The sequence below is a fragment of the Platichthys flesus genome, chromosome 13, assembly GCF_949316205.1.
Source record: "Platichthys flesus chromosome 13, fPlaFle2.1, whole genome shotgun sequence".
NCBI lineage: Eukaryota > Metazoa > Chordata > Actinopteri > Pleuronectiformes > Pleuronectidae > Platichthys > Platichthys flesus.
The window spans coordinates 18,858,369-19,002,547 of NC_084957.1; the positions used below are offsets into that span (position 1 = coordinate 18,858,369).

Here is a 144,179-nt window from a genome sequence, read left to right on the forward strand (position 1 = left end):
TTCCCTGGCATTAAACTTACTGTCCGGTTAAAAGGGGACGTTAATGATTTCATTACCTATTGACACAAATGTGATATGAGCACAGACTTCTGGAAGGAGGAGGAAGAGAGGAAGAGAGGAGGAAGAGAGGAGGAAGAGGAGGAGTCCTTTTGAATGGATAAAAGACGACACAGTGATCCTGCAGAGAGATGTTGACACTGCTATAACAGGAGCACTTATTTTATTTTAGCCATATTCTACTAGAATTTATACTAGTGCAGGTAGAGCTGTGTTTAAAGTGGTTGTGCTTAGTGACAGAAAGTATTTGTTCTCCTTGTTATAATAATGCTTAATGATTAGTAGTTTTTTGACTAGTACTAAATGCATTTGTAGTTTTAAGATAGAGATTATCTAACAGTCTAACAAATCTAATTGTCATAGCATCTTCAGTGGTTATAGTATAATAAACTACAGGTGGAAAGCAACAAAAAGACTAGATCAGAGTAACATGCAGAACTATGAAGAGTCTGTGTCGTTCCTGGGGACCTGGGGCCCGTTCCAGAGGAGGGTCTTCTTCTTCATCTGTCTCACCTGTGTTCCGAGTGGATACAACATCCTGTCCGTCATCTTCCTGCTGGCCAGCCCCCCTCACCACTGCAAAATCCCTTCCCACAGCAACCTGAGCCAGGACTGGATTCAGGCCAGCATCCCAGTACAGGTCAGAAGCAGTCCGAGCTGGAATTAGACTGAATGATTCTGAAAGTGATAAATAAACTGAATAAAGAAATTATTGTTATAATATAATAATTAAGATTTTGTATTAAATCCAATGTGTACGCCTCATTGTCCATATATGAATTAACCTATTACATGTATATACAAATCATATTCTTAATTTCTATCACATTTATTTGATTAATTTTTAAATGTACAGTAATATGATTTGGAATAAATCAGGAGAAATAAAGTCCTTTAAAACTGCACTGAATTACAGTACTTGAGTAAATGTGACAGTTCAGCATGGTAGAGGTGACTAGGGGGATAAAGAGGGCTGTCCACAAACCACAATGTTGGTGGTTCGATTCCTAGCACCTCCAGTCTGCATTCCGACACTGAACCCAAAGTTTTCCCTGATGGTGGTGGTGAATGGTGTGTGCTCGAAAAAGCTCTGAATATTGAAACTCTGTATGAATGGATGAATTTATACTGTGCAGTCGATAAATAGTTTGTTATTTAATAATAAGCTATTCATTATCCGCAGCAATCTAATGATTTACTGTATAACTTATGAATATGATCCTCATGCAAGTTAAAACTGGTCTGAGGTGATGTGGTCTGATCTGGTTCTCTCTACCTCCCCATACTGTTGTCACGGTGCAGGCTGAATAATAATGAAGCTGTTTCCTGGTTCTCAGGGGGTCGGGCAGACGGAGAGGAGCAGTTGCCGCCGGTTCGAGCTGGACCTGGTGCGGAACCTGTCTGCAGCGGGATCAAGTCCAGATGCACTCCTCAACTCCTCTCGGGAGGAGGAAGACTGTCAAGATCAATGGAACTACAGTACTGAGCACTACCAGTCTACTGTAGTCACAGAGGTACTGAGCAACCGCTCCTACTAAAATCACTGTGGACTTTACTCCTGCATCATCTGCAAGTTCTTATAATATACAAATTACAATATATACACGATACAAAGAGACAAAGTTCCCCCTTTTTTATTTTTTTATTATATTTATCGATGACACCTCCTCCTCCTGTTTTGTGTATGTTACTGTTTAGACACCAGCTTGTTGAGTAAGAATCCAGTCTGGTCTGAACCGCTTCTGTCTGTTGAATCACTGGGGGGTTGAGACTTTCCTCTGTAGACACCAATCATTGACTTACTCCAGATGGATCCAGAATGTTAAGATGAGGAACTGGAAATGACTGAACTCTCTGGGTCACCTAAATATGTTTTGTGCTGACTGTATTTAACGCTATCTAAAATTAATAATAAATTATACCTTCTTTCAGGGAAAAGAACAACACACGTATTATACCTCCACAAACCTCCACCAATGCCCAACAGCCCCGTTCTGAAATAATATTTAAATACCCTTGATCCGGATTTTCGTTTCATTTCTGCACCAAATTGCAAACATTTATCGAGTCAGTCCACCAAACGTCCCATTTTTCATCAAGATCCATTAATTACTCTCTGATAAATCCAATACAAAATGTTGACAAAAGATATCTTTTACAATGTAAAAGATAGGGAAATAAATTTCCTGGGTCCGCGCCCTGATCTGGATTCACGCATCTAGATTTTATGGGCTCTTCAAACACATACAAAAATATATCCTCCTTGGCTGAGGTATTAATTGGTTCACGTTGTCGTTTGTCTTCCAGTTTAACCTGGTGTGCAGGGACCAGTGGAAACAGCCTCTGTCCTCTCTTGTCTACTTCCTGGGAGGATTGTGTGGCTGCTTCTTATTTGGACAGGTGGCTGACAGGTACTTTTTTAATTTTCAGTTCAAACTGTCACATAACAAATCCTCTCCGCAGCTACAGAGTTTCCCTGGACATTCAAAAATCTTCCGTTAATTTGGATGAATGTCTGCTTACAATCTTCCTCCATCAGGGTCTCTCTTGTTGTTACTGACAGTGCTGTGTTGTATTTGTTTTTCAGGTTTGGCAGGAAGCCTGTTCTATTTGCTAGCTTGGCCATGATCAGCATCTTCAGCTGCGCATTGACTTTCGCTCCTTCCTGGCCCGTCTTCACGGTGCTCTTTTTTATGCTGGGCATCGGTCAGATTGCCGGCTTCATTGTGGGGTTTGTGTTGGGTAAGGATTATTTTCAGTATAACACTGACATTGTGTTCTGTGATGTTTATCCCCCTCTCCATTGGTTATGTGTCTATTGTTGTTCTGCTGTCGATCTCTATGGAGTCACATTAGTGGGCCACACCATCATTTATACCATCATTATCTTATACTCAATCTCACAACTGAAACACTAAAAGGTACACTGGACACTTTATTTGCGTGATTGTACTTCTTTTAACCATAGTGGTTCCTCCACAGGTTCAGAGATCCTGATTGGTTCAGCCAGAGTTCTCTTCACCAGCCTGGGGTATCCTTTCACATATGTGATTTCTATGATCCTCCTGACCGGCACCGCCTATCTGGTCAGATCCTGGAGGCATCTGTCACTGATCATGGCTGTGCCTGGTCTGGCCTGTATCCCCCTTTGGTGGTAAGATAACCTCAGCATTCTATCAATATATACATGCATAATATGTGCTGTACGACAATTTTACTCTTAGAGTGAAATTTGTATTGTTAGCTTTGAAGGAATGGATGAAATATTACAGGGAGCAATTGGTGATGAATTTGCCCTGTGGATGCCTCTTTCTTTCGATCCTGAGAAGGACACAAGTTCAGACCATTAACTGCATTTAAAGATTGATGACTCATTCTCACTTATGTATCTCAACTATTGAAATAAAGTTAGAATATCATGAATACAAATGCCACCATCTCGCTCATTTGGAGTCAGATCAGGGATGGAGCAACGGTAGCAGTGTCCCATACAACCCTTGAACAGACATTTCGACAGTTTGATAGGAACAACATAACCTGACAGAGACCATCACTTACATGGAAGAGGTGGGATTTATGACCAATACTGCAGCCAGACACCAGGTGGTGATCGAGACACCTCTGATTCTCTTCTTGGGCACTGTCATGTCATCCTTCTTTATATATTAAAATGCATATTCGGCAGTTACGTTCAACTGTAAATGTTCCGTCTTCTTTACATCTGTTCTAAAGACAGTGATAACAATAACAAATAATTGCCAACGTAATCATTTCCAATATCAAAAATATTATCTCATTAGATTATAAGCTACAGTGAGGTGCTATGTTACGTTTTTGTTTGACTGGCCACCAGGCTGATTCCAGAGTCTCCTCGCTGGTTGCTTTCTCGTGGGCGTTGGCAGGAAGCAGAACTCGTGCTGAAGTCGGCAGCTCTAGAGAACAAAGTGGAACCTCCAAATACCATCTTCGCCTCAGCAAAAGTAAGTACCTCAACCCTCAGTGTCTGATACGTTCTAAAGGACAGAGGCTGTTCAACTGTAGATTCTGTCTCTCCACAGGTTGAAAAAGCAACAGACCAGAAAGCAGAGTCCTACAGCATTCTGGACCTGCTGAGGACTTCAAATATTCGACATATCATGCTCATTTTGTGGATCATCTGGTGATTTGAAACACTTTTTTCAGGAGCTTTCCCCTTTTATTCCGTTCTCATAGCAAGGCCAAGTGGTTTGTCCATTGACAGATAGTTGACCATTTCCATAAATCTAATGTAAACACTACTGTCTAATGTAAAATATTTAATTGATTGTCCCATACGACAAATCTTCCAATCTTACACAAGTAAATTTGCTCAGATATTTCCTGATCCCTTTCCTGTTCTCCAGAGGATAAACCCTTAAGATTTTAATGATGCCACAAACTTTCCACAAATTTTAGCCTTGTCTTTTTGTTGATTGCAGGTTTTCGGAGAGTTTAAGCTACTTTGGAGTGTCATTCAACACGTCCAGCCTCCCAGGAAACCCCTACCTGAACTATTTCCTGTTGACCACAGTTGAGCTCCCAGCATACGTTACAGTCTGGTTGTCAACGCGCAATCTTCCTCGTCACCTGTCATTTATAAGCTTTACCCTGCTGGGCTTACTAGCGCTGCTCCTTGTTCAGGCCACTCAACACAGTGAGTAAGACAAATATGACGGAGCACCTCATTATATGTTCTCCCTTTTAATGAATATGAATATACATTCTGTTAAAAAAAAAAGATTGAAACTGTATTGTTTAGGAGTCTTTTCAGCACAGCTACCCCCCAGTCACTGTTAAAAACATCCATTGTACAATAACTTGCAAATTTGAAACACTTTAAAATATATTCACCTTGGCATTTGAAGTTCTGAAAGACCAAAACAGCTGCTCATTTCTAGCTAGTGCACGAAAATTGTTGCTTTTATCAGCTGTAAATTAACCAGAGATAAGCTAGCATCAATCACAGAATTGGCTAATGCTAGGTCACTGAGTTGCTTGTTATAGATATTTGTTGAATGCACGTCTTCCTGCAGTACATAGACCCACTTAAACTGGGCACACACTGTACGATTTAAGCCTGTTTCTGCCCTGATTTCTGAGTCATTGAAAGAGCCATATGATTTTCAGCGCTGATGTGCGTTGTTTTTCCTTGTAGTGCACAGGGGGGAGCGAGGAGCAGTTTATTGCTCCTGACCGATAGTTGGAAACGCTGCTAAATTTCTGACATGTCCGAACTTTTGGTCGGCCAACATCATCCTGTTGCACAGTTGGAGAAAATTACTCTCACTTGATTTGTAATGTCACAGAACATTTACTCCTCTCTGCAGGTCATCCAGCTGTCACCTTGTTCCTGGTGCTGCTGGGTAAATATGGCATCATGGCCGGTAACGGGTTGATGTACGTGTACTCTGGTGAGCTGTCGCCCACAGTCATCAGGAACACAGCAATGTCGTCCTGTGCCATGTTCTCCAGACTGGGATCCTGCATATCTCCGTACCTCCTGCAGCTGGGTGAGACCTTACACGTCATTCATCATTCTGTAGATAGTGTAAGAATAAGAATAGGTTGTCAAAGTTTATGATTATTTTTAACTAATTTTTTGTTTGACTTTTTCTGTCTGCACATCTTGCAGAAGCAACATGATAATTGACATCACAAATATCATATTTGTAACAGATTTTTTTCAAGGTGAGGTTTTCAAAGTGTCTGTTCACCCAAATTACCAAACATGTATTCTCAGTTGCCCTCAGCTTTATCTAAATCGTTTCAGTTTTACGTGCTGAGATATTTGTCTCTGACCCTCTGAAGACATAAAAACTGTCAAAATGAAAACTGTCGATTGGGGGGGTGTCAGAGAGATATCTCAAATCAAGACAAATTAAGCGAAAAGCTCTTGCACTGATCAATACCACTTAAGATGTATGGGAGAATTGACTTCGTACCTTGGTTGAATTCTGTATCAGACCAATTTTGTATGAAGTCACTCTGATCTGAATTAATCTGTTTTTTCTCCAGCTGTCTTTTATCAGTTCCTGCCGTGGATTGTTGTGGCCGGTCTGTCCTTGCTCAGTGTTATTCTCTGTGTCTTCCTCCCCGAGACCTTTAGGCAGCCTCTGCCTGACACCATCCAGCAGATGGCAGTCAAACAGAGGTAAGTCTGCACTTTCCTATTACAATTGTGTCTGCCTGTATACAAATTTGAGATATTGAAAGGCTCAACGTGTTGTTTTAATTACCAAATACCAAAGGCCCTGATATGTATCATGTATTTCTTTGTATTTTTAGGCAAACTACCTTGGGACAGTTAATTTGAAACAAATTTCAAAACAAGTATTTTGGTCGGCACTTTGTATAATTTCTAAGTTTTTATAAGAAAACTACAGTCAGCAGGAATCCACTATTGAAAAGGGAATGGATACAGGAAAACAAACAACAGACAAAAGAACAGAAACAGTTGTCGACAATGACAAACTTAGCAATTTTAGACAAAACCAAATGTATAAAATATATGTTTAAAATATGTACAACGGGAAAAAACTATAAACATACAATATAAATCATGTGAATAAAAACTAACAAACAAAAAAACTCTTCCCAATAGGATGAAAAACAACTGTATTGGTCTCTGAATGCATGTTTATAAATCTGTCTTCCAGGTTCAGGTGGCCATGGACGTCCACCCCTCCATCACCGGATGATTGGAAATCTGCTAAAGATCAGCTCACTGCACCTGAGATCATCTGCATGACTAAACTTTAGGACGCTTGACACACAAACACACACAAAAAACGACAGACTACACATAAACCGTCCAAAAATCCAGAACTTCATTTTTAGGAAACCGGTTTTGTCAATGTTGTAGTTTTCTGCGTCCGCTGATGGGTTAAGTGTGAACACTGGGAGAGCGTCTGCGGACACTGTTGTGATGCATTCACTGACACCTTCTGAAAAAGTTAGGGGTAGGTGTGGCCAATGGGGTAGAGTGGGCGTTCTCCAACGTGAAGGTTGCCGGTTCAATCCCCACTCTTCCCCATCTGCATGCCGAAGTGTCCTTGGCAAGATACTGAACCCCTAAATGGCCCCTCATAAATGTTGAGTGTACTAAAAATGTAAGTCGCTTAAAACGTCAGCTAAATGACATGTAATGTAATGTGTATGAATGAATAAATCATATATAAGTGATCTGTGTCCTTTTTTTGGTGAAAAATGTGCACTCAAATACACAATATCCAATAATGATGATGATGATTATAATTTATAATTTTGTAACCATCTTTGTTAATCATACTTAAAAGCATGTTTTCAAGTTTCTGGGTTCTCATGAACGTCTCGCCGGTCTGAATTGTGTGGGCGCGGCTTGTTTAACTGTGGCCCCGCCCCGGAAGCACGATTCAAGATTTATGAAGCTGTTCGGGATTTTACCAGGAAAGAAGAAAACAGGCCTTCAGAACAAAAATATGGTATAAATGGATAAACATCTTTAAAGCGATCGAATATGTAGCATTGTTTTGATAGATAAAAACACTGATAAAGTAAATTATTCGTCAATATATTTGGGGAAATAAGAATTAGAGAGTATTTTTGGGAAAAAGTAATTATTCTTCCTCACCTTTTTGAATCTTATCATGTGAGAGTTTGCTTTTGTAAACTTGTCTTTTTTAGTGCCATTATCTCTTCAGTAACTTAATTTGTCCAATAATTATTTTCTTGGAGAAAAAATTTACAATTTTTCTTCCTTTACAATCACCATTACATACTTTAAAATGACCTTAAAATATTTATTTCTACGAAAATTGAATTAATCCCACAAATGCCATTTTGCTGCATCACCAAAATAACCAAACTCCGGCATGTGGCCCTGATATTTTTACTATATTTTGATTACCTTTGTTATAAAATCGCCTTTCATCAGAATGTTTGTACAGTAGTTAACACATTTAAACGTTACTTTCATTATGAATATGTCAGTCAGTTATTTTTACTTAATTGTAGATTGATTATTCATTATAACATATATCCATAGCCCTTTGCATTAAATTTTTTTTACCAGGAAATGTTTGGCATTTTTCTGTTAAGAAAAGATCACAATAGGAACTGCTTTTCTAGACCATTTGATAAATTGAATAATACTTTAATAATTAAATTATGATAAATATCTGCTTGGCTTCTAGGTATCTGTAGAAATTATCATTGGGGTCCAAGAGAGAGTTTTTACCCAGAGACCCCAGGGCTTTTATTTTGAATCTTGCTTTACCGGATGTGATTTTATTTTGTTGCGCTTCACTGAGGCTGCGCAGCTCCACCGCCTGTTCTCTGTGTTTCTACTGTTGTTAAGAGCAAAGAGGAAACTGCATCTCCAGTATTTATTATTATGGAGAATATTTTCAGTATCTGCTGATCCATCAGCCTGAGGAGGAAGAGGAGGTGGAGAACGAGGAGCTGCAGGAGAACAGGAGAAGAGGAAGAGTGGGTTACGAAAACCGAGACAATATAAAATGCAGCTGATTTGAGTGGAAGGTAAGAAAAGCCTGATCAATACTGGATACTGATCGATCCCTGAAGTTGTCGATGCTGAGTGGATGGAGTCTGGGGTCAGGGGGGTTAGAGCCACAAAAGCCGCAGTCCGCTGCTTAATGTAGGTCATTGTGTCGGTGGGCCGAGCCGAACCAAGCCGAGACAAGCCGAGCCGAGCCAGGGCCGGGCCGTCCTGCGGCTGCAGCCAGGCCTCAGACAGGCTGAGGCTGAGGAAGAGGAGGAGGAAGAACATGAAGCCATGCTGCAGGACTGACTGCTGCTGCTGCAGTTACTAGACCAAGCACAAATACTCCGTCCTCCACCTCTGCTGCTAAAGATGATAATAATAGATAATGGAGAAAAAAAATGACAATAATCACATCTGTGTTAAAATATCAGCTTTTATTCTGAGACCAAGTCTAATAGTAGAGTTGAACATTAATCATGCTGGCTAATGTCCAAGCCTGTTGGACTATGTGGACTAGTGTGCAAACCTGCTTGTATCTGACTATGTGGAGTAGTGTCTGACTGACTATGTTGACTAGTAGCTGGGCCTTTACACTAGTGGCTGAATTGATGGACTATAGTGTCAGACCCTGTTGGACTAGTGTCTCACTATACGGACAGGTGGTTGACATTGTGGACTAGTAGCTGGCAATTTGGACAAGTGTCTGGTCCTGTAAAGCTTTGTCTGAAATTGTGCACCATTCTCAGCTGTGAGAATGTACATTTAAGTATTGTTTGGATGTGTGCTTACAGATGTCTGACGTTACCATGGAAGCCACCACCATGCTCCCAATCCTCAAGAAGAAACTGGCCTTTTTGTCAGGTACAAGAAACACAAACACAATAAGGAACAAAATTTGAGATAACATGCCTTCATGTGTCAAACCAAATTTGTCATCGATGACATTTCTTCCTTCTCTTATTGTCCGTTTTCATTCAGGGGGCAAAGACCGGCGTAGTGGTCTGATCCTGACCATACCTCTCAGTTCAGATCAGACCAGCATGGAGGAGCTCAGTGTCACGCTGGACTACCTTCTCAGCATCCCCAGGTACACACACACCTACACACACCCACACACACAGATACAGTAGCAGACCGTCTGGTGTGTGTCTGTGTTTTTAAAGCCTCTAGACATATTTGCTGATTTGTACTCTGCCCTTTACTCAATCATCAGAATCCATGTTCAGATGTTCTAGACAAGGCTTAAAGGATGATTCCACTTTATAACAACTTGAGTCTTATCGCATCATGACCCTGCTCTGTAAAAAGCTTCCTCACTCTCTCTCTCTCTCTCTTAGTCAGAAGTGTAAGGCCCGGGGTTTCACCGTCATCGTGGACGGACGCAAGTCTCAGTGGAACATTGTCAAGACTGTGGTGCTCATGCTACAGGTACAAACATGTCTTGACGCCCCTCCATACATGACGACCTTCCTTATTCTGTCGGCACAATGAACAGCTGATGAGGCTGACGCTGTCGTTGCTGTTTCAGAATGTGATCCCGGCCGAGGTGTCGCTGGTCTGCGTGGTGAAGCCAGATGAATTCTGGGACAAGAAGGTCACGCACTTCTGCTTCTGGAAGGAAAAAGATCGTCTGGGCTTCGAGGTGAGTGTCTTCAACATTTCCCTCACACTTGCTTGTCTCTGGAGCTCGGAGAGGTGACTGGAATTATGTTTTCGGGGTTGTCCGTCCTCGATACGTCAAGAATGCCTTGAGGGCATTTCTTCAAATTTGGTACAAACGCTCACTTTGACTCACAGGTGAGGTGGAAAGAGTTTGGAGGTCAAAGGTCCCGTTCCGGAGGAGCATCTCTGGACATTGGTGTTATGTTTGGTTCCCGTTTCTGCTGCAGGAACCTGACCCGAGATTTGAGTGTTCACCATGAGGTCAAGTTTTAAGAACCACAAGGATCAAACTTTGTTGCCATGTTTACTCTGAAGATGTGTGTTCATCTACTGCCAGCAGCCTGGCTGTACAGTTTGAGTGTCAGTTGTTCGTTGTTCCAATGCTTACATACAGTTTACATGCCAGTGTGGATTGGCTGCTCAGAAGGGCAGCTCGAAGTGTCTCCCATCATAGAAACAGTGTTTGTGTTTCTAATAAGAGCAACCCCCCCCCCCCCCCCCCCCCCCCACACACACACACACACTCACACAGTCATTGATTGTGTTGTTACTTGATATCAAACAGAAACTAATATAATAGCCCTGAGCATCATTATCCGTCCTGAGTGCTGCTGGAAACCTGAGCCAGGATCGATGGTGAGTGTGTGAGTGTGAGTGTGAGTGTGAGTGTGAGTGTGAGTGTGAGTGTGAGTGTGAGTGTGTGTGAGTGTGAGTGTGAGTGTGAGTGTGTGTTGAGTGTGTGTGTGTGTGTGTGTGTGTGTGTGTGTGTGTGTGTGTGTGTGTGTGTGTGTGTGTGTGTGTGTGTGTGTGTGTGTGTGTGTGTGTGTGTGTGTGTGTGTGTGTGTGTGTGTGTGTGTGTGTGTGTGTGTGTGTGTGTGTGTGTGTGTGTGTGTGTGTGTGTGTGTGTGCTAGCCTCCTCCTCTTCTATTATAACAGATGGTTTTACTGACAGAGATCAGTCTGCACAGTGACCCAGATTCTTACGCCAATGTTGGCTGAACGGCTACTACCGTTGCCGTGGTAACCCGGGCAAGTTGCTGGGTGTGTAGGTAACTTGATTGTAGCTGCATATGGATCCTCACAGCATGTGTTGAGATTATTTAACTTTTTTAAATCACACTGGTTTTTTTCCTTGTGTTCTTTGTGACACTACGACTTTTGAGATTCGCCTAAAAAACACCAACAGTTTAACTGCATGAAATGAGTAAATGTCTCATTATAAAACACAGAGTTCGCCCTTGCTTAAGCTGTGAGTTCATGAACATGTAGTTTGTTGGATTGTTTGGATGCTGAATATGTTTTGTGATAAGAAATATTGGGTGTTTGGATTAAAAGAATATGCTGCGGTTGAGATTATTTGCACCTCTGCCCAGGAGGTCATGTTTTCAATCTGTCTGACTGTTTGTCAGCAGGATAACTCTGGAACTAGTGAACTGATTTCCATGTGGAGGGGTGCGGCAGGACCCATGGAAGAGTCCTTTCCATTTTAGAGTGGATCTAGATGAAAGGGCGGATCCAGGAATATTTTTCCACTCTCTTTTACACGCCGAGATTGGGCGTCAGAGGCATCCACTCTCTGAGTGCCCTTCTAATTTAATTCTGTTATAGCTCACCGTGTCTTCACTTACTTTATACACACACACACACACACACACACACACACACACACACACACACACACACACACACACACACAGCTGCTGGAGGGAGATTCCAGTGACAGTGTTGAAATGTGACTCATCTTAACTATGGATTGTGTATGTGGGGTGTGTGTTGTACAGCTGCTCTAACGTCTGACCTAGCATTCAAACACACACACACACACCGGTGCACATGAGAATCTGCTCCCGTGACAACTGGGACACAGACTTACCACCAGCTGTCTGACTGTCCAGGTATTTGTTAAACAATCTCATAGAAATGTTGTTCAGAGTTCTGTACTATTTCGTTTAAAGAGATCTGTAAAGGCTAAAGTAAAGTAAGGGTTAACCTTGTTTGTATCTTTCTCTACAGAAGAAAAAGATGAGCTCAAAGGCTTCTCGCGAACACAAGTTTGTCTTGTGATCTAAGAACTGTCTGGATCATGGACTGAGGCAACACTTAAAATAATATCTGTTATCAGTGCTAATGTTTGAAACCGCAAAGAGATGGTTTTACAAATGGCCTTGAGTTGGTTAAAAGTTGAATATAAAGTTGACAATGTATATAAAGACGCTAAAATGAGTCAATCCCTCCAAATCTCTGTAAAATACAGAAACAACCAACAGCTCCAGTGTCTGACCTGCATCAGTCACACACGTGTTGCTCTCAATGTGGTTAACATGGCTCCTCATGGTCAGGAGCCAGTGGTTAGGAAAACATTTCTCTCCAGAACGCTGATGTTTGAAGTATTTACGATCTGGTGTGTCACAGAACTGGAGACACTTGCCACACCCAAAGCTGCCTTTAGACAACTGTGGCTTCCAGGCCTCCCCATCGAGCCAACATGAGCGACATCACTTCTGAAAGAGGGAAACGTTTGGACTTTTGATGTTTCTTCAATACTGTACAATGGTGCATCATCATATGTGAATTAATTTGAGTTTAAATATACAAATCAACAATCAAAACAGAGAACAGAGGAAGGGTGTGTTGATAATCTAACAATAATTCTAATCTGAACGTCCTCATGAACATGTGATATTCATCAGGCTGGGATTAGCCAGTAACACAAAGTTTGTGCAGTGAAGAGACATAAGAGTGAATCCGCTGTGGGACAGAGTTCATGTTGAGAATCAGAGTATGAAAATGTTCTTGCTTCATTATTAATGTGTGATTTATATGTGCATCCTTTTTTTTTGTTTTGTGTGTCAGGTGATCCTGGTTTCGGCCAATAAACTGACTCGTTACATCGAACCCTGTCAGCTGACGGACGACTTTGGAGGAAGTCTGGACTACGACCACAACGACTGGCTCAACAAGAGACTGGTGATTCTCATTCTATTTAAATAAATCCAAGTATTTGATGTGTGACTAAAAGTGCTTGCTGTCATCGTAACCTGCCACGAAGTCCGAGCAAGTTTGGTTTCATCTTGTTTTCAGGTTTTTGAGAAATTCACCAAAGAGTCGACGTCGCTGCTGGACGAGCTGTCGATCATCAATGGCGGTGACAAGAGCAGTTCGGGGGACAAGGAAAAGTACGCACTCGTACACAAACATACACAAAAACGTACACAAACACACAAAGCTACAGTTTAAAGTTGTTTGTCATGTCCGTTCTCTGCAGATTAGCTGACTCGGCCCTCTTACCGTCCTTTGACCCTGAGACTGTTCTTCAGACTGGTAACTATCATCTTCTCTAGTCTGTTGCGTGTTATATACGTCATCAACCTGCCCGCTCACTTGCATTGAATCCTCTGGATTATCTCCTGCTGTGTTGTCACATGGTCTCACTCAAACACTCGTGGGCTGGCAGTAGAAACCCCAGAGAATGTCCTGACCAACTCACACACAGCCCCTTCAGATGATTTCAGGAGATTATCCAGAGTTCAGTGCATGTCTGAAAGCAGCTTTAGTTTGCTGCCACCAAGGCCGAGAGCTAGATAGACACTAACGGTGGATGACTGATGGATGGTTCGTTGGATGATGGATGGATGGATGGTTGGGTGGATGGCTGTGTTCACTGTACTGAGCGGCCTGTGTCTGTGTGTTTGCTGGGCAGAGGTGAAAGGAGTCTTTGTTTGTGGTACCACCCTCCTCCCTCTGCCAGCTCCTTTCATTATATAACAGTATGTACACAAACACTGATGTGTTATTGTTTCAGATGCTTTTATAACGGGCTCTTAAATCTCAAACCAGCCCTCTCTCCCCTTTGTGTCTGTGTGCAGGTCATGAGCTGCTGTCGGAGCTGCAGCAGCGTCGGTTTAACGGCTCCGAGGGAGGAGGAGGAGGAGGAGGTAAGGGAGGTGAGGAAGCAGCTGTGGGTCAAGGGGTGTCGTCTGAAGTGTTTTCTTTATAGTTGTCTTGTTGAATGTAGTCATTCAGCTGTTCCAGGGCAAGGTCACAGTGACTTTTTGTAGCATCACTGTCTTCAGAAGTAGCAGGACCATCACACACTACCAGACTGTAACCCCACTTCTTCCTGACCTCTGACCTGCAGGTCCGGCCTGGCGTCCCATGGAGGAGGAGCTGCTGGCTCAGCCTCAGGTGATGAAGCTGCTGGACTCACTCAGGGAGCAGTACACCCGATACCAGGAGCTCTGCAGGCAGCGAAACAAACGCAGCCAGCTGGATGAGATTCACACCAAGGTCATGCAGGTAATTAACACAAACACACACACACAAAACATTGTCCCGCTACTTAATCCTCCGTGTTTCAGTGTCTTCAATGTTTCATCATCCAGCCTTCTGAAAAGGTGTCAGTGAGCAGCTTCACTGTCCGGGCTCCTCAGTAGACATAGACTCCACTGTGGTTACTGGGCTTCATGTGCAGCCGCAGGGGCTGATGGGTAGGATGACTGTCTTGGAGATGAGATGAGCCGGGGGTTGTCATGGTAACCTCAACATATCGGTCGCTAGCCTGGAGGATTTGAGGTGGGGGGTGGTGGCCTAGTTCTGTATCGAACTGTGTCTCCTTGTTTGTGTGTTAGCTCTTCAAGGCATCACTGACCTGATAAATACAATTAAATCCCGATCCTGGTACATCTGGATAGACAGTTCCAGATGATGCTCTGTATTATACTGTTTGGTGAACATTTTACTTTCAACTCATGATAAAATAAAAATCAAGATGTTTTTTGTTTGTATCAGACAAACACACAGGCAAACTGTTTTTTGTAAATTTTATAAGATAGAATACGGAAAAACTTTATTCTTGTGCCAGTTTGCTCCACTATTAAATGACAATACTATATAAAATAGAATTGAGTACAGTGAGTTAAACATAATAAATATTGTTGAAAAATAAAGTATTACTGTATTTGAAAAAAATATATAAAGTGTATACAGAGTAAAGCAGAACCAGTGACTAAATGTTTGGTCATTATACACCTAGTTTTATAAAATAAAATAATAAAATAAAATGCCTAAATTGTATGGGTTTGATAAGGGAAACTCATTTTTATAGAATATAAGGTTTATGAAGAGTCAACATTAATGATGGTGGTATCATGTGAACTCCAGCACGGAGACATGTAGAGCCTGAGGGCCTCCTGTTGGTCACTCTGCAGCACTGCAGCTCAGACACTCAGACCAACATCTGGGAAGGATGGAAATCTTCACTGAGTCTGAAATTAGTTTTTCTGAGGAACCTCTGCACATTAGACATTGTGTGATATCGGAAAACAGAAAAGCAGAAGAGTAACACAGTTGTCAAAAATTAAAATGCATGAGGCCTGAATTCCATTTAGCTGCTTCAGTTTCAGGGTCCTGATTCTGTTAAGGCTGTCACACTGTCACGACTTGTCGGTCATAGCTTACTGATGTTCCTGATGCATGAAACATCATCTGAAGCTTTATGAAGTTATGCTTCTCATCGAAATGCACAGAGGAATCAAAGCTAACCTGTCATCTTACGTTTTTGTGCAAACAGGCTTTATCCCCGACTTTTTATTCGACAAAAAAACAATATTTACTATGTTGTGTATGGAGGAAATGAATGACACTTGGACGATCACCTGAAATACTCCCTCCCTTTTCTCTGATTGTAACGAGTTAATTGTTTAAATGGATACTGCTTGTGTCTCTCTCAGGTGGTGACCTGGCTGCAGGGTCCAGGTTCCGAGCTGTTAAAGAATCATCAGGCGATCGGAGACTCGATTCGAGCGGCTCAGGCCCTGCAGCAGAAGCACGAGGAGATCGAGAGCCAGCACAGTGTAATGCAACACACTGAACACACACGCATCATGTGATGAGGGCAAACTGATAAATTAGATTTGTGGTTAAATACAGATCTGGGTTTGTCTTTTAGCGGGGAGTTAACTGAAGAAACCTGATGCAGTGTATTTGACTCTGATTCTCTATCGCTGCGTGTGTGTGTTTACAGGAGTGGTTTGCGGTGTACGTGGAGTTGAACCAGCAGATCGCTGCCTTGCTCAATGCCGGGGAGGAGGAGGAAGTGGTGGAGCTGAAGTCGCTACAGCAGCAGCTCAGCGATGTCTGCTACCGACAGGCGGCTCAGCTGGAGAATCGCCAGAACGTCCTGCAGGCAGCGCAGGGCTTCCACAGCGCCACACAGGAGGTAACACACACTTTTACCATTTTTTCCTTAGAGGAACAAATCTACGTAAAAAACATTTTAAGATCTGTTTGCTACTACCATCTCAGTGGAGTGGAGCTGTAAAATTTGTTAAATCTTGCGTGTTAAAGAGTAATGCTGAGCTGTAGATAAGTTGGAAAAACTCAAGAGTCATTCAAAACCAGTGTTTATCTCTATTTTCAGCCAGGAAACTTTTGAAACATGTAGAATTCTAAACAGAGTTTGGTGGATATGTTACAGCTGCAGTTCTTCTGGTTCAGGAAGCCAGGGATCATGGGTAATATCCACAGTTCAGTTGTGTTTCAGTTCAGTGATTGGGACTACGAAGTCAGAGCTCCAATCAACACATCGATAGAATTCGAGGCCAGCATCCCTCAGGTCAAAGTTACAAAGTGCTGCTTTAAGCCTAGCTTGACTCAAGACTATAAGCAGAAACTGTTTGCCAAACTCAATCAAATGATAATGAATATAAAACAAAAGTAGTTGAAACATTAGCAGCTGTTCAGGAGGTGAACAGAACTAAAAACAAAAATGTCAGGATGAGGCCGAATGTGTGAAAGTAGAGAGAGAAACAAGTGACTTTGATGTCTCTCGAGTGACTACAGCTTTACGTCTACTCTGCAGTTGTCTCAGCAGCTGGACGGTTTACTGGGAATGCTCTGTGCTGATGTGGCGCCGGCCGACGGAGCTTCTATTCAACAAAACCTCAAACTGCTGGAGGAGAAGCTGCAAGCTGTCGGTTCGTGCTTTGAAAGAAGGCCCCTTTGAATTTTCCTCCAAATAACTAATTTCTTTTGTATTTAGTAAGTACATCTACAAATTCTTTACCTCCAGAGGCAGGTCTCACCTCTCTGCGTCAGAAGGGGGCGTTGTTGACGGAGCAGATGAGCAGCCAGCCACCGTGGTCTCTGGAGGAAACGGAGAGTCCAGCAGGAGAGCAGCAAGACAACGTCCAGCACATTCAGGCTGTGATGGAGGAGATGCAGCTCCGCAAACAGAGGTTCCCTCCTCCTTCTCTTTGTTTCTCAGCTATAGAATCAAACCAAAAGCTTAAAAATGCACATATGTCTTTGTTTTATTTACTTTAGTTTGAGTCACCACTTTCACTTTCACAAAAAGTTTGAAAATCTGACTCTGTAACAGAATGTAAAATGTGTGACTGACCTCGTCCAGTACATTTTATCTCCCATCTTCTATTTCCTGTTATGCTGCTGTTCTTTCCCTGGTTGTAAAAAGTAGCAACTTGTTAGTTTCAGTCCCATTTTTGCTATTTAATTATTTATTGACCCCATGACCTTTCATTTCGTGGCAACATGCAGTCAAACTTTATGTTTTAGCTCCGATACAATAACTCAATTATCATCATGGTGTCTTTTTACCAACTTCTGTTTTGCTGTTGTAATGAACCCAGTTAAGTTATATATTTGAAGCCGATTTGAAGTCATATAATGTGTGTGTGTGTGTTTTGCAGGTGTGAGGACATGGTGGATGTGAGGAGGCTGAAAATGCTACAGATGGTCCAACTGTTCAAATGTGAAGAGGACGCTCTACAGGTCAGACACACACACAGACACAAAGGCACACACTCACACAGGCATACACACACACACACACACACACACACACACACACACACACACACAGGCACCTCCTGTACTGATGGGACCTGTGTGTGGGTTTTCTCAGTCAGTAGAGTGGCTTGGCGAGCTTTTGGACGCCCTGTTGAAGACTCATGTCCGACTGGGTGACGACTCTCAAGAGACGATGACCATGTTGGACAAACACAGGAAGTTCGTGGACGTCGCTCAGGTGAGACACTTCCACTCTACACTCTGTCAAAAGATGCTCTGTTCACTGATCGGAGCAGCTTCGGTTAATGGTTTACTCCCAATATTAACACCAGGAACTGATATCTATGAGTGTCTGCAATTCATGCAGTTGATTGAATATAAGGCAACTGTTGGGCTGTTGGCAGAGGTATGAGTACAAAGCCTACTGACCACAAAGACAAGATACAGACAATAACTCTGTTTCTCTGCTTGTCTTCAGAGCACTTATGATTATGGCCGCCAGCTGCTGCAGGCCACCGTCGTCCTCTGTCAATCGCTGCGCTGCACAACGCGCTCATCCGGAGATACTCTGCCCAGGCTCAACCGAATATGGAAACAGTTCAGCGTCAGCGGTGAAGAGAGGCAACAGAGACTGGAGCTGGCTCTGAACTTCCACACCGCCGCCGAGAAGGTGAGACACAGACTTCAATTGTCAGGTGTGGACAGCAGCAGACCTGTGAGTCAGGATGACATTTAAAAAAAAAAGGCGTCCTGTTGGAATTGAGTTGTTTAAAACAGCTGACGGAATCGTGACACCCTTGCACAATGTTGCAGTCGAAGTGAAAATCGAAATCTGCATTCAGCACGTGTGTTTGCACTGTTTCAGGTTTTACAGCAAGAATACGTCGAGGCCGAGTTGCTGGATGAAGTTGACTCCTCTGGGAAAACTCTGTTGGACAGATTGACCACACCCGTTATCTTCCCTGATGGGTACACACACACTCAACACACAACACACACAGAGGTCATATATTGTACACACTCCTTACTCAAGTTATCATCGTTTCAGGAGCGAGCAGTACTTCGGGAGTCCCAGTGACACGGCAACGGCAGCGGAGGGCGTCAGAGAGCGCCTCCTGCTGGTGGAAGAGCAGCGGCTGCAGCTGCAGGACGCGGAGCTCCATGATGATGATGATGATGTTGACGATGAGGTGCTGAACGGACAGGAGGCACGGCTCGATGTTATCGGAGAGGAACTGAGTGAGAAAGAAGATCAAGAGGAGGAGGATGAAGTTGAAGAGGGGTTGGAGGAAGAGGAGGCTGGGCCGCAGGATGAAGAGTTAGACAGGGCCACGCAGGACTGCTAATGGACGACATTAAAGCTAGCAGCCTCAATGAAGGGCTCCTAATTCCTTTCCAGCGAGACCTAAGATTTGCTGTCCGCGGGCCAAGAAAGCCCTGGATCACTGCAGCTGCTAGTCTCATTCTTACTGCTGCTGTTTATCTACATCCGACTACATTACCCGTCAGCCTCTCCGCTCTGAAAGCTTTCCCCCTGGCTGTAGTGAAGGATCAGCCCCCTCTAAACGGCACCTTTTGGATCCAATGTAAAATACTGGAAATATTTACTGGAATAGTTGATACTCATGTCCCCTGATGCTCTCTCACGACTGTAAAAAAAACTTTTTTGGATAAGAAGTCTTCTCCTTCCCAGCATGCCTCTCATTCCCCTATGTGGGTGGAGCTTCCATGGTACTAACATGGTTGCTGTCTGTGCCTCCTACGACTTTCTCTCATTTCTTGCCTCTTTGCCTCTTTTATATTCGCGTCCTCTCACAAAAGACGACGCTGGCGGCTGGTGCAGGAACTCAAAGAGTGGAGCTACAGTTTATCAGGTGTGCAGCGACTGGATCCTGCTCCTGCAGCAACAGTCCCGAACACTTCACCCACCTTCCAGACAGTGTCAGGCCTGTTAGAGCTGTTCAACACTCAGTTCGACATGAAACTCTCCCGGCTGAATCCACAGTACATACAAGCTGAAAGAAATAATCTGCTTTATTGACAAAAACTCAAAGTTATAAGACTGTTTCCATGGCGACTTGAGGAGAAGAGTCAACTGCAAAGCCCAAAGAGTTTCATACAACAATACGTTAACCAGATCAGATTCAAATACAACACTCATAATTGATATAAATCCTCTTGCAAGTTGTCGAAAAGTTTCCTCAAGAAAGTAATTGCTCTATTCACAAATGACTGCCAGACTGTCAAAGCCATAGACTGTAAATAAAAAAGGACGACGCACCTCCCCTTCTCCCCACCGTACAAAAATGAAGCCAAAATACCTTGGTTACAGGAGCTGCCATCTTGCGCTGTTGACTTTGAGCCAGTGATTATGGCGTGGAGCTGTGGTATGAGTCAGTCATGATGCTTCAGGCTGTTTTTACGGCATTCAATAATTAACTACAGCCAAACTTACCAGGAAACCTAACTCTTGAACTCCAAGAAGTGCCTAATATGTTAGAATATTAACCTTTTTTTTTATGTGAAATATAATTTTGTTTGGTCCATGTCCCTTCTGCTAACATGGAAGAGGCATGGTTTGTAAACGTTACTGCAGCCAGCTACCAGGGAGGGATCCAGGTAATTTGGCTTCACTTTTGGGGAGCTGTCATGTCGTCCGTCTTTATATACAAACAGTTTTCAAAGTTCACAGTAAAACAGGTGACGTAATAAAGCAGGAAAATAAAATTAGAATCATTTTTTTTTACAAACTCAGTCCAGCAGGCGGCCTTGAGAAAAGCAAACTAATTTGTGTGCACAATTTATTAAATGAAGTATAACATACACTAAAAGTCCTGCATTGTGTGCCGAGACACTCTTGCTAGTTTTCTTGTACTTGTAAGATATGTGGATACACATCAAGGATGCTGAACTAAAGATATTTTTTCTTTGACATTTTTTACAAAAGTTTTTAAAGTCAAAGCTTAGACGAGAAATTGTCTGTTTTAAAGTTTAGGTGACTGAAGTCCCCGCACTACAGCAGGGGAGGAGGCAACATATGATATAAGTCAAGAGGATGGTTCACTAAATTGTGTGCACAAATACCTCCTGGGCTCTGTATTGTAGAATGTCCAGATTCGACCAAGCGAATAAACTAATGGCAACGGACCAAGGAGAGATTCAGGAAAAATCAATTTTAAAGGAGACATGTATATTCTTTGTGTTAAATTTGTTGAAAATGTCTTCAAAGCTAAAAAGTCTGTGTTAAAGGGACTTCCTCTCCTCCACAGAAAACCCTGAAGCTCCTTTAAGACCTTGTCAGTCGTGCGGCCAATACCTTGCATCCAGTCCAAACATTTGCTTAATTCACACCTAGCAGCTTGATTTAACCTAAGTCATGAGCATACGTTGTCTCCTTTCATTTCTGTTAGACTTCATGCTGTTTCTTGTTGAAATGTTCTCTAGGACTTGTCAACACCGTTGTGTCCATGATGCTCAGATCTTTCAAAGACCAAGAGGCTCAGAACACGCTGCTCTTCATAAAGCCCTCTGCCTTCATGATGGAGATCGAACCTGCGCCGCTCACTGCTCAAAACTCACCATAGGGACTGAGATGACCTGACTCCGCTGGAGTCGAGTCAACAGACACACAGGTTTCACTGTGACTGGTTTGCAGCCACGATGACATCAGAGAAAGACGGATTCATTTCTTTTTATTTATTTGATGGATTCTTGAAGATTAACAACCTTGTGATTATGTGCTCTTTTATTTGACCGGTAATTGCTGCTGTAAGTGTAACTGCTAAATGCTTCTGTCCTCTCAGTCCAGTAACATGCAGTGACTTCATGACCTCATCCTCAAAATAAAGACGCTTTTTGAAGGTGCTGTCTGAGTTGTTTTTTTACTTATTGGTCGCAAAATATTTTCACATTTAACATCGAGACAAATCAACAAAGTCTAACCCACAGATGCGTATAAATAAAAACACATGTTCAAAGAAATCCCTGCCTCCCCGCAAAAAAAAGCATTTTCACAAAGTCTTAAGCAACAAATATCCAAATTTATTATTCTAATTAAACTGATCATCTTTGTATAACACATTACATACTTATATTTAGTGCATACTGTATCAAATGCACTCTGTAACATGAGCAGTTATTTATCATGGATGTACACCAGTTACCACTAGAGGGCAACGATACAACATTTGACAGACACATTTACAAATTGTCAAGGTCGTGGAAGAGAAGTTATGTGACCATCTGAAGACGGACAATGTCATTATAGTTGTTTTTTGTTTTCATCTTGTGGAGCCTGAGTGGAGGTCCAGGTGATGTGTTGATGGAGGAGTACAACAGAATTAAGTGATGGAAGCATTTAAGCAGCGCAGGTCATCGCCGCATCTCCTTGTCCAGAAGGTCTTTGGCCTCATTGATCTTTGAGGCGAGATACGGTGACCCACCTTCACACACAAACACACAACATTTAGTGTGATCTGCCAACCGAGACAAGGCTGCTTACTGAGTATTAATGCATTTAATCTAATTTAAAAAAATGTGTCCCAAATCTATATCATGCAAGAATTGTAGTGAATTGGGGAGAGTTGATGTTTTAGATTAAGGGCTAAATGGGCCAAACATGGGTGAATTATTAAAGAGACAACTTGATGATTGTGTATAAAGATATAAGGCTCTGAAGGTCTATCTGTAAAGTTACACATTTTCATCAGATATTTCAGTTTCAGTATAGATAGGGCAAATCGTGACCATCTATGTGCACGTTATTGTGTTGTAAGTACCAGATGTTTAGATTCAGACATTTTTCAATAAAATGAAAACATACAACTCAATATATAAAACTTGAATTTTCCTTTTTACATTTCTTTAAAAGGATCGATAAATCAGTCTGAAACATAAAATACAACACACTGAGGCAACAGGAAACCTGGCCTTGGTTAAAGGTGATGTAAACAATTAGGTGTATAAATTGTTTACCTTTATCAGGATGGTTAAGGACCATGATGTTCCGATGGGCCTCACGTACCTTGGCCTTGGTGCTGACCGGACTGGACACAAAATAAAGCATCAGTGTGAGAAGACTTACACTTATTAAGATAAAACTTAAAGAAAATAAATGTTACCTTATGCCGAGAATGAGGCTGGCCTCTCGTTTGGACATCTTCTGATCGAAACCTCCTTTGTAATACGATGAGAAAGCCTAAGGTGACAGAACAGCATTGAGAACATTGATTATATGAGTCTTTCAAAGACATAGTAGGTTGAATCTTTTAATTTTATTGATACTACCTTATCATACGGTTAATGGCTAAACTTTAAAATGTCAAGCCTCACTTAAATTTTGAAATAAAGGCTTGACATCGAGGAATCACTGCCAATGTTATTTAACTATGTATAGATAGGATGATACAGTATAGGAATGATTCTACTAAATCAAAACTATCGGGCAGGTTTAACAGGAGGTTTAACAGGAGGTTGATGAATCACTCACCGAGGTGGGCATCTTCTTGACAGTGTCAGAGAAGACTTGGCCCAGAGGCTTCCACAGCTGGAATGCATAGCGCCCTGTGGATCAAACACAAAGCACATGAAACAGTGCATTCCAAACCTACAGAAGCATATTATATTCACTTGATAAAAAAATCTGCTCTGTTTTTCTGAATGAAGCATAAAGAATATATTTCATCACGAAAACAGGAAACAAATTTTCTCATGAAAGCAGAAAATTCAGGGAGCAGAAATTGTTCCTCAAGTCAAGGCAGTACTAGCAAATTAATAATAATAATAATTATATAAACCTGCAAATCCTGCAGCAGCCACACCAAGACCAACTGCTATCAGAGTTCCTCCCTGTCACAGAAACACATAATAACACAGCTGGTTAAAGGACTGTGCAGAAGCGTTAGTTTGTCCGCCGGACAGTGCAGCACAAAGGTTCCCCCCGGAACCACTGACAGTGACGGGCCGGTACGTCAGCGGTCGCAGAGGTTAGCGGTCGGTATGAAACAGGACAGACTCTACAAAGGTCCTGAGAGTAACGACAGACACTCACCAGTCGTCTGTCTATCTCTGCGTCGCCCCTGTTCTTCGTCTGCGGTGCGTGTTCAGCGTAACGCATCGCGCCTCCTCCATCCACGCTCATCCCGTCGCTATGCGCCATGTTGTTTCCTCTGCTGCAACACCGGAACAGGTGTGGTTAAACCTTTCAAAATAAAGAGAGACTGAATGAAGTCAGTGTTTGCGGATGGACAGGAGACATGGAGACGCTCCACAGGGAGCCCGAGTAGTTTCATCAAATTCTGAAAACCCAAAAAGATATTGGGTTACTAAGTTAGTAAGTTACCATTTTGAGACACAGAATAAGTAGGTCATCATATTGAGTTATAACTTATAACGATATTATTTAGATATATGGAGTAAGTAAGGTATCCGTTAGTTAGTATTATAATAAGTGCCACTTTAAACTCCGCACAACTCCTATTTACTATCCAACATGGGCCCAAAAAGGCTTTATACAACTCCACCATCTTTCCATAACAATCAATTCATAGAATTCAAAAACCTAACACAGAACCACGTACTTGGCAGACACCAATTTTTGGAATACCTACAGTATAAAATAATGTATATATACAACTTATAACCCTGCTTGAACCTTCAAAAATAATGAATAACAGAATCCAATTTATGAATCTAAATAAACAAATATAACAAATCTATAGACTATTATTAACCTCAGATACCTCCATATCATCAGAACATACAAAACAAATACAAGAACAACTTACTTATTTCTCTATAGCCAAGAAAACCATTCTCAAAAAATCTGGAAATCAAAAAACTCAATAATTATCACCCGCGAGACCAACCTCAGAATACATATCTATGGAAAAAATCACCTCCTACAATATCAACAATATGACTTTATGTAAAGATGGTCCCTATTTTTGGCCTTGATGGGGGTTAGCTAGTGCTGCTCACACACCCAAACACATATCACATGTAAAAGCGCAAAAATCAACCTGGATACACACACCGATGACACATCCCATCACTCACACACATCTCTCTATAGTGGTGAGGACACTAGAAGACATAATGCATCCTCATACCCCCACAACAAAATTTATAACCCTAACCTAACCAGCATTGTAACTCCTTTCCTAAAGCAAAGTCTTAACATCCAAACAGCGCTCTTGAATTTATGAGGACCCCCCAAAATGGGTTAGGGTAAGGCTTATCCTCTAGTTGGGTTCATCGCTGTGGTGCTGGTGGAGCAGGTGGGGGAGAGCCATCCGCCTGGTCAGGTCCCTGGCGTCAGTCCTGAAGAGATGCATATTAATTATTAAGATGTTTTTTATGTTATATATTAAACTATATTATAGGGTATATGCATGTCTTTACTATTATACGTTATTGTTTTTATCATTATTATAATTTATTGTTGATGTTGCACCCACACACCCTATTTCATCCCTACTTAAGAAACCCTTATTTTGCAAGCTTATCATACACATCACTTTACCTGCATTATGTTATGTCTGTGTATACATAGTTCTGTGTTTCTTGTCTAGTTTGTGCATCACTTTCTGTTATCACCATTATTATTAATAAAAATAAAAAAATACGTAAACTTACCCGTCTCTTGTAGAAGAGGACGTAAGCATTTTTTTTATAACTGCTACAAACCGATTCCCCTGATACGTTTGTGACATAACTGTCATCATATGTGAGCCAGGAGTCAGTGGTATCATCTTCAACAGCTCCTCGCTGGACTCCTGCACTAACATAATGTCCTGAAAAGAGACAAATCCTTGTTACAAAAGGTGCTTTGATGTGTTGAGGTTATGAAAGGTAACTGATGTATTGGGATAAGGCTGTAACAATTTTGAGACCAGGACCATACAGCAAAACAAACATTCACATTCTCCTATTGAGAGAGGAGAATTGTTACACCTCTAATAATAAAGAGTTTTAATTTTGTATGAATTTTGTATACATTTTTCTGATATTCTATCAGAAAAATTGTTGGAAAACCCACATTGGTGAGGTAAAAATTTGAAATAATTTCGTAAAAATCAACTGGTCAGCTCCAGGAAAATTACAGATGTAAAAAAACGCAGCAACTTCATTAAAATATCGTAATTTACAACAATAAAGGACAAAATATATGTTTCTACCACTGATTGACCGCATGTATCTATAATATACCCGAGTACCTGATAGAGGACTACAGAATGGGACAGTGTGACACTCACTGTGTGATAACTAACCTGATGTTGCACTGCATCCAATGTGGCTGATGAGACTCACCACACTGTACAAGCCAGTACCCTGAGAAGGAACAAATTTAACAACTGGAAGTTACAGTCACTCACATAAAACAACAGAACTCACTTACCAAATGTTGACTTTGTACTTGAAGTGAGGTGAGGTCTTTCTTACCTGATGGGATGAGACTAACAGCTCCCTATTAATATTGACAGTGTTGTGTAGTTTCTTCAGGGACCAGGACGAAGTATAACAAAAACGCATCACGTGCAGGATCAAAACTCTGCAGCCAAGAAAGAGAAGAAAGTTCATTTAATAATTTGTATTACTGAATTACTCTTAATTTGATTATCAAAATCTGTGATATCTAAATTAACTTTTAATAGATAGATTTTACATTAAACCTCATTCTTCACAAAAAAGTAAAATCGGTTGTACACTATCTTACAATGAAACTAAAAGTAATCATTACTTGATTTTTATTGTGATGGACAACAAAATAAGCGAGAGTCTGAAAATTGATTTTTTCATTGTCAGGAAATGTTCTGTGAAAAATATCAAGCAACCTTGTTGTTTGATTAAGGAAAGTCTCTGTTGTGGTCTGACTGTGGTGGATGTGATGCCAGTTACCTGGGCAAGGTTTTGAAGCTGTACTGTTGGGTAGAATTTGGGCCACCACAGACACACTTGTACTCAGTATCTGTCTCCTGAAAAAGAATACATGATATGTTGTCAGTGATATACTATGATATACTGTGAGAGAGAGAGAGAGATAGACAGAGAGATGTGAAGTGACTCACTAGCAGGTAATTGTCCAGCATGTCCTGAACTGATTCTTTAGGCACCAGGTTTAGAGACAGGTTGTTGAAATTTTCCTCTGTCCTAGAACTGATTCCACATCTGCAATATAAAGGAACAACGTTTATAAAATTACAGACGCAAAGGGCATGACCAGATGCATATCCAGTCACACATGAACAAGAATAAAATACATGTGTTTTTCTCCGAGTGGATTTACCTCATGCAGGTCCTGGTGTTCTGCATCCTGAAGGACATGTGTACATTTACAGGGCATTTGTAGAGTTTCAACCCTTCAATGTTTTCCAGAAAGGACATCAGAAATTCATGAGCATCCTGCAAACGGAGAAATGCAGAGGGTTCAATGCACAGATTATAAAATCAGGACGAAGAAAACACCAGACAAACCATCAAATTAGCCAACACACCTTCTGCTCCATGTCTGAAAATTCTGGAAACCTCCAAGCCAGTTCCCTTTTGAAGGTATAGAGGGCGTTGAGTTTATTTTGTACATCAGGGGAGTGATGACACCTCACAATGCTCATGAATGCCCTGTAGAGGGTGAAAAAAAACAGGAGACCTCTGCTGTCACCTCTGACATTTAAGACCTCTGTGTTTGTGTGAGCATCAGTGTGATTGTGTGTTGTTGCAGTACATGAGAACTGCAGCCTCTGGGACCATCTTCCACTCAGCTTCCTGATGGCTGATGTCTCTGATGAACTCTGTCAGTGTGAGCAGACTCTGGAGGCTGGAGTTCATATAACAGATCTGAGCGGGGTTTGGAAACCTGTCAAGGACGAAGATGTTTGGCAAAATAACTTGAATTTTTCGAAAATCCCATAAACAGTGAAAACAGCTACAGCTAAGTATTTCTACAATTGAAGCAGCTGTTTTACTTCCTTGTATGTGTGTTTATGCAGATTAACTCACCCAAGATCAGTGTTTCTCTCAGAGGAAGGAGACCCACTCAAGAAGTAAAGGCTGGTTAGAAGGCGACACAGACAGGAATGCCAGTCAACACGACATACATGAGTGTAGCATTTATTCTCAAGTGACCCCTTTTGAGGAACTTTTGAATATATAATATCCTCACACATTACTGTATTTGCCACTATATATTAATGTATATTGTATATTACACATCATATCTGTACAGGAGAATAGTGCCTTAATTCAACAGATCCTCCCTTCTCTCTCTAAGCAGTACCCAAGGTTAGGTTAAAGATAAAGGGCCAACCAACAATGCAATGTAGCATCTATGTTGAGGGTCTTTCATATCTAATCTCAGATGTGCCAGACAGAGACACACCAACTTCAACTCTTTTGCGCATTTCACCAGTGGCAAGACTCAAGGACACAATGTGATTTAGTTATGCCTAATTTAGGCTTAACTATCCAATAGGATGCGAAAACTTGCACGTAAAATAGAGAGTGACAGCAATTCCAGCCATTCATGGATCTGCTGTTAGAATGGGTGACGCAAGTTGAGGAAGATATATGGGGCAGCTGTGGAGGATATTGTCAGACTTGGGGATGACAATTGCTCATGTTAGTCTGATAGCATTTGTATATTGTTGCTCCTTCTGGTCTCCTCGATGCATCAAGTCTACATTAAAACCTTCTGCATAAGACATCAGCTGCTGCCTGAGTTCTCCTTTCACCAGCTTCCACAAAACTTCCATAACAACACCCATGGCTGAATTAACACAACCAATACAGTGAAGAAGAACAGCAAGAAAAAAAAATCTGATCAGGCTTTCAATGCAAGTATTTGAATTTTACTATGGCCACAGTTCAATTGGAAATATTGAGTTTTTGGATATGGAACTGCCCCTCTTAGCGTTTTTGGTTTTAAATATGAACTTGAAAACTGTGAAATGTATTGGCCTTGTCCTGACACATGCTGACAGTGAAGTGTAATGAGTCTCTTACTCGTTTTTAGGTTTCTGAGAGGTTATCGGCTCTGGCTTATTTTGGTCATTCTGTTGGAGGAAATAGAAAGTCTCATGGTTCAGTATTACAGTTACACACTTGTTTTATGATGTACATGTACAGACCACTGAATGTGTGGTTTATGTGAAGCTGTAGAACTCTGTGTTAGACTTACCTTCATAATGCTGCAAAGTCTGTACTCCTTTTCCACCATATCTCTCTCATTTGTATGTCCAGCTAAGAATTTAGCAGTTGCTGGAATATTCATGGTGTCATTTCTCCTGACAGACTTTGGGATCCGGTCTCTCCGTCTCTTCTTACATCGCTTTTTATTTTTTCCGGCTGCTGTTGCTACAGCTGCTGGAATATCTGTGGAGTCACCTCTGGTGACAGACACAAACACACCTGCTTATTTATTCTATTCTACTGTGAACAAAGTTATGGCTGTAGATAAAATCTCTTTTTAAAAGAATTGTAAAAATTGTAAAAATTGATACATTTTATAACACACTGAGCGCACAGCCTGACTATGTCGAATTGGAAACCGAAAACCCCACCAACCCATACAACCCTGCTGAAGAATGTGATGAAGCACTTACTCCATCACAGCACAAGAATAAAATGTACCTCAAATTAAAATGTAAATTGACTTAAAAACTAGAAAAATATATATTTTAAAACAATTGAATAAAGTTTTGTTGTATTGATCTTAAATAATCTCACTCAGTTCAAGTATACATGTGTTGACTTTGTTACTCTTACCTTTAACAATCTATTTTACTGACTTAAACCCATAAATGTTATGTAAGACACAGCGTGCACAGAAATATCTGACATTCTTTTTTTTATGGGTATTGATGGCAGGGAGAGTCTTTCACTTACCTCTCCTTTGAGATGGAGCTTGGTTCTCTGTTATCTATTTCCGTAACAGTTTTTGTTTCCTGTAGAGTAAAAACAAATTCCATGAATTTTCATTGTCCAACATTATAAAAGAATACATATGTTATTAACTTCTCAAATCTATTTAATGTGAAACCTTACCACCGGTTTCTTAAAGAGATTTTTATTTGAAGCTATCTTCCTGATTGGGTCTTCAGTGGTAGTCTTCGTGCTTGAGGGACTGTCTTTTTGGATCCTGTCTTCCCGTCTTTTCTTGTATCGCTTTCTATTTTTTCCAGCTGCACTTGTTGCAGTTGCTGGAATATGTATGGAGTCACCTCTGCTGACAGACACAAACACAACTACGGATTAGTCTAATTCTACTGTGAACAAAGTTGTGGCTGTTGATAAAATCTCTTTTTAAAAGGACAAATCAACAATTTTATACAATTTGTGACACACTGAGCGCAAAGCCTGACTATGTCGAATTGGAAACAGAAAACCCCACCAGCCCTTACAACCCTGCTGAAAAATGTGTTTAAGAACTTATTCCATCGTGCTAACCATTTCTAAAACATTTCACTGACGTAAACCCGTAAATGTCAATGTAAGACACAGCGAGCACAGAAATATCTGACATTCTTTTTTTCAGGGTAGTGATGGCAGGGAGAGGCTTTCACTTACCTCTCCTTTGAGATGGAGCTTGGTTCCCTGTTAACTGTTTCAGAAACAGTTTTTGTTTCCTATAGAGTAAAAACAAAAGTCATGCATTTTGTTTGTCCACGATTATAAAAGAATACATATCTTATTAACTTCTAAAATCTATTCAACGTGAAACCTTACCACCGGTTTCTTAAAGGGATTTTCATCTGAAGGTATCCTCCTGATTGGCTCTTCAGCGGCAGTCTTGACAACTGAGGGACTGTCTTTTAGGATGTGGTCCTCCTGTGTCTTCTCATATAGATTTGTCTTTTCTTCAGTTGCTGTTGTTGCAGTTGCTTGAATATGTGTTGAGTCATCACTGCTGACAGAAACAAACAAACCTGCTTATTTTTTTTATTCTACTTTGAACAAACTGTGGCTGTTGATAAACTCAATTTTTAAAAGGACAAATCAACAATTTTAAACAATTTGTGACACACTGAGCGCAAAGCCTGACTATGTCGAATTGGAAACAGTAAACCCCACCAGGCCATACAACCCTGCTGAAAAATGTGATGAAGAACCTACTACCTTGTGCTAACCATTTATAAAACATTTTACTGACGTAAACCCGTAGTGTGTTGATGTAAAACACAGCGTGCACAGAAATATCTGACATTCTTTTTTTATGGGTAGTGATGGCAGGGAGAGGCTTTCACTTACCTCTCCTTTGAGATGGAGCTTTGTTCTCTGTTGTCTGTTTCCGAAACAGTTTTAGTTTCCTGTAGAGTAAAAACAAATTCCATACATTTTCATTGTCCAACACTGTAAAAGAATACATATCTTATTAACTTCTCGAATCTATTCAATGTGAAACCTTACCACCGGTTTCACAAAGAGTTGTTCTTGTGAAGCTATCTTCCGGATTGGCTGTTCAATCGTAGTCTTCGTGCTTGAGGGACTGTCTTTTTGGATCCTGTCTTCCCGTCTCTTCTTGTATCGCTTTCTATTTTTTCCAGCTGCACTTGTTGCAGTTGCTTGAATATGTATGGAGTCACCTCTGCTGACAGACACAAACACAACTACTGTTATGTCTTATTCTACTGTGAATAAAGTTGTGGCTGTTGATAAAATCTCTTTTTAAAAGGATAAATCAACGATTTTATACAATTTGTGACACACTGGGCGCAAAGCCTGACTATGTCGAATTGGAAACAGAAAACCCCACCAGCCCTTACAACCCTGCTGAAAAATGTGATGAAGAACTTACTCCATCGTGCTAACCATTTCTAAAACATTTCACTGACGTAAACCCGTAAATGTTAATGTAAGACACAGGGTGCACAGAAATATCTGACATTCTTTTTTTAAGGGTGTTGATGGCAGGGAGAGGCTTTCACTTACCTCTCCTTTGAGATGGAGCTGTTTCCTCTTATATCTGTTTCTGAAACACTTTTTGTTTCCTGTAGAGTAAAAAGAAAAGTCATACATTTTGTTTGTCTAAGATTATAAAAGAATACATATCTTATTAACTTCTAAAATCTATTCAACATGAAACCTTACCACCGTTTTTTTAAAGGGCTGTTGATCTGAAGGGATCCTCCTGATTGGCTCTTCAGCGGTAGTCTTGACAACTGAGGGACTGTCTTTTAGGATGTGGTCCTCCTGTGTCTTCTCAAAAAGTTTTTCGTTTTCTTCAGTTGCTGTTGTTGCAGTTGCTGGAATGTGTGTCGAGTCATCACTGCTGACAGAAACAAACACACCTGCTCATTTTTTTTTTATTCTACTGTGAACAAAGTTGTGGCTGTAGATAAAATCTCTTTTAAAAGGATAAATCAACAATTTGACACAATTTGTGACACACTGAGCGCAAAGCCCGACTATGTCGAATTGGAAACAGTAAACCCCACCAGCCCATACAACCCTGCTGAAAAATGTGATGAAGAACATACTCCATTGTGCTAACCATTTACAAAACCTTTTACTGACGTAAACCCGTAAATGTTAATGTAAGACACAGCGTGCACAGAAATATCTGACATTCTTTTTTTCAGGGTAGTGATGGCAGGGAGAGGCTTTCACTTACCTCTCCTTTGAGATGGAGCTTGGTTCCCTGTTAACTGTTTCCGAAACAGTTTTAGTTTCCTGTAGAGTAAAAAGAAAAGTCATACATTTTGTTTGTCCACGATTATAAAAGAATACATATCTTATTAACTTCTAAAATCTATTCAACATGAAACCTTACCACCGGTTTCTTAAAGGGCTGTTCATCTGAAGGGATCCTCCTGATTGGCTCTTCAGCGGCAGTCTTGGCAACTGAGGGACTGTCTTTCAGGATGTGGTCCTCCTGTGTCTTCTCATATAGATTTGTTTTTTCTTCAGTTGCTGTTGTTCCAGTTGCTTGAATATGTGTCAAGTCATCACTGCTGACAGAAACAAACACACCTGCTTATTTTTTATATTCTACTGTGAACAAAGTTGTGGCTGTTGATGAAATCTCTTTTTAAAAGGACAAATCAACAATTTGATACAATTTGTGACACACTGGGCGCAAAGCCTGACTATGTAAAATTGGAAACAGTAAACCCCACCAGGCCATACAACCCTGCTGAAAAATGTGATGAAGAACTTACTCCATCGTGCTAACCATTTCTAAAACATTTCACTGACCTAAACCTGTAAATGTTAATGTAAGACACAGTGTGCACAGAAATATCTGACATTCTTTTTTTCAGGGTAGTGATGGAAAGGAGAGGCCTTCACTTACCTCTCCTTTGAGATGGAGCTTGGTTCCCTGTTAACTGTTTCCGAAACAGTTTTTGTTTCCTGTAGATTAAAAAGAAAAGTCATGCATTTTGTTTGTCCACGATTATAAAAGAATACATATCTTATTAACTTCTAAAATCTATTCAACGTGAAACCTTACCACCGGTTTCTTAAAGGGATTTTCATCTGAAGGTATCCTCCTGATTGGCTCTTCATTGGCAGTCTTGACAACTGAGGGACTGTCTTTTAGGATGTGGTCCTCCTGTGTCTTCTCATATAGATTTGTTTTTTCTTCAGTTGCTGTTGTTGCTTGAATATGTGTCGAGTCATCACTGCTGACAGAAACAAACAAACCTGCTCATTTTTTTTATTCTACTGTGAACAAAGTTGTGGCTGTTGTTAAAATCTCTTTTTAAAAGGACAAATCAACAATTTTATACAATTTGTGACACACTGAGCGCAAAGCCTGACTATGTCGAACTGGAAATAGTAAACCCCACCAGGCCATACAACCCTGCTGAAAAATGTGATGAAGAACCTACTCCCTTGTGCTAACCATTTATAAAACATTTAACTGACGTAAAACCCGTAAATGTTAATGTAAGACACAGCGTGCACAGAAATATCTGACATTCTTTTTTTATGGGTAGTGATGGCAGGGAGAGGCTTTCACTTACCTCTCCTTTGAGATGGAGCTGTTTCCTCTTTTATCTGTTTTCGAAACAGATTTTGTATCCTGTTGAGTACAAAAAAAGTCATATGTTTTGATTGTCCACGATTATAAAAGAATACATATCTTATAAACTTCAAAAATCTATTCAACGTGAAACCTTACCACCGGTTTCCCAAAGAGTTGTTCTCGTACAGGTATCTTCCTGACAGTGGGATTCTTGCCGGCTGAGGGACTGTCTTTTTTTATGCTGTCTTTCCGTCTCTTCTTTTCTGCTTTTTCTTCTCTTTCAGCAGATTCAGATCTAGACAGACACAAACACACCTACTGATTAGTCTTATTCTACTTTGAACAAAGGTCAAATCTACTCAAACCAGACCCAATGTTCAGTGTTTGGAGTGAAAGCAGTCCCAATTGGGTCTCAAAGCTTGAGCTTCCGCTTAATCTCCAACCTTTTAACAAAGTTTTAGCTGCTGAACCATCAGCAATACAACCATAGCACAGATATAAAGAGCCCTACATCAATATGTTTTCATTGACGACCTGCTCTCTCCCCATTCTGACCCTGTTAGACATCTCATCACGTTTATTATTTTTTCACATTTGTACCTTCATTGTTGTTAAACACAGAAATCAATTTCACTGGAGTCACTGAAAATGTTTCTCTCTCCTCATCAAATCTCAATATTATCTTAAACTCCAACTCTTCATCAGCTCTCACCTGTAGTCCTCCCTCCTCACCTCTACTATCTCTCACTCTCCCTTCCATACCTTCATATTATTATAATCTTCCTCAAAATAGACCGAAATCTGGTGGTCTGTATCTTTGTTCTGTTTCTGAATATGTTTTATAGCCCTTATTCTCACGTAGTATTGACCAGCTAGATATGCTGCTTTGTGAATGCTTTGAGGAGGCTTTCTTCTGATAATTCCTGTCCTCTCAAATGTATAAATGAAACGATCAAAGTATGTGAGATATCGTGCACTATGCTCACCTATAACAGATGCATTGGCCGAAAAAATTTCCCAAGGCTCGAAGTATTTTTTTCATAGTTAAAAGTTGATAGAGTGTGCTGAAGTTCTTCTTCTTCTTCTATGGAGTTTGATGGTGTGCTGAAGTGGAAATGTATTATTTTTCCTCTTGTTGCAACTTATGTTAAGATGCATTCGCACCACCTACTACCATATTTCATTATAGGTCAAAAGTTAAAATCCAAAGGCAACATGAATGCATGTTGCCTTTGATTTTTAGCTGCCTTTAAACATTATAGTGAGTGCACTATAATGTACCCACTCATTATAGTGAGTGCACTATAATGTACCCACTCATTATAGTGAATGCACTATAATGTACCCACTCATTATAGTGAGTGCAACATTTAAATAAGGTTTAAATGCAGCACTCACTATATGCATTTAAACCTTATTTAAACCTTACCTTTAATTAAGGTTTAAATGCAGCTAGTAGATCCAATAGGTGGCGGTAATGCACTCTGATGTTAGTTGCCACCTGCCAATAAACCAAAGACAGAAGAAGAAGGAGCCCGCCCAATATCACCCTGAACTTGAGAGAATACATAGTTAATCATAATTGAAAACAATATTGGACTAATGACACTGCCCTGAGGAGTACCATTTTCCACCATATAACTCCCTGATTAAGCTGTCCCAACTCTTACTTGAATAAACCTATCAAATAAAGTCTCCAAGTGTCCGTAAGCCGTAAACACTTAGAATTCCATTGTAGTAAGAGAACCATTACTATTCCATCAATGAGCCCCTGTCTTGTTTGGACACTGACATCATCCTCACTTCCTCATCTTGTCATTGTGCTAATATCAAAATGATGGGCAGCTGCCTTTAAAATTATAGCATTTACCAGCCATTATATGAAAGTGTATCTTCAAGTCAACATTCACTTTCCCTGCTCTGTTTCTCTCATTAACTCCTATCTGATTACTCTCCACCTGTGAGACAGTCTTATTTTAAAAATGTTCAAAGCCAAGATCAAATATAAGACACATTCTAAACTAGAAATACTGCATTATGGATGTCTGCCTTAGAGCAGACTGTTGATTGCGATCTACTGGTCAACCTCGACAGTGTTCACCGTCTATCTTATTAACTGCATGTGCCGCAGATCAGCTGTGTGTCGGTTGTGTGTTGTTCACAAGCCAAGTGTGTCCGCTACTGGCGGAAGGGCTACAGGTTTTTCTAATGCATTTCCTTCAATCCAAGTCAGATTATGTGCTAAACTATATGTCAGGACTCTACGGTATGAAGACGCACATCTTCGAGTCTGTCGGTAACAATCAAACCCCCTTGGATTAAAATAATTTATTCAGTAAGTGAAAAGCTGGAGTGGGTTTACTTTGAAACGGTTTCGTGAAGTGTTGTAAATGGGGATATGAAACCACAACCATATCTCCTTGACTCCCACTGCCCAGTCACTGGAACCAAATGTACAAGATGGTGGTGATTGAATCCGGGATATTTAGGGCCCGAGCAGTGACAGTGGGAGGCCCTATCGAAATTGTAATGATTATTATTATTATTATTCAGGCAAATTAATTGGCTTTTTGAGGGCTTTAACATGCTAAAATTCTTACAAAATTTGCAGAAAGTTAGAAGGTGGTGAAAATGTACGTATTCTGAAAGAGTTTTCAATGGGCAACGCAAAATTGCTCAATGGTGCCCCGAGACCCCCAGAACTTTTTCACATTGACCAATCTTCACAAAATCGATACACAGGTGTATCAAGACCAGACTAGTGGAAGGAAGCGTAGATGTGTTGGTCTATTTACAGTTTATGCTTTGACTACAGCCAATGAGAGTAAGTGCATATCCACTAGTGATGTAGTCAAATAGAACAAGTAGTGTTTAATTTAACATATTAACTTTAATATATGTGTTTCTGACAGAACTAACCCTAACCCCAACCCATACAGCACTATTCATTTTTATAAAGAAACACATCTGACATTTTTTTGTGTTGTAATAGTTTTTTAGCCTTGATGGGAGCATGGGTTTAAGCATGGTATATAAACAGCTGTTCATACGATTGTCTTGAATAAAACAAATAAATGTTAACAGACATCCATGGTCCCCGCAGGATGAATCCAGCTGACTCCGATGATCCCTTTGGTTCGCCTCTCGTGCCACCAATGGATTCCATTTTGTTGTTTGGAATTATATTTCTGTTGATGAGTAAAATTTCTTTAGGTCCAATTCTGTGGCAGGTTCAGATAAGTTTAATACCCTGTGCAGTAGAGTTAATGTTTTACACCATTGCACCAAGGCACTTCTGAAAAACAATGGGTTGTTATCTCTCAATTAATATAAAATAGTCTTGTCTCAACACAGGTATTGATGTCATGTAGAAAAAGACATGGCAAGTAGAAACAATTTAAAATGAAGATAAATAGTAACTCAATCTGGGTGCATACAGAAAACCGTACGATAAATAAATAAAAGTATTTTACTGTTTTTAAATAACGCTTTAATTCTTCCTGTGGCGTCGCTTGATTTGAGTTTGTTTTGTTGTTATTTCCAAGGTCAGTTGTGTAACTGAGATTCATTGAGCTCTTTAAAAGTCGGGTGCTGAGGATTTCTTAACTCATCCTGGCCTATCTTTCATCATCAAATACTGTTTCATATTTATGCCCCTAGATGGGGCTAGTGATCAGTGCAATACGTAGAGCCTAAAATGTGTTTGTTTCTGCTTGTTTGTATATTAAATGTTTTATTTATATGTATTTATATACATGTATTGATCCGTATTTATATTTGTTTGTGATTCATATGCATCAGAATCTGCGTTTAATTTTGAACTTGCATCTGTCTGTGTGTGTGTGTGTGTATGTCTGTGTCTTTGTGTGTACAGATGTACAGGTGTACTTTTTGGCTCTTGTGGAGCCTCAACTTGATTAGTGGTCCACCAGTAGTCCCGGAGCAGGAGCACAGAGGTGCTGATGGAGTCTTGAGCCTGGAGCTGGTTTCTATTGTCCCCAGTAATTGGATTTGGTATGGGAGGAGAGATGACTGCCAGTGAGAGGTTGGGCTTATTAGGTGTGAATAAGGCATGGGGTGCCACGACCTACTGCTCACACACGTTTCCACACTGATGCAAATAAATCTGAAATTGCTGTATTTATGTCAAACATTGTTCTGCCCACATGTGATTTCAGACCATTATTTTCAAAGCTCATCTCCTCATTTAAACTTTTGAATGAATGAAGCAAAACATCTAAATCTCTTCTTCACCATCCATAACAAGATAGCATATTAAAGAAAATCTAATTGGCTCTGTACGCTGACCGCATTTTGTTATTCTGTTCAAATTAAAGTCAATTATAGTTTGAAAGTGAGTTTTAATATCTTTAAGATTGATGTGAGGAGGCACTTAACTGAAATTCAAATATGTGATCATACAACCTGCCAATTTTATTGTATTTTCAATCAATTGCTTCTGCATCGTTACAAATAAAATCGATGGAAATGTAGTGGGATAGTTTATTTACTGCATTTGTTCCTTTTAGAGTGACTTTATTCTTCATAGTTACACCTTTTTCATTACATGGAGCGGTCACAGTCATTGGCACCCAAAGACAGTCTGTAACACTTGGTGGCGTTATGAGCCATGTTTTAGACAGATTTGTAGATTTGGAATAAATAAATAATAAAAGATTAAACTCTTATTCAACCTCCCTGGTCATATAAAGGTTTGTAATACAACAAGTTGCATTTCAGAGCAGATTATTTGCATACTTACAAATTAGCCTGGGTGTATGAGTGTTTGTGTCATGTCCAAGTTAATGTCAGCGAGCGAAGAACATTAACTGAACACACACACACACACACACACACAAACACAGACACACTCACACACACGCCTACACACACACACACACACACACACAGCGTTTCCATGGGGACCAAGCATCCACTCTGTTCTTCAATAGGGGGAGAATGAGTCGAGGTAGACTGCTATTGTGTTGTGTGTGTTTGGGGGGTCGGGTGGCAGTTCGAGAGGGGTTAGGGGAGCAGTATTAAAAAACGCACTAGACAGATGAAGGTGCTTTGCGTCCTTAAATCTCATCATAATGTAATCATCACTTAGATGGCACTACCAAAATAAGACAGGAAATAGGCAAGGCTGACAGGACAGAGGGAGACAGCGCACGACAGCGCATGATTCAATGGAGCTGTGAGATTCCTTCCAGATGGAAAATAATGGAAAAGGATTTCTAAAGCTCAGATGCCGCAGATACGGTGACGTAGCCATAATCATCAATACCTGGAGGGCCACAAACGCTAAAATATGATACACTATTCCCTCAACCAGCAAAAAAAAAGCGTGTTTCTGTGCTTTGTGAAAATAATTTCTTCTGGAAAAAAAGACAGGAGAAAAAGGAGAGAAACATCAGAAGATCAGTGGAATCTTCTGGTTTATATTTGAGACATGTAGGACTATTATCCCACAACAATGCTGCAGAGAGGGACACAGTGGAGCCCATTAGGGCGACCTGGCCCTCCTGACCTTCACAGTGGAAAACTTTTCAAACACGTTCAGACAAAGAGCAATCAAAGGATCATGAGGAGGAGGAGGGGGGTCCGACTGCGGTTTTCACAAATGGACATTTGCAAGTTGTTAATGATATTTCTTGAATTGAAGTTACTGATAAATAATTAGGGCTGTTCATTTTACTTATTTAAGTTTCTCTCTTTCTGACAAAACATCCAGAAAATTACATGTTTTTCAATATCACCATGAAACAGGGTTGATTATATATCAGGCCCAGTTTCTCGACATCTACTTGTTGCGGGGCCTCTAATTCACACATACCGTTGATCTATAATCAATCATCACTATTTTATTGCCTATTTTGAATGCCTTTTACAACTTGTTGCTGTAACAAGCTAATTTCCCCGGCATGATATCAATAAAGTTTATTGTAACGTATCTTAATTGGTTAATTATATTAATGTTTATCAGGTTTTCACACTAAATATATAAATGCCTATTCAATACAACTTGTTTGTATCGACCTCTTTAAAATAACATTGTTAAAGATTAGATCACTGATTTTGGAGCAGACACTGACTTTTCTCATACTGGCTAAGTTTTTGTTAGCTTGTGAAACAGACAGAATGAAATAATAAATGATAATAAATAAATAACAGAATGAACATGACCTGTACTGATCCAATGAGTAATTAAAACAGGTAAAAAAGATGAAATTATCACAGTCCGCTTACGTTGCAATTATTTTTTGCAATTTTTAATTTTGTTTACAATTACCTCTGATTGATTTTTAACCTATTTTACCCAAGCCTTTGGATTCAATTCCACAAAACATAAAGAGACACCCAGACTGAATCTGTTGATAAATATTCCTTTCATACTATAAAGAATTAAGCAGAAAACTGGGTTCAGACAGCAGCCAAACAATAACCATGCAGATATCCAGTGCAGCTTTGACCTGTACATACTCTATACTCTTGTTTGGCCCCTGAAAGCCATATTTGTGATCACACATTTAAATAATCAGATCTAATCAATAAACCTGCATATCTGTGATGCGTTTTAATGTTATTGTGTTTTTATGTCCTATGTTCATTGTATGCACCAATTACCAGAGCAAATTCCTTGTAGGTGTAAACCTACTTGGCAATAAAATATTTCTGATTCTGATTCTGATTCTGATTCTGATAACGGAGATTGGACAATAATGATTTACAGATCTGTTTTTGTTTTTATCATTGGAATCATATGTGGATTTAAACTGTTGTAAGCACAGGTTGAGGAGAATGTATGTGTCCTTCTCTTCTCCCCTCTGTGGAACCGACACTTAGGATGTTGGGGCAGCTTCAAGCAGCCCATTAGTGAGAAACTATTCTCCACCTCTGCTTTGTCTTCTACTCTCTGGTCCACTCTCCTATTGGTCAGATTCTTCTGAGTCACAACCTTTCTGTGCCAGACCAAATAAATGCACCACCTCCTACTATTAACCGCACTGTTGATCATCTCCTTGAGGGATATTTTATATCCAATAATAATACAAATAATGGAGAAACCCTTAAATCAACTTGATGCAGAAGATATTAGTGAGGGACAGATAAGGATGTCGGGAAATGCTCAATAGATTTGGTGAATCTTGCTTGATCCCTTTGCAGCGTTTACATATAGAGATGCATCAAGTAATGTACATTTACTGTACTAGATAGTTTGGAAAGTATTCCGGTGCTTTTAAATAACTGCTTCCAATGTCTTATTAATGCAAACATGGCAATATGAATTAGATGTAATTATTTAAGTGTATTGATAAGTGTTTACTATTCATACAGGTGTACTTTTTTATAAATGATCACTATTGATTTATCATATTTATACATCAATATGATTGCATTAGATTGTTAATATTATGTCATTATCTGAAATTAACATTTACTCGACACTTAATTGACCGCTTTCTACTTAAAAAGTAATTGTCGATGATTATTTTATATTTTACCAAGAAAATTAAAAATTAATTGCAGTTATTGAAACAGTAGGCTATATAAGGTAATTCAAATCCCCTATTTTAATATAATGTAATATATATTATAAATTCTGCATAATGAGGACATTATCGTTTGATACTACTGGAAGTATGTAAATTTGCCTCTCTTAGATTGTGAAAGCAGGACTTTTATTTGAGTAATTATACACGGTGCAAATCTTTAATCGCTTCCCACCACCGCTGTATATACATCGTTGGGCGGAACCTTTATCACGAAGCCTCAGTTTCCTCACGGAGGACTCTACCGCTGACGGACCATGAAATGACATAATGGTAAACACAGTGAGGTGAGTCTCGATTTAATTTTTACAGCTTGTACTCGCACCAGATTCACAATTGAACAAAACCAACAGAACACAAAGGATTTTCGGGTTTGACGTGGGAGAGCGAACAGCTTCATCTCGAGTTAGAAACACTTCGTCCACGGATGGAGGGAAGCTAGTGTTAGCAGCTAGCTGAGTAACCCCGACTCACTTCAGAGGAGATGGGAATAGAAACAGGCCCCTATTCTCTCAGCTGTCAAGAACCTCCACTGTGGCACACATGTTTATACACGTTGTGTTTGTGTGTGGGGGAGTAAGTGTGTATCAGAGAGTTAGCATACAGTGCAGGTCAATCTGGCTAACACACACACAAACACAAACACACACACACACCCACATACTGACCGTGGCTTCACCTCTGTGTTGAGATGATTGTGTGTTTATAGATACTGGAATAAACTCACCGTCGCTGAGGCTTGTTTTAATTTATTTTATCTGCTGCTGCTAACATTATCAAACTGAAGGCGTATCATCGTTTAATGATTATTAAAGATGATGATCAGGACCAGTGATGCTCTTTAAATCTCCATATAAGCTCTCCACTTTTATTTGTTTGAAAAACGTATCATCACTTGTTGTGTGAACATTTTGTCATTCTCAGCCGTTGAAAGAAAATAAAATCTAAAGTGATTTGGTGCTTTAAAATTGACTTGTATAAAGACAAAACGGATGTTTACATAGTGAAAGATATTTTGATAGCATTTTCTCCCCTTCCTGATACTGATGCCCAGGGCCGGCCCCTGGCAATATTGGAGCCCTAGGCAAGATTTCAGAATAGCGCCCCCCCAACATACACACGCTAAACCGCAAGCGCCAAAACTCTAGGAGAACAATGGGGAAATCCAAAGTATTTGATCATTTATACAATATATAAATAGCATTTATAATCAATCAATTAAATTGTATTTGTATAGCCCATATTCACAAATCACAGTTTGTCTCATAGGGCTTTAACAATGTGTGACATCCTCTGTCCTAAACCCTCAACAAGAGTAAGGAAAAGCTACTAAAAACCATTTTAACAGGGTAAAAAGTACGTAGAAACCTCAGAGAGAGACATATGTGAGGGATCCCTCTCCCAGGACGGACAGAGGTGCAATAGATGTCATCACTGATGGAAATCACTGCAATATGTGCTTACTCAGCTGATGTTGGCTGTATTGGCGTTACAGAATGTGTGAGTCCACATGAGTCAATCACTGACCTTGATGACGATCCTCAGTTTGGTCAGCTTTTCTGGCAGCAGATGATGTCAGAGTAAATGTCAGCATTGCAATATGTCAACTAAAGATTAGTACATTCAGCACGATGGGTTAGGGTTCTTAAACAGACTTCTTAAACAGAAATACATTTTTTGACTGCCTGAGCAGCTTTGCTGCAATGTTACTAGTATATAATATCACAGAATTCCTTGGTGCTATGCAGAAGGGGATTGTTTGTAAGGATTATTCATATGAGTGACCAAATCTCCAATTAAAACCCCAAAAGATGATTACAGTCACATCTGCAATAATATCCCAGTTGATTTGCATCCCCAACAAATGATCATGAATAAATCATAAATGTTCAATATATAGGCCAGCTGATCAGGAATTGAATGGCAGTGATGTAATGGTCTTTAAATAATTGATATGTTGAGAAAAGTACAAGGCGCTGCAGTTCGGAGGAGAAGAAAATCAATGAGAAAAGGAAGACTAATGAGAAAGAAAGATGTACAGACGGAGAAGAGAGAGAGACAGAGACAGGGGAGAGAATCAGAAGAGATAGGCGGTCCAGCAGAATGGAACACCACCCAGGCCTGTTTCCTCCCTGTCTGCTCAGGCCTGTGATAAGCAGGCTGAAGAGGAAGTCAAGTATCATTTCATCAGGACATGTGAGGGAGGATCATCATCTCTATTTGCTGAGGATTAGTCTCTGAAGCTCCAGTGTCAGTGTGAGGAAGATGCTATCAGTGTGATGGGTAGTTTGATGCTTTACCTTGTGAAACTTAAAGGTTTTAAATCTGGAAAAATACTTTAACTTCTGTATTAGTTTATCACAGTATATTTTTCTCACAGCTGTGTTTCCTTTCTTGGGCATGCTTCCTCTTTACTATCTTCCCTTTTCTTTGTTACAGTCAAGCCACCAACCATCTCCTTTCGATGACCCCACAGCTACTTGACAGGCAAAGAGAGCACAAAAGGCTGATGGGCGATTTTTGAATGATCTTTCACAATTAGTATCCGACTCCTAAATATTTCAGACAGAGCAGAGGGATTTCTACTGTTTTGTTGCCCCAAGTTTGTTGATCTGGCCAAATATCTGTTTGCCGCCCATATTGGCTTGATTAAGAGAGTCTCAAGCTGCTGCCAGTCTTGTTTAGCTTGGGCATGATGCCACTGTAGCTTTCCCCAAGCGGTAGAGATTCACTATTGGAAAAGGAAAAGTGTAACCCTGGACAAAGGCCCTATCTTGAGGCGGGGAGCAGGACTTGGCTTCAGACAGAAGTTTGTGAAGCCTGTAGGCTGCTTGGATCTTCTTCACCAATTCTTAGCTAATCAAAGTACCTAATAGCCTAGTTTGCTTTGTTGGACATGTGGATCCTGCTAATGGGGTTTCTACCCCCGTCTTGGAAAAATATCTAGTTTTGAGATATACAGCTCAGGGGTAGACCCAGCCATGGAGGGTCTTGAGCAACTTGACATGGTGGGTGATATCAGCCCGGCCTTAGAGGCTACTGAGGATTTTATCCAGTGCATGGATGCACAAGGCCAAGGTCCAAGCCAGGTTCAAACAGGGAACATCCAGCCTCCTAGGCAGCCCAAGCAGCTGCAGGAGGTGTCCACTGTGGTGCTTGGGAAGCTCAGCTCCAGCGGCGTGTGGGGCCTACTGGCCGGAGAGCAGCCAGAGGTGGGCCCCTTAGGCCTGGCGTGGGCTGACAACTTCAGTGTGTTGGGGCTTGGGATGGGCTTGAGGCACGGCAAGAGAAGCCGGGCACGCTCCACCAACGACCTGGCAGCCCACTCCAAGGAGTGTACTAACCACATTGCCAACTCCTCGTCCAAATCAGCCTTCAAGAAGGGACACAATCGCTCCAGATCTGACGTCAACTACCGGCCGTCTGCCTACACGGACAATGGCCTTCCCACCGTGGACTGTAGCACATTGAAGAACATGATCCTCAACCGCCAGCAAGAAGGTGAGTTCACATGGTATGAATCTCTGTGTGATCAGTTGATAAAAGCAGTTGTTATGAATTAGTGAGTCCAAATTGAGCAGAAAAGATGAGCTGATTAAACAATTAGCTGAAATAACAATGAAAGTGTTTGCCATTAAAAATATAACAAAACAAACACAAATCTGTGATTTAATTTAACAACTGTTACAAATAATGCTAAAAGAAAAGGAAAAAAGAAACGAGTAATAAGTGAGAACAATTTTACGTGTAAGCCATGCGGTTAAAGTACGTTTTGAGGAATTTCTAAAAGCTGCCACCAAAACTAATGTTCTTATTTTGTTGAACTGATCCTGTATCTGACTTGGATTTTCCTAATTGGGGATTTATGGCAATAAGAGCTGTTGCTGCTTTGACTATTTAAATATGATGCCATGTCCTCAGGTAATGAACTCCGTATTCCTAACACAAGCCCAAAAGGCTGGACCTCACCTGTAAGAACAGTGCACACCTCCCCTGTCCTCTGTGCTCGGATAGAGTGTCCATTCACTGGAAAGCTGTCTCAGCCTCTCAGAGGCTTTTGGAGGACAGAAGTCCAGGACTATTTGTGCAGATTGGGGCGTATGCTCTACTTATGTTGAAGCATCCTCAGAGAAAGCAATAATGATAGAAGATGATGATAACTTGAAATGACACAGCTGTGCTATGATAGCCAGTGCAGCGAGTGCACACACACACACAGACACACGCACCGTTTGTTTGTGTGTTTTGGCCAATCTGAAAGCCTAAGGAGATCCTGAGGGATCCTGAGGGATAATAGCCTGTAATCCTGTCAGCAAATGGACTCAAATGAGGCGAAAGAAGAGGCAACCCAATTACCAGGCTCCTGACACTGGCAGGATTATTTAGTATTAGCATATGTGTGAAAAGGCATCACGTTATTTAGTTTGGCTGGATGTGTATTGAAAGGAGAGAAGTAGGAAAAAGGACGATAATAAGCAGTAGGCAGCGTGATTTGGCTCAGCCTCGTCTCTTCATTCACACTGTAAAAAGTGGCCTGTTTGCCTTTCCATTAGTGACAGCTGGGGATGTTTAGATTGGTAAATTCTAATGATGATACATGCCTATGTAGAGCAAATAATCTTTATTTTTAGCTTTTATTAAAGCTACTTTATGTCTTGCAACAGAGTGTATAAATCTGTTTATATTATCTGAGGAGATTTTCTGTTTCCCTTTTTCTTGCAAGTAATCCGTAGTAATTTATTGTTTATACAATGAGAAGCTATGCACCTGTTAATTACAAATGTAAGAGAAATGCAAGATGAGCTTGCACAAATAAAAACTGGATTAACACATTTGCACACACTTTGTCCCATAAATGCATACGATTTCTATCACCAAATCAATAATGTACACCTTGGGATATTGTTGAACATAACAAAAAATGTCACAAATTGAAACAAAGAACCCACAATGGTAACTGAAGTGGGGTCCAGATCAAAGCCAACATTTTATGGTTTCAGCCCTTGTCCCATCCTTCCACCAAGTATGTGGAAATCTTTTTTGGTGTTTTTGGAAAACAGACAAAAACATAACCTCCTTGTCATAGGTGTTATTTATCAACAAGATTATCAACAAAACTCAGATGTAAATATTTGCTCATTCCAGTTTATTAAATGTCAATCTGAATTAATTGTATGACATAGTATGCCACTGATTGGTTTTCCTTCATTCTTTGTACTTTTAAAAAAGACTCAAATGTCTTATATAATTTAGATGAACCCTGAAGGAGATGAATGCATTTTCACTTGCAGTCTATATTTACATTGGTATCTGTGAAGCCCCTTCAGTCTAATTTAAAAATGGTGTTTAAAATGATGTTTTGGCTTCCTAATCAGTGGGTGAGGCTGCTTGGTTAAGGCTGAAGTGGACGTTTGTGTCTTGATTGACTTGAGGGCTGCTGTTCTGGAGAGTTAGTTTGCAGCACGCAGAGAAAAGTGTTAATTCTGGTTGAAGGCTTACATGTGTATATTAGACTAATACTGGGGTATGATGTCAAAACCTACCAGGTAGAGATGAAGGCTAATTGAACTGAGCAGTTCTCTTCGCCACTATGCCTAATTCTCATCGCAACCATCCCAAGCGTGAAGACTGCCAATCAGCCAGACCTGACTCTGGCTTAACTAATTTGCATATTTGTTTGTTCCCTTTACAAAAGGGATTGTTAACATGCAAAGTCCGAGACAGAGAGTGACACAAAGTCTGCTGCTGATTTTACAAGATTGATGAGGCACTTGACTCGCCATCCTTTAGTTAATAGGAGCTGTGTCGGATTCAGCTTTTCCCTTTTCCCTCCTTGAGTGATTCAGCATGTTAAAGAAACAAAATGCAATATCTTTTAATTAAAGTTCCTCTGGTCAAGTTTTACAATTAAACATAATTGTCGAGGCTTGTAATAGAAGTTGTTGTTACTATTAAGTACATTTATTTTCCTAGAAATAATGGATTCAGAGATTGGTTGGTAAAAAAAATAGTATAGATATTTAAAAAATAGGTAAATTTGGTTTGCTTTTATAGACATCTACAGTATGTAAGATATTTGCAAACAGACCCCTCCATGAAACCACATCCAATCTTCAAACAATTCTTCTACTGTTAAAATTTTGAAACAGAGTTCAAAATGTGTATACACAAATAAAACTAAAGAAGTAAAATGTTCAATACAAACAACCATGTAAGGCACAGCATGCATCATTCACATGAAAATTTCAGAAGCTGCATTACATTTCAGCAGGCCATGTAAACAAAACATTTATTGACGTATCTATAAATGACAGACACCATGTCCACAAATAAAGCTACAAACATTAGCAAAATGATTGATTAGTACTCTTCCATCAAAATGGTATCAAAGTAGGCCAGTTTTTTTAATTAAAGCAATTGTGTGTGACCTGTTATTTTTGTCTGCAGAAGATGAACTTTACCTGGTTGGTCAGTTGGAAGGTGATAATTGTCTCAGTTCACTCACACACATTACTCCTCATTTCCCCCCTCTCCTCTGTGCAGCTGATAAAAGCAGCATTAGCAGTAGCAGTGTTGTGAAGCAGGGTGAGATGGAGCAGCGTGAGGGGCCCCGGGGCCGCTGGACACCCTGTCATGTCGAACTGACACCCTGCGAGCTCCGGTTGTACATTCTGGACAGCAGCGCCAACCGCCAGCTGGGCACTGCCTACTCTCTGTCACACTGCCAGAGCGTCATCTCACCAGCGCCCTGCAGTCAGCCTGGCCAAATCAGCCAGCCTGCCGATAAGCGCACTCTGCAAGCTTTGTTCTTCAACAGCACTCGTCTCCAGCTGAAGGCAGCTAGCCAATGGGAGGCCATGGAGTGGAGAAGGCTGATGTGGGAGAAGGTGCAGGCAGCCAGACCTGCGAGGCAGGAGAACCGGCAGTGCAAGACGGCAGTGGAAAATCAACAGGTCGTCAAGTTTTCCACACCCATGTCACCGTCCTCATCCCCCTCTCCGTCAGGGCTTGACACCAGACCTGATGGTGAGAGCGACACCCCCACCTCAGCAGAGGCCTCGCTCTCTCTTCAATCTAATTCTGGCATCGTGAGCAGACCCACCACCCTTCCTCTGTTTACCCAACCCTGCCAGGACGTCCTCAAAGCTGGTCTTCTCCACCAGCTGATGGACCAGAACAACTGGCGGACCTTCACCTTCGTCCTGACCAGATCTGCTTTCCAAGCCTTCCCCACTGAGGGCAGAGGGTCTGTGTCCCAACCCGTCCTCCAGCACTCCCTGGCATCTTGCTTGGCTGTGCAGCATGATCAGGAACCAGAGAACGGGCAGCCGTGGACAGATAGAAGGGAACATTTCCAGGTAGTTTTCCCCAAAGACGTGCTCCGACTTTGGGCTGATGATCAACTCAAGGCCCAGGAATGGGTGGAGATGCTGCGCGAGGCAGTGGCGGCACAGAGGCCTGCACGAGAAGAAGGTGTAGAATCGTGGGAAGGAGCTCCAGGCCTCCAGGGTGTGTTGTTAAGATCAAAACCGTCTCGTGAGAGGAGGCAGCGGGAGGCCCAGAGAGCCAAGAGGCAGTCAGTCACCACCAGTTTCCTCAGTATCCTCACCTGTCTGGCTGTGGAGAAGGGACTCACTGCTCAGAGCTTCAGATGTGCAGGTGAGTGGCCCACACACACAATAACACATTGAATATTTACATAAAGCATAATGGATATATGAAGGATGGTGTCTCTTTGAATGCATCTACCTTTTCCAGTTTTTACTCTCTTTTGAAATCCAGGACAATCACAGCCTCTCTCCTCCTGTAGTATTATTATTCCTCACCTCACCACACCCGGCCTTAGACAGTCCCATAAATGGCAGGCAGTGCTTTTACTCTCCCTGGGTGTGAAACGTGGGCTCCTCTTTCTCTCGCTCTAAGGAGGGCTTTGAATTATCACTGCCCACCATCTTTTTTTATTTGTAACAACTGTCTTATTAATGCAAGGCTATTTGAAAGGCCAGCTGAAACAGGAACAAGGACAGAGGCCGCCTGGGGGCAACTGATGATAATTGGTAGGCCTAAAGCACTAGGGGAGAAAAAAAGATGTATGAATGAATGAATGAATGAAGGCGAATGAAAGCATCCTGGGGATGCGGCGGTGGTCAGGCCTGATCGTAGCTGTTTGATTTAAGGGTTTCTGGGTAGAGCTGGATGTGAGGGACAGCTGGATACGTCCATTTTCTATACAGAGCACACCTCTGCTCACGCAGTCCCTTTTATTTCCCGCCTTTTCCTCTCTTTCTTTTTGTTTCCTTTCACCAGTTCATTCAGAGCACCTTCGTCTCCTGTAGAGTTACTTAGCAGGTCTTGAAAAAGCATTTTACACTATTTAAATCCAACACCCTTAAACAGTATTCTAAGTCCACAGGATTGAGACAGAGGGCTTGTGTCTTTATAGGTTTATAGTTTTTATTTTCATGTTTTGTTTCTATTTGGAAATTGGTCTTTGAAGTATTACTCCCACCAGTTTTACGATGAGAATGTTCATTTTAACTGTAGACACTGACGCTCCCTCTGCCCTCCTCTCGCTCTCACCTCCCTTCGGTATTATACCGCTAATTTTATTGAGGTGTAGCCAGTATTTTGTCATACATTCCAATTAATAGGGCATTGCACATTCTAATCCTGCTTGTTTGAAATTAACAGTTTGCTTTGTGTGTGGTGATGCTGGTTAAAGCGTTCTTTCTGAAACTGTAAAAGTGGCCTGCAGTAATTGATTTGAGGCAAATAAAGACTTGCTGCAGGACCTTGAAACTGAAGAGCTTTTCCCTATTTATTCAAAGATTGTTGAAGCTCAATTTAGCATGCGGAACCCTGAATTGGAGAATCAGTTTTCTTACCCGTGAAGGCCCTGTTGTTGCGTTAATGAGTCCAAAATGTTCCTGCTACAGAGCGCTAATGAGCACTGGCCCTATCAAATAAAGAATCAATTAAAATTAAATTGAACAGCTTTGCCAACTTTTGCAGGGGTCGGAGAAGGAAAAAAATCGTATTTACACAAACGGAACATGGTCTGACCTGCAGACCTGACTATCTATGGTAAACCCCTTAAAAGCCTTCATCAAAAGCCTTCATCTTCTGTTGTTAACCTAAGTGCACATCTGATTATTCATATATGAAGCCACTAATCTAATAAAAGATCTCTTGATGGTGGCGACAGCAAAGCCTCATGTTCAGTATCCTACTTTAGTTTGAACCCATTTCTCTTTGAACCTGTTTCAAGTCTACCCTTTGCATATGCATGCCATGTCCATCCATACATATCGGGCGATCGGTTATTTAACATCAAAATGTAAAATGTATTCAACTCATTACACATAGAAACTGCAGCTTTTTTTTTATTCCTTTTAAAAGGAAAAGGTTTGTGCGCGTTTGAAGACCGTGACTCCCCATCACCCCTCACCATGCACGAAACATTGAGCAGTGGGTGCCCTTAGGTTTGGTGACCCCTGTTGTTGCAGTGGAGCACATTCTCAGGCCCCTGACACACCATGTGGGTCTGTGGGTTGTTGGGGTGGGTGGTGGCTATTGGTGAAGTGGGAGTCAGTAGATATGAGGGAGAGGAGGAAGTAGGAGGTTGTGCTCACATCAAAAGATACAGTTTCTCTCTTCAACTAACACACACACACACACCTGATTTTGTGGGGACCCATCATTGACATCCTTTCATCTTAACCATCACAACTGATGTAATACAGATATAATGTTAATCTTATTGGCCTTACCCCGAATTTCCCTAATTTTGAATTTTAGATATTTAACATTAAATATAATTTTATATTTCTTATTTGAAATTGTGTAAACTCCTGTTGGATGAAATGAACAGCGATTGGGCGAGTGAGAAGTTTGTGCAAAACATTCCACAAACAAGCACAACCAGATGACAAGCATGGCACTCTGCCACCATGTTTGTTTTTATTCTGAAGTTTGATCAGACAAGTTTCTGCAAGTTCACATGTCTCTGGAATTGGCATTAGGTTACATCTGTCAATGTGTCTGGTGTCTCCCACATTATTAAAATCAGTTCTTTAATGTGCAGAGGGTACAACCTTAACTTAACCCTAAAACTGAGTCTCAAACTTCAAACTGCCATTTAAACCGTTGGGATCCTGCTAGACTCCACAAGTCTGATATGTGTATAGTGGGCTCCTGGTACACTGACATACACACACACACACACACACACACACACACACACACACACACACACTCACACACACACACACTAAGTTACTCATAGAACTCTCCATTCGTGCATATTATCATTTGAGTGTTTGATTGGTGTGAATGAGACACATCAAAGCTCGGGCCTTGCTCGTCTTTTCAGTTTTAATTCACACTCATGTACATAACTCTCACTCTCCCTCACACACACACACACACACACACACACACACACACACACACACACACACACACACACACACACACACACACACACACACACACACACACACACACACAGACAGACCCTCCTCCTCCTCTCAGAGGTGTGCTGGGTTGAACCAATGGCGGGCAGATGAAAGTGTGAGCCCCTTTTTGCCCTGATGCCATCTCTCTCTTTCTCTCTCTGTGAGACTGTACGTCTCTCTCCCCCCCCCACTCTTTCTCCCCCCTGTACTCACCCTGGGGAGGTCAAAGTGACTCCCTCTCTCACTACAGAGACCCGCAGTACAATCGGTAGACCTTTGAGCTATGTTTGAATTCCCATTCATCTTTTCCTCCGTCCCTCTTTCTCTTCGTCCAAGAAAGACCCATAAAAGATCAGAGACCATGAGAGAAAGCATTTGTTACTGTGTGTTGATAATGGAGGAAGTAGTCGCCAGGAGAAATGTGTTAATCGTTACTCTAACATTTAAGCAAGTAGCCCACAGAATATTATTGTGGCCTCCTTTTCGGGTTTTTAAATATCCACACTCTTTTGGGATGCAGTCTAACCACTAAATGATCTATCAGTTCATTTCTGTAACTAATTGTTTAGTCTATTAAAATGCATAAAATGGCAGAATTGCCCACCCCCAGAGGGTTTAACTGTTGTCAACACCTGAGAGGATTCAGACTAAACCAGAAATATAATGTTGATATGGATCAATTTACAGATAAACAACTGATACCTATAACTAATACATCTGCAAATAATCTTTTATCCATGTTTTTGTGTTTTGAAATGTAAACTTTACGCACACTCCCATATTCCAGTTTGGCCGGCTGTATACTTTTTCTAAAGGGGCAGCACATACATACAACAGAAACATCTCAATCTATCGGCTCAGTGGGGAGACTTCCTGCAGAGTGAATGCTGTCTGCTGTTTGCCTTGAGGTTGTTGAGGTTTTGGTCAGGATCACGTCGGCATCAGATTTATTTCTTCTTGCATTGTCCCACATTATCTCTTCTGACTTTTGTGCTTGTTTTACTGTGCAGAACTCATAATAGACTGCCGCAGCTGTGGCAGAAGTACTTTTGCAGCTTGCGTGTGTTGGTGCACTCTCCTCTTGTCCACATGATATATAGAATTTGAGGTTAAGGTTAAAGGTTGTTATTTAGCTTGCAAGTTTTTTAAGGCTCCAGGCGTATACGTCTCTCTTCCTCTTGTCCCAAAAGCAACAGACTAAATTTGAGGCCACAGTTGGCCTGAAAGCCGGCCCGGTGGTCAGCTGATTCCTCGAAGTGACACAATGTTTTTCTGACTGCTGACCATCCCCTTTGCCGACTGGCTCTAGACCAGTGGTCTGAGGTTTGTTGAAAAAAGAGCATCCAACCTAAACAGCACGAGCTCACTGCTTTAATTAGCCTACCTAGATCAGAGTCACACAGATGTATTTGATCATGGTTCCTTCAGTGAGATATGATTTTTGCCATCTTAACCACCGTCAAAAGTGTAAACAACCGATGGGGAAACAAACTTTGGACATTGGCAAAAGTGGATGCTGATGATTCTTAGATCACAGCATCTACCGTTTTTGGAGCTGCAGTGAAAATGGCAGAATGTGAACAGCCAGACCACAACTGAAGAGGGTTTGGAGGTGGACATTGTGATTAGATGTCTCACTGGTGAAGACGCTCTCTGTACAGTAGCCACATTTTTAAGGAAAACATTTAAGTTAACCCAACTCAAGCTGCTCATCAAAAAGATCCAGTCCACACAGTTCTTGGCAAAGGAAAAATAAGTCAAACCCATACAGCAGCTTTGCAAAGCTCCTGAGGGACCGATATGATGACTGTCATACGACAGACACGGGTCACTGAGTCAGCTCCAGTGCTGGAAAACTTCTGCACTAAAATTAAAGTTGACCTTTGTTGGGCTACAAAGAAGTAGTCTACAGTTTCCTTCATTTGTGTCAATGTGTCTCTCGACCCTCACCCTGCCCGCTGTAGAAGTCCCTCAGGCATATGATGCTGTGACTTCTCTGAATCTAGGATCACTTGATGAGATTAAAATAAGGCAAATTAATACCAGATGTAAAATTCAAAGTCCCATAAAGAGAAATAGTATCAAAACATGAATCAGACAATTGAAAGTTGATTAATAGTGTTAATCTCGTGTTAGAAACATCATCAACAAGCCCACTCGCCTGCGGCAAATTCTCTACACATTTTCTCTCTGTATTTTCACATGGGCTAACATATTCCAGACATTTTACCAGGGGGCTGGCAGGAAAAATTCAGAAGTAACTGTTTGAGTTAAATGCAGGTCTGTAAGCAGTTTTATTGACTGAAAAGAAATGTTTTGTGATAATTCAGCCAATAAGTCTAACAGGGCGATCCGGGTCAGGATCTGCATTGGTTAACAACACATATAAAAACTCGATTGTCAAAATGGATAAAATTTGACCAAAATTGTAAGAATTCTTATGGTTGTATGTGTATATTTAAAAAAAAAAATTAAGGACAAACCCCATATATCACTTATATACCCAAGATGTAATAGGTAGTTTAAAACTTAATTCTTAACTGATTGTAAGAGTAGGAGTAAGTGATGTAGTTCAGTCCATCATTCAGTCTTTCTGGTGAACAAATTTTTTCCCCCTTTCGTTTGGTCAGATGAAGCAGGATACCGGCTCACATTGCTGATTAGACTATATTGTCTTTTAAGATTCTTATCTGATAGAAAAGGGACCTGGACTCACTTCTGTTTAATCTTTCTTTCATCTGTCCCTGTTTGAGCTTCCTCTCTTTCATTCAATTCTTTCTCTCCAATCTCTCGATAGTCTCATTCTTCTCCTTTTCTGTTTCCCCTTTTTTTTGGCCGTGTAGTTTCTTATGTTGAGGCACCACTCACAAACAGGCTGACACACGTTCCTTCTTCCTTTGCTCTTCCTCTTATTCTGTTGTCCCTAGCGTTCCGTCTGTTTTTTGAAAACCTAGATAAAAGTCTCCCGTCTCTCTTCTCTACCTATCTTCACTTGCTGTTTTCTTCCAGGCCCCATGTCCTATCACCCAGATCATGTGGATAAGGGACACCTGTCACTGTGAAAATGAACTTTAAAGGGTCTGGCAGACAAAGCAGACCATGGGGCAGCGATCAAGATGAATAGAGCAGAGGATCTGTTGGTCTTTTAGTTCTACAACACACTTTTGTCTTGAAGTCTGCTGTTGTGACTACTGGAAGAGCCAAGACTAGACACTTCAAATGAATTTGTCAGGTAGATTTCGATGACATGAGAATAACACAAAACAGGATTATTTCTCTTCACCTCCAATGTATTATTTATTGTTTATTTTGATTAGATTTGTATTAGTCGTAAATGGACAACAGTATGGACATGCAATCAACAGAAAAGGAACATACTATTACGTCATATATTTACAACACATCAAATAGAAACACATCAAACAGAAAAAACAAACGAGAAACCCACATTTTTAACAGAGAACCCAATTAATGAAATAATACAGAGATTCAGCAGCATATCACAGTTTCAAACCAACTTTGAACAATGATGTCCCCAAACTATTGAAATTCTCCTCACCTTCCTCTTTTTATTCAAGTATGTCCCTTTTCTCCAACACAGGGCAATCATTCTCCTGACCTACAGGAGTCCAAAGTCAATAACATTGAACTGTTTTGAAATAACAATAAAACTTTCCTCACCTCTAGTTTATTTCTAAATTAGTATTGTTCACAATATGATAAATAAATGTAAAAGATAGATTTGACAGTTTGGGGTTTTAAAAGTAAACATATTTTGTTTATTGTCTACAGGTTTACTCGGCTGGATTAGTGTGGTTTTTAGTGAGGGGCAATAAACTGACACATATTAACATCAAGTTATTTGCTCCACAACCTTTTTGTTCCTTTTAACTGCTGCTCCCGCCGATTGAATGACACCAAGAGCTCTATGGTGCAACATTTTAGGGCTGATTAACAGGTTGGGACCCATTAATAGACATTACAAAATGTAGCGTTTTATTAAAGCCATCATTTTATTGCATACATGTTGTTAAATATGTCTTGAGATTATTGCACTGCATTAAATTGAAAGTTTGTTGCATTAGTGAATGCAACTTTCACTTCCTTTAAGGAGGGACTAAACTGGTTTCATTATGATTAGAGACTTTCTGGAGAGCATCATCTTGTACCTTCATTTGGTTATAAATATGTACACAAACACTCACACTCTCACCGGATGTTTTTCTCCTCAGGTTGTCAGCGTCCAGTCGGCCTGTCCAGAGGAAAGGCAAAGGTCTGCTGCTACAGCGGCTGGTACTACTGCCAGAGCTGCCATCAGGACAACTCCTTCCTCATCCCAGCTCGCCTGCTGCGCAACTGGGACACCAGCAAGCACAAGGTGGGACAACACATACACACACCCAAGCACACACAATCTGACGTTACAACCAGGTGATGTTAATATGGCTTAGCATAAAGACAATTTTTAAACCGCTATCCTGCCATTGTCCAAATGTGAAGACAATAGGACAAAACCAGCTCCTGAAACGTACCCTTTTGAACACAATATATTTTCATAGTTTAATAGTTTCTATGTATAAAGATGGTTAAATTAACACATGAATCCATTACAATGGTTTTTCGCTAATGTTATTGATTTCCTTGGTGCAGTCGTCCTAATATAGACTCTGATGTTCTTCCTCAGGTTTCTAAACAGGCCAAAGAATTCCTGGAGTTTGTGTATGAGGAGCCTCTGCTTGACATCCAGCAGCTCAACCCTTGTCTGTACGAGCACTGTGAGCCTCTCAGCACTGTGCTACGTCTCCGGCAGCGGCTACAGTCGCTGCGGGCATACCTGTTCAGCTGCCGGGCAACCGTTGCAGAGGACCTCCGACGACGGTAGGTTGGAAGTGAAGTTTTGCGGGTTGGTGCATTTCTGTGGGTGCAAGTAAAATCACGTAATTAAGAATCCTCTCTGTGTTGGTTATATTTGTGTCAAATCTGTTAAATTAGGAAGTATCGGAAAAATGTCTAGACACTGATAAGACCTAAAGCCCAAAATAATGTAACTTTAACAAACTTAATCATCCACTGACAGTAGATGTTGAGCTAATTCTTAGTTATTTTCTACACACAAAGGAGACATCAGATATTATTTTCTGTTTAACATGAAGAGCCTGTTTCATCAGTCACGCTGACGGATGAACTTAAATATTTGCGATATTCCCCCTGTTGATGACCAAACAGTTTATTATACAGACTGTTAACATCTCCTCGTATGATCTGTGTTTGTGGGTGTTTGTGTGTGTGTGTGTGCGTGTGCGTGTGTTCGTGTTTGTGTGTTCTCGTTCATATGTGTGATGTTTGGGGGGGGGCTGTAACTGTTTATCTGAGTGGAATCCCACTTTGAAAGCCTTGTCTGTGAGCTGTGATAGATGCTCCTCGGCCCGTTCCAGGTCACTTATACACTCTGATCTGATGGAGCATGTCTAAAAAAGAATCATTCAACTCAGCAAACACGCTAAACTCTTAAAGATATTATTTCACTGTAACCCCCCCCCCCCATAAAACAAACTAACTGTGAGAATGAATTAACACAATAATAAACTTAAAAGATTGCTTCATGATGCTCCCTCCTCCATGTCTCACAGCTGTAATGATGTTGTCAGGTTGGTATGCAGTTCTCCTTTTGACCCATATTTAGTGATGTGTGCTCTTCCCAAACAATTCCAACTTAGTTCCATCCGTCCGCACAACATTTTCGCAGTAGTGTTGCACACTGTCACTGCGGTTTTTGTAAAGTTTGTTTTGGAGAAGAGCAGCTTCCTCCGTGGTTTCCTCGCTGCAGCCATGAGATGTGAGCAAACATGTCAACAACCTCCAGGGATTATTTTTAAGCCTCTGGTGTTAAAACTAAACTCTCTATTTATAGCCTCTTAGTTTTACTCTCGACAGATGAATGTGTAAACTCATATTTAAACTCTTTAATACAAACCATCAGTAACCTTTTGAAGTATTTTTCCTGCAAGGTACCATTCACTTCAGCAGATGCTTCTTGTCAACAGCAAACATATAATGTTTGATTGACTAACCCAGATCTCCTATCTGGTTTTATTGACTGGAATCTGGATTTGCAAACTCCTAACCCCAATTAGCTTTAGTTGATATCATCGGTCTCGAAGTTCAAATGTTTTTTCTAATCTACTTTGTTAAATCACGTATTCATTACAATAACTTTTGTGCTTTTTGTTGAAATTAATTGAATTGGAGGGACAGCCAAAAGATTAGATTGCGTTCCATTGTTGTATGTCTTCAGCATCAGGTTCTCGGTTAAATTCCCAGCTGGCCAGATCATTTACTGCGTGTCATTCCCGTTTTCTCTACCACTCTGTCCTGTCTCCCTGTCACTGTCACTGTCAAATAAAGGCAAACAAAATATACTTTAATACAATTGATAGTACCAATTCATAAACCTAAAGATAAACATAACAATCAGAAATTATTTTGAGAGAAATTTTAGGTCTCACTTAGTTTTTCTTGCTGCTTTGGTTTAAGCGCTTTAAGCCATGTTTTTAGATTTGGAAAATGTATAGAAGCAGAATAAAACTGTGATTTTTTTTTTTTTTTTTTTTTTTTTTATGAAAAATGTGACATGCTTTAACAGTAAAGTCTTTATTTTAGTCCTTATTAATTGTTTAAATGTCCCATTGTTCAAATATTTGTCCTCAGGCTTGGCTTCTACCTTCTAACTGAAAGTACTAGTATTTTTTATCTACTTTCTAAAAAAACATATTAATGGTTCCCTGTTGCAAAGCAAAGCAGAGCAGCATCGTGGTGTGCTGTGTTTACTTCTTTCCCATTAGCTAGTGCCGGCTAGTGCCCCGCCACTTCCAAACACTGTAGGATTGATGAGGGCCATGGCGCTAAAACCTTCCCCTAGTCATCAGTCTCCTTCAGGAGAATCTGAGGAGAGATGTCTGTTGCAAACGAGCAGAGAGCTACGGACACAGTCATACATCCATCCACATGGGACACTATAGGCTGTGTTTATGACTTTGTGCTATCAAAGGTTTACATCTGTGATAACATGTTGCAAAGGAGACAGAAAAACTGTTTCATAGGGAGGTTCTGCTTGTGTTGTGAGTCGGCTCAGGAGCGAGAGAGAAGACTTTAATCATGAGTTTTCAACACATTATCAGAAATATGTACACTTAAACCTTTATCACTGGGTTTAAAAACTGCCTAAAATTACAGAAACCATCTTTATGAAAAATGTGTTTGACGTGTACTTTGACTTTTTAGTTTGGCCCATGTTCCATCAACTAACATGGAGGAGGCGGGGCTTATGGCCTTTACTGCAGCCAGCCACAATGGGGCGATCAAGGTGACTTGTGTCGTTTATGAGCGGTAACAGCAGTCACAAATGAGTGGTAAATCAAAAACAGAACTTTCTGGTTCAGAAAAATGATCCTTATCCACTTTGTGTGTAAACGACAAGTGACAAACCTTTAGCTTTCAAAAAAGTTGTAGCGACACTTTACTGACACCCTGTCAACACAAACTGAGCCAGATAAGATTCACTGCAGAGATCTAGTTTTTGATTTGCATTAGACTGCAACATGTAAGTATGACCTTTCTCTGAACACACACACACTTATTCAGGTCAGACCCTCCTTCAGTTAACAATCCTAACCGCTGAGTGATGACAGATATTTAATGAAAGGTGTGTCTTCTAGAGTGAAAAGAACATTTGAAATAGAGAAGAAATAAATGGAATCAAATACAAACATGGCTTACACAAATATTGTGAGTTGTTGGTTTGTGTGTGTATTTCCACACACGCATGGATCCATGTTTCTTCTGTTTGTAATCTAATCCTAGAATGTTTTGGTGCTCAAGTGCTTTTATCATGATCAGCACACACTTCAAGGGTGTGTTCACCTGGGTACTGACTACATCAGCAAACGTGTGTGTGTGTGTGTGTGTGTGTGTGTGTGTGTGTGTGTGTGTGTGTGTGTGTGTGTGTGTGTGTGTGTGTGTGTGTGTGTGTGTGTGTGTGTGTGTGTGTGTGTGTGTGTGTGTGTGTGTGTGTGTGTGTGTGTGTGTGTGTGTGTGTGTGTGTGTGTGTGTGTGTGTGTGTGTGTGTGTTGTGGTAACCATTAGTAACGTGCCAAACATAGTAGTTTATCAGTGGTGCCTATCACCATGAGGCGTCTAGATCATACACACACGCATACTTGTGTTTTGGTGACACTCATCACAGCTTAGACAGGAATTAACATGGTGCCATCCATCTTAGCGGTCTGAGAGGACACAAACACACACTCTCTCACTCCTGACCGTGTTTTGTCACCTGATGTCAGAAGATGGAAAGTTACTGACTCTAGATTAACATCATAACTTTGTTTAGCAGCGTGAACTGACACGCTGCTGGTTAAACATTAAATATGTGCAATGTTTATATTTAACTACGGTGTGCGATCACTGTTCCACATATAGGTGTTCTCAAGACTGTGGCTATAATTTTAACCCTGGCCAGGACACATTTAAGAAAAATCTAACTGACACCAGTTTTGTCATGATATTTTTGTGACTGTGCAAAACCCAAACCCAATCGTATGTCTTAACTTTGTAGGTTCTGCTGGAATCATGGTAAGATGCATTGATAGTGTTTCTTGTGTCTTTTCACAGGATCTTTCCCAGAGAATATCTGCTACAGCACATTCACCTCTACTCCATGGCTGACCTGCAGCAGGTACACACACACACTCTTTCAATTTAAGTTTGATGCTACATTTCAACTCATTTAAACATAAATGTTAGTATCGCTGATTGAATAAAAGACAGTTTTTGACATTTAATAATGTTTCTGTCAAAAAGTCACATTTTGGTCTTAAATTTCACCAGATATTCTGTGTTTTGGTTTTCTCGGCCAACAATTCATTTTGTTTAGTAACCTTGGAGAACGACTAAATGTCAGCTCAGATGTTTTTTGCAAATTACAGAGCCTTTTCATTTCTGATTGGATTTCCAAAAATATTTCAACCTTCAGTAGAAACAAATTGTCAAAAAAGAGCCACAGACTGGTCTTGTAGTATTATCGTGGGAATCAGTGGGATTTGTTGTGCAAAATAACATCATTCTCTTTTATTCTTAATCTAATGCAATACTTGTGTTTGTTGGCAAGTGTCCATATCATAATGATTATAAGAACAGCTAATTCCCTCTAATAGTCCCATTAAATCAGGATTAGCTCTTCCAAGTACCCTGATCGAGGTAAACAATTGTCTCAAAGAAAAGGATTCATTTCTGCGGGTATTTTCCAAATTCAAAACAACCCATTGCTCATTATTGCATATTAAATTGGCCGATTTTCTAATTACAAAGCAGTATTTCCCATTCAGTACTAGACTGGGGCAACTCAGTATATTCTAATATGTCCCGCTAGAATTTTTACTGTCTGCACAGACAGTCAGAGCTCATAGTTTCTGCTGCCATGCGCATGCACTCGCACCACGACATAAATTAAATGAGTTCTGTGGGAAACGGTCACTTCTAATGGTGAATCTGCTGTTGACACCAGTTGCACCTCCCACCTCTGGATTAATCCGAATTTAAACATTTTTTTTAAGAGTAGATCATAAAAAAAGGAGACGCACCCTGGCCTCTCAGCATTGAACTGATATTTTTGGTGGTGTGTGGTGGTGGGGGCAGGTCAGAGGAAAAAGCGACTACAAATGACTAAAAAGTTCCTTTGTTTGTCATTATGTTCATTATGTTGTACCCTGGCCCATTTCTTTCACCCCTCTCTGACTCGGAGCTCGACCACAGAGTCTCACGGTGAAAGAAACTGGAACCCCCCCCCCCCTCTCCCTCCTAACCCCCCTCGGCCCCCTACTCCCACAATCTGTGTCTCTCTGCTTCACTAATTGGTCACATTCAGAATCAACAGGCAGAAAAACAAAGCGTGACATCCCTACATTTTTCCCAACATCCCCTTGGCCCCACACACACACTCGGCATACATGTGTTTTGTGAGTTTGTGTGTGTGTGTTCCTCTCTCTATTTACCTGCTAAACTCTGTGATTAAACTAGAAACTGGCTATTTAGTTTTATTTTAACAATAGGTTATCTTTGGAAGAGTCTGCACAGCTCCCTTTTTCTCTTTTCCTCCCCCTCTCACCTCCCCATCTCTGCCCCTCTCATCTCTCTCTCTCTTTGAGATTCTCAAGCACTCTTCCTCTTAATTGGTTTTCCATATTAACAAGCTTGTTTCTTTTGATTCACCTCCTGAATAAAATCATGCTCTTAATCAACATGGCTTTTTTTGTTACTTCACTGGCCTAGAGGTCACTGAAGGCTAAACTCCCCTGGCTAAACCCTGGCCCACGCAAGTCTATTCACCTCCCGACAAATAGCCTCCACCCATATCCCCCTATTAGCAACCAGTTTATTCTGCAGACACCATATGTGTTTGTTTAAGGGCACTCTGCCCTTTTCCTCCACTGGTTTTAAGGATTGTTCGTAGGGTTTTGTGTGAGGATTAGAGAAGTTGGAAAGAAGTTGTGCTTGTGTTTGTGCAACAGGCTTCCCACAGTGACACCCTGGCATCCCCTCTATGCCAGGCATGCCTCTCAACTCACACTTGTCCACACACACAGAGGCCTCTTAAGTAAATGCTGAATGTTATCAGAAACATTTCCAGTTCCTCCACACAGCCTTTATTTCAGGTAGAGCTTAATGTTTGTTCATGCACAACACAGAAGTCTAGGGTGAAGTCAAAGATAATTCTTTGTGACACTAATAATATAAGGAATTATCAAAACTAGAATGGCCCACATTAGAGTTGATACATCTACCAAGGCCCAACGGTCCTGGTGTTAAATCACATTTAAATTCACTGCATCATTATTTTTTATCTGGACTAAATTGCACACACTCAAGACTAATCTCAATTTATATTCCTGCCTTAAGGAGGTACTCTCTACCTATAATCTCCATATGTGGAGGTTTTTATGCTGGAGAATTAAGATGACGTGAAGCAAGTTGTGAAAAATGGCCCAGTCATCTCTTTTTCTGTACCACACATCTGCTAAAACCACTTTAACTACAAACTCTCTGCTCACCGTAGCAAGCGATTAGTTCTTTGTTGTTCGTTAAATCTATTGAGCTGCTACTTCCTGATTTTCGTTGACTCCAAACTACAAGAATCGTTCAAATATAGTATGTAGGTACGTATACTGTAGGTTGGTAAAGGGGAGTTTAAAAACTGAATAAAACCTTTGTGGTCATGATTCACAAGACAAATGGTGGTGCATCGTTCCTGTACCATTTCTTTATCTTACACATGGTTTCATTGTGTTCATGGGAATTTTATGGCTCTTCAGTGTGTAAAATCCAAAGTCAATTAGTTTAAATGCTGTTATCTGTATATATCCACATCATCCATTTTGAAAATCCTTGCCTCTCATTTATCGCCTGTATGGTCACGAGTTAAAAAGTGTCCTGCTTTTACAGATATCCACCTCTGGGTGGTTACTTTAAGTTTAGTTTTTGGGAACCCCCCTGATAAGACAGAGCCCACTGTTGGTACACTGACAACCGACATACATCAAGTATTCTGTGTGTGTGAGGAGAGGATGTTATCCAAACAGAGCTCACCCTGGTCTTTCCAGCCATGTAATCCCAGCTGGCTTTCCAGCTTCTCAATGGAGCTGTGGTAGAGTGTGTGTGTCTGTGTGTGTGCGTGCATGCGTGTGTGAGAGAGCAAGCGAGAGCGAGAGGAGGGCAGGCGAACGGCTGTTGAACAGCAGTTTTAGGGGATTAGGAGGTTTTGGAGCACAAAGACTTGATCTGGAGCAGAGAAAGAGGCTGAACTGGAGGGGGAGGAGTTTAAGAGGATGGATGTGTGTGTGTGTGTGGGTGTCATTTGGAGGGAAAGAGGTTAAAGGATGTGAATCTGGAGAGTTTCTCCTCAAAGCTCAAAGTCCTTTTCCACACTTTAAACTCAAGTCTGTCGTTGCTGTGTTTTTTCAAATCCTTTAAAACTTTCAATAACATATTTATGTCTTTCAATAATTCAATGTTGTAGGTAGTTCAGACCAAAGCCGCAGCTGTAGTCAAACTCAACAGGACATTTACAGAAGGAGACACAATGCTTATGCTATGTCTGGCACCTGGGGAAAGAGCAGAGCAAGAGAAAATTTTAAAATGGAAAGGAAGATGACTGTATTTCGATCTTTCCCATCACTTTTAAAAATTGCTACTAATAAATTACCATTCATTTGTTTCATGTTCTAGAAACTTTGTGAAAGGGTGAGTAATGACAACCCATTCAGATTTTGGCTGATTTGATTAGAAGGGGAGATCGAACATTATTATTAATGTACATTATTTTGTTTTTGTTTTTTTTGCTTAAATTTTTGTGGCTTTCTCAAGGAATAGTACATTGATCTTAATGAAAAAACATCAACATATTCAAGGGTCTGATATCTAAGAGTGTCTGGTGGATTGACTGTTAGACCATGTTGGAGGACTGATTGCCATTCTAGCTGAATATACATTTATTCTTACATGCAGTTGACATGAAGGAAGTTTAAAGCCATAGGGAGTGAACGTAATTGATATTAATCTGGAGGGGTTCTAACTTATATTCGCCCTGTCATACCAAAATATTTTTACATTTATAAAATCTGCAGTGACTGCAGTGTTCTACTGTTGTGAACGGCATAGAGCAGTCGTTTCCAAACCTTTTCGATGTCTGTTATATCAAAAAGAAGTTCTGTCAGCTTTCAACCTCCTCGTGACCTAAGAGCTATTTTACTTTTACTTCCTGCACAGGAAAAATAAATTGGAAAGGTTAGGGAGAGACTGTAGTCTGACAGTATATATAATTTTGTGCAACAGAAATATCTTTTATTCTTCATCATATGGAAAAAGAATTTATGACACGCAAACAAATTATGTGTGTCCTGGAGACAGAAGTTGGTCCGACCCAGTCGACCTTGAACGCCCATCAGAGCATTGAGAGATCTGCCAGCGGTCTGACTGCTGGTTGACCCAGACGCTCAATATTTGGCTTCAGTCTTGTCTTTGTTGAATGGGCGAGGGTACGAATTAAAAAGGGTTGAACTTGGAAGTTCTGGTCTGAGTGATTGTCCCAGTATGATGCTGCTGGCAAGTGCGACTTTAATGTAGCTAATTATATTGTCACTGGATATTTATAGCAAGTGTTTACAGCAGTATCAGCAAGCTTTTGGGAATTTTAGGAAAATCGAGGAAAAGGGTTCTGAATTTAGAGAACTAATTATCAGGTTTTTTTGAGAATTCTTGTGTATTGTGATAAATTGCATCCAGGTTTCAAGCACCTTCGAGAAGCTAGATTTGATCTACTTGTTGTTTTCCTAATATCACCCTTTCCCTCTTTTCATCCGTCCATTTACTTCTATCACCCTCCATCCATCTTTATGTGTCTCCCTTCATTGTTTCCAGTGTCCCTCCAGAGTACCAGTCAGCCACCAGAGCTGTTCTGTCGTTTGATTCTGCCCAGTCCAATTATAGAGGTCCTTAATTACTGAGGCTGTCAGCCTCCATCAGGAGAGCCATTCGTCATGTGGACTGGGCTGGACCGGACTGAGCAGTCTCTGTAGGTTTGGTGTGGGCCGTGCTGGACAGAGACCGTTTATTTTAAAGTTGTTGTTTTTTCTATTAAACCTGTGACTGTTGACAATAAGTTAAGAAAACAATAATAATATGCGTGTTATTAAACTCATTTCAAGGTAACAACCATCATAAATTGTTTTCTGGGGGAATCCATTCATTGTACAGTTTATAAAACGAAGACGGCCCAGAAAGCACTCTGCTAAGGCAAACACCCTTTCTCAGTATGTTGAAGAAAGTGCTGACAAAACAAGTCCTGGATATGTCAGTTTTTCCCTTTTTTGCTACAACATTTAATGGATTGTTCCTCGGGTCACGTCACACCACTCCACAAAATGTCATTGAAATCTGTTTTGTAGCTTTTGATCAATCCTACAGACAGACAGACACCAGAATATCACGTTGTAGAACACATACCTGAAATTGCACATACTCACAGATATCAGTCCCACTAATTATGATATTTTTTCATTAACATCCATGGATTATTCCCTGGGACATTGTTATATAGGGTGTGTTTTCACCAATGCTAAAGAAAGTGAATTTCTGGATCCGGCCCTTTTTCGGGATCTGCGCGGGTTCTTGCCTGCCCTGTGTCCCATCCTTCCACCAAGTTTAATGGTTTTAATTGAAAGTCTTTATTTTGGTTTAGTTCGGCAAAAAACCAAAGAAATTCTACTTCCTATCATATGAGACAAAGGAACAAAGGTGGAATGATGTAATATTTGGCAAATTTGAAATCATTTACTTGCTACTGATGATGCTGATAATTTGATATGATACATCATATATTGTGCAGAATGTGTAGTGTGAGTGAAAGCCTCAGTCGCTGCCCTTCATCTCGGTGTAAAGTGCAGCAGTCTCTGGCCCTGATGTTTAATTTTCTGCAAAGTGGATCAGAATACCTCAGTGCTCTGTTTCCTCTGTTTGTGTGTGGTTTCTTCTTCCTCTCTCCATCTCATGTCCTCCTCTTCTCCCCTCGTCTAACAAACAGCATGAGGAGGTTATAATTGGGAGGTCCAGAGCTCTGCCAGGTGGAACCACTTGAATACAGGCTCTCGCTCTCTCTCAAGATCTCTCTTGTATATTGCATCTCTAGCACTCTTTCTCTTACTCTATACTGTTCTCTCTCTCTCTCTGTCTTACTTTCACTCCTCCTTTACGCTCATGGCTCATGGCTAAGATGGAATTATTAACATCATACGACAAAGCTTTGTGACTGTATATAGTTTTTACTTTCTGCAAGATTCCGCACAGCTTTTCTTTTCCACGTTTCTCTGAGTAATCCACAGTCTATTCATGACCACACAGCTCTACCCCCCTGCTGCTAAAACCCCCTACACTCACTTCTTTAAGGAACTTGCCAAGCGTTGCCATTAAAAGGCGTTCACCTCATTTACTGTCTTCCTCCTTCCTTCCCTCAGTTTCCTCTCCTCCTGTTTTCCGGTCTTCCCTCCAAGCCAAAGAGGATACTACTTTCTTGTGGTGATTTTAAAGTCGGTCTTAAAATTAAGTGGTGGAAGACGGAATACTTTATAGGAATACCACAATATAGGAATACTTTGAAATCCAACAAGACCTGTGTGTGTCAACTCTTACTTGTAACAAAGTGTCTCAATCGCACCTTTGTGGGTGTTAGAGTGCCACCTCACAGAGGTTTGAATCTGAATGAGACAGAGAGAGAGAGAACTAAATGAGCCCGACCTGAACCCGACAGACTCGATCCTAGTCCAATGTTATGCCTGATGCCTGATGTCTGCGTGTGTGCGTCTACACTCAAACAATCGAGTGGTGTGCCACGAGGTTGTCCTCTCTTTTTTGCCATTTCTATGCATCTTCTTACATAACAAGTTTTAAAAGTGTCTTGTACCAAATCTATGCAGATGATATACTATTATACATTTATTTTACCCATTCAAAATGGGATTTTACATGTTAAATGTAATTGAAAATAGCATGACTGACAATTTACAGCCTGATGCTGCTGTTTTTCTTCATGTCATTTTTCCTCACCCGTTTCCTCCTCTCCCCTCACCCTGCAGGTGATTGATGGGAAACTGGCTCCCTTCCTGTCTAAGGTGATCAAGTTTGCCAGCTCCCATGTTTTCAGCTGCAGTTTGTGTCGAGAGAAAGGCTTCATCTGCGAGCTCTGCCAAAACGGACAGGTCATCTACCCCTTCCAGGAGAGCGCCACCAAGAGGTACACACACCCAGATCACATTTCAATCATTTTTGATATTTTGATATATTTATTCAAAGTAATCTGGGCTGTAGGATTTTAGGACTTGTAAAAGATAGACAAGACCAACAAGCATGTATAAGAATGTATTCGTATAAAGAAGCTACAGCTTGAGGAATGCCTCCTTTGCCTGATTTATGTTGGCCTGGATTGGTCATTTAACATGAGGCTGCATCTTTTAAGCCTTGGAAACTAAAATCTACACTTCCTGAAGACTGAAATCATTTATCTTTTAAAGGTGCAACCTGAACATGAACCCACTTTGTACTCTTGAGTGTGTTTTTTATTTCACAGCCCACACAAAAAAAATTATCAGAATTCTGCTTTCCTTTTTACAATTTTAAGAATTTTTAACTAAAGTGTAAACTTATTTGTTTGCAGTTTGTGATGTATTTACTGAATCTGAGTCAGTTTTTGTCTTTATCCACCTTTTAAATATGCGTCATGTTCAGTCTACCTTCAGAAGCCTTTGGAGAAGTTCTCTAAAAGGCAGTGGGTGTAAGAGTGTATGAAAAAGCTCTCATCATCATGCACTTCAAAATTTTCTCTGGAGAGTGACTGAATGTGCCCTTTCAGTTATAACCTATCAGTCCGGAGCAGTAGGAAAAGTCACAGAGGTGTGAGGACTCAAACTGATATACGACATTAGAAAGGACGAACAATGAGCTAGAGGTTCAATTCAGTTTGGTTCCTGGTTATCATGTCCAGAGTTGTTTTTTTTGTTCTGTTTTTTTAGTACATCCTCAGTACTTGAATGCTTGCGCTTGTCTTTCCTTTTTTTCTCGCGAGGGCCAATTTAAGGGAGAGATCTTGGGAGTTGACATGTTTTGGCCCGGTCCTGACTTCATCAAAGTTCGATTCTGTTGACCGAAATAAAAAATAAACACTCACAGAGAATTTTAGTTTTATTTGACCAGGTTTTAATTGTATATGTGGCACTTAAAGCATAAAAACAAACAACCTCAGAAATGAAACTGTACTTTCCACAAACATTGTCATGGTTCCTTTGGATTATCAATAGATGAGAGCAAGGTCAGTAACAACCGATGCTATTACTGGGTAGCAGATTGTGTTATTGATTTTCAGTTTTTCATTAAATTTTTCCATGAGGCGAGAACAATTATAGAATCATAATTCCATAAATTGTACTGGTGTTGAGCTAAATATCTTATGCTGGTTTAATGCACGAAGTCCGGACATTCTCCTGAAATTATCAAGAGGGGCTGTATGTGAGAATGTCCGGGTCAGTTTCTTGTGTTTCCTGTCGGCACTCTAGTAAAATGCGTGTTGCTGACATTTCTTACGCACAACCAAAACTCTCTGTATAGAGACACAACGCTGGACAGGAGTTAAAAAGTAGATATTTGGGTGATCTTGTAGAGTTGACCCTTTAAGGTTTGGTGAGGGCATCCCGTTACATGTGTGAGCAGTGTGACTGAGCCTGCTGCTTGTTAGGAACACAGAGGAGTTGGAGGGATTGTTTTAATGACACAGTCCAGAGCTTTGTCTTTGCCACCGATAGTCAGAGCGACAGAGAGCAGAGCGATAACAGCCCATCAGGACAGATTCTTAGAAGACTCTGAGCTGTGGAGGGAAACGTTGACACACACATACACACCTTCCTTGTTGAGTTGTGTTTTATGGCTTGTGGAGGAGGTGTTAAGTGTTAACTGATAACAGCTGAATCTACTGTACAAACTAGAACAGAGCTGTAAAGATTCACTGAGTCTAGCGTTGTTGATTGAGTCATTCACACGCAGACAGAACATAAAATGTGGTGTTAGTGGATTTATGAAAACAGCAATTAAATGTGTAATGTCGTGTGTAATGTTTGTTGTTTCTGACAGTAATGGTAACTCAGGCAGGGGACTGTACTGTGAAGCAAATGCAAAAGACACAAGTACTTTATCATTGTGTGGTTTAAAAGAATCTAAGAAGATCAATAAATCAGTGGCTAAAATTCAAAGTTACAAACATTTTTTTTCTCATCAAACTGAGAAAATCATATTAATAATGATTTCTATTTTATTAGGGATTTTAACAATGGTCAAAGACACTTTACATAAGATCAAAACCAAAAATTCTAATAATAGGTAGTATATATATATATATATATATATATATAAAATACACAAGTTGTTAGTCCCTGTGACTCGCTAACCTGTGTGATCGTGTGGTTGTGTGCTTGCAGGTGCGACGGCTGCGGTGCTGTTTTCCACACCGAGTGTCGACAGAAAGCTCAGCCGTGTCCCCGCTGCGTTCGGCGAGAGCTGCACCACAAGAGGCCGTCCTCCTTTTGGTCTCCTGATGACGACAGCCCTGGGTGTTTTCACGTGCCTTACCAAGACCCCTGAGACACACACACACACACACACACACACACACACACACACACACACACACACACACACACATACACACACACACACACAAAAGGGATATCAATGGGCGCTGCTGGGCCATGACAACGGGACAAAGTCTCTATGTTTGTGTGTTTCCAGGACAGTTTTGGTCAGAGGATGAGCTCTGAGAATCTGCTTCGTCGTCAGGTTTGTGTTCATGTGTGTTTACCTGTCAACACACACCTGAGAGGAGCCCGCCTCGCTCCTCTGTAAAGAGCAGGGACATAACCAACTGAAGAACTGCTGCACCAGGCTTCACTCAGTGAGCTACTCGTGTTTAGTCGTTGAAAATTGTCACAAATGTCAACGTCCTCCTCCACCATCGTGGGTCCCTTCACCTCACCCAAGACCTTCCACTTATTTTTTTATTCCAGGTGTCAAAATGTGTAAAATCACAGCAGGTAAACTGGAGAACCTCAAACATAGGGTTGAAACATGCTGGTGGTTTACTCTAAACAGCATCTTCCACTTGCTCATGAAGTCATACTTATGTTTTAAAATCTGGTGAAACATTTTCTGGTTCCAGCTTCAGGTATGGAAGCTTTGCTCCCTTTTCTTTTGGGCTATTGGTCAGATAAAAGAATATAGATATAAATGTCTCTCCTAAACCTCTGGGAGGAAGTGCTTTTCTTTGTTTACAGACTCAATTATTACTTGAAGAAAAAAACTGATGAATCTGTAAAGGAAAAAGACTCATAGGTTTCAGTCCTGCTCAAATTTAAGTGATGGTCCACCTGAAACTTTCTCAAAACTGTAGCTTTAAAAAGTGGCTTTAAAATATTTGCAGGGCAACGGCAGCTGTTGTCGACTTGGATTCTTGTCACTGATGACAATGGAATGAAACATTAAAGGGAATGTTCACATTTGTTCAAGTCTTTTTATTTACAACAGATTTCCATTTAAGGGATGATGGAGAAAATTCACCAGCCTTTTTAATCCAAAAACACTTCCCACAATTAAAGATTCTTCAGCAGTGTCAGTCAAATCAAGTGGGTTCATAATCCGCAAATTTTTTGTGTGTCAAATTCCTGTTTTGAGCTGCATCTCAGCGAGGACACACCGTAACTGGGACTCAAAAAAAAGAGAATTTTGTAAACAAAAAAGGTATTTTTGTTTTATTCAGCCTGTTTAATATACATTTTTAACTTGTGAATATAGAAACTAAATGAGTAGAAACTAGTATACAGCTTGATCAGGCACCTCTGAATATTAAAATAACTGTAGAGCATAGACAGGTGCATTCATTTCCGTTATTTAGTGTGGAATTGCTCAAAATTCTGTTAAAATCTGTGATATTTCTGCACAGACAGTGTGAAATGTGTCCCTTACAGAATCTATTCATGTCCTTTATTAACAGGAGGAAGGAGGCATGTGAGGGTTTTAAGAGAGACTTGAAAACCTGTGAACGTACCCTGGACACAACATTAACTTTCAAGCACAAGATTTCAATTTTCTTTGTGGTATATGACATTAAAATTAATATCTTTCAGGTGTGGACCGTTATAAGACGAGGAAGCAATTTTAAAAATGTGATTTCAACTGTTTTCTGAACTATTAGAGACCAAGGATTTGTCTTCTTATTAAGGAAATTGTTCGATAGTTGTTCGAAAATAACTGCTACAGCTATGATCATTATGCTAGAATCATGACATCGTCCCCTTTTCTAAAAAAATCCTATCAGACTACACGTTGCAGAATCACTCTCAAATACTTTACTCAGATTTTATTTATCCCCTAATTCAACTCTACCTGAGTCCAAAAGAAGCAGTGGGTTTATCTTATTTTGGATGAGATTTGAGTTTTGGGAAAAATATCAATCAAATGTGGGAAAGTTCATTATGCTAAAAAGATGGTAACATAACTTTTTCAACTTGAAATCTTTTGTAAAGAACTCATTGCAAACTGACGGCTGCTGCTGTTGGTCAAAAAGGAAAATATGAGTTCTCTCATAATAATAATAACTATTTGTATAGCCCTTTTCAATACAATTGACACAGTATGAAATTAACAAACAGAGATTCTTTGATCAGATCAGGGATCATTCAGGATTCAAGCAGAACCTTTGTATTTGGAATTTTAACTTATAAGTTTGAATTGCTGTGTTGAAATCGTTCTCTTCCTCTTTCATAACATCTCATCCTCTTCTCCCCAGACTTAATATCAGAGACAGTTATTTAATGTGCAACGAAGGACGTTTGTTAACTCACTCATTTTTACCAGTTTCTCTATGTAAATGTACAATGTAAAGATATTTTTAATTTTAAGAAGACTCTCAGTCCGAGAAAATATTCTTCTCTCTCTCTAAAATACCAGAGGCAATAATTTACTGTAACTTCTCTCTCATTGTTGCCTTCCCCTCCTCCTCCTCTTCTCTTCCTCTGTGATTCTTCCTCCTGTTGTGCTTTATTCATGCAGAATCTATCCAACGTGATAGCAGCTTTAGCTTTTAGTATTTCTATGCAACCTAGATGGCCTTTCTGACTCACAGCTTTCATATGTGTAAAGGTCTGGAAACACTTGTTCACGTTTTCTTGAATTCTTGCAACCGCTGCAATTCCGTCCAATTTTAAGACAAAACTCACTGAAGTTTTAAAGATCTTAAGTGTATTGATAAGGCTCCTTTAGGACACAAAAAGTAAACCACAAAAATTTACTTTATTAAGTATTACAGTTGAATGTTTGTGATAATTAGTGTATATTTAGTTTTTATTAAGTATCAACAACTAAAATTAAATATCTTCTGAAGTTTTTCCTCCAAAATTTTTAAATTACTTTGTAAATGTACTATCTCTACGATAAAAATGTTTTGTCAAAAACGAAAAACCATTTGAAAAGATAGAAAACTACGACTTTATCGTGTTCAAAATCACTATTATTATTGATATTTTAAATTGGGGCCTTTGTAAAATATCCATGATCTTCTGCTTTAAAGAATCTGATATTCTCGATGGAAATGTAGGTGCTTCTAATTCCTGCAATTTGTTTTCTTTCATTTCAATGTTCATTATTTCTCTTTCACTTCACTCTGAGGCTGATTCTTTTTTTCATCTTTTTGAGCAATAAAAACTTTCACTTTCTAATGTGAATAAGCGGTTTTAAAAGTAAATCAGCACCAAACTGAGTTACAGGTTTATGAGTACATGTGTATTTCACTGATCAGACCCAAACAGTTATTCATGTTAATGAAGCATGTAGAAAACTGAAGATTGAAACTAAATAACCCTGTAGTTTAACATTTGGCAGGATAAGTGCACTGATGTGTTGAATTTAATGTGATCTGTTTTTACCTTGGTTTGAAGCCTGCAGCCACGTCAGGTGAAGTGTTATTAAGTTATTGTTGCCTGCTGCATAAAAAAGTATTTTTGATATGTATTTTTTATTTATTTTTGTTTGTTGCTGTATTTGATTTGTGTAATATGGAGTCCACCAGGTGTCAAGATGTATTTTAATCTCGTTTCTTATTTGTGCACACAGAGTTCTGCTCAGACCTGCTTCTGCCAAATTTGAAACCCAAACTGGAAGATTTTGTGTCATTCAGTATAAACTGACTCTGAAGCAGACGAGTCCGGAAAAAAAAGTCTTTCCAAAACAAAGCAGCCACATCGGTGGATCTGGTTCAGTTTGCACGACTAAATATGTCTTAAAAACAAAACAGATTTCAACAAAACAAGTTTTCCTGTCAAATAGGTTTAAGGGAAGGTAAACAGTATTTAACTTTTATAGAATTTCTCTTCATACTTAGATTTTCCCTCCAAATATAAACTGTTTCATGATGAGGAAACATTTGATTTCAAACTTGTGTTGAACTTCATTTTCAAGTGTATATTTTGAACACAATGAGAAGTTTCTTTCTGAAGACTATTAGTCCTACAAGTCCTGGTTACACCCAAAACGTTTAAATGAGGCTTCAGTTACGTGACGGTTTCGGCTCCTAGCTACAGCAGTTCACAATCCAGATGACTTGAACGTGCCAGTGTGTGTTAAGGTTTTTTGTACGTCTCTCTTATGTCTTTCCTCTCCCTCTGTTTCGTAGATGTGAAGAAAGTAACAATCCGAAAGTTAGTCTTTTATGATATGTTGCAGCCATTTTCATTTTTCCATGTTCATTTCATCATGAGAACAGGATGGAACTGTTCTATATGTTGCAGGCACATTATGATCTTCGCAGTATTTTTTACTTGATGCTTGGAGAAGAGTATATTGTACAGTATTTAAGCAGAGTAAATGGACTGAACCTCTTCTCTACTTTGCACAATTTAAGTTATTTGTCTTGTTTTTTGTATCATTGTTTCTTTTCATTGCAGAAAAACTCTTATGCAAGAACAGGGAGTCGATTATTTAATTTAATCTTCCTCTTGTCTGGTTTTGCTCAATTTGTCTGCTATAGCCACTGATGCCAATAAAGACAAAGTTCGTAAAAGTGAACATGTTTGAAACCTTTGTGTTGTTTGTCAATTTTTTTGGTGTATTTTACTTAAAAGGGTAAAGGCTAAATAATAAGCGCTGATGTTTGCTTGCATCGTTGATAACAGCGAAAACTAGAAACACAAGCCATGTACAATATGTTGTTATGAGCACCTCAGCAAAGGTATGCGTGACTTTCGTTTAAAGATTTCAAGTATTTGAAGTTTTGATTTTAAATTTAATCAACAACATGGACTGGGTGAACTAAAAATGCAAAAGAATAAAGTATCTGGTAACAGGTAACCTGGAGAGAAAAGTCACTCAGCTTAACTCTTAAAGACACTCTTGAAACCATCAGTTCTAATTAAAGATGGATGTGATGGCTCCTCAAAAGTGAAACCAAACCTCTGGTGGCTGGCTGCAGTATAGGTCTTTAACCTTGCCTCCTCCATGTAAGCAGGTAGGACGTGGGCCAATCTAAAAAGTCAAAGTACACAACGTTCTCAAAGATGTTTTCTGTCATTTAAGTGTGAATTTTTATGATACATGTGGTTTTAGTTCGTTATTTGACGACATTAAAACTGGGTTAAACATCATGATTGAGAGACTGACCCATGAAAAGCCCAAGATGGCGGCGCCCGAATCGAGGATAGTTTGGCTTCAAATTAATTCAGTGGCAGAAAGTGGAGATGTTATATAGATTATGGTTAGAACATGCTGGTTTAGTGCTTCTTGAACAGCGAAAGGATTCTGAATCCGGGACTTCTATAATGTAATAGATTACATCGTTGTAGAAGTTCTTTTAATCAACTCTTAGCTCAGACCACATATGACATGATGTTCCTTAACAGATGTTTTTCCAGTTGTCCTTGAATTTCAGCGTTGTTTGCAATTCTCTCACCAATTTCTATAATCTTCTTGAAAACTGTGAAGACTGTGAAATGATGGAAACCTCCAGAGCAGACACGGAACGGATCTTGTGACGAGTCTGTTTTCTCAACAGCTGGTTTCGAGGTCAAGACAGAACTTCCAAACAAGTTCACCTGCCTCAGCGAATCTGCATATTGTCTGCGCGAGCAGGAATCTCATAGGCTGACTCATTTGCCTGTGATGTATGTCGAGCTTTGGGCAAATTGAAGCTGAGTGTCGACCGCGCTTAATTGTCATCGCCAATTAGTGCATTGTGGGACGCCCACAATGGATCAACTGTAGCGAGTAGAACGGAGTCCTTTGTGCTTCTCCAGTGGCCCGCGGGCCAGTCAAGACTCATTTAAGGCCCGAACAACGACGGAGCAGAAATGCCAATGAAAATGAAAACAAAAGACAGTTTAAGGAGGAAAAGAGGACGGAGGGAAGAAAAAGAGGAGGAGGAGGAGGGAGGTGGACAATGGTCACAGAGGAGGGAAGGACCGGGCCTCTCCTAACATGAGGAGGGTGTATGACTTTGACACACACACACACACACACACACACACACACACACACACACGGTGCCCCTCCACCCCGACGTTTAGCGAGCTGCTTCACAAAAGCTGGCTGGGCCCCAGTGTTCCCAGTGACCTGCTTGTTCAGGGGCTCGTTTGGCCGTGTCAGAGCTTTCAGCAGGTCTGAGCAGAGCAGATTGTCCCCGTGCTTTTGTCAGTATTAAAGGGTACAACCACTGTTTTTCTACTCAAATAACCATTAAAATGTTTTTTTCCATCAATTGTCATAAAGCATTAAACAACTTCCTCTACGGGATTCCACTCATGGAATCACTGAAGTCGCTGAGAGGGGGGGGGGGGTTATACTAAATTCATAAATCCAGATTCCTTCCAGAAGAACCACAACAGCCTAAATAACAAAGTCAGATGAGGTGCCAACTAAAATCCCTGTAATTTTCTGCATCTTTAAAGAATTTCAGTAATTTCCATTTAGTTTCAGATGTGTGCTCTGTAAAGTCTCCTTACATGTAGTTTTATTACCTTCACTGAGGAGGTTACGTTTTATTGCCGTTTATCAACAGGATTATGCAAAACCTGCAGAATCGATTTGATTGAAATCTGGTGAAGGGATTTGGTGTATCCTCCAGAAAGTATTAAGAAGCATAAAATTGGAATGGTTGATAAATGGTTCTTCAGTTTAGTTCCTGAGTAAACATTTGTTACACATTTGTTACACATATGTTACACGTATGTTACACGTCACCACTGATCAATGAAACGTGTTAAAACGAATCTGTGTCTGTTGATTGGATTCACTCTAGTAATCGTTGCTTAGTGTCCAGTGTGAACTCACCTTCAGGTTATTGAATTACCCATGATGTAACTTCATTACAGAACTGTTTCGTTCCTTACAAATGACTCTTATGGTTGCTTTCTTTCACCCGCCCACTCTGCCTCGTTCATGAAAAGCAACATGTGGCGACTCGGAGCTTGTTTGACTGAGGTGATTCGTCAACGTGAGCAAACATCCCTCCTGCTTTTGTTGTCAGAGTTACGCTGTTGATGTGTAGTTCCCCCTCCTAACTGCAATCTGAGAGGGCAGAATCCAGGCGGTAAAACAGAGAAATGTCTAAAAGAGCAATGCATGCTGGGGAAACAAAAACCCAAACCTGTGATTTACAGTGAACAAGGTTGTTTAGGATCATTGTTTCTGCAGGTGGAGGATTTGTGTCCTGTGCATTTTGTTTTGTGTTTCCAAACATCATCATTTCTGACCTCCACATTAAAAAGCTGCTGTTCCTCTCTGTGAAGACTTAGACTTTAATAGACTTTTGTGTTCAGGTCTTTTTCAAATGGCCATTCGCCAAAACCAAAGTGTTGGAGCTAAGGTTAACAGGCAATGGTTGAGGAAACAGACCGAGTAAGTCAGTGTGTCAATCAGTGAACACAGACGTGGAGATTTGAGTGAGTGTTTGTTTGTGTGTGAGTGTGTGTGTGTGTGTGTGTGTGTCGTAGTTACCTCATCAGCCAGGGATTCAGGTCACGTCTCCTTGCATTCTTGCTCAAGTCCAAGTCAAACAGGCCGGCCACTTGCATGGGAAAATCACTGTAACTAATTACATATATTTATGTGTGTTTGTGTGTATGTGGACTTAGGACATTGATGCCAGCCAGGCTTTACACATGAACTCTTCACTGTTTGCTTTCATTTATCAAAGTCACCTGAGTGGAGGTGAATCAGACCCCGAGAGACTTGTCTTAGCTGATATGTTGAGCACACACACCTTCCCTACTACCACCCCCCCCCCCCCCCACACACACACACACGTTTATACTTCTATCTCAGTGAGGACACTTACTGCATAATGCATTCTCTCGCCCCTTACCCTAACCATCCAAACCTAATTCTAACCCTAACTCTAAAACCAAAATGTCCTCACTCTTTAGGGTCTATGCTTAAAATGGCTCTCACTAAGATATAAGAACAGGAAGACACACACCTGCACTACTACCACATACACACACAGACACACACCTCCACCACAGCCACACACACCCTATGAGACCTTTGTCCCTCAGTGAGCGTTGTGACCTTTGTCCGATGTTGAAAATGACTCCATGTGTGCAGAAAGAGAAAAAGCCAGAAGATCACCAGAGTTTTTCAGTGATTTTGATTTAGTTGTTTTCAGAAGTTACCTCATACTTCCCCTTCTGCTTCTATTCACGTAGTCTACACACACACTGGTGCATGTTGATAATTGAAGTTGACTGGTTATTGAACAAAAATACTTTTATTTTTTTTATTGGATAAGATGTGTCTGTAACTCTGCACACTGTGAAATATTGAAGGTTGATATGAAAAGTCTGATCATGTTTGTCCTCTTGTTTACATTCTGTGTTTGATTAAATGTTTCAAATTGAAATAAATAAAACTATTGCCCCTTCAGACTGTATTTTGGTATTTTTGACCATAGGTCTTGAGCCCCTGCTTGTGTTCAGACATTATAAATGTGTTTTTTTAAATACAGTTGTTTTTCCTTGCATCAACTCAGTCGTCATTATATGAAATGTGCTCGCTGACAATGTCTTTGTAAACTATAACTTTTTCTGCACACATCTTTTATGCACAATGTTTTATATATTGCATTATGTATCAGAGCATCATTCACTGTTAATGATGATCTGTCCAGGCTTCACCTTCAGTGTAAACACAACCAACCACACAAACACTGAGTGCAGGTGTTAAACTGAAGAGATTACAGTTTGTGTGTGTGTGTGTGTGTGTGTGTGCGTGTGTGTCAGTGGGTGGAGAGACCTGATCTATCATCTAATACCTTCAAGCTCCTCTGGTAAATCCTACCTCCTGATGCAGGAAGTCATAAAGACAACTCAGTGATGCGTTCATGGGCAGTTGGTGACGATCGTACTCTGAAATCATCAGCAGTTTCACTGAGGAAACATAATCGGAAAATTTACATTTTCGCCAAAATATATTCATGACTAACAAATCCAGATTAGTGTGAAGAGTTTTCTAAGATTATATTGAGAATGTCTCATGCATCCGATGACGAAGGAATTAGGGACATTGTTTTGAAGAAAAAACTAAAATAGAAATTCAGATCTTTCACAACAAAAAGTGTGTGGTAATTTCAAATAACACATAATTGTATAGGTATATTACTGATCATATATTATGTCCATATGTTATTATTGCTGACAGGATGAGTTGGACATAATTCTGATTTGGAATGTGAGTTTAAATCATTTGGTTCCATGAGGTTGTTTTGCCGAAAATAAACAGAATCAAAAGTTAACAATTAATAAAAGCTTAATAATTGGGTAACTGTCAAAATATTGCATTGAGAAAAATGGTCAAACAACAATTTGAATTGCTTAAAATGTCCTTGATTTGTAATTAATCGAACTTTAAGGGAATGACACAGTAAAGATGGCCGCTATTTATTGTGTAGTTGATGGATTTCTGTGCCTTTTATAAAGCCAATTATAGTCGACCCAGGTTTAATATAGTCTTTGACAAAATAGCTAATGACTGGTAATGAAGTGAAAAAACTGTATGTGACTAAATATTCATATTGTCTAAGATGTGTTATTACTGAGCACCTCTTTTATATTATTTTTTTGATGTTACCATCTTTTTTATCTTGTTTATCTTTGTACTTCTTAAATAGTTTCTTATTGTTTTAATTCAGTTTTTCAGTTTTTACTTGTAAAACACCTTGTAAGTGTTTTAAAAGGTGCTGAATGAACAACGTTTATTATTATTATATGGTGTTTTATCGTGTTATTGTTTAAGTGGATGTTTGTAAGTCGCAAGTCTGTATCTTGTTTTTATGGTCTAAATTGCCTTCAGGATTAATAAAGTTGCGTTGAATCTTTTCGAATCATATTGTAATTTTAATAGCAAAACTGTCTGTTTGTTTAAATTGTAAATCCCCCTCTTCCATCAAATGGGGGCCTGTGATATTAATCGTGATCTTCAGCCTGACGTTCAGTCATGTTGGAGTTGTACTATTTCCCACCGCCCATGAACGCCTCCCTCGGTGTGATGAGAATCTGCAGCTTCACTCAGACTTTATTTCGTCCTGAGGCTCAGGGAAGCGGCAGCTCTGTCAAACACCGGGAGCTTCGGATTCTTTCTCCCCCTGAAGGAAACTGTGGATTATCATCGGGTTGTCGTAGCAGCAGAGAAAAAACACGTGTAACTTGACTGCTTTCAGCCTTGTTCCATGTTCCTAAGGGAATAAACCCGGAGAAGACGCGTCCAGCTGCGTTTTTACGCACCAGGTTCCAGGTGTACTGACTGGAGACTCTTTAGTTCATGGACTTTTATTTCCCTCACTAAAGATTTGAATTGTGACTTTTAGTTTCTCACACTTTCCTGGACTCATTTTGGTCTTTTTTTCACCTGGTTTGAGTCCCACGATGCGATTTTTTCTTGAGTGGAGGAGCCGCAGGGGACAAACAGTCCCGGTGACAATGTCCCAGGGTTGTTAAAGTGATTGGATCGTGACCGGCGGATATGAACTTTCTCCACAATGATTGCTGCCGCTCTGGTGAATGACTGACAGCTCGGTGGTGGAGCTGCAGGGACACAGTGGATTGACCCACAGACGCGGAACTTGTTTAAATCACAGAGACGCATGAGGGCGAAGATTTCTTTCAGGCTTCAGATATGGAATCATGAGTTAAATCCAACTTTTCCTTCACTTTTATTACTTTTATCCTCTCAATTAGTTTAGATTTCTAGTTTAATAGAATGTGGTTTTTCCCCATGGCACTCCTGGGGAGACACGCGCCACGCAGCCCTGTGCTCCCGCGGCCCCTCGTGTTTTCTCTCCTGCTGCTCCTCCGTGGTGCGGGTCTCACCTCCGCAGCCTCCAAGGACCTGGTGTGCGAGCCCATCACGGTGCCCATGTGCAAGGGCATCGTCTACAACCTGACCTACATGCCTAACCAGTTCAACCACGACACCCAGGAGGAGGTGGGCCTGGAGGTGCACCAGTTCTGGCCCCTGGTGCGCATCCACTGCTCGCCGGACCTGCTCTTCTTCCTGTGCAGCATGTACACCCCCATCTGTCTGCCGGACTACCGCAAGCCGCTGCCGCCCTGCCGCTCCGTGTGCGAGCGGGCCAAGCGCGGCTGCTCCCCGCTCATGAGCCAGTACGGCTTCGAGTGGCCGGAGAGGATGAGCTGCGAGCGGCTGCCTCAGCTGGGGGACGAGACCCTGTGCATGGACCAGAACAGCAGCGAGACCACCACACTGGCCCCCCCGTTCCCCAAACCCACCCCTAAAGGCCGGACCAGACCCCCGAGCCCCCCTAAGTGTGACAGGGAGTGCCGCTGCAGAGACCCCCTGGTCCCCATCAAGAGGCAGTCCCACGCCCTGTACGGCCGGGTGCAGACCGGCCCCCTGGCCAACTGTGCTCAGCCCTGCCACCAGCACTACTTCTCGGCTGATGAACGGGCCTTCACCAGCTTCTGGTTGGGCCTCTGGTCGGTGCTGTGCTTCGTCTCCACCTTGACCACTGTGGCCACCTTCCTCATTGACATGGAGCGCTTCAAGTACCCAGAGAGGCCCATCATCTTCCTGGCTGCCTGCTACCTCTTCGTCTCCCTGGGTTATATCATCCGCCTGGTGGCAGGTCATGAGCGGGTGGCCTGTGGTACCACTAGTGGTGCTGGTAGTGGTGGAGACCAGCTGCACATCCTCTACGACACCACAGGCCCGGCTCTCTGCACCCTGGTCTTCTTGTTGGTGTACTTCTTCGGCATGGCAAGTTCCATCTGGTGGGTGGTGTTGTCCTTCACCTGGTTCCTGGCTGCAGGGATGAAGTGGGGCAGCGAGGCCATTGCTGGATACTCTCAGTACTTCCACCTCGCCGCTTGGCTCATCCCCAGCGTCAAGACCATCGTGGTCCTGGCCCTCAGCTCTGTGGATGGGGACCCTGTGGCTGGGATCTGCTACGTTGGGAACCAGAGTCTGGAGAACCTCAGGGGATTCGTACTTGCTCCTCTGGTGGTTTACCTCTTCACCGGTTCTCTGTTCTTGCTCGCAGGTTTTGTTTCTCTCTTCCGCATCAGAAGCATCATCAAGCAAGGTGGCACCAAGACGGACAAACTGGAGCGGCTGATGATCCGCATTGGGCTCTTCACGGTGCTCTACACCGTCCCAGCCACCATTGTGGTGGCCTGCCTGGTCTACGAGCAGCACTACAGGCCTGGCTGGGAGCGAGCCTTGGCCTGCTCCTGCCTGACTGAGCGCCAGCGCTCAGGCCTTGGTCCGGACTACGCCGTCTTCATGCTCAAGTACTTCATGTGCTTGGTGGTGGGCATCACCTCAGGAGTTTGGATTTGGTCAGGCAAAACTCTGGAGTCCTGGAGGAGGTTTGTGGCTCGATGCTGCCCCTGCTGGCTGCAGAAGGCCACGGCTCCACCATCCATGTACAGTGAGGCCAGTACTGCTTTAACTGGACACACTGGAACTGGGCTGACATTAGGGATGTATCACAAAGCTGCTCCCGCTCATATATGAATTGAATGGACTTATTATTATTATTATTATGTTCATATACACACTGAACAGTTCCCCGTGTGGACACTTAGAAACACACAATTCAAACACTCCAGAACGAGTTGTGGACAAACATCTGCAGGACTGTGACTCTGATTATCAGCGCAAATTAAAAAACTGAAAAAATCAACAAGTTACCTGAAAAAAATGTAACTTGAAAAAGTATTGGAAAAAATGAAACAATTTAACTGCTTTAAAGAGTTGAAAAAAAATTTTCAGTCAGAGACAAGGATCCTCGATAGGATCACTCGTTCTTCTTCTTGTTTGTTTATCCTGAGCACTGAGAGAGAAAAACATATTTATTTATGTAAATATTGTATACATTTGATGTAAAAAAAAGAGAAAATTAGTTGTATAGTGTGATGATTAGTTAGTTAACAACCAATGTCACTGACACAAGTCAAGAGTGAGACACCAGGGAAACGAACCTCTTCTGATTTGAAGTGTGTATAAATTTGTACATATCAGTGTTTGAGTTTGACGTTGAGTGTTTTTGTACCATTACAAACTGAAAAGTTTTTTGTCAGACTTTAGAGTCACTTGACTAATTCAGTCGTTTTAACAGACGACTCCAGTTTCTGAAGAGTGAATTAGTTTTGTCGATTACATGTAAACGACCAGGGTGAAACTGCTAGGCCTTTAGCCTCACCTGCTGGTTAACAGAGGAACTGATCACACCAGGGACTCAAACATGGACCCCACTAGAAAAACATGAGAACCGAGATCCTCAAGTTTGAAATATAAAAATAGTGGAGGCAAATCTACCCTTTGATTAACTTTCTTAGACATAATCAACATTTTTTAAATAATATCTGTTTTGTCTCTTCTGCTGTGGATTCTCTGAGGCCATCACGTCCTCTTCGAGGTCCCTGGACCTCATCTTGAGAACCGTTGCTCTGTTTTTCTAATGATTTCATGACACAGGCTCTGAACAGACGAAGAATTCACACGTTGATAGATTTTTGACACAATAACGTAACAAATAGATAACTTAACCACAGACGGGATTGATAATTAACCATTTATAACATTTATTTCTCGTCAAGTTTCAGTTCGATTTTGCTTTAGATTCAAAACATTGAACAATTGAACAAGAATTTTTATATTTATTTGTTCTGAAAAAGCAATTTGGAAACATCAGTTTGGGATTTGGAAAAGTGTGACAGGCATTTTCATCATTTTCTAAAACATTATAGACCAAAGAAATTAAGCTAATTAATTAGGTAATAATAAATATATCCATCCTCTCAGTGGCATATAATGTATGTCATTATATTATGTAATACTGAAACTTAAACAGTATATTTCTAATCAGGATAAATTAACTTAAAACCAGTTTAAATTATTCTGTATTTAGTTGGAAACTGTGCTGAAATACAATCTGGTAATTCACAAAACAAAAATAATAATCCCCTAGAGTTTATGGAAGAGAAATCTAACTGCAATATCCAAAAATATGAGTTCACACTAAATATGTCCTTATTTTCTTACGAATTAGAAAATAAAGAAGCACTTACGTTGACAAATAATCATCAGTCATCAGAGGACGTTTTAAAGGATGGTTTTAAATTTATCTCAACTCACAGTATTAAAACATAAAACATGTTCATTTTTGGAGACTTTTATAAGCCAGCAAAGCTCTTATCAGTTTAACAAAGCTGGATGCTGTCGTATAATGTGAAGGAGCCTCACGTCTACTCTCAGAGGTCAGAGGTCATGTTTTTCGAGTGTACAAATGAACTAAAACAAATCAACCTGCAACTGGAAGATACTACAGAAAGTGAAGCTGTCCCACAGAGATCAGTGTAAACAGTCACAACATTACAAACAGAATTTATTGATAAAATAACTAAAACATGACTAATTAAACTTAGGTGTTTTTAAAGTTTATTTAATCATCAGTTTGTTTCCTGCCTCCTTCCTCCTGCGGTGATGTGTTGTGACGTCAATGTTGTTGGCCAGTTGTGTTAACAACTGTGTCCACGTGTTAGAAAATATGTCTAATTTATTAGTCTGATTTGAGTGAATGCAATTGGGTGAGTGATGATGTATGATGACAAATGTCGGTAAAAACTGACATTTAGGTTTGTTTGTTTGTTGAAGTGTAAATCTGTTTTTCACACCGAGATGAACTCTAAAAGATTTTAAAATGTTGTAGATTTTGATTCATATTGTGGAATTAAAAGTGAGTGGATCTCTAGTATATGTCTCATAAACGTCTTTATGTGGCAAATAAAAGGAGTTTTGTTTTTACCGAAGGGCACAGTGAAGTTTTTCCCTCAGCTGTGGAAGAATAAGATGTGAGAAGCAGTTGGTCAAATTCTACTTAAATTTATGCTTAAAAGCGATTAGAAGAAAACAGAACATATATATATATTTTAAATTGTATTTGTGAAATGTAACTTAGCTCAAAAGTTTAACATCCATTGAAACATTAAATCACCTTGTATTCTCCACATATGTTTAGGGGACTGATATCTATGTGTGATATTTGGTGCAGCTTGATTGAATTAAAGGCGACTGCTGGACATGTCGAACACTTACACACACACCGATCACCTTCCGGTTCACAGATTATACACACAAAACACAACAGTTTGAAATTAACACGACACATCTTTGTTACATGATTAGTGTTTATTTAAAATACTCCATCTGCAAATGTTTTTCTTTTCAATTAAAAACAAAACAAATTTCACAGCTAGTGGCCTACATAGTAAGCAAAACAGAGGGGGGTGTCCATCAATATCTTTTTCCCCCTGATCTATGTAGTTCGTTCATAAGCTCTGGTCAGGGTCTGGGACAAGCACAGGGCTTGGTGATCTGTAGAGCGCCTCCTTGAGGCGGAGGCAGGATTTGAGGGGCACAATACTGAGCCTGGACCGTGTGGACCCAACTTACATTATGTTTAAGATGCTACATTGAGCCAGTCTGTAGCAGAACTGATTCAGAATCTGTAAAAAGTCTCCAGTTTGACCACATGTAGAGTTTATCTCCAACGTGAAGCTGATCCCAGATTGGCACCTGACACCCTGACACACACACGCACGGCAGCCGACTGAAGTTGTGCTGACTTCAGACAGCTGCTGTAGAATATTTATACTTTAATACTTCTCATTTGAGACATGCTCTATGCTAAATCCAAATAGGTAGATAATTTACTCAGACAGGATGCAACACCACTGGTATCAACAGTAAACACGTTTGATTTACACTCTCAATTTCTTTTGGTTTGAATTCTAATTTACAAGGAGGAACATTTTTAGGGCCGGGCGATATAACTACAATAATCATAACAATACAATATAAATATAACCAAAGTCCAATATATTGCCTCTGCAGGGAGGTATACTACTTACTTTTTTTTAAAGTTCTACCTCAGATTTATCAAGTGTTTATAATTCTTTGCTCATAAAGAAGAGTTTAAAACCACAACCTCCACTCGTGAGCAAAAATCAGTCTCACTTTACAGAAAATAATGTGACATTAATTGTGATAATTATTTATTTCTAAATGTTTTCTAGATAATCTAGATCATATTTTTGGGCTGTATCGCCCAGCCCCTAGTATTGTGAATTTGTTGTGCCTATTAAAATATTTATTTTGTTGATGTTGTATGGTTTCTTTTCTCGTCTACAATTCACACAAAAAATAAAAAAAGTAGGAATAAACTGACCTCAAAATAACCGCGTGTCTTTGTTGTCCAATAACAGTACAAGCCAACTGTCTTAACTGCTACAGATAGTTAAGAGTCAGAGCGTTTTTAGCCTGACTTGCACAATGGTGGTTTTATTTTTAATTGAATGGGATTTGGAGAAAAAAATATTGTCTAACACCAATCTAATCTTTCTGGCTATGTTGAAATATTTTTGCAAGGATTAAATCTTAATGACAATTCCCAAGACTACTCCTTAGTGATCGACTGCACCAGGGCCAGTTCCAATACATGTCACCATGGAAATCAGGGCCAGTTGAGAAATAAATAAATAAAAAATTGTAAAAACAATAGTTTTAGGATTCACAATCACGCAGCTCTACAGCTGTGATGTAAAACACTGCTGAGTCAGGTCACACTGTAGCATGGTAAGCCTGAATACTGCCTGGTGCGGCTGCCGCAACCTCATGAGGCAGCCATGTTGGCCTATGACAGCACAGCGTTGGAGCGTTGTACACCTATCAGGTTGTCAGCGCTGAAGGATCGTTTTATTACTGCTCGGCTCAGGTCTTTGTACTTGTCCTCACATAGTCTTGAAATGGCCTGGGTAGAAAAACACACAAAACAAGGTAATCGGTAAGTTCTCCTAGAATATGCTAGAACATGTTTTATTTTTTGCATTCACTGCTGGTAATCTAGTTTTCCCTTTTAGGCGCTCGTGTGTCCAGCCTCAAGGACAGACATAAATGCGACAACAGCAACGGATTTTACAAATAGAACATAGTAGTGTGAAGTAGCCCGAGGTCAGAGGCAGAACATAATTAAAGTGCAGAAAGTTAAATACTACAAATAAATCATAGTCAGACAACCTTAAAGACCAGAAGTTACTGTTTGAGGTCTGAGGAGAGCAGCTCACCTCTAATTTCTGGGCCCGCTGGTTGTTGAGCGGCTCCAGAGGGAAGTTGAGGTTGTTATCATCAGCGAGCTGCCGCAGATCAAAGTAGTACTTGGCATAGACACTGGCTGGCACGTTGATATTGAACTGAAGAAGCTCAAGGAAGTGACGTTCCATCTCATTCCTGGGAGAAGACAACTAAGGGTTAATACAGACCAAGACAAAGAGCAAAGAGGTTCTGATAACTCTTAACTATGAAGCTGAAAGTACAACAGAGGACAGAAGACGCCCAATATAGGTATGTGAGAGACCTAAGGGCAGTGTTAAAAAATATATGTTGGATTAGGTAAACATTCAACAAAAATATATAGAATAACTGAAGTAATACATATACTTTCAATATGTACAAATTGGGGACAGAAATAATCTTGTGAGGAGAATGAACACAATTGCAACTACTGTGGCACAACAAGCGCATATCTGCAACAAGGCTGACAAATTGAAAATTAGAAACCTAGAAATATATTAATGCTTGAATGGATGTGAAAGTCCTGATCTCAGAGAGAGTGTATTGATCGAGCAAGATCCAAAAGCATGCAAACCATTTCTAACTGTAACACGGGTGCCTAATATATAGCAAAATAACTTTTTAGTTGAAGTGTAAATCGTGAATTATGAGGACTATTAACAATCATAGAAATGTTCTGCGACCATTCTTTTGAAGAAAAAGCCACTGTAAATAAGATCAATACTCAAAACTACGATCATAATCCATGATCACAAAGGAAATTACATTTAAAATCACATGAGAACCTGGTGAATCTCAATAGATCAAAACGGCATCATGTCAGAGGAGGTGGAAAAAAGGGGGATATGGATTTGTGTTTGGATTTTGATCAGCCAGCCCAGAATACAGATGCAGACTGAGGACAACAGAACACAGATATTTGTTTATTGTACTATTGTTTAGTGGTTTGATCCTTGTTGATCTGAGCAGAAGAAAATATAAAAACATTTTAGTGAAGAAATGGTCGTACTGTAAAACTGAAACAGAAAACTGAAACAGAAAAACGTATCTCCTTACAAACTTCTATGTCATTTATTTGCAAACATGTCTCTGCAAACATCCTGCGGGAGTATCACAGCTCGTCTTTTCTTTACTACAAGCTCCAACATTCTCCTCCTCATCATCATCATCATCACAGCAATGAGAAGAGCTGAGGGAGATGGTCGTCAAGGAGACAGCATCCGGGATGCTTTGTTGGTCAGCAGAGGTGGTGTGTGTGAGCGAGCGGGAGTGTGTGTGTGATGTCTGGTCTCCCGGGGCAACTAATGGAGTGGGCGAGAGCCTGGGCCATTATGTACAAGGAGTGAGAGCACTTGAGACCCTCCCCTCCATTTCTCTCTCTGTCTCTCTCTCTACTCTTCCTCCCATCCCTCCCTTCATCCAGACCCGAGCACGCCTCACAAAGACACTTCAATGGCAGCGATGCAAACAGAGGGAAGAGAGAGAGAGTGTAGGTCAGACATGGTGTGGTATGAGAGGAAAGAGAGAGTCACAGTGAGAGAGAGAGATGGGGGCTCTCGGACAGAAAACACACACATGCAGGCAGTGCAAATCACAAAACAACAAGGAGCCACTTCCAACCTCTTGTGTGAGGTTGGAAGTGGCACACACACACACACACACACACACACACACACACACACACACACACACACACACACACACACACACACACACACACACACACACACACACACACACACACACACACACACACACACACACACACACACACACACACACACACACACACACACACACACACAGGAAGAGCAATTGCAGGAAATAAAGCCTGGCTGCTCCAAGTGCAGCCCCTGGCCTCTTCACAGGATTATATACCAAGTGACAGAAAAGATGCTGCAGCTTCCATCTGTTCCAGCACTTCTCTTTCTCTGTCTGCTTCAAGTGCATCTTTGTTGTTATGTTTCTTCTATTAGGGACGAAGATGCAGTCTCAGCTGTTTTATTTGTTAGGAATCCACTTTCTTTTTTTATATACACCTAAAATAACTGGAGATCTGAAATACAAAAAACTCAAAGCGGCCAACAAGCCCAACGAAAGACAAAGCTTAGCCATGTCTATCCAATCACTACCAAAGGGATCCTGGGTTGTGGTGTCAGTGAAGGAGTCTCAATGATGTTCCTAACCACATCCTCTCACTGGTGGATCCCAACATGTTCCCAGTAAAGGTGGGACATGTGAAGGTTTCTGTGTGTTCAAAGTTTTGATACAAACTGCTGTGGGAGACATTTCTTCTATACATGTTTTTTATTCTTTACCATGCGGTGTGTCGAGATAATTTTTTTTGACTGGCTCTAATTCGTAGACTTCATTCTGTTTGACATGATTCTAACCAAAACAGCGTCCATGAAACAGAACCAGCACATCTTTAAGGTTGAGTTCTTTTCACACTGATTTGAAATTCATTCCGTTTGCAGTTATGTGCTGCACCCAAGACTTAAAAGGACAGACTCAGATTACAGCCTTTAATGCATCAAGGTACCACCGCCTGGCCCCCCTTAGCAGCACTTCTGCACTGAGCTGCATTAATCCGCGCTGATCAACACGAGATTCTGCTCATCTGATGTTTTCCAATCACTCACACATAAAACCAATCTTTAGAAAAAACCTGCTGCATTCATTTTTATCTTCATGGAGAAATTGGAGATCTTTTCCTTTGGAGCGATGAAGTCAGAACCCTGCGTTGTGTGAGAATCTGCGGGGAAGTACTTCTCTCCTGCTCTCCCGATGCTAGTTTAAAACTAATCTTGTAACAACCAGCTACAACCCAAACTCAAAACAACAACTCACATGTCCTCCACAGTGATGTCTTTAAGGATCTGGCAGTAGTCGACATTCCACACAGCCTGGTCATCCCAGACTTTGGAGGCCAACAAGATGGCTCCCAAGATGATTCGCTTCCAGTTGGCGGGGCAGATATCCAGCTCAGCGTAGGTCAGCAGCCGCTCTAAGTACACCTTGTAGAAGAAGAACATTGAAAAATCCCAAACACACAACACGTGATTATTAGAAACACATACATGTAACAGTTTTGCAGCCTCAACATTTAACAGTATTTAGGGGGCTTGTGGAGGATTCATGTAAACATACATGGTGTATATCCTTGATGTATAACAAACACACTGAATGTGATTCCTTCCACATTAAAGACATACAGATAATTAACAATATTAAGCGGTATCCAAAAAACAGATAATATTTTGGACATGTCACTCTTAAATTAGACAGTGATATTTAATCATCAAACAGACACTCATCTGTCATGTATCCGTTTTTTGGGGGGGATGACTTTACTGCCCCCTGCTGACCAATAAATCTAACATCAGATGCATACTAGTGTTAGAACCATTGCCGGGCACTTTAATAAATTCCCATAATATCTTACTTAACTTCAGGGTTGCATTAATATCAAATACATTTCAGACAAGACCAGTGTTAAAAAGGTGCCTTGCATTTGTACCAATAAACCGTTTTAAGCTCATTTACAACCACTTACCAGAGTGACAATGGCACATTCTGCTGTGAGCTGTGCAGCACTGAAGAGTGTTCGGACAAAGCGGTAGATCAGTTTGTGTTCGGGGTCAACATGTGCGTAGTCGTCTGGCACGGGTTCTCTCTATAAAGAACGGTAAAACACAGACACGTCTGAGGGAGGAAAGTAGGATTGAAGGAGTCTAAAAGCCTCATGGTTGCTATGGAGATTCATCCCATCATCATTCCATCATATCTCTGATTGTTGTGTCAGATGGTTTACTAGGTGTGAAGGTTAACAGTCAACAAGGAAGTAAACTGCAACAGTATCTTAAGTTTTTCTTAGACTTACTGATTCTGGTTGGACGGATCGGTAAAGTAACGGACAAATGACTCGGTGAATCAAGACGACTGGCGTGAATGACTTTCTGCTCTAATGATGAGCAGCAAACGTGTGTGTTTGTGGTAACTTCTTCAATATACTCACTGATAAGGGGTGCAACTTCTCATCAAAGATGTCCAGTGACCTGTGTGAGTCCCTAAACAACAAACAATACATCAGTCAAGACAATTGTTACACATAACAGTTTTAGCAACATAAATTGACACATATTAATAACAAAAAGGATATTAAAGATGTGAACTCACCTGTTTTTGATGTGGTAGTATGTTGCTAATGTGACACTGGAGTCAGGGAGTAAAAAGAGGAAAATGTTTTATAGCTTCAATAAAAAACATCTCAGTGGGAGAATAGTGTACTTGTGTGTGTCAAAGCTTATTCAGCAACAAAAATTGCACAAATGCAGTAAGGAAACGACTCCGAGATAATCCTGATGAATGTGATTATCAAGATTCTCTATAATAATTTCCTAAATTAGGCGTAAGAACATCTGTTTTAGTCACGCATCCACTAAGTAATACTTAAGGATTACCACAATGTGATGCAACAGGATTTTCTCATGTGAACTTAGTGACATTTAGACAGCGTTATGCGTATGTGTGTGTGTGTGTGTGTGAAATTCTCTCACCATTTGATTGTGCTTTTAAGGTTTGGCTGGCTGACGGTGCTGTCGTCAATGAAGATTGTGGAGCAGGAGCTGTATTTCTTTGACAATAAACCAGGGGATACCTGGAGACATGGATATTGCACAATCAAAAACTTGGGACCGAAATTATTTCGATTGCAACATTTCTTTGGACTGGTTTTTGCAGGCATATCTGAAGATATGCCTGCAAAAAGCCATACAATTTTAAACAGAAGACATATTTGAGAATTCAATATAGCAGATGTGGCATGTGTGAGTATATGCAGATAAATCCATAAAAAGAAACCAAGAAAATTGAATGCAATAACCATCTTTATGCAGCCATTATGCTTCCACTTGTCATGTATGATACTACGTTTTTGTTATTCCTTTGGTTAAAAGACAGAAAAGACAAATATTTAGTTTTCAGTTTTGCCATTGATAAGATTATTGTTGTGAGATGTACAATTGTCAATTTGAACGACCTTAATATGATATATGGAAGTATATTCTGAAACTTGAAACACACACAGGCAAAAAGTATCCACTATCTATTGCTACATTCATAAAACTAACAGCCATCATAAACCTGAATTGGCTAATCTACAGCGTAAACTCACTTTCTAGTCATTCAAGATAATATAGATATAATCATCAACAATCAGATTTATGATCGACATCAAGATTTTGACACTTACATGACTGATATGATTTATGTGGTTGCTTTTCCTCTTGTCTCGTACTGTAAAGGAAGAGAAATGTTCAGTGAGATTTGTTTTTATGCAACTGGTTGATTATAAAGAAGTCAGGATGAAGTCCAGTCTTTGAAGAAAAAGGACCTGTTTAATTAATTATTGACTTGACTGTGAGAGATGCTTTCGGCTTCAATGGGTGTGTGATACACTCCCAACTTCATCAAGCTCCACAGTGAAGCAAGTCACGAAACATTATAACTCTACAGCCTGCATAAGTCACAACAATAAAACAGAGACACGGATTAAAAATAATAGGATTTTACAAATATGAAAACAGGCAGAAAAGGATTACGTCATAATATTTGATCATACATCACAGGTTGCAGATATATGTGCATTTGCTCTTCTTGCTAACACACTCATTCTTAAGGAAGACAGTTCATGTGAATCACTGCTGAGACAGTGTCATGTTCAGATTGCTCACCGTCTGTCTGAGACTTGCTTAGGAAGATGGTGCTCGCTCTGGCGTGGTCCGAAGGGTTCGACTCCAATGCCAACTCTATAAAACAAAGTTTATTTCAGTGCATTATACTGACAATATGTCAACAAAGGTACCTCATGTGGGACTTGGAGTGAGCGTCTTCCCTCTCAGTTCTGTGACCTGATACAGCCCATGGAAAGTTGATGAAGTTATAAGCAGACACAGATATAACATGCCACTAAGAGCAGGGACCATAGCAGTGTAAAAGTCAGAAGTAGAAGTAAACAATAGTTCTATCAAGTCAATTTACTGAATGCTTTGCTTAACCCTGCAGTTCTATCAGTAACACAAACAGAACACTGGATTATCCGTCCAGCCTGGAGTTAGAGAATTGTTTATCATCCAAATCCGTGCAGACGGCCCATTACATAAAAGACAGGGGATTAGGTGATGGCAGCATTTGTGACATGAGGAATGAAGAAAGGGCTGCAGGACTTATTTTGACCGTCGCCCCACCGACAGCTGGTCTCATACACTGTAGAGTCCACAACAACATGAATGGAATGAGCACAGCATGCTTGGGGGTGAATGAGGAGTGGCACCATGGGGGCTGAGAGCAAACTGGGGCCCTGGATCACAGCATGAAATTTAAACTTGTAGTCTAATAGTAAGCACGGTGGTATTAGGTTGAAGTTGAAGCAAAAATATCTATTTTGATTAGGTACATGAGTTCATAAGAAGAAACTTTCTGATCTGGTTAAAAGTCTCTTTCCTATTCTACTTTATGTCTCCCCCATCTGAAAATAAACCAGAGGTTGTTTACACTCTATAATAGTGGGCATGGTGAAATTAAGATATCATGTCAAAAAACTGCACATTTCAAGGGCAGTTTGTTTGTTTTGGTTAAGGACGTTTCTCTTTCCCTCTCTACTTCTACACAATTTCACTCCCTGATGAGCAGTGATAATAGAAACTGAGGTTGGTTAAAAAGAACCGGCAAGAATTTTTTTTATTGCTAATGGCTGAGTGGTTAATGTGGCGCCAAGATTATGAGTGGTGCGTTTTCATTGTTAATGGCTGAATTGGTAATATGAAGCCAGTGTGATCAATACGATACAGTGCGCAGCTACAGAATGCCAAGAATGTCCTCACCATCCTCAGTGCTCTGCTGACAGTGGGATGGAAGTGAACAAGCCTCGGACCTTGGCAAAAGCTAGAGAGTTTTCAGTGTGTGTGTGAGTGCATTGTCCGTGCAGCTGTGAAAGACTGAATATGAAAACAGTTGTGTGTTGTTAAAGGGCTGGGCAGTAAGACAACATCCACCATCAATATATTGCCTATGCATTGTGAGACACAGTGAGGAGGTACACACACAACGGATCTGCCTCACGCACTTATTTAAAAAAATATATTGCTGTTTATCAAGTATTTGTCATTCTCTGTTCATGAAGAGTTTAAAACCACATACTTCACTCAGGAGCAACTATCTGTCTTCAAGCTTAATATATATAATGTGATATGCATCCTGATTATTATTGATACATACCGATTCTTATCGTGATATAATCTTTGACCACTATAAGGCACTTTTGTCTGACAACAGTATGAGGATGGGTGTTTGCACATGAGGTGTGGATTCCTTTTATTATTGATATGCGAGTCCCATCAAGATCCTTGTTCGTATCGTGTTCCCTCTTCTCCCAGTGACTGGATGAAGGATCACAACCGCCCTATAGACAAACAGAACACACACACACTGTGGGGGGGTGAAGCGGTGCAATCATCACCTACCGTCGGGGACCTCTCTGTCGCTTATGTGCTGCAGGTAGGGCACCGTGTTGTCATCGCTCGCCTCGGTGCTCGTCTGCAGCTCCTCCAGACGCTCCGCCGGTTGTCTCGACGGGAGTTTGGGGCTCGACTCGGGAGAGACGCAGCATGACACCGTGTTCCCCATTCCGAACCGGGCGTGGGGCTTCTCTGTGCTGCGGCCAAGTCCAAGTAGTTCAAATCTGTGTAGCTAGCTGAAGCGAGCCGGCCCCAGCCTCAGAGGCATTACCAGGCTCTGGTCAGTATTAGCACTGCGCTATCTCCGGGAGCTAAATCGCTGCTGTCCAACTCCAGGGAATCGCATTCCTGTCCATTAGAGGGTGTGAGGGCTGTAGCTCACCCTGTTTGTGTCGTCTTTCCGTCGATGTACTCGATAAGTTCGCGTAAGAACAAGAAGCAGAGGCTAGTTTAATGCAGGCGGTCGTCAATTCGTTCATTCATTCATTCATTCGACAGGCAAGAGTTTCGCTGATAGGAAGCTAACTAGCATTGACGCTAGCTAAATAGTTAACTTTCTTCGACTCCACATTAAATCCACTTCTGTCCTCCTCGTAAACACAATTGACTCTCAGGAATTAAACACGTCGCGACTTCAAATCCAGAAAAAAATCCCAAATAATCAACAATTTGACACTTTCCAAACAAATCCACAGCCGCCTTCTCGCACACGGCCCCGGTGTGTCGCTAAATCTATCCCGTGGCTTCTGCGGCCTCCACTGGGGAACCGGGTGAAAAAGCAAAGCGGCAGATCCAGGAATGTAGGTCAGAAATCCTCAAAGAACTCAGGTTGGGTGAAGCTTCCTCTGGGTCTTCATCAGGCCACCGGCTCTGCTAGCTGCTCCGGACTCCTCCTGGATGTCCTCCGCGTCGCCGCCGCCATCTGTTGCCCGGAGCTGACCACTGCATACCGCTATGTCCCGCCCAGGCAGGGATGCAGTTCCAACCCCATTGGTCGGATAAATGAAACTGGGGTATTTCAAAGTCAGTCATTGGCTGACGGGGCCGTCTGTCAGAGACGATTTAAACCAGCGGAATATATTTACAACACTGCTATTTTTATATCGTCACTCATCCACACCCTTTTTTCACAATGAAAACTGAAGCCGGCTTCCTATTGCCCCCTCTACCTGTCAATCAAAGCATCCCCCTTCATTCATGAGATTAGGGATACATTGATGAGTTTGTTTGACTTAAAGGTTCAATGTGTAAAATATAGTTAAAAAAAATCTATTGAACATAAAATAATCCGGGTGATGTTTTCACTGGATTGTACGAATTGTTGTTTTCTTTATCCGAGTTTGAGCCCTTTATTTTTAAATAGGTATGGTGCAAAGAGAAGCGGTTGTCTGATCTCGCACAACGATGGCGGCGCTCATGGAGATGTAAATACTGTGGCTTCTCATGGTCAGTGATGTTTGTTTACATTTGATGTGGTGCTATCACCGTGCACTGACCCCTTGACATCTTAAATCGGACATTGCAAGTCAGAATATCTGAATTCCCGAGTTATCTGGAATGCAGCATTGGTATTAACATCAGGAGCAGGTCCTTTCTACTCAGGCCGTGATGTTTTTCACAGTAGCCCGGACCGGACAAACTAAACTCCTTCTAAGTTTTTATGACAACTGAAGACTGCCACAGTTTCTCTCTCATGTTTGGAAGGGGAGGGGTATTCACCACTAGATGTCACTAAATCCGGCACACTGAACCTTTAGAAACAATTTTAATTTACCTAATCCAATTTGATTTTACTTTAAGGTGGTATGTTTGCACTTTTTAAGAGATTATGTTTATTGTATCAAACAGGTATGTACAAAATGTATAGGCCCTTTTTACAGCAGACATTTGGATTTGTCACAGTATTAACGGCGCATTGAACAAATTTTAAATGTACCCTGTATTTAGTAAATGTATTTAAACAATAAGATTTTGTTTTTTCAATTCTACACATCACTGAAATTTCGCTGAACCAATATTTCCACAACATTTTATCTTCAAAAGCACAATTGGATTTTATTAATGGGGCCCTCCCTTTTCTGTCATTAACAACACGAACATCTTGCACAATGAAACATCATGAGCTGTAGTTGGTGAGCCCTACCAGAATCATAAAGCGCAAACAGTGCAGTCATTCCTAGTAATTGCTAAGCAATTGAATTTTTTTTTTTAAATTGTAAATTTTTGAGATTTAAAAAGTACCTTTTCTTAGGTCATTCACCATGAATATATGGATGTGGATGAATATTTTATTCATGAGTATTTCATGAATAAAAAGTTGAAATACGATTAATGAACAACAAAATGCATGACTATCTTCAAGAGCAGTTTATTGCGACATAGTAAGTGTTTACAAAAGAGTGATGTAATGTCAGAGTAACAATACTTTCAATTAATGGTCTGGTTCAGTTTGATCGTGTAACGATGTTGAAACAAACAGGATGTAATGCATCATCGAGATGTCTTGTTTCTACAAGATAATATACAATACATGGAATTTAAATTTAAACTTGTAAAAGGGGCATTATATAAACAGGTCACATTAAAAGTTAGAAAAATGTTATCAGCGTTCTAGAAATTCTCTCTCTTTATATATATAATATATATATACACACAATGATTTCAATTTTTTTTCATGCACATAGATCTTAGACCAGTGGGTATAAACTATTCTGGCACAGAAATGAATACATTGTTTGTTTTTGATTGAAGATATTGTGTCATCACATCACAAAGTTGAGCTCACATTATCAAATCAACAGAAAAAATTACTAGTAGATTTTGTTTCAGCACCAGCACTTGATGTGTGAATTAAATGTGGAAAATTATGTTTTTGTTTCATTAAAAAAGTGTTCACCTCACTTAATAAGGTATTGGAATGGCACATGTTTCAAATTTGCTGCTTCCTCTCCACTTAAATAAGTTGTAGAATCGGTGAGGTCCAGGGTGTTGTTTGTCAGACTTAATTTCATGCAGTGAAATGCATTAAAAAAGATAACTTCTGCATATTGTTGACTCTACATAGACGAAGGATGACACGTACAGCCACAGTACATGCTAATGTGTTGTGGGTCAATAGATCATCAATTACAGCTAGTATTAAGTGCTGTGCGATTTCTTTAGCCAACCCTTTAATCCTCATAATCCTGCATAAAGTACATACTGTACAATATCAAAATGATTCAAATGATTGATAAATAAAACCAAAAGAGCTACCATGAACTGATGATTACTGAATAACAAAGGGGACAAACGAAATAAAAAAACATTACAAAAAAAGTCAGTGATTGTTAGAGCCACTAGTAGTGCCCTTGAATTTCCTTTAGCTGACAATTCAGGTTTTGAAACAGAATAATTATTATTATCTCAAGGTCCATTTACTAAGGTCTGGAGCTTTCAGATGACCGTCTTTGAATAGAGGCAGGGCTTATTACTCACAAACATATGAAGCCACACCCATTTATTATCATGCATTGACAAGTGAGTGAACTGCAATTGCTAAGATGCACTTGAAAGCTCTAGAAAAAGCAATAAAATAAACCTTGAGTTACATTTATTTGGTCAAACCAATTGTTTTCGATGTCAAGAATCAACTTTAATATCGGTCAGGAATAGAAGTTAAAAGTATAACCAAGACTCTATGAGTGTATGAGGAAAAAGGAAAACTTTGAGATTTTCCTTAACAAAATGGCATCTGTCACCTCAAAACATCAGTTATCTTTGTTTGTCTTTGATTCAGGTTAGTTTCGAAACAAAAAAATCTGAGTGAAGAAGTGGTTAACTGACATCTTACCACTGGAACCACTGTCAGAATCTCATGTAAGTAGTAAAATGAATGCACAGTAAAAATAAACATATGAATGGATCCAGTGGAAAGAAAACATGTGCTTTCATATGATGAATGAGCAGATATAAAAAAAAGGAAACTTGTGGAGCTGTTTCTGCTCAGGTCATAGAAATACATTTTCAGTTAAAAACAAATGCGTGGCTGAGCTTGAAGCCACTGGGGCTCCTCTGTGCAGGTTTCAAACAAAGAAAATTGTCCATATTTTAGCTGATAAAAGTTGTGGACCCCAAGTGCTCTCAACAAACTCCACAAACAAAACACTGTTGATCCGAAACAGTACAACACTCCAAAATATTCAACAAGTCCAACAAAGGCCTTTTTTTCAAACACTTAGCTGCCATGATGGTGGTAGGCCTGGTGGATATACAAACACATACATTGTCCTCTATTATACAGTGACATATGTTACAAATATTCAAAGTTGTTTCATACAAGCCATAAGAACATTTTTTTTCCATATCAAATAAACAGAAATACATGAGGTCTACACATGCTGTAGAGACTATATACATTAATATAAAAATAAACAAACAAATACGTACATACATCTCCTCAAAAACCACACACTGTCCCACTAAAGCCATCTCTTTTCAACGGATTGATTATAAGTGTTAAATTCCTGTAGCCTATATTTCATAAAGTCCACCTCAATCAAAATATGGCTCTTTGTTGTAATCCATATTTTACCACCGTTTAACAGACAACACAAACAAATTATAACTTTGATGGGGGTGGTCCTTATTCGACAACACGCCGACAATTTACTGCAACACAACATGATGTTTGACTCCACATTTTCTTAGAACTACTTCCCTGGTGTTGGAATAACATTACTACTAAGATGTGTGCGTTTTTGTACAACCTGGATCTTTGACAAACAAATATTAAAGACATCAGGCTCCTTTGTAAAGAGAAAAAACTTTACTCAAAAGTTAACTGCTGATGTGTGGGGACACAGAGAGTGAGTAATGAACAAACCCCCAGTTATTTAAACCAAACTCACAAGAATGTTAACTAAAATTAAATAAAAATACATATTATATGAAAATTCTTGTGCGCAGAAACGCAGTTAGTACAGCCAATCAATGTAAACCCGGAAGTAGTTCAGCAAAGCTTTTCTGGAACAACAAATGTTTGAAATTACCAGCATTCAAATTTACTCTCACTCCTAAATAATTTCGTTTGGATAAAATGATTCCTTGTGCTGCTGGCCTTCTGGATGATTAAACTGACATAACTGACAGGAAAATAGGTGAGCAATCGAAACACAATCCCGGGTTGTAAAAACAATTATGTTTTTTCTTTTAAAACTGTGCTTCAGCGTGCTAATAATCTCATTTCAATATCAGCTCTGTCAACCATCTGTTGTGGACCACCCTAACCATAACCCTAAATGTGATGTCACATTTCAAAACATACCTTTTTCTAACACACACCACTGCCTGCTGTGAGTCACTTCTCTCACCATCGGCAGTTGTTAGCATCTTCTAAAGTTAAAATGAAAAAAATGACTTGTTTGTGCCAAATAAGCTGGAGCGTCCAAGATACACGCAGCCATATTGTTGAGAGGATGGTTCAGATCAGGACGTGGATCAAATAGAGACAATTAATTCAAAACCTTTAACTGCCACTGACTGAGCTTGTCTGGGCGGTCAGGTATACAAGTTATAGCCGTTATACTAACTGAGAGTTAAACTAGTTCTTTAAACACACTGACATGTAGCACAACAATCACAATTTAAATGTATCAAACAGTCCTTATATCAAAGTCAAATAAATGTTTATAACTTTTTTTATAAGCTGCGTCTTGTGATTGTAGTTGTGGCTGGACGTCTATTTAAAACTGAACTCAGCACTGATAATTATGAATATTTGGCAGGTTTCTGTAAAATCATAAATCACAACATCTAAAAAAAATGTCTACAGCTTAATCAAACTGCAGGTAACCATAGCAGCGACGGTGATGCTTCAAGCAGGTATTGGCCGTTATTGCTTACATACAATATAAGACACAAATACTCTACTGGTCACATGAGGCCAATGAAATCTCAGGTTTTAATATCCTTTCAACAATTAACTATAATCTAACTATCAATGGAGAAACGTCTTTCGACCACTGGTCACCCAATAGGCTTCAAACGTGGCTTGGGTGTCGCTAAGGACCCAAAGAAAATGCTGGTTTTTAAGAAAGCCTAAAACATCACTTTACTACCGGTTACCTGATGTGAATAAAAATGCAGAACTATGCAGTGCAACATCTGCACAATTTACAGAACACAGATGCCAGGGATTAACAAAGGGTGGAACTTGACTGTATTGGTGAAGAGGCAGGTTTATTGCCCACGGATTAGAGGACTGATTCATTGGTTGGCTGATAAAAATTGGCTGAATTTACTTTTCTGCAAATATTCACTTATACTCCGGGATGAGCTAATTAGTGTTTGGTGGTCAAAGGTCACAGGTCACAGTGACCTCACAAAGCACATTTATTTACCTTGTGAAAGTGATATCTCTTGAATGCCATCAAGGGTCCTCTGACATTTTGCAAAAACATTCACTTGGACTCAAGGATTAATTTACTTGATTTTGGTAGCCAAAGGTCAAGGTCAGAGTGGCCTCACATAGTATGTTTTTCTTTAACATGATATCTTAAGATCAGTCTGAGAGACTGTCTTCAAATGTGGTTCACATTGTCAGTTGGTTTTTGCCGCAAAATGTTGTCTATATTAAATGTATAATGCCGACAGACTACTGAAGAAATAATAATACAAGCAGAACTGAATTAGGGCAACTTGGTCAGTAAGAGCCAGCAATGTGTAAACTGGAAGGCCAGACAGGCAGAATCCAACAGTCAAAGTATTTGAAAGGAACTGAAATGCTACTTGGCCCAGTTCGGTGATTTCAGGATGACGACCTACTCAGATTTATGGCAGTAAAGGTCTTTAAGGGCTTTGAGTTCTTCAATTAGTGTCTTGTTTTGGTTCTCCAGGACGGCCACTCGGTTCTCCAGACATTTTACATACTCCTTCTTCTTCCTGCGACATTCACGGGCTGCTTCTCTGTAGGGACGATAAGACACAGTTTGGGTTTTGTTTGTTTCTATGGTATTAGGGCGATTAATAGAGTTCATAACTAAAATTGGAGAACCAAGCTACTTACAGGAGCACCATTCAAAATCCCAGGAGATCAGTGGCTTCAGAAATACTGAAAGCAGCACCAATAATCATACCCTGATCTACCACTGAGACCACATTTAAGAGATCTGCAGGCTTTTATACATTGCATTGGATAACTCCATTAATAAATAGAGGTCCAGGTGTTCCTACTAAAATACTCACTGAGTGTAATACTAGATTTCCATGTTTCAGACTGGTTTGTTATATACTACATTGGTCGTTATACTACATTGGTCGTTATTTCAGATAAGAGCAGCTGTAGATGCAGAGAAAGTTCCGAAGCAAATACATTGTTAACAAACAAAGTACTTACCTGTTTTTCATGAGGCGGACCTCCCGTTTGCGAGTGACCTCCACAGGGCCCCCGGTGGGAAGGGCGGGTGAAGAGGCCATGACCACCCCAGGGGCGATGGTGCTGGCGGGGGCAGCCCGGATCTGATATGCCTGGACGTCACCAGACGCAGCTGAAAGGTACAGGTGGTGGAATGGGGATGTTAAATTGTACCCCTTGATAAAACCAATCAGTGTTAAATGTGCTTATTTACTGACTGCAGCGGAATCATTTTGTCTTTGCAGCCAAAAGCTGAAAATCACCCTGATTAGGCAGAAATACTTTCTGAAGCCATGCATAATAAAAAAAAATGGGTATGGTCAAAGGTAATAGATCCAAACTCTCACCTTGGACCATCACCTGATTACTGGGAACCAGTATCTGCTGGCCGTCACTGGTCTGTGCATACTGGAGGATGGTGGCCCCACCTTGGGCCCCCCCTGCTGCGTTAGTCATAGTCAGAGTTTGAATGCCCTGGACTCCATCTGTACCGTTATTAGCCAGCTGGATGGCCCCGCCCTGTGTGATGGCAACTGTGTGATTTAGAAAGAGGGACAAATGACGGGGATAAATTAGAAACTTGTTAAATTCAGATTATAAAGTCAAATAAAAAGTTTGGACTTTATGTAGAAAGTCAAAGCGGCAAGCAACAGTGCAGCCAGGAAACGATGTGCTCTCCAGCTCTGCTTTAATTTTAGATTTAGATTTTTTTAGTTTAAAGTCTGACACCTTGTTCAGACAAAATGTATTGCATCATATTTAATTTCATCGTTATAACCCTTGATATGTGCTATCTACTGACCACAGAAAAACACCACAGACTAACGTTGAGAAAACAAACAGCTGCTTAAATGAATAAGGTACTGAGTTCCTTAGACCGCACAAGAAACACAATGCCAGACAACTACAGCTGAAACATTTTCCAGATTCATGGACACATTTCTATTTTTGTCTTAAGGGAAGCATGTCAAACTAACTCAAACACAGCATTCATATAATAGAGTAGTCAAATTGTTGGCAATTAACTGACTGTTGACACATCTAGCACAGGGCAATGTCATTATCTCACAAGAGTAATTTTTTGTCCACCATGGAGCCATGAAAATACTTTCTTTATTTCTGTATGGCCTGATCTTCAATAACTCTTGAAACAAATATAGAGTTCTTTGGCTGTTAAATGTTCTTTGCTGGCTATTTTGCTCAAGCTATTTGAATGAAAATGAACCTGCATTGAAACTTATCAGAGCTGAGCATTTGACATGACAGCAATATTCACTACCCCAAGTATAATGTTTGCATTCAATCAACCTGCAGCCTCAGCTATAGCTCCACCAAACCAACTATCACCTACTGTATTGGCCGCTGCTGGTCTGGTAGATGGGTGTGGGGACAGAAACAGTTGTAATGGCATGGGTGGCAGCCATAGTGGATGCGTCCTCCTCAGCCTTTTCCTCCTCGATACGAGGTACAGCCGGCGCGTCGGATGAAAGGTCATTCAGGATTTTCCTAATGTGAAAACAGCCATGGGATTTATTCACATGAGGCTGTTGTCATAGAGAAATTTCCCACTTCTTCATGTGAAACACATCAGCTCGAATATTATCACCACTGTTTGTAATTCCCATGCCCTCACATCAAATTATCCCTTTTTAGCTTTTCACTGAAAACCCGCTAATAAATAGATATTTGAGTTTGATAAACATGCACAATGTCTGCTGCAAGATGGGCTACTTATGTTGCCTTTTAGCAAATAAAAGAAATAACTAAAAAATTATAAAACAGTGAATAGTTACCTGTAGGAGGGGCGTCGTGACAGAATCTCCCTGCGTTTCTGAGAGTCGGTCACACTGTCTACTGACTCCTGTGAATCCTCACTTTCAGCTAGAGTAGAGATCTGGAACAAACAGATAAACCACACACAAATACATCAAACTAAACTCATAACTTCAGGTTCTCTCTGTCGTGGTTGGATATGAAAATCCATGTTTACCTGTACAGTTTGGATCTGTGGGGACTGGATGACAGAGGGTTGGGCAGCCTGGATGACACCGTGGACCTGGACAGTCTGTCCGTTGGGAAGCTGGACCAGCGTTACCGTTGGACCTGTTACGGTGGCATGGCCTGTTGCCATGGTTACCTGAAATTCAAAAGTGATGTGTCTGTCAGGTTAAATTTAACATTAAATCTTTCAAAAACATTTGTGACATTAAAAACGGGTGTTTTCCAACTGCTGCACTTCCTGACCATCAACAGCACATATAATCTAACGGTTTACCCTACTTTGCTGGGGAAACATGTTTTTCTGGAAGATTACTTTAAAAACACAAACTCAGCCAAACTTTAAGAGCTTGAGCCTGGACACAACTTGCACCGTCAGGATTCATTGGTAATTAACATGACAACATTACTTGTGCCAGAGTTGCGATCTGTGCCGAGGTGATGTGCTGGTTTTCAGTCTCAATCACAGCAATCTCCTGCTGAGCCTCTGCTGACTCCATCTTCATCGACTAAGCTGAGGAAGGAGAAATGAACAGAAGCTGTTAAAACTGATCTGAAAAGTAGCTATAACATATAATACCAGGATCATTGACTGTTCATATGTGACAAGTTCAGGGAAGTGTACTTTCGTAGAGGAAATGTGCACAATACAACCCGAAGGCCGACCTACTGTTACATAACAAATGTATAGATATATATAGAACACATGAGACTCTTCAGGGTCAACTTGTTTAGGGTTTTCATTGATACACACTTGAAAAATTGTGAATCAATATTTCTCAATATGTCAAAGGGTTTCTTTATTCAAACATTATGAAAACAAACTATTATTCACTACTCGACTGAGACTGTGCTGGTAATAAATAATTTATTCAAATATTGAAGTGAACACTTGTGTACTGATGTAATTGGTACGTTGGGGATTCAACTCTATACATATTAGGAGAAACTTTGTGGAAGCTGTGCTGAATAATTCTACTTGAACACATTGTCATTATTACAAAGGTTTTTCTGAATCGCAGAAATCTGAGCCCATATTTATTCAAATTTGAAGAAAGACACTTTAAAAGCTCTAAAGCAACCACTGATCTGAGAGTGAGAAATAAGACTTGTTTATCATCTTTGAAAAAAGTGAAAGTGCAATCCTCAAGAGATCAAATAAATGATCCACCACATGTATATTCAGGTAGGGAACAACACATTTAACATAAATATTGATTCCATATCTGCAATGCTGTGCAATAGTTTTTCCTACTTTACTGTATTCAGGGGTGTGCACTCCTGCAACAACATATATATATGATTTAATATTTTTAAAGCATTTATATGAAATCTTGAAATTTCTGTATATATTGAAAGCATGAAAATGATAATATATTATATTTCTAATGAATAAATAGACAAATTGGTAGGAAAGCACCGGATGATTGGCTCTTTTTGAAACAAACTTCTGCTGAAAGATATTCTGTAGAGGTACCTCAGTGATATTCAACTAAATTCAATATTATTTGTACGGCCCCAAATCATAACAGGGATGATCTCAAGGCACTTTACATGATAAGAATATAAAATAATAGTGTGTAATCATATACATTTTACAAATTATTGTTTACTTTACCCTAAAATGGGCCCTTTATATTTAAATACTTGAAAATTACATCTGGAGCAGGTCCTCTCCATGTTTTTACAGAAGCCCAGAATGGAAAAACTTAACACCTTTTGAGTTTTTATCCCAAATGAGGGCTGCCACAGGTTATCTTGCATGTTCGGAAGCGTAGAGTGAGGTGAGGGGGATTCAGCTGCAACATGCAACTTCATCACTAGATGTCACTAAATTCGACACAGGGAACCTTTAACAAATTATAGAGAAGCCGATCAATTGGCTTAGACGGTGACCGCAAAGGAAAGAGCAATAAAAAGTGCAATACTATTAATAATCACACAGTATCAGCTGATGATTATCATGTTTTTTCACTCTGCTCACTTACATTAACTATTCTTTTTAATATTTTAAATAAGTTTGATGAATTGCTTTAGTAAATGCTATGTGTTTAGCTCTGGTCATTAACTAGTATGTTTTAAGTGATCTTTCTGAGTGCAGCCTGATAAGAGGTCGAGCTGTGTTGATCTGGGACGAGCTCAGTGATCTCACACTGTGCGTAGCTTCCCTGCGCTGCATGATTGGCCTCACACATTTCTCCCTCTGCTTTTCAAAACCACTCGGATGCATGCGTGTGTGCGGGTGTGTGACAGCAGAGACACATGGCCGGGCACCGCCCCCTCCACACACACTGGTCACATCCCGGCAGATAAACCGAACAACCACAATCTCCAGATGTGTGTTAGTTTGAATCTCCCAGGCCTGGGTTCATGTTTTCACAGAGAGGCCTTCGACAGCCGATCGACACCATTATTAAACACAAGCATCACAACTGAGCAGATAAGGGAAAATGTGGATTCATAATTAAAACACACCAAATTGGGTATTTACCACAGAGAAGTGAAAATGTCGGAACTGCTGGTTCGAATGCGCCGCTTAGGGGAAAGCAGCCCAAATCAGTGCGGGGAACCCTGCCTCCTCTCCCGCAGGGGGAGTGTGTGAACACGGCTCATTTCTTCTTACAGTAAGTGACGTGTTTTCCACACTAACTGTCCCTGCTGCTTCTCTGTCAAAGCTGCATTTCGACTCTGTGCCTTCCGAGCAACCACAGCCTCCCTCCCTCCATCCCGCTACAAACGCGCCGCGGCGCCATGATCTCTTTGTTTCCTTCGGGCCGAACCCGACCAGACCGACACTCTCTGCGGCCGCGACCCCAGTCCCCGAGCCGCGGACACAGCTCCGTCCTTACCGATACAAGCTCCCCTCGTCACTCCCGGGCCTCCGGAGCTCCACTTTTATTCTGGCCGACACGTAAGAGCCCGCGTCAGGCTACACCTCCGCCGCGTCACCGGGAACAACAACACGGAGATTGGAGAAGGACGAGAAAGCAGATGGCGACGCAGAGCGGAAATACACGAAGGGCGAACGGGGACGGCCGGAAAGTGCCGAGAATAGACGAACCACGACGACACCTTCCCTGACGGTAGGATAGTCTGAAAAAAACAAATGTGTTAAATAATTATATAACAAAAACAATGATTATATATCATTTTTTTTGTTATACAATTATTTTAAATATAATTATAAAACTGTATTAAATTACGCATATATATATATATATATATATAACAATTAGTATCTATAACTTGAAAATTCACCAATATGAAGTAGATACTTTCGTGATTTTACCAGAATTTTAAATCTTTTACCTTTTGAATTTGAATTTTGTCTTTTAATATTTTGGATTCCCTAATTTTTTCTGTGCTCATGTTTTTATGAAATATCTGTTTTATTTTGCTGCCCTTGTAAAGCACTTGACTTTGAAAGGTGCTCTATAAATATTAGTATTTTTTAATCTATTTGAATATGATCATGAAGGCATAGTGAGTACAGCAGGGAAATTAGTTTTTAACTGGAACTACTTTCACCTGAAGAAATACGTTCACTGTCATGGAGCATTTTATTAGGAACACCATACTAACACTGGGTAGATCCTTCCTTTTCAATCAAATAGTTTTCTTTATTGAAATAAAAATAGAAATATATAACAAATTCACATACACAACACATAGAAACAGTTAAACAGACATAGCAGTACATATAATTATCATCATCATCATTAATAACAATAACATTTATTATATTATCAATAACCGATCAGCACAAAAAGAGGTGCTAAACAAAATCAGGTTCAGTAGCAGACAATTTAGTTAGTGTCTCCACAGTCTAAACACAATCCATTGCTTACTTAAATTGAAATCTGCTGTGATCTCACTGTCACCACCAGAGAGCAGCAACAGACCAATAGACCACAGAGTGGGTATTTCCATTTTAAATAATTCACTCATTCATTTATTCGTGCATTATGGTTTATCCTTTGAGAGTCATTGGGATAGCTGCAGACAATCACAGCTGACACTGGGCGGGCGGCGGGGGACACCCTGGACAGGTCAACAGTCTATCACAGGGCCAACGTAGAGACAAACAATCATTCACTCCCACATTCACACCTACATTCACACCTATCGGCAGGTTAGACTCCTGTTACCTCCTGTTAAATGTCTGTGGACTGTTGGAGTACAAAAATAAAAATCACTCAGACACTTGCAGTTTTTCTGACTTGCATCATTGTGATAATGAGGAGACTGAGCTTTATCTGACTAAATTGCCCTTGTAACCTGGGATTCAAACCAGTTTTGTGCTACCTTATCATGGGTTAGGCTTTTTAGCACCGATATGTCAGGTTAAGATTCTCAATTAAAGGCAGCTTCAATATTCACCACTACACAATGATAATGATAAAGACATCATATTCATACTAAAAATAATAATTAAAGATGTACATACAACCTAGCCGTTCGTTTTCTATTTGATCACGTTTATAATATACACATTTCTGTGGTGCGGAATTTTAGAAAGCTGTACAAGAAAAAATGTATATAATGCAAATAAAATGCCACAACCTAAAATGACAAAATATGGAAGGAACTTAAATTGAGAAATAAATCCGTTCAAGAAGCAAGACACTTCAAGAAGCAAGACATTTCAAGTGTATTTATGCTTTTGAAGCCTCAGAATGAAAAATGTCTTGCTCGACACAGGCCAGGAAAGGAGGCTGTTTTTTTTTTTTTACCTCTCCAGATGGTGGCACTGTAAATCTGTGCAAACTCATGGACCATGTGCTCCTCCTGTCTCTGCCTCCGCTCCCCCTCCCCGCCGACCGCGCTGCTGGTGTGTCATCACGCAGATATGTGGAGTTTATCAAGGCAATTCCTTTTATAATCCTCCTGATGCTCGTTGCCGGTGTTTTATCTGTTTAATAGCATTTTACTGCAACACACCATAAAAAACACCCTTTTTATTGTGACACCAAACACATTGTTTGGGGAATTGACCCTGCCTGGGTAATGAACAGCAGTGATTTTGCAGCTAGTTATAAAAAAGAATAAAAAAAACAGGGGGGGGGGGGGGGGGGGGTGTCCAGGGGAGGGGTTGACAATTTTGACCCAGAGAGGAGAGGGGAGGAATATTTTTTATTTTACAGGAGGAGGGAGAAGCCCTTTCTGCACTTAGACGTTTCAAGACTGCTGATTTTCAGCTGTTCTCTGGTTTTGCAGGGTAATCGTCCATTAGTCACGACTCAGTTACAGGAGAAAAAAACCCTCAAATTGCGTAAAGGGTATTTTGTTATTTGAAATATGCACATTTTTCAATTAACAATATGCGTGAGATTACTGCAGTAGTACAAAGCCGGAAAATATCCACACAGGAAATTAATAACAGAAAAATATATATACGCCAAAGCCAGATGTACCAATTTTACACACTCACAGCTATTAGTCCTCTAATAATGCCAGCTAAAAAAAAATAATAATAAAGATCCATGACATTTTCCTTGGGAAATCCTTGAAATGAGAAAAAAATTGATGGGTTGGGATATCTCACAATAGTAAAGAACATGATGAGAAATTCCTTTCTCCCTTGGCCCAATCTGTGCCCGAATTGGGCCAAGGGCTCTCATGGAACCATGTTAAGTCCTTTCTACTAAGTTTTGAGGAGATCAATTCAGTAACTTTTGCATATACCTGCTGGCAAACAACGCACCAACCCTAAACCAACAAACAAACCAACCAACCAACAAACCAGCCATCCAGCCAACTACAACCAACGACAACCAACCATCCAACAAACCAGCCATTCAGCCATACAACAAACATACCAACTACAGCCAACAACAATCAACGAACTAGCAAGTTAGCCAGTCAAACATCTACAACCAGCAAAAACCAGCCAGTCAGACATCTACAATCAACCAGACAGTCAGCCAGTCAGCCAGTCAGGCATCTAAAACCAACCAACCACCTAACCAACCAGCAGACATGGGTTAAAACATTTCCTCTCAGCAGAGTTAGCGATGGTCAAGCAGGAAAGGCAAAGCGGTCCCAGCTTCTAGTCCCTGGCATGGATCAAGCTCCACAAACACTCCACTTTCCATTATGCAACTGGGCGGCATCTTTCATTAGATCTCAGTGTTTTTTTGTTTAGTCTTTGTAAAGCTCCCTCTAGAGCTGCAGAAGGAATCATTCAGCTGTATAGTAGTGCTCCATGTGACAAGTAAATGGAACTCCATATGAAAAATTGGTATGTGTGCCTTTAATGCATAGTGCTGTACTATTAGACTTGGAATGCACAAAACCTCTTCATGGTTTCTCTGATTGCGCCGCTGTGCTGCATTCATATCCTTTATTTTTTTCTATAATCTTGTTTCATCGTTTTTTTACTTTCTGTTCATTTTCTGCCGAAGTGTTGTGTCCTTGTATCTTGACGTCCTTGATACATTTTCTGATCCAACTTTTGCTTTCAAGCTCCCTCTGAAAACACCATCTTACCCTCAAGAGAGCAAGGATGTCTTCATTTGTCTAACGAGCCTCCTTCACTGAAATTTCTCATGACATATTGGTTGTCTAGGTTGACATAGATTGATAAATAAATTGTGATTACTGTTGATGTGTTGTTATGGCTGTCCTTGCTGTGACATGCTTGAGCACATATGATTGAAAGCACTGTCATCAGTTAAAAAAAATACCTCAAAGTGGCTTCGGTCTGAGCAGCGCCCATTTTTAGTGCCAGGAGTTCTTGTGGCAACAAATGCTTAAACCCAAGGGTTGCCCATATGCTAAACATCTTTCCTTACGCAAACTTTTTAGACACTACCAATTAAAATTCAAAATTTAGCACCAAATGAGAATTTTAAACATCCAATCAGCACATGTATTCATTATGTTTGTAATCTCTGCTTTTGACCCTGTGTATTGGTTTGTTTGTCAGCAGGATTAAGCAAAAGTGACCAAACGGATTTCGACAAAACTTAGTGGAGGGATGCGAGATGGGCCAAGAAGGAACCCATGCAATTTTGGTGCGGATCCAAAGACTTTCATATTCTTTAACCTTGTAAGATTGTAACGTTTTTTGAAATTTTCCCTGTTTCCTGGGGAATGGTTAAAATATCTCAATAAAAATAAATCAGGCATATTTAGGGAACTGATATCAATGAGTGTGTTAAATGTGCTGCAGCTTAATCGAGTTGAAGGGACGGTTGGGCCTTGGCTCAGGTGTGTGTTCTCCTTAGAGTGCCAGTTTAGTTTTTTTAAATGTGTCTCTGGCAAGTATCCCAATTATATCCAACTGCAATGCTTCACTGCGGTTTTCTAGTTCTTCCTTTCCAGATCCAATATTCAGATCCAAAGAGTTAATCGTGTTAATACTTGGAGAAGATGGAGTAATTATGTTGATTATTGCCATTAAAATTGAGCGTAGGTGTATTTTTATGATAGAGCTATTGAAATCTGTGCTTAAGATAAAAATTTAGTGGAAATTACTCTCAGTAAGAGACAGTGAATGACTTATTCAAATGGAGAAGTGTTACATTTTTTACCAAACGTGTAATGTGGGGAATATTTCAAAGATGAGAGAGTGAAGGGTTCTTAAAACTGATTCCACATGCACACACACAGACAGACACAGAAAGAGAAAGAATCAATAGAGGCATTTGGTCTATTATCATAAATACACAGTGTGTGCAGTCTATCAGTGTGTGTGTGGGAAGAACAGTGTTTTTATCTCCAGATGGTTGACTGAGACTTGGCTGGATGGTACAGAGAGTCAGAGAGAGAAAAGCAGGCAGAAGGCGTCTTTTCTACTTGAGCTCGGCTAAAACGTGTGCGTGAGTGCATGCATGTGTGTGTGTGTGTGTGTGTGTGCCATGTCTGCCAACCTGCCTGCATGTGTGTGTATGTTTGTGTGCATGTGTGTGTCTGTGTGCGTGATTGACCTTGAGAAAGGAGGCTCAGTTGGAGGAGAGAAGGATGAGAAGCCTACCTCCCCCGTTCACCCCCCACCCCCGCCCCACGCTGTGCCTCCCCCTCTGGGTAAAGGACGACTGGCTTCTCATTCTCCGTCTGTCCTCTCCTTCCGTCTTCCCCTTTTCACTCCTCTCCTCTACTTTCATATCCTCTCCCCTTCTTGATGCAAGTCTTTCTTTCACAAATTTCATTCCAATTTCTCCTCGTTTTCTTCTCCTCCTTTCTTTCACCCATCTCCTCCTCTTAGCCCTTTCATTTCCTCACCTCGTGCTTTTTCTTTTCATCTCCTCTCCTTCTCTATATCCTTTCCTTTTCCATTGTCTCCTCTCTTTTCATGTCCTTATTTTATCCAGTCTGTTTTATCTCCTCTCCCCTCCTCGCGTCATGTCTCTGCACATTGAATGAACGCGGACTCCAACACTCCCCAACAGCGGCCAAGGTACTCTGCCTGAAAGAGAAGGAGAGCAGGGAATCAAATGCCAAACTAAAGGCTCTTTGAAAAGCTTTGGAGACGCCAGGATGTCCGGGGGGTAATTTGAAAAAAGGAAAAAGCCTGCCATGGTAAATGGTCAAAGAGAAGGTGTGACAGTATATCTGTGATATGATTCATATTCACAAAGGATGAGAAAACAGCGCTTTGATTCCTTCGCAACGCTTGTATCAGCATGCTTCACTGCAGAGTGTTATAGACTGTGTGTCGCTGGCCTTTCAAACGATGCCACAGATGTCGACTCCTCACAATGTGTCTGTTTGCTGCTTCACACTTTTTGTATAGTCACATATGCTGGGAATGCACCTGTACAGTAACTTGCCTAAATTTATATCAGTTGGTCGTTCTTTTCTTCTGGTACACTTTCATAACCTCTAAAAAATCGGAGGAAAAAAAAGGATGAAATTAAAATTGTTGATATTCTCACAGAGGAATAAATAGAGGAACTACTTAAACCACTGGTTCCGTTTTCATTCAAGAAAAATTAAACCATTCAACTGGTTACAGTTTGTCATTTGGATCCCTGGATAACACTGACAGGTTTTTTATTCAAGGGTCCTGACAAATTGACCTCAAGGAACAAGACAAACATCTTTAGGATCAATATTTCATTGTGTTTTGCAAACACAGCAAAACAACGTGAAAAAGGTGACAAGAGATTTCCAAGGAATATCTTTAAAAGGTCTTGTGATATTTACTATCTGCATTTGCAAAGCGAGGATCAGCATCACAAAAATGTCATCAACTCAAATCCACATCTGTGTGTCCAGAGCTTTGAACCAGTCATATATTCAAAGAAGACACAAACAGCACCACCGACACATACAGAACGTGTTAAAGTACATTATTGGACGGTTAACGTATTCTTCTGTCTCAGTGACAGCCAGCGGCCGGAGGAATGTCTTCAGGTAGTTCATCTGTCTGTCCTATTCTTGTGAACATGAAATCTCGACCACCTTCAGGGACATTCTTCAAATTTAGTATAAATGTTCAGTTAGACTCAAGGATGAACTAATAACAATTTGGTGGTTAAAGATATAGTTGACGTGACCTTCTTTTGCATCATGAACATGTTATGAATCCCATGAGATAAATCTTTTAATTTTGGCGCAAATGTTCACTTAGACTTTTCGATTAACTGATTGGATTTAGGTCGTCAATAGATAAAGGTCAAGGTCACAAAACATGTTTTTGCCTTTTGACCATTATATCTCTAATCTGCCTTTTGGGTGTTTCTTCAAATTAGACCAGTTATCACCCAGACAAAAAATAAAAGATGTAGAATGAATCTGCAATATGAAAATTCTAGTTCTAGAATCTGGAAAATACATTCCTCACGTAAAGACACCAGACACAGGCCTTATACTTCAGTGGATTGTGTTCATAAAATGCACTGTCAATCTGATGTATGGTTTACCCCATTGTCCTGACAATAAACTAGACTACTGTTGCTCTCTCCATTGACAGATAAGGACAAAAACCAATGAGTCATGCTGGACAAAAGTTGTCTGAAAACTAAGATGTGGAGGATTTTGCATTCAGCGCCATATATGGAAAAGTTGTTGATTCAGTTAAACCTGTTTGCTGCCTCTTAAAGATTAAACTGCCATATAGTCCATTAGTGCCAACGAATCTGAGATCACTGGTTAATTTGTTAAATAGTGAGACTGTGGAGGCAGAATAAGAACAGACTGTTCAACAATGTTTAGTTCAGGATTATACGATATGGACAGCATTTGAATTAGAGTAAAGTGAGTAAATTATTTGTTAAGTGATGGCCTTAAAGCTTGCTTGTTGTCTGCAGACACTTATGGACATGAGAGGCTGATGAAATTGATGTCACAGCTATGAATAATATTACTTGTCCTTGTCGTGCTCTGTCTGTGACATTCCTTGCTGTTGTAGTGTTGAAACAAACAGTACTGGACAAAAACGAGGAAGTCATAGGTCAGTGACTTTTAGTCCATTAGGGTTGTGTTAGTCCCACAGATTCCAAATGAGGACCAAACAAAACAAAAAACAGACGATAAAATATCACTAAATAAATTAAATAAATCATAAAAATTTACCTAGATGAGGACGTTAACCAAGACGTGAGTGGGTTTTCATCATGAACAATAACAAATACTAATACCTAAAACACTTCACATCATCTGAAAAACGATTGTCACCTTGAAATCATCATGATAATTTATGGGTCTCTGGCCCATAAATTATCATTTCTCTCTCTGTGACTGTGTCCCGACTCAAGGGCCGCATCCTTCAGAGGGCCAAGCCGTCATAAACTGAGTAGACCTTGAAGGCTGAACCATAATGAAACATTCTGGTCTACAGAAGATTTCTATTTGCTTCACCACTTTGTTCTGCTCATACAGATCGTTCTTATTCTGTGTAGCTGCACTTACTGCAGCTCTGCCACCCTGATAGCTAGCTTGTTGGCTTCCGCACTGGTGTGCAATGAATCCTGGGATAGGTGGGCCAAAGAGGGATCCACAGGTTGGATCCTTTGTTTCTCGGGAATGGAAGGACACATTGGTCAGCTGCATTTAAATGAGCCTTTGAAATGGGACAAAATGAATTAAATCTGTCTTCCATTTCTGAATTGATTCATAGGTTTTAATATTGTAAACATCCTCATCTTATACCAAAATACCTGAAGTCACAGTCTGACATTTACTTTGTCGTACTTTATGATGTGTGTGTGTGTATGTTGAGTAAATCGTGCGTAGCAGGAGCCTCTTCAGTATGGAGAGAAGGATCAGTGTTCCAGTAGACTTGTTTCCTCTGCTTCATCCATCTTTTCCTTATTTCCACTGTGACCTTTTAAAAGAGTGGAGGAGGAGACAGAGAAAGAAGCAAGTCCTTTATCAATGGAGTGTGTCCTTGTCTCATGGTTTCCCTATTTGTCTGTCTCCCTTTAAAATGTCCTGTCAGAGTTCACTAACTAGATGTTCCCTGCTGTGTAAAAGCTGTTAAATCCCATTCACTGTTTAAATAGCCCATCAGTTATGATGTCAGATCACAAGTAAGTATAGATAAAGTGATAATAAGGAACATCAAATAGAAATGTAAAGGGTGCATATACGATATTCATTGCCACTAGATCTCGCACTAGTTCCAACATCTTATGACGAGATGACTGAGAGCTCAGGGACGCTGCATGCCTATTTACACCTGTGAACTGTGCGCATTAGATTGCCCGATATGACAATCACACAGTATTTTATTATCAGTTTGACTTGAAATTGGACCATAATTTTCTAAATCAAAAAATTAAGATAATGCTGTATTGAAGAAACCTGGAAACTAGCAACTGAGACCCGAGAAGAATGTTTTCCAAAGCTGTATATCAAGTCGGACACTTTTCAACTTCTGTAGAAACTTTCTTTTGCAACCAGTGGAGTCGGCCCTGCTGGTCATTTGAGAGTATACAGGTTTCAGGCCGTTCCGCATTGGATTCATTTTCCGGACCTGGAGTCTATGTCAGTTTTTTGTACAGTCTCTGCGTACAACTGAATAAATTTACTTAGTGTACAATTCAGTTAGCTGCCATGTAAAGTGCTTATTTCAGGAGCATACTCACTCTTGGAAGCCCAAGTGCAGAACAGTCTACGTAGTTAGCTTGCGTGGTAACTACCGTTAGCATAGATAGTGTAGCTATAATGACCAATGCACAACCATGGTAACAGCCACAGTCAGCCCCCCTGACATAAAATAGGCCAACTCTCCACCATGGAAGGTGTTACGAGCCAAGCCAGACACTTTAAGAAGGTGGCCTTATGGATATTATAAGTGATGGGGAAGATGTAGCCATTGTTGGTGTGTTGAGCCACAGAAACAAGACACTCCCCCGTCTCCACCTACGTTAGAAACCTGTTTTATGGCCACTGTGAGCACTGAGGCACAGCGGCTGAGCATGTTTGCCGTAGTTCTGCAATAAAGTTCCCTATTCTGTGCATCAGATTGGTTCGGACAGTTTTACTGTTCCCACCAATGAGCCAAGGCTGAGCTAAGTGTGCTAGCGTAATACCAGAGGCCTCATTACAATGGTTCATAGCCGCGAAACTGTAGAGTTAAACAGGCATGCTACTGTGAGCTTCATTAGAGCAGACATACACAGAGTATAATTAATAATTCCTTATACTTTGTTCTCATTTTGGTTTTGGAAAGATATGACTTAACAAACCCGCCAAGCCTAGCAACGGTTGTTAAACTATGGTTGGACAATTCCGGTTTGGGGAAGGGGTTTAGTTTAGTTGACTTACATTTTTTAACCAGTTTAACTTACCATGACACATGATATAAAATGTACCTGACTAATATCCAATACTGTTGAATGTTGGGCACATTACAAAAAATCTAGTTCCTGTTGGTTTTCCACATCCTACTTCTCTGATGACTATATTCATGTACCGACAAGGAACTTTATTATTGCTTTGCATCCACAGCGAATGAGCAGGCATCTCATTTTTTGCATTCTGTCTGTGCCTCCTAGTTCCTACATTTAATGTCTGGGCAGAGCGGTTCCTCATTTCCCCTGAGCAGAGGCTGAGTGCATGCAGAGGAGGAGTGGGAGGTGAGGGGAGGCGTCGGCGGAGGCCTAAGCAGGGCTATTTCTACGAGGCTCATAATAAAGATATGGAGATGAAGCATCTCTATGCTACCGGAGGACCTTCTTTCTGCTCCCAGTCTGGCCCAACAACCTCCTCTCTTGTTTCGGCTTTCCAGCTCCCGTGGAGGAGGGCATGAACAGGCTGAGATGAATGAGTGCAATAACCCCACTGTCAGGAGAAAGAGAGCAATGGGGAGGGTCACGATGGTATAAATACCAGAGTGAAACTTGCAGGTCTATGATGCTATTTTTACTATGGCACAGGGAGGAGGAGAAAGAGGGATGGAGAGAGTGAAAGAGGAAGTGGTATGAAAATGTGAATTCATTATTCATGGGGCCGGTGTACGAGCCTGGACGGCGATTGGGATACCTTTCACTGCCTGCACACACGCATTTGTACTTATAAACTCATGAGGACGCTCACTGAGATAATACATTTCCTGGCAAGAAACATTAAAGGGCCATTGCACTGATTTTACAAACTGAGGCTCCTCTAATTAGAGATTAATAACCAATCAAATGTGTAATATGAAAGGCTTCACTCACACTGACAGAACCAAAGAGAATCAACACCCGCTCTGCAGACATATTGAACTTTTTTAGCTCCAGCAGCAAGAGACAGCTCTTTTCAGCTCGTAATATCCCACAGTACGTTATCCGCCCACCACAAAAAGTGAGCAGCTAGCTGGTGAAGAAAGTGGAGTACAATGGAGTATCAGTCACCTTGAATAGAAAAAAATATGAGATTTTGAGAAGGGGGGAATATCAGAAGAGTCTGCTATCTGCATATCCCCAAAAATATAGCTATAGTGAACTTTATTCCTTCCAGTGAAATTATCACTTTTTCTTATAATATTATGAAACTTCCCTTGGCGTTGGTGGAGACCAAACCAGAGCTTGAAGTAGTCTTTACTGGACTTCTAATAATCAGGTAAATACAAACACACCACTTTGGACCAACATGTAGGTAAAAAGAAACATTTTAAATGAAGTATTGGTGTTCATCCTTGTTAAAAAAGCTGGCTTGCTCTTCCTCTGTATCTGCGTGTGTATATCTGTGTGTGTCTGTGTGTGTGTGTGTCTGTATCTCTTCCAGATTTCAATATGTTTTTGACCATGAACTGTTTCTCTTGGGTCATATGTGTGACTCGTATTTCACATCAAGTTTATGGATTTATTCATGTTCGTATCTGATATCCTTGTGTGTCTTTGTATCACTGTCCCGCGCTGTGTGTGTCTTTGTCAGTGTGCGTTTGTTCGTGGATGCCATATTGTTTACATGGATGAGTGACCTTCACAGGGTCGTGTCAGGCTCAGTAAAACTGTGCACAGTTCTCTGCCGTATACCAGCTCTTTCAAACTGGGACGAAGATCATGTTCTCTCATGGTGAAGCTTCAAGATCACAACAGTTTTAAGTTACACACTGAAGTCTCAAACTCACAGGACAGGGAGTGTCAGCTGTGGGTTTGCAGTATTAATAGTTCTGCCTCCTCCTCAATTTATTATTATATAGATATCATTAGGGGAGAGCGGGGTAATATGAGATATCGGGTAATTTGAAACACTCCCTGTATCTAGGCAACGGTATACATTTGTGGTCATGTGACAATTATGTTTTCAAGCCCCTCCCATTCCCCCCTTGCCATGAAGGAGAAGTTGGTGCTGGTGCTGTGGAAAGTATGTTTTTCACAAAAATTTGTTTTTGCACGTAAAAGTAATTTTTTTTGCTTTGAACTTAATCAACTTTTGTGTCAAAACATATTGATTCAGGTGGAAAAACTTATATATTGTTGAACATCCAACATATAAAAACATTTTAAGGAGAGGTGGTGGTCTAGTGGTAGAAACTTGGACTATGGGCAGAGAAAGGTCTCTGGTTTGTCTCTGGTTCGACTCCACAGAGAGACAACAAAAGACGAACCTGGATTGATCTGTCCAAAAATCCAAGAGTCTCCCTACCCTGTCTAGTGCCCCTGAGCAAGGCACCTTACTCCCCCAACACCTGCATGAGTGTGCCTTTGCATGTCTGTGCATGTGTTTGGGACTAATAAATGCATCTTAATCTTAATCTTAATCATGTGACTGATGCTAGTTGAAGATTAGCCTGAATTGCTGAGAGATGTAAGACAGGTTAAGTTCAGTCTTAGACATATTGTTATTTGATATTACATTACATATGTTTCATTTTAAATGTCATAAACATTGTAGAAAAGCCATCATGCCAAGAAATTATACCAGGAAGACAACCTGGGGCAAAACAGCCCTCGCAGAGATGGAGAGTGCAGCCGCTGAGGTCAAGCAAGGAAAGAAGTCCTTAAGAAAAGGAAGGGATAGAAATATTGACAAAACAACCCTCAAAAGATTCATAAAGAAAATAGAGAAAGGGGAAGTAAAATCAGTAGCCTGGGGTGCAGTAGCTGAGGCAAAGAGAATATTCACAGATGAGATGGAGGAGAAGCTTGCCAAACACTTGAAACAACTAGCTGACCAGTTCAATGGCCTTGCTCCAGTTAAGTGCCGTGAACTGGCATTTGAATACGCAGAGAAAAACAATATCCCTGTTCCTGCCAATTGGACAGAGAAACAATGTGCAGGTAAGCAAGGGTGTGCAAGAGATCACATGATTCATAATGATCATAAATGTGCTTAATTGATCAATCCCCATGATTCTGTTACTGGTCCGATATTAGTTTTGGAATGTGTGGTTGTCAATCTAGCTGTCAGGATTTTAACTATTACAACATGTGTTGTTATGATTTGGTTTTAAAGTGGAAAAAGTAAGTGGATCACTTTACCCCCTTGATTTCTCTGGTCTGTCAAACTTTAACCCTAAGCTGGGGTAAAGTGAGACACAAGACCACTTTTTTCTCATATTTTCACTGCCCTTTGTCCTGAAGACATTCTGATCATTTCCATTGCTGGGAAACATCCTGAATTAATGGGAAATGTGTAAATTTGACTGATATATAATTTTAGCTCACCTAGAGGGGAGCAAATGTATAAAATGTCTCACATTACCCCGCTCTCCCTATCACAATATTAGATATACTCAAGGGTGCCATAAAAATAAACATAAGGACGTATCCACACTTAGACATTAATAACAAAGCAGAACAATTATTAAGGAAATCTTTCACTTTCTTGTGAACAACGTAATCGAATAATTTATCATGTTGGTTAGTTACCACTAGGACAGTTATCAAACTTTAGCCTCTCTCAGCACCTTGCTAGGAAGTAAGCATATCTCACAAAATGTTGAACTTTTGCTCCAACGATCTAAAGAATCATTTCATGAGACTTCCAGTATAAAATATTTAAAGATATCAAAAATGTAATGGGACGAGAAAGAGACCTGGGAACACAAATACTGAAGGAGAAAAACAAAAACCTCACATTTTTGGTTTTATAAATGTTACCACAGCAGTTAACTGTTTCCAAAACAAAACGAGGGAGAAAAAAGAATTACATTTGAATGAAGCACATCTTTTTCTGTCAAACAGTTAAAACAAAGATGTCCTCACCTGAGTTTAAATTCAGGAGGTTTAGGACGTGGTTGCACTTTTTAAGGCATCTTTACAACAGTGAAACACAGACAATGTAATTTATCTTATGTTTGGTGCAGCATTTCACTGAAGGTAAAACTGAGCTGTAAAATGTTTAAACCTTTGACCGTGTTTTTATGGTCACATCATTCTATCAAATAGAAACATCTAGAATATCTTGTGCGTCATTTTAGACACATTATCCCAACATCCAGCCTGATGCACTGAGCACCTTTGGAAACTTTACTGTGGGTTTGAACAATTTAAGATGGAAGATGGAGCCATTAAGTGGTTCACTTTACGAGTGGTCATAAACAAGAGACTTTTCACTTGTACCTTTCCTCCTCAACCTTTTCTGATTTTCCTCCAATTTTGAGTCGTGTGTCAATTTTCTTTACCTTTGCATCACTGGTGACCGTGGTGGAGCCTTGGTGGAGCTGTGTCGTCGCCCCACCCGTCACCTCGCTTCACCTCAGCAGACCGGGCGTCAGGGTTCCTGCAGACGCACAGAAGACAGAGAGAGTGAGGCAGAGACAGAGGAGAGGTAAACAGAGAAATATAGAGAGAGAGTGTGTGTGTAAACTATCTGCAGTCGCTCGGCTGCTGGACAGGATGCTGCTGCTGTAACATCCTTAATCTGACTGGCAAGGCCTGATGCTGATCTGACAGCTCCTGCTGATGGACTGTGGCGAGGAGTGATATGAGCGCACACACACACACACACATCATCATCATACTGTTGCAGTGGCGCCCAAAGACATTTCAGGATTTCTGGATGTTTGACTAAAATCCTAATTTTACTCTGTCTGAAGAGATATTTAAATGTCCTCAAAACTGGATGACAAAATACGTTGTTTTGTAACTGCCCTTCAGAATGACAAGAAGACATGGTTTAACATGGCGCCTCCGTCGGCAGCGTGACCTCATTTGTCAGTGCTTTCCAAAACTTAGAATTCCCTGCTGGGTAACACTTTATTTAAGGTCCTCTGCTTAGCATTTATATGCAGTTTACAGAGGCTTCCACTAATGGGTTCCCACAGGAGGAGGTTTCACTGTCGACAAATACATTAAAAGACACTTATATCTGCCTATACTCTTAGTTGATGGTTCATGGAGTTTGTTTATAAATGTGAATATACTTATACAACTGCACATGTCCGATAAATAGTTGAGAGTATATTTTACATTATTCAAGAAGTCAAAAAAACACTTATTTATATTGTTATGATTCATTTCTCTCTTGTCAGAAGCAAACTATTTGTTCTGTAGTCTGTTCTAAAAAACTAACTTGAAACGGTGCAGACAGATCGGACAATTCGTTGAGTAAAAACTATTTACTGGTTTGTGCAGTCACTCACCAACATCAGCCTATAATTAAACAGTGTGGATACTTCCAGGAAATCATACTAACTAACTGTATAATGAGGCTAATTAGCTTCAAAAGAACAGGCTTCGTTGTTCCGACAGTCCCAGGTGAACACACACACACACACACACACACACACACACACACACACACACACACACACACACACACACGCACACACAGGAATAGTCTTCCAGGAACAGTACTGGCGGAGCAGGGGGGGAAAAGGATGGGGTGGGGTTTGTGTCACATTGCACCTGAAGTGATGTTCAGAAGGGGAATTATTAGAAAAAGTTGACAAAGCATGACTTTTCTTTATAAACTTTATTAGAATTCAAGCTACCCAGTGTAACAACAGTCTGATCTGTTTCTTATCCTCATGTAGTGTGACAATTTAAACCTGTCTACTAATCCAGTAGTCTGTTTGTCTGTCTGAAGATTGCATATCTTAAGAACCATAATATTATCGGCTTCACACTTTGGTATGTGTATTGTTTAGTGCAGTGTGGAATTTGGTGCAATTTGGACCCACGATACGTTCAATATCAATACAAGTTTAATAAACAGAAGACCAGTGCTCTGACTGGGGCTCATCAACGAAACAAAGTTGTTAAAACAGCGATTCTCCAAATTAGGGTTCTGTGCATTGGGTCGAAGTTCACTGAACTTTGAATAAATGGTGAACAGCTCTTTGTGCAGCTTCAGGGTTCTATGGTTCAACGGCTCAATTACTGCAGGTCAGTTTTACAGTTTCAGAGAAAAAGCTGTAACCAGCATCACCACAGGCCAAGAAAGCAGACCATTCCAAAATGTTTAGAATGGGCGCTCTACTGGTTTACTCACCTGCACTTTGACCCCCCACTTTGGGAAAGACTCCCTTTTGATGTTACAGGTTTGCCGCCGCATGACGTGCACTTGCTCTGCACCTGTTCATTGATAACATCATCTCTTCTATTGCTCTTCAGGAATGCAATGGGGCATGTCATCAAAGCGGTGAGAAGACATGTAATGTTCCCCCCCTCATTTGTTTCCCCCGTCTTCCTGTCAAACCACTTTTTCTCTCCACTGTTGTGTGAAGGAAACAAACCGATGACCTCCTCTGTCTCATCCACCTTCTTCTTCACAAAAGAACAATCCCATTCTGTTGTGTTCACTCAGGGCTTATGGGTGAAATGCAGCCATACGTCTGCAAGGAGGAGGTTATTCAGAGAAACCGGGTTATACAAGTTATCACACAACGCGTTAACATGCATGTGCTGTAGTAGCCATCTGCTGTAAATCTTGGCTGTAAATCTTTCTAGCTCTTCCTGAGGTTTCTTCAATATTTCCCCTGGTATGGAGTTTTATCTTATCGGAATAGAGTCTAAGAAAGTAAAGAGGGTTGTGTGTAAAGTCCTTTGGGACAAAATTCAGAGTTACGGCATTGGGTATAAATAATATGACATTATTTTAGTTTCAGGTTTTGTTGGACCTTGTTATTACCTCTTTTATCACCAATCCACTGTCACTTTTCCTGCCTAAAATATTGTGACCTGCATGTGTACTTGTAAAAAGCCGATTAGAAACCTGGCTGGCAGTCTACACGGCAGCGCAATCGATGTTCTCCAGGAGAAATCTAGCTGGGGAAATCAGGTTCCTGTAATCTTTTACCCCGATTACAGAGTTTCTGGTCCACACGACCTTTGAGAAATCAGCTTACAGGAGAAAGTCGACTGCAAACCATCTGCTTAAGTGCAAGTTAACGCACTGATCTACACAGGCTTTCTTTATCCATCTGATTAGGCCCCATCCAAAGTCACACTTTCATAGTCCTTGAGGCGAGGATGAGTTTAAATATCTCCACACGGTAAAGCCGGCTTCATTAGAGAGCACAAAACATAAATCAAACGGCAAATTAGGAAACAGTGTTCATAATTTTGTGATGTTTTCCTAAGGGTTGCATGTAAGAATACATCACTATTATTTTTTGGTGTTTGTGTAACGATAATGTTGCATAAAGAGACACATAAAACCGAAATGATGCATAATCAGTAATGACAGTCCCACAGCCCTGTGATCCTTATTCTGTTCGGTGTGTGTGTGACTGGAATAGCAGGTGACTTGTTTTGGTGCTGAGCCCCATATGTGCGATGTAGAAGGGAAAATGTGTGTGTGTGTGTGTGTGTGTGTGTGTGTGGGTGTGCATGTGTTTGTGTAGCTAATCATGTGTGGCTGAGTGCACTCAACAACAACAACACCCCATCACCAGACAGACAGGCTGGCCGGCAGGGACCCCTGTCCACCATCTGTGTGAGTGGGTGTGTGGGTGTGTATATGAATGACACGGACAAACACACACATAAACACACACGGACTTGTGGTAGTGATGGTCTGGTCTCCACCTGTCCCCCCTGTCATTACCCAGGAGGTGATGGAGGGGAACAGAGAGAGAAACAAGGGAGGAGGAGATGGAGGAGGGAGGGCGGAGGGCGGAGGAAAGGGGAGAAGACAGGGTAGATAAACAGAGGAGGAAAAGAGACAGAAAGAGCAGAGGACTCTGTGTGACAGAGTTGCAGGTGAAGAAACCAGACAGAGACATTGAGAGACTGTAGAAAAGACTTGATGTGACAGAGATGGTGAGACAGGATGAGGATGGACGGACTGCTATGTGGTCGGTGAGGGAAAGGACAAATCAAACAAGAAAGATACAGGAGGTGAAAGTAGAGAGGAGGAAAGACATGTGAGCAGTTGTAAAATAGATAAAGACGCAAAATAGTTTAGTGAAAAATACAAAGCAGAGGAACAGAGCAGGTCCAGTGTTCAGACAGAAAGCTGTGGCAAAAGTTTAGATAAAAGTGAACATGATATAAAGAATATACAAAAACAACAGTTTAGTTTGAAATACAACTATACATTTATACGAAATAAAAAGATTGACAATATGGTAATAGTCTTAAAACAACATGTTATTAAGCAATATGCTGATTATTTCTTTATACATTTGTGACATCAGTGATCAGCTAATCTGCAGCGCTCCTCGGATTTAGGGATTTAGAAAGAGTTTTTCGCCCATCAACTTAAAATATGCTAAAACTGCACGTCAGTCTCCCTCATCCCCAAGTGGCCAAAAAGAAGAAGAAATGGAATATGTTAGTGTTTGTCTCTAATACAGCATTTATCAGTGCTCAGTTTCTCCTGATGGTAAAGTTCAAAGTCTGGGTTCAAGGTTTGCTTTTACCACCATTTTTAACAGGTGTCTTTGATCTCACCAGGACTTTTATAATAAATTGCCTTTTTGTTTGTTTAAAGAAAGTGTAGGACAGTTACACTTTCCCTATTCTCAGATCCTGAGTTTCTTTTAATTCCTGCTTAACTGACTGTAGTAAGATGAAATAATACACCATCACTATCAGAAATTAGATGATAGTGATACGGATGGCGACAGGGTTTTCTCTGAATAATACTGCAGTCGGGCTTCGTGGGCTAACAACTTCTTGGTGGAGGAAACACAACAGAAGTGAATATGGTCCCTACATATTGGTGTGATGAAGCAATTCATTGTCCACTTGTTTTTTACTTATCTCTCTCCATCTGGTGCAGCTCTACACTTACACAGCTGCTAATTCATTGTTTCCTCTCTTAAATGTTGCCTCACCCCGGAGATCTTTACAAACAAGTTTAAGATAAATAAGAACATCACAAACTGCCTCCATGTAGTTTTTGCAGTAATTACAAATATTAAGGTCACACAGACAACACGTGCTCCACCTTTAGTTTCACATGAATAGATCAATGAGAGTGAGACTTAACCTTTGGGTTCATTTAAGAAATTGATGAGAGGGAGAGTTAACCTTGAACTTATGTGCAGCAAAGAGCCAGCCTGTCTCGCTGCCCTTATATGTGTCTATGAGCTTGCGGGGTTAACGCAGGTTTAAGTCAAGTTTTCAAAACTGTAGCAAGCTTGGGAACACACACACACACACACACATTCCAGGAATCCTCCCATCCCTCCGGCTCAATGCAATTCAGATGTCATATGTGTCTTCTCCCTGGATCAAAGGGAGGTCACGTTAATTAGCCAATTTCACACTCCTCTGCCAATGTACACACACACACACACGCACACACACACATATACATACACATACACGTACACATACACATACACACACACATACACACACACACACACGCACGCACACACTCTACTGTCACATAGACATGTTCATTAAAAACCACAGCACTGGGAGCCAATCATAGGGTTACAGGCCCACTTATGAACTGTGCATCAGTCGTGAGTGTTTGAATGAACTTTCACCAAAAAGAGCTGCTTCATGTCACATTTAAAATATTTTGAATTATACATGTGAACTTCATATGAATAGGACTTCATGTTTGAAGGGTATGTATATAGAGAGAGCGGGGCTGAAGAAGCAATGGGAATCTACTCAACACTGTGCTTGTGCTAACACAAGTTTTAATTAAACAGTGCATTATTTAAATGGTTTGTAGCTAAAGCGATTTTCTAGTCACAGCCGTTAGGGGCAATTAGCGGCTCAGTAGCTTGCCCAAGGACACTGGGGCACTCGGGATGGAGGGATTGAACTGCCGACCTTCTGATCTATCTCCTGAGCCACAGCCGCCCCATATGCTACTAATATATTGAATGGATATAAAAAATTAATTTGCGTTTTTTGTTAATGACTTCTATATTGTGAATTGTCATAGAATATTTTTCATTTATTTATGCAGTGCAAATCAATTAAAAAAAAGTAATTATATTATTTTAATTGGTTTAAGTTATTTGGGCTTAAATATAGATTTTCTAGCCATAAAGAAAATCATTATGATAACTTGTAATAGCATGCAATATGTTCAAAGTTTGAAATTCCTTGAGGGAAAGCTGAATGAATACATTTAGATTTAACAAAATGGTTTAAATTTACGAACCTACCTTATAATTAAACAGTTTTAACAAAACTGCTCGATCCATTATTTTTATCGTTGTTGTTGCTATAGTTACCTCCACTGTGGTTACGATTGTTGTGTTCTTATATGTGAATTTAACCGTCCATGGCGTTTATGAGGACAAGAGTAACAATGCAATCTAGTGTAGATTCAGCATCTAAATTAATTTTCATGGCTGAAGAGACAATTTCAGCTGTTGCTAGGCAATAGATTTAACTTGTTTTCAACTGTATGTATGAAGCTATAAATAATACATAGGCTACATACTGCAGGTAAGTGGCTGCACCATGAGAAGCATCACCCTCTCCATCTGTTGAAGTTGTTAAAAACGAAACAAAAAAATCTATGCAGCTGTTCAACTTTATGGTTGCATTGAACAGCAACAAGTGTACATAATTCAACAGTAGCAGAAACAGCAGCCTCCACAGTGACCGTTAAGGGGAAGGAGCAGCTCTTACAAACAGCTTCAACACAAACTCTGAGGATTTGTTGAAAGACGGCCTGTGTACGTTTAGACTAGGTGAACCTAACTGCCACCTGAGATAGACTGTAGCGTATGTGTTGATGAATGGTACGTCTCCTCTACCTCCCACTATTCACAGATGAAGTCAAATGATCTCTGATACAAATGCAGCAGTCTTCGGGCAAAACAGTGCACAGTACCGAGCGAGGGATGGAGCTGTGGTATCAAAGTCATGCCAGGACACACGCCCAACCTATCACGAAGCAGTCTCAGCTGTCAATTATGACTTTTAACAAGTTTTTAGTTATGTTGTAAATACAAACATTTATTTGAAGTGTACTTTGACTTTTTAAGTTTGGCCCACGTCCCATCCGCTAACATGGAGGAGGCAGGATTTGTTAGAAAACTGCAGGCAGCCTACAGAGGGTGATCAAGATGCTTTGGCTTCACTTCAGGGGAGCAGTCATGTTGCTCATATAACACTGTATGATATTTACTTACAGCAAACTGCTAATACAGAACATCCAAAATGTTACGTGTTCCAAGAGTTAATTCAAGATTCTATATTCTCATTGTACTGCTGCACACAATAAGACAACAACAATGCGATGGCATTTAGGAGCAAATATCAAAAAAATTAAGAGAATGGATTGGTTCATAGTTTCAAGTCTATTTGGAAACAATAGTGAGATTCTTTTGTGAAGATTGAAAGAGGCTTTCTTTGTTCCAATCGCTTCTTCTGTTTAAATTGGTCATTAAAAGATCCCTAAAGCACTTTCAGTGTAAATGATGGGGACAAAAACCCACTTGATTCGTCTCCCTCAGTCGGCTGAAGCCTCATTAGCTTCAAATAAACCTCTGAATGCATTTTTGCACAAAATGAGGGCTGTGGATTTTGTGTCCCATCACTTACACTGAAAGCACATTAGGCTCTATTAAAGCTCAGTGTGGGACCAGGAGCACGTTGAAGAAATCTTTGTTCATGTCGACACCCGATATTAAAACTGTGAACTCATCCTCAGTAAAATAGGACTAAACCAAACACAAAAGAGCTTTTCAGTTCAAGACAAAGTTTGCTATATTTTTCCAAAATCTTTCCACCAGTAGGTTATCCTGCTGCCTGCGTCTGTTTACACATGTGCATATGAAAGACTCTGGAGATTTTGGCCATCTGTGCATGTTTGTGTGTTTCCTGCATCTCGGCATGATCCACACCTGGTAACCAACCCCCCCTAATCACACACGCATACAGAGTAAATGCACCTGCATGGACACACACACACACACACACATCCCTTTGTCTTCTATGAAGCTAAACTGAATATTTTGGGGTTTAAGACCGTTGGACAAAGACATGTAAGAACCATCACTCTTTCCAATTTATACTATATCTACCAATTTAGAAAATATAAAGCAGATTGGTCAATAATTGTCTCTGCCGATTGTATATTTTATCCTGTTTAACTGGACCGATTCTCAAATACCAGATAAAAGTCTGGATCTGGTGAATTAAAATGTGATGTCCTTAGGGGACTGTTGGAGGAGGTATGAACTCTATTGAGTGCCATTGTAGTTGTTAGTTGCACACCAAACAAACAGGCTCAGGCAAAACTGCTGATGTTTGTGTAAACCGATTTGATTATTTTTAGATATAAACTGATGAAGAAATCTAAATGTAAAAAGTCCTGTAGGTTGACTGAGCTCCAGTTCAGGTCAAAGTGTTTTCAGACTTTGTCAGGAAAGTTAATACTTCTTTCAGAATCTGCACAAGTCTGGTCCATTTTCAGACATCGCAGCCATACTTGACTTGAATATCAACCACCTTCACTATATGAGCTTAACGAAAACACAACTTTAATCTTTCACCATTTCCAAAGTTCAGCCTGGTTTATATATTGAATCTGACAGATAAATTATCTCTCCGGGTTTGTCAGATTTTCTTGAGAGGTCCTTGATTCTCCTTTGTATACATTTCTCCAGCAGCTGCTGGAAAATTTGACATCTCAATGCAAAACAGGGAGATTTGCTTTGAAATAAATCAATACCTGATGGAAGTCTGGGCTCTGATAAGGTAATGGAGCCAAATATGAACTGCAGCCCGAGGCAGATACACTTCAGGCCGTGTTTTCGACCGTGGGGGTCGGGGGCCCCTGAGGGTTTCTTAGATAAATCTGAAGGGTTGTGAGGTTATTAATAAGACGAGAGAAGAAATTTATACGACTCAAAAATAGTATAGTTTGTTTTACTGACTATTTCGAGTTCTTCAGGACTTCACAAATTCATTTGCCACTATGAGGTCAACTTTTCTGGTGTTCAGTTCAATCTCTCTTTAATGATTGGACTTCCACAATTTCTTTCAATTCTAAAAATGATCGTAACTGGGATTTTCACCTCACCTTCATCAGGTCAGACCAGAATTTCTCCTGTACCTTGGTATTCAACCTGCAAATATCTGCAGATCTAAAGACATTCTCATACATTTGTTAGCATCAAACAGTCTGTTTGTGTGGCCTACAGCCTCAAAGATCTGCCAACATTTAGACTCTTAATCAGCAATTCATCTTCAAGTATCTCACATATTAAAATGATTTTTTTTTTAAATATTTTCCAGCACTCCAAAACTCAGCTGTATCCGTTTACATACTTAACATTTAGACAAGTTATTTTTTTCCTTTAACAAATGACAATTGACTAATCATTTATCAAAATCCCTGCAAATCAATTATCTGTCAATCAATTAATCACTAAATCAATAATTTGTTTTTTGTCTTTGTGGACAATAATTAACATTTATAAATAATTCAACATGCCTTTACGAGCATTATTCATCTGTGGTAAGTAATTAAGAAATACACAATTACTCACTATCTTTAAAGTGTTTTTGCAGATTCAGATTATTAATATATATAATATATATATATATAAATATATATATATATCAAATAAATTATAATGATAAATAATTATAAATAAGCTAAAGTACATTGAAGTGATTGTATACCTTAATGCATCTATGGTAAAAATCCTGTAGTATTCAGTTTTTTTTCTTCATTTTACATGTCATTTATTTGACTTTTGGTACTATAAGTATATTTGACAATAATATGTGCTTCAAATTCAATTTAAAATACGATTAAATATTATCTATGATTATTATTATAAAAGGTTTTTCTGTTGTACTGCTACTTGTCAAATATCTGAGGTCTTTTTTCACATGTGGCCTTATTCCTTCAGTTTTAGCATCTCAAGGTTTGATCCCTGATAATCGTTCTTTCACTTAATAAAAACAATGAATAAAACATTAAATGGCATCTATTGATATTGAAAATATCCACAAACATGAAATTCTTCTGCGACCATAACAGCTCTCATCAACTGACACCCTCCTCTGTGCACTGAGATGAAACCCCGCTGCTTAAATTCCAGACATGCTCCCTCATTGATCCTGCTCGCTCTGCTCTGTCCACACTCTTATTGCTGTGTTAAATTGAGTCTAAATGGACGGCACGGTGTTATCTCCACAAGGGTCAGAGGTCAAACCCTCAGGATCCTAAACAGCCTCAAGCAGCTGCTGCTTTGACCCGACGACCTTGATGAAACAGTCTCAGAGGACGAAGGGCAAAAGAAGGAGAACAAAGGACGAAGAGGGAAGGGAAGAAAGAGGAGAGAGTGACGGACAACAGACCAGTAATTCACCGTCAAATGCATAGAAATCCAGTTCACTTCGCTCTTCATCATGGCCGTGTGCATAACGGTGCAGAGATATTTGAAAAAATATTTTTTCTCTTGTCGGCTTTCAGTCCTCACTCATCCAGCTGATTCCACCCCCCGAGCTTTTCAAAAAATACCATTCACAGGGAATGCTTTACAAAACGCTGGCCTTGCTTTCCGGTGTGGTGAAGAGAATGAGGCCTTTTCAAAACAACGTTCTGCAGCTGTAACAAAAAGCAGCCTTCAGATCAACACACTCGTGGTTCAATCGAAGCAAAAACAAAACACAAAGAAATCCCTGACTACAAGTGTAGGAGACTGGATGTGGATCAAAGTCTCCTCTCTGCTGTGCAGCATAAACATCACACCACTTCCTGCTTTGGTACTGTACTGTATGTTCAAAAGACTGTGTATAAAGATGGATGGCACGTCTCCCCTTCCTCCAACTATCCAGACATGAAGTTATCCCTGTTACGAACGCTGCAATCTTTCCAAAATTCGCATGGTAGCTGTCAAGGGGGTGGAGCTGCGGTAGTGACGTCCTGTCGCTACACATGCTTGTCCAATTGTGAGTTATCCTCAGCTGCCAATCATAACATTTCAACCTGTTTTATAGCATTAAAACGACCTAAAGCCAAACTTAGTGCATAATTAAGCACATGAATACCAGTGGAATAGGATCTACAAAAATTACTGTACTTTTACTTTTCAGTTTGGCTTATGCCCCATGCACCAACCTGTAGAAGGTAGGTTCAGGAACCTATATTGCAGCCAGCCACCAAGGGACGATCACAGCACTTGGCTTCACTTTTGGAGAGAAGGCATTGTACATTTCTATATACAGTCAATGGCTGTGAGTAACATTTTAACACTAAAGCATATTTATTAAGATAACATGAATTCAATTTGGTTTTAAATGTTTTTGTAAATGAAAAGTTGGTGAGGGATTAAAAATACTTAAAAATGTCTTCTCAGTAGTCTATTTCCGACTTCTCCTTCACGTTCCGGAAATTGTTGACCAATCACAGCAGGAAAAGGAGGGGGCCTTAAAGACACAAGAGCTAAAACCGTGACAGACGGAGGCTGAAAAGAGAGGCTTCAGCACATGAACAGTTTGAGCAAAGTAATGTGTTTTATGAACATTAGGGAGTGTTAACTTTTGCAAGTCATGATACAATCAAAATTATGAACCTGAATATGAACACAAAATGCATCCTTTAATTTAGAATAAAAAGAAGAGAAGAGCCTAGAATGTGTGCTTCCTCATGTTAGTTTTTGAATTTGTATTATTCACGTGTGTTTTGTTTCAGCTAGACAATGAGCTTTAAAATCAAAAACTAAGAGCTGCACTGCATGAACAGTCTCATGCATAAACTGTGCTTTTCAAATGCGACCACATTAGCGCAGACATTGTTCATTACCACGGCTCCACTGTAGTTGTTCCACTCTCGACCAAAGAGCGAGTTCATCTGTGACTTCAACAGCCGCGTCGCTGATTAAAGCCACAGGACTGTTTCACAGCTTCATGTGGCCTTTAAGCAGCGGTACACAGCAGCAGAGTGAGAGTGCATATAGAGTCAGAGCTCGGAACAAGGTTAGAGAGCTGCAGGAGTATCACACTGGTAATTACTGAGGCAGTTACACATACATGCACACTCACACACACACACACAGATCTGACATCTGCAGGCAACTGGTGCCATGGCAGCTAACAGCTAATTGGATCATTGTCTGGAAAGGAGTGAGGAGGAGCGAGGGATGGAGGAGGGAAAAAGGAGAGAGGAGAGGAAAGCTGGCAGGGGAGAGAGAACATGAGATTAATGAGACCAAGCGCTCTCATAAGACTGCTGGGCAAGGTGAAACTCTCCAGGGATACGAGCGGCAGATTTATACGTTATGCAAAACCCCGTCTATGTTGTAGCCATGTACAGCACCTGTGTGGTTTCAGACTTCTGATCTGATGCAGATCAATATAATGTGTGATCGTTCATCTTCTCAGAGAAGCTGTATAATAAATTACACTGAGCTTTATAGATGGAATATATACATTTCAAGAGAAAATATGCAAATTCAAAACAAACAAACCCACTAATCAGTGTCTGTCAGTGCATTCGGTGACATCCGTAGACTGAATATAAAGATGGATGACACGGCCATAAGCTCTTATATCCTCCAAGTTAGTGGCTTAGTTGGACGTGGACCAAACTAAAAAGTAAATGTCAAGTTATTTATTATATAGTTCTTTATCACACTGAGGCATGTTCAGTTTATGTTTCTGGTAGGTTGGGTTTGAATTTGTTATTTGATGCAATAAATCAGAGGACAACATGATTGACTGCTGAGACCGACCCGTGATTGGTCCAACACCTGGATACTTTGGCTCAGTCCCCTGATCTCTACTGCACAGACTCTGGCACCAAATGGCTTCAAGGCAGGAATGGTATATTTTGCTTAAGTTTTGTACAATGAGTGGAAGTGAAGATGCGTCGTTCATTCATACAAGTGATTCATTGCAATGATGTCCCAAAGACAGAAAATGAAGCTGGGAAAATCCCTTTTGGGAAAAAGTAATAGCAGCCATTAACAGATTGGATTACTGGAATACATCAACGGTTACTGTGGGTGATAAGAATCCTCTCTCCCCCTCTTAAACTGCTCCTATCCCTCTATTTACTAAATCAGTCCCGTTCCATGTCTTGCTGGTCTGGACCACACATATACCTCCGTCTATCCAGAGCTGCCTGAAAGTGCAGTGCATGTGTTGGTCATGTCTGTTGATGTTTTTTTGTGTTGGTGTGTGTGTAGAATGCCCTGTGATTTTTTGTGCAAAACCAATTTTACTGTGAGGGGAAAATAAAGAATCTTTTTATCCATCCAAGACAATTATTTGATAATTCTTTAGCTATGTGGAGAATTTAAGAGGGTTAGGGTTAGGGAAGGGAAGCTGTTTGATTTTTATATTTTTGATTCAATCTAATCAACCTTGTTGAGCAGCTGCAAACAACCTTCTCCGGATCAAACTAAAAAACGAGCAAACTAATTATTGATAGAGGGACTGATTTTTTAAAGCGAGGAAACCCTTTTCCTGATTGTTCGACATTTTCTTTTTGCCCCAGTAGACGACATGTGTTGATCTTCATTTTGTATGTGTGTGTGTGTACTCCCATATCTTTACTGGAAACTGTAGTCAGGCGAAGAATGACTCATATGAATGGTCTAGTGAGACAATGAGGGCGGCTGGAGGGTATCACTCTGCATGAGCATGAGCATGAGCATGAGTGTGTGTGTGTGTGTATGTGTGTGTGTTACAGTGCTGATTGAGGGAATGTCACAGGGCAATGAGAAGGAACCAGGCCTACTGCTTCCAGAGCGCTGGCGGTCAATTTAGACGGACTGTCACAGTGGCTCCCCTCATGTCTACGTTGCCTCCTTCCCCTGTGCTCTCCAAGTGCTAACAGCACACTGTGTGGATGATACGTGTGTTGGTGTGTGTTAGAGTGTGTATGTGAATTCACTGGCCTATATTTGACATGGGTATAGCCTTATAGCCAGATGGTAATGATGCCCCACTGGCCTCCATTTGGAACTGAAACACTGACATGTTATGAGCGCTGTGCATGTGAAGCGGCAATGAGCAGTGACAGGACCAAAGCTTCCACGGTCACCGCTGGACACAGCAAGGACAGGCTGGTCATGTGCACGCACACACACACACACACACACATACAAAGAAGACTTTTTCTTCTGACCCCGGAAGCCGAGGGATTTATTTTGACACAATCCCAGAATGACTCGATGTTACATGATAAAGTTGCTGCTGAAAGAATATTTATTTCTCATATATTTATGATTGAAGTGTCAGAATTGAGCTTTTCTCTTTTGACCCCTCCACCCCCTTAAATTCCTTCCTTAACCTAATGGCCCTGAAATGTCGTCAAGTCGTATCCATCACTAAGTTTATAAACACTTTTTGAAAGTGATCCTTTCACTGACAGATCAAACCATAGCAGCGTCCTTGATGCTCAATATACGTATTCTATCTGCAGTTTAAGACAAGTCACAAGATCAGAAAGGAGGTGTTTGACTAAATTACCAGGTTATGGATTTGAATAGCTAATTCTCTTTTGCAGATTAGTTACAACAGTACCTGGACATCTGGATGTGGTTTAACAGCTTTTTATTTGTTGTTTTCCGATCCAGCTAAGATACATCAAGTGTTAAGGGGATCTTTGTCTAAATCTGCACCATTTTAAGCATAAATTATTTAACTTCAGCCAATTGGGTCTCTCAATCAAAAACAATAACAAAAGACCTAGCAATGTATTTACGTTTCATTCACATTACACTGCAAAGCTGAATGATCATGATCCATAACGAAGGATACAAGAAGTGGAAGGGAAAAAACACAGACTGGCTAACTGGTCAGCAGTGTCTTTTTCTTCATCATATGTCGTTTATCCTTGAAGTTATAGCAGAGTCCAGCAAAGGGATATAATGCCAATTAAAAGACGATGAAATGAAATGTCCAGCTTGAATAAAATTACATATTTTTCTGGGTTTGAACATTATTGGAAGTATTTTGGATAATGTTACTACACAAGTCAGCAACATAGTTTTAGTTGTTTTAAGACATTTTAATGAAGAATTGTATATCTCTAAGATAATCAGTACTTGCATCCTCCTGGAATTGTTTACAGGTTTTAATGAAAACCCGCTGAGTTGTCTTTGTTTTGAGTCCAAGCAGAACTTCTTACATTATAATTCACTGAATAACTTTGAATTCAATTGAAAAGCTGAAGACAATAGATATTTTTAAACCCCTTGCAGCACACATGCAGCTTATAACTCTAAAGCAGCATAATAACTGGAAACTCAAGGTCTTCTGTAAGGAGTTGTGGGGAAGAAGAGGGTTGAACGGAAGAGGGTTGACTCACTGGAGTTGAGGAGGCAAAACATTATTTATTTTCTTCACATGATGGTTTTTAATTTTTACCACTTTTAAATTCGATTTTGAGTTTATGATCATGCACTTCATTGAATTATTCCTCTGACTAGAACTTCATACTATGTGAAATACAGTCATCAGTGCGTTCTTCTCTTTGTTCTAGTTCTATCAGAGCAGATCGTAGTTAGACAACCTCAGACCTTGAATCAGGAGACAGGAATTGTGTATACATGTGAAAGCCTGAGTGTGTGTGTGTGTGTGTGTGTGTGTGTGAGTCGCCTCCCTTTGTGTTTTCTGCACCTGATGCATTGTGCAGTGACCCATTGTGGAAGAGGAAAAGGAGGAGGAAGCCTGAACCAACACACACAAACACACGCACATACACACACACACACACACTTACACTTGCACACAAGCGTAAATGAATCACCAATCACAGTTTCTGACACTTCCTTTGCTTCTCTACACTTTTGTCACTTCTTCTCACTTTCACTTTTACAAATGAAGCCTCCCAGTTTATTAATTACAGTTTAAAACAGTTAATTGAATTACAGAAGGTGCAATTATATTACACTGCAGAATTAATAACCTTTAATATAATTACACTTTATTTAGTAGGAGCCAACCAAGGAGCATATCTGTACTTTGTATCGTATATTGTTATGCCTTCTTACCTTGTGTACCTTAATGCCTTAGCCTTAAACACAGAGAGAAAAAAATCTTTAGTTTATTCAATAACCTTCACAACTTAAAAAAAAATATATTTATTGATCAGTCTGACTCTGCAGAGATCAGGCTGTTCTCCTTCAAAACCTCCATCAATTCTCCACAGATGAATGAGAGGAGAGACGGGACCCTCCAGCAGCTCCGCTTGTTTATCCTTTCTATACGTTTCATGTGTGATTACAGACTGACAGAGATGACATATAAAGAGCTCAAGGCTTTTAGTTGCATGGACGTGATGTTCCTTCAGGTCTGTTATGAAAGGCAAGGGCACCATTAAGAGACATCTGATGAGAGTCGAGCTCTGATAAAAGCAAAAATCTATTTTCTCGGAACCTGAGAGAGAGGATTTTGCACAGATTAACTTCTGTGGCCGTTGCAGCATTGCAGAACCTGAACGAGTTTGTTTCCTACAGAGCTCGACCAGCTGAGAGGTGGACGTCAGAGCGCAGGAGGAAAAACAGATTTAAAAATGTATCTTGTGTTTCTCCATCTCTGTGTTTAAATGTCCATCCTATTCATCCCGTTTGTGCAGGTTGGGTCTATAAAGTGCAAGAACTGCTCCTCTGACGTGTTTGATTGATATCAGTGGTAGAAGGAGACCTCACAGATCACAAACCAGCTCATGCCGCTGCACCGTCACTTTGAGGCTGAAGGGCTTGGAGTTGAAAATAACACACATCGTCAATCCTCAGGTCGACAACCGTTCTGAAGCTCTGCATTTAATTACATAGAAAAAACCATGAGCATTATCTTATAATTTCCTAGAACATTTCCTGGATACTCAGTAATTTAGCACAAGAGAAAATAGAAAAGCTCCACTTTAACACATGAAAATATTGATTCATTATTCTGGCCTGAAGCAAGTTTCACATCTCTACATGTTTGAGCCAACTCACTGTGCACTGATTAAAAAGACTAACTAGGTTTAGTTTAAAGCTAACTGGAGATGATTTTAATTTGAAATGTACCAGTTGAACAGTTTTTCATCTTTCAAACACACAATCATTATCAAATAATGGATCCCAAAAAGAATCACCATAAAACACAGAGTAACAAATTATATGGGATACTTATAATGAAACTAGGTGACATTAAATAATAACACTGTATTGCAACGTTCTATAACTCGATATAAAACTGTTCCTTTAGGGAACTGTATAACACTACAGGAGACAATATAATGGTAGTATATGGTTCTATAATGACACTTTAGGAAACAATACAACAACACTACAAGATACTATATATATACACTATCAAACATTATACAACTATACTCTATAACACCATGTAAAATAGTATAGGATTCATATGATAACAGTATATAGAAATCTATACAATGACCCTCAGTAACACTAGGGATGAATTTAACATAACATTATATACTATAACGTATATAACATAGGTATATAATAGTAGGTATATAACAACATTATAAGCCACTACATAATGATGGTGGATGACAATATGTAATGAGGCTATAGGCCACTGTATAATGATAGTGTAGTGTAAGGTACTATAATTACACTATAACAACACAAATACACTTTATAATGACAGTTCATGGTTGTTTAATGACACTTTATAATGATCATATAATGCTATAGGTAAATATAACGTGATTGCGTAGGGTTCTACAAAGACACTATTTATTGGGAACTATATAAAATCATATAGGATTACTACAATAACAGAATATAGGGCTTTATACAATGACACTGTTTGACACTAGAGAATTATATAACAAGTAAACGCTATATAATAAAAGGATACGATTCTATAACGACTATGTATGACAATATTGGCACCATAGGACACCAGATAATGATAATGAATGATGTGTAGGTGGCTATATAATAAGACAATGGGATACTACAGTATATTGCACCACTAGGACACTGTATAAAGAGGATATTAGACATTATAAAGATACTAAAAGCCAGCCAGAGCTATGTTTAGTTTGTGGCAGTGTGACGTTTTCACATCTCAAACTTGTGACATTGAGAAGGATGAGTTCTCTCCAGCAGTGAACCACATTTCAGGTGAGGGAAGAAGAGTGTATTTACGAGTATAGATGTTTCACTGTGTGTGGCTCAGTTCGACTGCAAACTACACGATAATCCACAGCTGCTGAATAAATGTAACACTTCTGGCCAAGAAAAAAATAAACATCCATAAGACGGAGGAGGAGGACGACGCGTTTATTCTGGTAAACATTGTCTGAACCGGTGGGTAGTGAGACGAAAGAGGAAGAAGAGGCTGCTGCCACACATAATCTCTCTCTCTCTCTCTCAATCTGTGCAGGCACTGAATAATTTAAAGCTTTACAGCACAGCCAGCGATAAAGTCAACCAAACGGCGGAAGCTCAGAGACAGAGGCAGACGATGGTAGAAACATCACTGCTGGATATTCCACTCTCTGTGAGAAGCAGAGCATGCGGCGCTCATCGTCTGCACAAAGACGACGATTTGCTAGATTACTGCTCCAGATAAAAACGTAATGTTACCTGATTGCACCTCGTCATTTTGAGGAGGCTGATGCTTTTATCATGTTCCTTTGAGCTGTGTGTACTCCTCCTGTGAAACTTGGTTTTGTTAGTCATATATATATATATATATATATATATATATATATATATACAGTATATATGAATAAAGCCATACAAATATAAAATCTGACACAAACATCTTTACTGCCTGTACTGCTCTTGAGATATAATCATAAGAATCTTTAGAACTAATCGATTTAAATTATAGGGCACAATGTCCATGTCATCCAGTTGGTCCAGTAATATTGTTTTAGGCATAAACTAAAAAAGTGAATGCGTGGCTGAATCTTTTTATATTTTTCTGAAATACGAGTGAAGAGATTTTCCATTTGTTAATTGTCCATTGCCAAATGATGAATTTATTTTTCCTCATTCTTTTTGTTTGGATTTTTTTTCTCAGTCAATAGCAAAAAAATAGGATTAAAAAAAAACAGTAGAAGCAATGGCACCACAATTCAGCCCACAATGAGAAGAAGTGCATCACTGAGGGCTGGTGCATAATCACAGTCCTGATCATCCATCCAACTATTGACTCTGGATCTGGGAAAAACCCTAAAATTATTGTGCGGTTTGCGATTGAAGAGGTGGACCAAGTAAGTAACTCTTTTTCCATTTTCTTTAACCATGTTTGATGATTTGATCATTTTGATTATCAAACTTTTTCTATATATTTCTACAATAAATATTAAATTCTGAAAGTGCTACCACAACAGAAGATTTTATAATGTCCATGAAAAACCACACTAAACACTGTAGCCTCCCTGTTTAAACAGAGTTCTTCTGAAACGGCTGAATATTAGTGAAGAAAACCATCTTTCGTCCTGATATGACGTTTAAGAAATTGGTTCCCCGCAACAAAAAAAAAGAAAGCTCCTGAAGTGGAGTGCGGAGGAGACTGACAGGGAGACCAGAGATTAGCGGTGATAGCAGGCTAATGTGTGTTTGACCTCCTGAGTGGCTGTAAGCAGCAGATAAGCTGAAGACATGATTGTCTGTGGAGCTCCGCAGACACTCGCTGTAATTAGTTCATCTATCTGAACATGTAAAGACGGAAGTTACACAGAACACCTCTCTCTGCTCCACTGACCCCTGGGAGTCCAGACGTTGTGCCCTTTGACCTCTGCAGACTAAGCCTCTGGGGTCCGACAGAAAGTCCATTCACCCTTTCCCCCTCAATTAACATCACTACATGTATAAACTGACATTCAAAAACAGGGGTAAAAAAACAGTGCTTCCAAATCTTTGCAGTAAAACTGAAGTGTTTTCGTGAGACTGCAGCAAAACTTGGCTCGGGAGGAGACGCGCAGGCAAACTCTATCAGCACTGACTCAATCTTAAAGCTTCTGTTTGAAATTCAGAAAGACGGAGTCACAACTAATCAGGTTTCCCACCCCCATAATCTGGCAGGAGCTGTATTGAGTTTGGCAGCCTGAAACGAGCCCGCACACCAGGAAACCAACAGCAGAGACACACACCTGTCCAAGAGCAACACAGTGGGAGCTAAGGCTTTCTTCATTAATCACACACACACATCACAAGTGCAACAAAAGCCAACTCTTCCGCAGGCCACTTGACGAGGGGGGATGATGTGCAGTTGAATAAATATGTCGCTTGTATTATTTGTTAATGTTAATAAGTCACTAGAATCAATGGAATCGCTCCCTGAAGACCAAAATGAGGTCAAATCAAGGTTTTTTGTGCGGTCTCTTTAGAAACCCCCCAAAAATTCGGAAAGACACAAAACCTTGCAATGTTAAAGTGGATCTGTATGTACATGTAAGTTCTAATTTAAGGGTTATTTCCTGACCCCCACTGAATCCTTCCACAGAATTTCAGAGCAATTCAATCAGTAGTTTTTTGTGTAATCCTACAGAAAATCCAACAAATTAAATATAATAATAATAAATCTCCTTTTCAGCACCTTTTCCTAAATGTCTGCTGCCACAATGAATGAAAGTATATTTATCTTCAATTTGAAAGCTTAACCTTTTCTATGTTGCTCAGAATAAAATTTAAACAGGACCTGATCTGAATTCAGCTCCATTGGTCATATCAGTGGATGAAATCTTCACTTGCATTGACTATAAATGCAGCTTTAGCAGTGGAGCTGTGGGCGAAGCAGCAGCTGCTGGATATAGTTACAGAAAGCATTGTGTCAAAGTCCCACAGCAGGAAGCTGTACCTCAGCAGCAGTTTCCTAGTTCTTTTAGTCTTGATGCTGAACTGAAGTTTAATGAATAACTTCTCAGAACTGTGGGTCAGGTTGCAAAAAACGCCATCTCTCCTCAATGTTTTCTTTAGTCATGGAGGAAATATAGCCTGGATGCCAGGCGAACTTAGCCCCGCCCACAACATTTGAGGTCGGGAAGTTCGGTCTGGAGTCGCTCCGTTGGCGAGAAATTATGCCCGGTTCGAAATCATCCGGACCAATCAGATTGTCAGGGCGGGCTTTATACGATGATGGACAGATGATCAACGGTAACGTAATCAACTACGTCATCAAAGTGCACTTCGGTTGACGTTGTTTTCCACAAACATGCCTGCCGCTGGAGAGCTGAGATGTGTAGATGCTGCCATTGAGTCTGTTTTAGGAGACATCGACAGCGCATTAATTTCGAAAGAGGAACAGAGAAACGCGATCAAGGCATTTGTAGATAGAAAAGATGTTTCTGCCATCCTTCCTACGGGATTCGGAAAAAGTTTAATCTATCAGCTGGCCCTGATGGTCGCGAAGAAGATGGGACACGGGAATGTCGTGTTCCAACCGTGTGATTAAGTTCTTACAGGACCGACAAATGTGATACGATTTGTTTGATGTGTTGTGGAGCTGTAATCCTAAACGGAGAACTTGTTCGTACGTGCAATCACCTTTACTGTAACTGACTGCTACACCTGCCACTTTATGCATACTGTTTTATTCTGTTGTTTTGTGTTGGGCTTATTTAGTTTTACACGTAGCGACTCCCCTCGCATAAATACCTGCAGTTAAAGGAGCGACCATTTTAATAGACGCACCAGATCCCTCGCTTGAGGACCAGTGCAATAAGAAACCTGCCGTACAGTGCCGGCACAAGGATAGGAGCAGGAACTACGACCGGACGCGGGCTGTGCGGCATTGTCAAAAACTATAGTTTAACAGCCCTCGCCAGCGGAACGAGGTAAGGAAGCTGGTCCCATTAACTTTGCTGCAGGTAGCGCGGAACGGGAGTCGCTATGTCACGTTAACGCATCAGACCGCCTCATGTCTCGTGGTGATTTGTTTGATTATTGTATTTTAACGTTTGTGTTAGGTTTTATGGATTAAAATATCGTATACTTAATGTCATTCCAGTTTTACGGTGTATTTACGGCTACTTTTACAACCCCGGCAAAAATCTTTTTTACGGATCTTCTTCTACATCTTCCAGCGTGCGTGCAGCTGAGTTCTGTTGACAACAACTATGCGTCGCTTTACATACGTCACATACTATGTTGCTCTGATTGGTTGTAGGTCTATCCAATTGAGCGAAGAGGAATTTTATTTCCTGGTTCGGTTGAAACACGCCCCATAATCACAGCCCAATGGAGCGGTATCAGACTCACATTCTGACTAGAATTGTGAGTATGACAACGTCAGGCTAGAGGAAATATTCAAAGGCTTAACTTAAACACAAGTCAAAGTTACAAGTAACATGAACTCAAAATTGTACATAAATATGAAAGTTAATAATATAGAATGCAATTATTGGTTCTGTAAATTATTAGTCTGAATTCTCCAAGTAACCAGTAACTCAAATCATTACTCATCGAGTATTATGTACTGTAGCAGGAAATGGAAACTATAACTTCATTAGAATTACCATCAGATATATGTACAACTGGTCTCTGTATAAACAGATGGTAAGGGCACACACACACACACACACACACACACACACGTAGATTAATTACCAAGGCTGATTTTTTCTTTCTCGAATTATGATATAATAAAGTAGCGTGAAAAATATAACTCCTGTCTCATGGGACGTGCTTACTCCTAAAACTGTGTGTGTGTGTGTGTGAGAGAGAGACAGAGGGAAAGAGAGGTTTGTTCGTTTCGTTTTGTAATTTTAGATCAGTGTGTTTGGGCTGAGACTCTGGAGGCTGCAGAGCTCATACAGATCAGACGGATGAGATGCTGCTAAATAACGACAAATAAAAACAAGAAAACAACATCTACAACAGTTTGTAATGAACTAAATAAACATTTGAATTGAAATCCTACAAGCAGTGTTTGTTTTGTGTGTTGTTCACATTATTCGGACAGAGAAAATGGATTTTTACCTTCGGAGCAGATTTGTCTTTGTTCACATCCTGTTGGAGACGATCTGGAAGAGTTTCAGGCAAATACACAGAGACAATTACAGTAGTTATACCTGATGTGGGGTTTTAGAATATTAACATCACTCATCTGGTGAAACTGCTCCATATTTTTCAAACGTATGAAACAATAACTGCTTAGAACCCATAATTTTAAGATGGCCCACCCGAACTCAGTGAACCAGGAACAATATCGACATAAAGCCCAACGACTGAGACGTGTCTGGGGAGTGGCTAGTTTAAAGTTTAATAGCTTTAAGTTGGATTAGGTGCCGTAAAAAATCAAGATTTATGAATTATACCTGGTCACGTCAGAGGTGGGTGCATCAAGCTTGGATGGATG

At 40.3% G+C, this 144,179-nt stretch overlaps 7 protein-coding genes and 2 long non-coding RNA genes across 10 annotated transcripts; 4 read left to right on the top strand and 5 right to left on the bottom strand.

Moving 5' to 3' along the window:
- The first annotated feature begins 346 nt into the window (after positions 1 to 346).
- On the top strand, positions 347 to 7,257 carry LOC133967670 (solute carrier family 22 member 4-like). The gene is made up of 11 exons (XM_062403266.1): positions 347 to 697; positions 1,395 to 1,571; positions 2,365 to 2,468; positions 2,645 to 2,799; positions 3,040 to 3,211; positions 3,911 to 4,037; positions 4,116 to 4,216; positions 4,515 to 4,729; positions 5,403 to 5,585; positions 6,091 to 6,226; positions 6,732 to 7,257. The coding sequence occupies exons 1-11, from the start codon at positions 488 to 490 to the stop codon at positions 6,832 to 6,834; spliced, it is 1,683 nt and encodes a 560-aa protein (XP_062259250.1). The 5' UTR covers positions 347 to 487; the 3' UTR covers positions 6,835 to 7,257.
- Positions 7,258 to 8,382: 1,125 nt separating this feature from the next.
- sestd1 (SEC14 and spectrin domains 1) lies at positions 8,383 to 21,885 on the top strand. Of its 2 annotated transcripts, none has more exons than XM_062402539.1 (19): positions 8,383 to 8,592; positions 9,349 to 9,418; positions 9,536 to 9,644; positions 9,895 to 9,985; positions 10,086 to 10,199; positions 13,073 to 13,186; positions 13,301 to 13,395; positions 13,485 to 13,540; positions 14,086 to 14,163; positions 14,358 to 14,515; positions 15,949 to 16,071; positions 16,242 to 16,436; positions 17,079 to 17,193; positions 17,289 to 17,454; positions 17,926 to 18,007; positions 18,141 to 18,263; positions 18,504 to 18,695; positions 18,891 to 18,994; positions 19,074 to 21,885. In XM_062402539.1, exons 2-19 carry the CDS (start codon positions 9,349 to 9,351, stop codon positions 19,369 to 19,371), a joined length of 2,283 nt encoding a protein of 760 aa, XP_062258523.1. In that variant the 5' UTR covers positions 8,383 to 8,592; the 3' UTR covers positions 19,372 to 21,885. The 2 variants fall into 2 exon arrangements, with proteins under 2 accessions (XP_062258523.1, XP_062258524.1); XM_062402540.1 differs by having other exon boundaries at positions 14,086 to 14,154.
- Positions 21,886 to 22,045: 160 nt separating this feature from the next.
- Positions 22,046 to 24,229, bottom strand: dnajc15 (DnaJ (Hsp40) homolog, subfamily C, member 15). The gene is made up of 6 exons (XM_062402541.1): positions 24,075 to 24,229; positions 23,821 to 23,872; positions 23,514 to 23,587; positions 23,146 to 23,222; positions 23,000 to 23,070; positions 22,046 to 22,467 (listed from the first exon to the last, which is right to left on the bottom strand). Exons 1-6 carry the CDS (start codon positions 24,180 to 24,182, stop codon positions 22,397 to 22,399), a joined length of 453 nt encoding a protein of 150 aa, XP_062258525.1. The 5' UTR covers positions 24,183 to 24,229; the 3' UTR covers positions 22,046 to 22,396.
- Positions 24,230 to 24,774: 545 nt separating this feature from the next.
- Positions 24,775 to 26,345, bottom strand: LOC133966798 (uncharacterized). The gene is made up of 3 exons (XR_009923986.1): positions 26,296 to 26,345; positions 25,661 to 25,818; positions 24,775 to 25,345 (listed from the first exon to the last, which is right to left on the bottom strand). It is a non-coding gene; the product is annotated as an uncharacterized LOC133966798 (long non-coding RNA).
- A 149-nt stretch (positions 26,346 to 26,494) lies between these two features.
- On the bottom strand, positions 26,495 to 27,162 carry LOC133966799 (uncharacterized). Its single transcript, XR_009923987.1, has 3 exons — positions 27,094 to 27,162; positions 26,924 to 27,000; positions 26,495 to 26,576 (listed from the first exon to the last, which is right to left on the bottom strand). It is a non-coding gene; the product is annotated as an uncharacterized LOC133966799 (long non-coding RNA).
- Positions 27,163 to 43,985: 16,823 nt separating this feature from the next.
- On the top strand, positions 43,986 to 74,703 carry plekhm3 (pleckstrin homology domain containing, family M, member 3). Its single transcript, XM_062402808.1, has 7 exons — positions 43,986 to 45,043; positions 48,086 to 49,201; positions 56,232 to 56,377; positions 56,684 to 56,877; positions 60,670 to 60,733; positions 67,680 to 67,837; positions 70,068 to 74,703. The coding sequence occupies exons 1-7, from the start codon at positions 44,524 to 44,526 to the stop codon at positions 70,228 to 70,230; spliced, it is 2,361 nt and encodes a 786-aa protein (XP_062258792.1). The 5' UTR covers positions 43,986 to 44,523; the 3' UTR covers positions 70,231 to 74,703.
- A 5,518-nt stretch (positions 74,704 to 80,221) lies between these two features.
- Positions 80,222 to 83,778, top strand: fzd5 (frizzled class receptor 5). The gene has a single exon (XM_062402638.1). The coding sequence runs from the start codon at positions 80,884 to 80,886 to the stop codon at positions 82,657 to 82,659; it is 1,776 nt and encodes a 591-aa protein (XP_062258622.1). The 5' UTR covers positions 80,222 to 80,883; the 3' UTR covers positions 82,660 to 83,778.
- A 1,544-nt stretch (positions 83,779 to 85,322) lies between these two features.
- Positions 85,323 to 95,723, bottom strand: ccnyl1 (cyclin Y-like 1). The gene is made up of 10 exons (XM_062402639.1): positions 94,800 to 95,723; positions 93,012 to 93,086; positions 92,531 to 92,574; positions 91,836 to 91,936; positions 91,456 to 91,491; positions 91,295 to 91,346; positions 90,833 to 90,952; positions 90,127 to 90,293; positions 87,270 to 87,432; positions 85,323 to 86,956 (listed from the first exon to the last, which is right to left on the bottom strand). Exons 1-10 carry the CDS (start codon positions 94,960 to 94,962, stop codon positions 86,840 to 86,842), a joined length of 1,038 nt encoding a protein of 345 aa, XP_062258623.1. The 5' UTR covers positions 94,963 to 95,723; the 3' UTR covers positions 85,323 to 86,839.
- A 1,422-nt stretch (positions 95,724 to 97,145) lies between these two features.
- On the bottom strand, positions 97,146 to 107,168 carry creb1b (cAMP responsive element binding protein 1b). Its single transcript, XM_062402783.1, has 8 exons — positions 107,034 to 107,168; positions 104,595 to 104,698; positions 104,177 to 104,323; positions 103,980 to 104,080; positions 103,538 to 103,692; positions 102,534 to 102,719; positions 102,169 to 102,319; positions 97,146 to 101,738 (listed from the first exon to the last, which is right to left on the bottom strand). The coding sequence occupies exons 2-8, from the start codon at positions 104,688 to 104,690 to the stop codon at positions 101,594 to 101,596; spliced, it is 981 nt and encodes a 326-aa protein (XP_062258767.1). The 5' UTR covers positions 104,691 to 104,698; positions 107,034 to 107,168; the 3' UTR covers positions 97,146 to 101,593.
- Between the last annotated feature and the right edge of the window lie 37,011 nt (positions 107,169 to 144,179).

What these genes read in the sequence shown, in the direction of transcription:
- ccnyl1 (XM_062402639.1), bottom strand. Translation starts at nt 94,962, where the DNA reads ATGGGGAACACGGTGTCATGCTGCGTCTCTCCCGAGTCGAGCCCCAAA. An exon ending in AATGTGCCATTGTCACTCTG is followed by an intron (nt 90,294 to 90,832) that starts GTAAGTGGTTGT and finishes TTCTTCTACAAG; the next exon opens with GTGTACTTAGAGCGGCTGCT. An exon ending in GACATCACTGTGGAGGACAT is followed by an intron (nt 87,433 to 90,126) that starts GTGAGTTGTTGT and finishes GTCTTCTCCCAG; the next exon opens with GAATGAGATGGAACGTCACT.
- plekhm3 (XM_062402808.1), top strand. Translation starts at nt 44,524, where the DNA reads ATGGAGGGTCTTGAGCAACTTGACATGGTGGGTGATATCAGCCCGGCC. An exon ending in CCATGGCTGACCTGCAGCAG is followed by an intron (nt 60,734 to 67,679) that starts GTACACACACAC and finishes CTCACCCTGCAG; the next exon opens with GTGATTGATGGGAAACTGGC. An exon ending in CAGGAGAGCGCCACCAAGAG is followed by an intron (nt 67,838 to 70,067) that starts GTACACACACCC and finishes GTGTGCTTGCAG; the next exon opens with GTGCGACGGCTGCGGTGCTG.
- LOC133967670 (XM_062403266.1), top strand. Translation starts at nt 488, where the DNA reads ATGCAGAACTATGAAGAGTCTGTGTCGTTCCTGGGGACCTGGGGCCCG. An exon ending in TTTGGACAGGTGGCTGACAG is followed by an intron (nt 2,469 to 2,644) that starts GTACTTTTTTAA and finishes TTTGTTTTTCAG; the next exon opens with GTTTGGCAGGAAGCCTGTTC. An exon ending in CTCATTTTGTGGATCATCTG is followed by an intron (nt 4,217 to 4,514) that starts GTGATTTGAAAC and finishes TGTTGATTGCAG; the next exon opens with GTTTTCGGAGAGTTTAAGCT.
- fzd5 (XM_062402638.1), top strand. Translation starts at nt 80,884, where the DNA reads ATGTGGTTTTTCCCCATGGCACTCCTGGGGAGACACGCGCCACGCAGC.
- dnajc15 (XM_062402541.1), bottom strand. Translation starts at nt 24,182, where the DNA reads ATGGCGCATAGCGACGGGATGAGCGTGGATGGAGGAGGCGCGATGCGT. An exon ending in GGCTGCTGCAGGATTTGCAG is followed by an intron (nt 23,588 to 23,820) that starts GTTTATATAATT and finishes TTTGATCCACAG; the next exon opens with GGCGCTATGCATTCCAGCTG. An exon ending in TCAAGAAGATGCCCACCTCG is followed by an intron (nt 23,223 to 23,513) that starts GTGAGTGATTCA and finishes CTGTCACCTTAG; the next exon opens with GCTTTCTCATCGTATTACAA.
- sestd1 (XM_062402539.1), top strand. Translation starts at nt 9,349, where the DNA reads ATGTCTGACGTTACCATGGAAGCCACCACCATGCTCCCAATCCTCAAG. An exon ending in TGAGACTGTTCTTCAGACTG is followed by an intron (nt 13,541 to 14,085) that starts GTAACTATCATC and finishes GTCTGTGTGCAG; the next exon opens with GTCATGAGCTGCTGTCGGAG. An exon ending in GGAGAAGCTGCAAGCTGTCG is followed by an intron (nt 17,194 to 17,288) that starts GTTCGTGCTTTG and finishes CTTTACCTCCAG; the next exon opens with AGGCAGGTCTCACCTCTCTG.
- creb1b (XM_062402783.1), bottom strand. Translation starts at nt 104,690, where the DNA reads ATGAAGATGGAGTCAGCAGAGGCTCAGCAGGAGATTGCTGTGATTGAG. An exon ending in TCACGACGCCCCTCCTACAG is followed by an intron (nt 103,693 to 103,979) that starts GTAACTATTCAC and finishes TTTTCACATTAG; the next exon opens with GAAAATCCTGAATGACCTTT. An exon ending in GACCAGCAGCGGCCAATACA is followed by an intron (nt 102,720 to 103,537) that starts GTAGGTGATAGT and finishes TAAATCACACAG; the next exon opens with TTGCCATCACACAGGGCGGG.